This window comes from Panthera pardus, unplaced genomic scaffold, assembly GCF_024362965.1.
Source record: "Panthera pardus isolate Hobbes unplaced genomic scaffold, ASM2436296v1 HiC_scaffold_13, whole genome shotgun sequence".
NCBI lineage: Eukaryota > Metazoa > Chordata > Mammalia > Carnivora > Felidae > Panthera > Panthera pardus.
The window spans coordinates 195,700,452-195,844,630 of record NW_026526688.1 but is presented as its reverse complement, the minus strand read 5'-3'; the positions used below and the strand labels follow the sequence as shown (position 1 = coordinate 195,844,630).

At 40.7% G+C, this 144,179-nt stretch overlaps 2 long non-coding RNA genes across 2 annotated transcripts; both read right to left on the bottom strand.

The window, feature by feature from the left end:
* Positions 1–2,862: 2,862 nt before the first annotated feature.
* Positions 2,863–9,021, bottom strand: LOC109269800 (uncharacterized). The gene is made up of 3 exons (XR_002081275.2): positions 8,684–9,021; positions 5,925–5,991; positions 2,863–3,040 (listed from the first exon to the last, which is right to left on the bottom strand). It is a non-coding gene; the product is annotated as an uncharacterized LOC109269800 (long non-coding RNA).
* A 51,695-nt stretch (positions 9,022–60,716) lies between these two features.
* LOC109269799 (uncharacterized) lies at positions 60,717–81,787 on the bottom strand. Its single transcript, XR_002081274.2, has 3 exons — positions 81,587–81,787; positions 79,717–79,904; positions 60,717–61,026 (listed from the first exon to the last, which is right to left on the bottom strand). It is a non-coding gene; the product is annotated as an uncharacterized LOC109269799 (long non-coding RNA).
* Between the last annotated feature and the right edge of the window lie 62,392 nt (positions 81,788–144,179).

Genomic DNA, 144,179 nt, shown 5'->3' with positions numbered 1-144,179 from the left:
TTTTTGAAAAGTGTTGCCTTGGGACACCTGCGTGCCTCAGTCGGTTAAGTACCCGACGCTTAGTTTCAGCTCAGGTCATGATCTCATGGTTCGTGAGTTTCAGCCCCACGTCTGGCTCCTTGTTGAATGTGTGCAGTCGTCCAGATTCTCTCTCTCTCTCTGCCCTTTCCCACTCATGCTCCCATACTCTCTCTCTCTCTCTCTCTCTCTGAAAATAAATAAATAAACTTAGAAAAACAAGTGTTGTCTTGCTGAAAAGTAGTCTCCATATCCCTGGAAGCTTCCACCGAAGGCTGTATAATGGATTCTGAAATACCCAGAGGCATATGACAGAGAAGCAACACTCATTAAATGGCCGCCAGGTCAGACACAGTACTCAGCCCTGCATATTTATTATATCCATTAATGCTAAGAGAGGCTGATGAACTTGCCCAAGGCCACAAATGGGAGACATGGAATTAAAACCCGGGCCTTCCTGCCTTTGCTATTAATAGCTTTATTTAGCTCTGTGTGCGGTACTAGAAATATGGTTGGGGGGCTTGACCAGATCTTCACAAAGGTACTAAATAATAGTGACCAAAAATAATTTTTCTGCTTTCTTTTTTTTTCCCTTTGCTTTGTGACATTACTCATTGTTTAACTTAAATTTTTCATCCTTAAACATCCTTGTGGCTGGACAATTGCTAAAGCAGGTGTCACAAGACTTCTTCTATAAAAGACCAAAGATTCAATATTTTTAGCCTTGCGGGCCATTGTTTCTCTGCCTCAACCACTCAACTCTACCATTGTCACATGAAAGCAATGATAACCAATATGTAAATCCGTGAGGTTGACTGTGCTTGAGTAAAGCTTTATTCACAGAAGCAGGGGGCAGGCTCCTGTGGCCTGAAGGCTGTGATTTCCTGACACCTGTGTTGGTGATCCTGGAAATCTCTTTCCAGCCAGTTTTATGCTCCTTCCGGGAGGAGCAGGAGTCTTATCTGATTGATCAGTTTAGAAGAGGGAAGTCTTTTTTCCCAGACTCACCCCTGCCCTCCCTCCCCAATCTGGCTCCTTTTTCATTATTTTGGTCTGTTCTCTGCTCTTAGGTGAGGATCCTTCCATGACAGAGGTCTGTGGTTATTCAAGTCTACCTGTAACTAGATGGGAGTGTTTAATTGCCAGGCGTGGGTTTTAGGACTGTTTGTTACCCAGTGTGACCGCCAGCCTATCCTGACTGATGCATGGGGTAGAGCACAAGGAACTCCTTCCTCTGCCCATATTTAAACACATCTTCCATTCATCATTTTAGCAGGTCGAAGGCTGATATTTGAGTTTCCATACATCTGAGTCCTGTGGCTAAATCTCAGTTGGTTCCAACATAGGGGGATCTTGTCTCCACCCCTGCAAAGCTACAGTTGGTCCCCACCCAAAGTTCAGTTCGGAGATTGAGAATGGTGATGTGACACACGCATGAAGAGGTCTGAGGAGGTTTGTAACATCCACAGCTGAGGTCTCTGGGAAATGCAGGGCAGTCCTCTTAAGCAGGTTCATTAATTGCATGAGATAATCAGGAAAAGAAACGAGGGTGTGCCTCATTGCATGTAGGGGGCACAGGCAGGGGGGAGGGTCCTCATGTGTGGGCAGGGGCTTGTGTACTTTGAATCTCCCTTGGGCACCAAAGGAGGGACCACCTGGGTTTTCATATCAGCTTTCTCAGGTATGGGACAAAGCAAACGAGGGAGGTGTAAAATATAACATCAAAAATGCATTCTAGCTTGAAGGAGTGCACACTGTTTGGGGTGCCCGGGTGCATCAGTCTGTTAAGTGACCAACTCTTGATTTCGGCTCAGGTTACAATCTCGTGGTTCATGAGTTCAAACCCTGCATGGGGCTCTGCACTGACGGGGAAGAGACTGCTTGGGATTCTCTCTCTCCCTCTCTCTTTACCCCTTGGGCACACATTCTCTCTCAAGATAAATAAGCATAAAGAAACATTTTTTAAAAATGCAAGCAGCTTCTCTGATATAGTAAAGAAGAGTTTTATTTAACTAGGTACCCTATCCCTGCCCACCTGGAATTAAAGATACATATATAAGTATTTCCTCTTGATTCATCTGTGTACTCCTCAATAGGATATTTCTTGTCTTATCAATTTATCTATACTCATAGTTCAACACATCTTGAACAGAGTAAATGTCCTTATGTGCAATTGTAATTAATTGTTCCCTTATCTAAATAATGCAACCTAATTAGCTAATACATTTAGATAAACATACCTATGCAGACTCAAAAGGGATTTGTTGTTGTCGGATTAATACGATGCTGAGAATTTTGTGGACCTCTCTAGTGCTGATAATCATAACTGTATCTAAGTTTACTTGCATTTCTCCAAGATGAAGTCAAATCTTCCAAAATTGGAATTAGGGAGGCTACCAAAAGGAGGCACGACCACATTTCCTGAGGTATCACATTCCCCAAAGCAACCACAGGTTAAGAGACACGCGATTTTACACAAGTGAGAAGTAATGCTTTGTGTAGAAAGAAAGTCTACCTCGATATTATATTATGAAGTAATCTGGGAAAGAATCCAAATGGAGCCTCACACCTCTGACTGTATAATGATTGTGCTTTTTCACAAGGTCGAATAAGACATATGGAATATAAACTTTGGTCTTTAGGAATGAATGCCAGAGTTTCTGAAATCTTTCCAAATGTAGAATGGAGTAGAACACTTCTGATTAGAAAACCTCTTGTTTAAAATATATTTGTTTTGCAATCTTGTTTATTTTTACAGGCATGAATTATGGAATCATGCATTCTTTGATATCCTAAGTAAGGCAAAATGAATTTATGCACTCAGCAAAGACCCAAAATTTCCATCCTAGTAAAAATGTTTATGTGGTTGAAACACCCCCTTCCCTGGCTGAATCATGCCAAGACTCTCCATGGATTTGATATGGAAAGACCTTTGTGTGTTCTGTCTCCCAGTTACTGCTGACCAATGGCATTTCTGTGTTCCAAGAACTATTAAGGATTTCTATGTTCAGGTATCTGTCACCTGGATCAAAATAGAGAAGAATATGGAAGCATCATTTCTTGATAGCCGCCTAGATCCCAGCAGTATCATGCAACAGATGATACTAAGATTTTTCAGTACATTTGAGGATCCAAGTAATACTTATAGATGAAGACAATGGTCAAGTTTCAGTGGTCAGACACTGCGGTTTTGGTCAGTTTTTTAAAGTCAAAACAATAAATAATCCATAATGCTAACTGTTTTAAACAAGAGGCACCTAAACAAGTCAATAACATGGAAATGAGCTTTAAACCCATAGTTGGAACTGTCTGATCTGTTCTATTTACTATTTCCTAAATGGAGGTTTTTCAATGCCTTAATTCTTCTAAGTGTATGTGCATGGGACTCTGGAGATGGAAGGACAGGTGTACAAGTTAGTTTATAAGTGATTTAGTAGAAACCATTGTATGAGGAATAAAAATAGGCTCTTTTGGTTTAGATTTTGACAAGCCCCTTTTGACAATTTTTAATTAGGTCTTCTCAAGAAGAAATAATTTGCAGAAATATGGGTTGGTTTCCTATTCAGAAATTGCCATATATTTTACTATACCACTGTAAAGGAGATATAATGATATATGATATATAGAGAGATATAGATATAGATATATGATATATAGAGAGATATATATGATGTATAGATATATGATATATGCTATTATTAAAGATAGGTTAAAAATAATATCTGGGATTATAGGGTAGGATAAAGTCCTTAGAGATCATTTAGGCTAACTCCCTAATTAAAAAAAAAAAAAAAAGAGAAAATTTTGGGATATAATGGTTAAAGATATTGCCCAAGACCACACAACCCTTTGGTAGATAAACTAAATTTTAAACACAAGGCTCCTGGTTTTAAGGGAGTACTCTTTCCACAAGCCTAACACGGTAGCACCCCAAAGTTTAATTCATATTTCAAATTTGTTGTTTTTATACATGTGAACTGTTTATTTATTCTCTCTCCACTCTAAGCCACTCATCTACATGTTGAAAGGCTATAAAACAAATCATTATCTAATGTAGTATGAAACACAGGGCAATTTGATCATGTCAGTGTGTTCCATATATTTCACGTTCGAACCACTGAATAACAATTTTTAGCCTCTCAGAGAGTTTCTCTGTCCCCTGACTCTGCCTTCAGCTACTTATTCCTGCTGGCTTTGCTGGCATTCACACTAGATTCAGTTTTGCAAGGTATAGACATTATTGTCTGACATTTCCTCCATGCGGCTCTTCTGTTTCCCAGCTGCCGTAGGACCATCTCACCCACGCAGAGCTTACTGCAAGGCAGGTCTCCTAGAGTCAGCTCAGCGTGCATGTCCCACACTCTTTGACCATACACCGAACTTGAGTTAGCTTCGATAGGATAATGCCCTAGGTTTCTATAAATTCTTGCCCTCACCTCCCATCTTACAGGGAAAGGCTTTTTCCCTGTGACTGGCTTGATAAGGCTCTATAACTCTGGGCTTCAATATCATCAAGCATGAAGAAGACTATTTGCCTAGACATATAAACTATGTCTTCAACCTAGCCTCTGAGAGCAGTCTAAGAAATATCTTGTCCCTTATCTGTTGAATCCATTGTCTTACTTCTAAGTTGGTTCAGAATCCTGGTAGAGAAGATGGGTGCCTTTATTTGTGATTCCCTCAACAAAAACAAAATATCAACAGTGTTCTTAGGGTTTTACCTATATGTCCAGATGATAATAATCTATTTTTCCATCTTTCAAAGTGCAAACACACTGATAATATAACGCATCTCTCGTCCATAACCTCACATTTTAAAAAACACTTGACTAATTTGATAGGAAAAGTAATATGCAGTGTGCTTGCCAATCTTACATTACTTGTCAATATTCTACCATGATTCGAATTCTAAGGACTTTTTCATAATACCGAGAATGTACCAGCTATCTCTATCTAGTAAAAGGTCAAGCTACCCATTGTATACTTCAAACAGATGTTCCCCAAATGGTAACCTGTACAAACTGGAACTCATACACACTTTTGCATTACCTGCATTCAGATTTCTTCCTTCCCAGTAGATACTTTTTAAATAATTCATAAATCATGTTTATAATCTTTTATCAATTAATAATGCAATAACTACAGCACAGAAATATTGCCAGTAAGTGGTTTATTGGTGATGGATTATTGTAGGACAATTTGGTACATGTAAAATGCATAAACAAATCTGCTCAGGGCACCTGGGTGGCTCAGTCAATTAAGGATCGGACCCTTGATTTTGGCTCAGGCCATGATCTCACGGTTTGTGGGTTCCAGCCCCACATCAGGCTTTATGCTGACATCACGGAGCCTGCTTGGGATTCTCCTTCTCCCCACCCCCACTCTGCCCCTCCCTTACACACATACTCTCTTTAGTTCAAAAATAAATAAACCAAAAAATAAAAATAAAAAAAACAGAAATCTCAAACAAAAGAACAGTCAGAGGAATGTGGATGTAAAATCATATCTTTGGGGATTTTTGAAATCTAAGCTATAAAGAGCAGCAAAAAAGATAACTTACAGCCATATTTCAATTGCTAAACCCCATAGATATGTTGATATCTTATATTTGATAGTTACAATACATTGAACATTTTCTCAGGACGAGTCAAACCAATTCCCATAATCTGAGAATTGTAAGAAAATTGCTCCATTTTAGAGGGAGAGATATGGAAATAACCACATAATAACCATAAAGCAATATTCAAGATCCAATGTTTCAAAGCTGGACTCACAGAAAGCATTACAACGGAACGTTTAGAGATTGTCAGATCTTACCCCCCATTTGAGCTTTTATCTCCCTATTTTGTCCAATGAGCCCTCAGCTAATCTGAGTTTTACATCTCCTATATAAAAACATGACTTACCCATTCATAATTCTGGCCAGTCGATTTCGTATCTGATACGAAAGGAGTATACGGATATCAAGACAGGCTAGAGAGAGATATCATAGACAATCTGTGACAATCCGTAACAGACAGCTTACAGATGAGCTACGGTTATTCCCCTTCCTGTATCCACACTCTATCACCAAAGGGCATCTGTTTCTTCCCCCTAAAACCCAGGTCACCTTTGTGACTCGCTTTGGCAAAAGAATGCAATGGAGGAGACAACGTGTCAGTTTTGAACCGTGGCTCTCAGGGAGTGGCATGCATCCGCTCTCTTTCTGCTCATTCTCTTGGACTCTTGTCCCCACCGCGTGAAGAAGTCCAGTCGAAAGTGCCAGAGGATGCCGTGTCACATGGAGCAGGAATGAGCCATTCCCGCTGAGATGCCACAACAAAACTGGTAGCTGGTCACAGCTGCATGAGCGAGCCCGATGGACTAGAAACACTGCCCAGCGAAGCCCAGTGCAAATTGCCAATCTGCAATCGCGAGCCAAATAAATAGTTGTTTGGTTAAACCATGACTTTTAGGGGAGTTTGTTACGTGGCAGCAGTTAGCAGATACCCAGTCTTCTTCAGCACCAATAAAAAATCTTCCTGTTTGTGACATTAGTGACCAGTACTAGCATGGAAGGCTCTGTCCAACTGAACAATGCCCTTCAAAGATGTGAGCTCCCGCTCACGTTGAAATCTTACGTTAGCGCCACTCAGAACACAAACTATGTTACTCGCTGGTCACCAGCAAAAGTTGATCCGTTACAGTCAGATCATCTCAGTGGTAGAATTATAAAGGGTAGAGCCGAGAATAAGGAAACATCTTTTTGCATCCAAGGGTGAACATCAGTGACTTAGGACAACAGGATTTCTTTGAAATTAATCACCAGAACGCCATTGCCTGTTGGCCAATACCAACACAGAAGATGAGATAAGGAGTATTCCTGTTACTCAAGCCAAGTGACGACTTAGAAAGTTTAATGTGTATTGCCAGGAAGATGAGAGACATAGCAAATGCCATTTGGCCCTTGCTTTGAGAAGTCCCTTCTGCCAGCAGCATAGAGGAGGCACGGGTTACGTGGAGGAAAAACAGCCTGTACGAGATAAGACAGCAAAAAACATTTGCAGTTGGGCCAGGTGTGGATCCTGTGGAAGGGGGGTATACAGAGTGGTCCTGAGGAGCTCACCCAAGAGGGCACCCTCAAGGAGCAAGGTGTCCCCAACTATGGGAAGGGTAATAGAAGGTGAAGGATTGAGTTGTTAGCGGCTGAAAGCTGAGTTATGGCCTAGATAAAAAAAAAAGAAAAGAAAAGAAAAAAGTAGGACTGAGGATATTGGATAGGCACTTCAAATAGCCCCCAATAAAATACAGCATAAAGGAAGGAATTAGCCACGTATTTTGAATGTTTGGGTCAAATTAAAACTTTAAATGGTGTAAGAGATTTTTCTCTTCCTAATTCTTCCCCTTCATTTCTTCCTGCTGAGAGGGAACCGCAAACAGCACTTAGGGATTGGAGAGGAAAAGAAGTGGAAAAGAGGGAAGCAGACCACAGTTCCTTCCCCATTCCATGCTTTCTGGTGTAAGTCAAGCCTAAGCTTTAAAGAGTAAGAAACTTTTGAAATGGGGTGAGTAATGTAAGGCTTGATACTATGTAGAGAGGCACTGCCTTTAAATATATTGGAAAAAAATATACTATTTTTTATTACTTGAAATTAACCAGAAAACTTATTTTTTCCTCTAATTTCATCCAAGTTTAGAGAAAAGCAACTCTAGTAAATTGCTTTGGAAAGACATTGGTGGGAAAGCATAAAGTGATAGAGGACCAAGTCCAGCTCAAACAATAAATTTTACTTGTACATAAGTAGAGTTTAAGTTCTAATTCTTTTTAGAAGACCCATGTTTAGTAATGATAATGAAATTATCTTAAAGGAAGCAATGATGTTACTCAACAACAACAACAAAAAAACTATGAGCTATTAAATGTCTGAGAGCTGGCAATTAAAAAAATAAAATGATAGAAGTTTATTTCCATAATTTCTAGCTAGTTAGTGTATCATTTTTCCCATGCAAATGAAGATATCTTGTAGGAAACCAATATTGTTATTTTTTCTTGACTGCAATATTTGTACACCAAGAGTGCATCTCATTGGGGCCTCTTTCTTCTTGACATTATTTTACCCATTTTATTGTCATCCACTTATTCAATAAGCAGGTATCCATTGTCCATCTAGTTTGCAAAACCATGGGACTAGTGCAGGAGATAAAAGGAGAAATCCACAGTCCCATTTCTCACTAAAAATTCACTAAGTGGTAAGGAAGATAAAACGGACAAATGCATCCATATAATTAATTGAAATAAGTAGCCAGCACTTGGAAACGCAGTGGAGGCTGCCTGCCTAAGCCAAGATGGATTGGGAGAAGACCTTTCGAGCTAAATTGTTAAGAATGAACAGAAAGGTTCTAGGCAGAGAACCAGGAGAAGGGGTCCTAAGAGAGAAGAACACTGGGAGTAAAGACAGAAAGACAGAGAACCATCATGGTGCATTCAAGGATGTCACATGTCTCCTCTGGCTTGTAAGAAGAGCGTTTGGGTCCAAGATAGAAGGGATCAGAATAAAGAGGTAAGAACCAAATCTTGAATAGCCTTATTCCAAAGGCAGTGAGGAGCCCAGCAGTGGCAAGACTAACTTTCATGTTTACATCCTCCTAAGTAAATGTTCTATTGAATCTCAAAGGCATCCCTTACCCAGCAGCCTCATGGCCTTATGCTGTGTGCCCTGAGGGGCACATCGTTTCTGTAAGTCGCCCCTCTTCCTGAAGGTGTGGGCTGCCGCGTTGCCCTTATTGTCTAGTTCTTGCAAACAAGGTCAATAATTTTGCGGAAGAGAGCTAAAGGAAGTAGCTCTCTAAGATCGACAATCATCTTCTTTTTTCCAGTTCCCTCTGTTCTTTTATAACTGCTCCGGGGACATGTTTTTAAGAGAGGAGAAGAGTCAAAGCAAGAAAGGAGAGAGAGGAGATTGCAGTAGCTCCCCTCCCTTAACCACAGTTGTGTTCTCCATGGTTTCATTTACTCACAGTCAACCACAGTCCAGAAGCAGACGCTCTACCTTCTGAAGGTCAGTAGTAGCCCAACACGACATCACAATGCCTGCCTCATTTGCCTCACTGTATCTCATCACACAGGCATTTCGTGAGCTCACATCAGCACAAGACGCAGGGTGAATGCAGGGCAATCAGATATTCTGAGAGGGAGAAAGAGGCCACAGGCACGTACCTTTTATTACATCGTGTTGTCATAATTTTGTTCTATTTTATTATCAGCTACGGTTAATCTCCTAGTACTTAATTTCTAAATTAAACTTAATCACACGTACGCCTAGGCGGGAGAAATAACAGTACACAGAGGGTTTGGTATTGTCTACAGCCGCAGCCATCACTGGAGGTCCTGGCATGTATCCACCACAGGTAAGGGGAACTGCTGTAATTGAAGAGATGACGAAAGAGACGCCAAACAAAGGCAACCTAAGATTAACATAAAAGGGAGCCACAGGTCATGATCTCATGGTTCATGAGATCAAGCCCTGTGTCTGGCTCTGTGTTGACATTGTGGAGCCTGCTGAGGATTCTCTCTCTCCCTCTCTCTGTCCTGTGCCCACTCGTGATCTCACGTACTCTCTCTCTCAAAACAAATAAACGTTAAATATATATATATATATATATATATATATATATATATATATATGGGAGCTAGAACTGAGAAAAGAGAAGAAAAAGAAAGTGAGAAAAGCAAGAAGTGAAGGAGAGTAATTGAGATTTGGCAGGGAATCAGTGTAATATTTGTGACCAGGTGGCTGGCAGAAAGAAAAGAATAAAGAAAGCCAGCAAAAGAAAGATTCATAAAGGAATATAAATATAGTGGTAGTAAAGAACATTTTATTACAATACATTATTAATTTACACTGCATTATTTAATACTTGGCCAACAGCACATATAGCACTTAGGTCATGTTTCTGTGGATGTTATAGCTACAACATAACAGGGAAATTGGAGAATTTATACTTTTCCTTGTATCTACAAAGGTCAAATGAACACTGGAGTGAATAAATAGTGTTTGCCAGTGCACAAGTGGTCAGTGCTGATATGGAAAACTCCTGTTTCCTGACACCTTCTTTATAGTTACACACATGAGCGTCTCAGCAAATGTTTGTGGCTGGGAGTGAAGGGAAGGATGGGAAGCCACAAAGTAAATCAATGGTAAATATGTAAATAGACCTCTAGACTCATGACTTCCATTTTTAATCATGGCTACACAAAGTTGTTCTCACGTGGAAAAAAAAGCAGGAAATCACTTGAGGGAGACTGAATCCTGCTTCCTCAGGATTCACAACTTTAATCCACAGTTTCTCAACTGTGGCACTGTAGACACTCGGGGCCAGATAATTCTTTGTTTGCAGAGGGGTTCTGTGCCTTGTCGGATATTAACTGCATCTCTGAGCTCTACCTACTAGATACCAACAGCCTTACAACCAAAAATGTCTCCAGCCATTGCCAAATGTCTGGGGTTAAAATCACCCCTTACTAAAAACCATTGGTCTAAAGGGAACAGCAGTAGATCAGGCCCCAGGAGACAACAGATCTAGTCCCATAACTCAGGGTGTGACTTGAAAACCATTTTTCTTTCACGCCCCTTCCTCATCTGTCTAGTGACAAACATTCTCTCACTGGCCAAGGTCTACTCAGGCTCCCTGAATTCTTTTGCAACTAGTCCCGACGTTTGGGCTCTGCATAGCCCAATTTCAGCGAGAATCCTGATGAGTCAGTTAAGCCAGAACTCACACCCTCGACATCTGATCACCCTCGATATCTAATAGGGTTCCTCACCATCACCATCCTCTAGGTGATGTCTGATGACCCAGGCCTATCTTCAGCAAGAATCCTATTAGATGGCTCGCACCAGAATCCTACCCTACCCCTGAAGTTTCCTCTTATTAATTTTCTATTCACTGACCCTCACCTTGCCCCTTGACTATGAACTCCCTCTTGCACATGCTGCAAACTCACTGCAAAATTCCATCACAGCTGTCCTTACACCTACCATGATGGTCCCCTACCTTGAACAGTCTTCTAAACGGTGCTTTAACGGGTGCCATTGAATAATTTTTCTTTGACACTCGTTCCTTTTTGTAAGTTTATTTATTTACTTTTGAGAAAGAGAGAGAGAGAGAGCACACAAGCAAGAGAGGGGCAGAGAGAGAGAGAGAGAGAGAGAGAGAGAATCCCAAGCAGGCTCTACCCAGTCAGTGCAGAGCATGACATGGGGCTTGATTCCATGAACCATGAGAATCAACCTGAGCTGAAAACAAGCATCTGATGCTTAAACAACTGAGCCACCCAAGCCTCCCTGACACCAGTTCCTTTTTACGTGACCAGGATGCATTAGGTGTGAATCTTAATTAACAAAGAAGTGAAGATTAGAAGCGTGTCAAAACCCCTCAAGTTTGGAAAGATGCTGGTCTCTAACAGTCCTTGATGCAGAGAGTTTGGTGAAGACCAGGATCATGGGTAGGAATAAAAGTGATAGCTGGGGGTCATTGCCAAGAGCAAAGAGCAGGTGAGTATGGAAAATGAAGGATGAGGAGCAAGATTGATGGCAGTGGGGCCAGGATGGAGTGGAATCGGATTCAAGGAGGGAAGAGGAGAGAGTGTGTGTATAAGGTCAGGGCACCACACATGTGGCCAGAGTCTCATACCAGGTCTCATGCCTGCGCTGAAGGGCGGCATGGCGGCTGGACAGCGGGACACATTCCAGAATGCTCACCCCAGTGTCTTAGAAGTCAGACTTGCATTTCATGGTTCACTGCAAAAATTATGTGTTAAACTTAAGGCACTGGCCTGGGCCCTTGAATATCTCAGGCCATTTATTTGATAACCTCCACATCTGCTTCCCTTATTTGCAAATACTGAGAGAATACCTTTTGAATACTCTGAAGTATCTGAAACAAGCTCCAACAGATCTTGAACCATGGTAGGTCTTTACTAAGGTCTATATTACCTCCTTTCTTTCCCCTTGCTTGGGAAACACAAATGTAAATAAAGCAGAAAACTGTACTTTCTTCTAGTAAAAAACGGGGTGGCAGTTGTTGTGGAAAGACCGTGCATACATATTCTCTTTCTGCCTTCACACACTTGTGTGAAGTATTATTACCCTGTGTTAATGGACAAGAAAAGTGAGATTCAGAGGGAGAAAATAAGTTATCTAATATCTATGTGAATAGTTGCCTGAACTGAAAGCCACACCTGGGCGGGTGACACCAGAGTCCACACTGCTTCACCCACGGCACATCTCTACTCTTAACATCTATCGGGGTAGAATCAATCTGGTGAATGTTACTTGTTAAGATAGACACACTGTAAAAATAAAAGATGCTATTATTACTTCAAAGTCAGGAAGAGGAAAACACACCTGACGGTTGAGAACAGAGTTGGCCTTCCAAATATATCATATCTCAGAATTTTAGCGGAAGATTTGCTATTCTGTGAGCTGTGGGAGTAGCCAAATGATTCTGAAAACATGAAATGAAACAGGTATCAAATATTTGGAAAGCCTCCAAACTTGGCAAAGGGATTGGCACGCATTTTTAAATTCAGACTTTCATTCCAACTTTGCTAACTGAAGTATGTGGACAAGATTGCAATGGGTGAAAATACCCACAATACTGATTCTTCCCTTATTTAAAATGCAGAGAATAATTTTTGAATCCATAATACTTTCACAAAAATCCAAGGCAACCATTCTGTCTGACAGACAAAGCAATTACTTATTTCTTATGGATGAGAGAAATGCACTTGCATGAACAGGACAAGGTACCCTAGCAGGTGGTGAGAAGCAAAAAGAAATCTTTCTTCATCACAGTTACTATAATATAACATGTTCTGAAAATTTATTTTCACTTTACCCAAAGCAACCAATAATAATAATAATAATAATAATAAATAAAAATGGAAAAGATAATCAGTGAGTCCTTCTTGCATGGAAATATTTGAAGAAGCTCATATATCATAAACCAAATGTTTGGTCTTTTCTTCCATTGTCTTCCTTGGGAAAGAGGGAAAGTTGAATGAATCTGCAGTTACTTAAAATCATGCTACTTCAAATTGCCATATCTTAGTCTTTGACATTTTATCAGTGCCATGCATTGGAGAAAAATGGTCCTTAATAGGCTAATATTCAAAATAAGAAGGCACAAACTTGTCATTATTACTAGCACAATGGAAAAGCTCACTGGAATCAGCCATCCAAGCTATGGAGGAGCTTGAAGTTAATTACATCACCTTAGACAATAAGTTGGTCTTTGTGGTTCCAGTTATCTCCGCACACAGTTGGCTCTATTTTTTTGTTGTTGTGTAATGTCCCATTAATCACAGTTACATTTGTTCCCTGCCGTGTGATTCATCATCCTCTCCTCCTGAAAGGACTTCCTTTCTCCAGGACTCAAGATAAACCACTAATTTAAAGTGGCAGTGGCCAACCTTGCCCATCACAACGGCGTGGTTTGAATGAGGAGGGTCAACGGCAACATGCACAGACTCTAGAAGCTTCAGTCGATTCAAATTATCCCCAGTGATTGGGTTCAGGCACTGGGACAGAGATCAGGTGTGACAATTACAGGATGAACTCTCGAAATGGAGCTGAAGGTGCATATGCCTCTGGAACTTTTCCAAGCACCATTTATTTGAAAAAGATGACAAAGTGAAGTATGTGGAGAGGAAATAAAGTGTAGTGGGGAAAGACACTGGGCTCAGTACCAGGAAATGTGCTCTAACTTTTGCTTTAAAAGAAAATATCTGTGTGAACTTGAGCAAGTCATTTCATTACTCTGGGTTCCATTTGCTTAACAAAACTAAGGAAAAAAAGAACTTGAACAGGTGACATGTCTGATTTGACATAAGGAGACTTTCTTTTGAGAACAATCTCGATGAAGTTATCGTATAACACATTTTGAAACGTTTTTAAAGATTACACATTATTACTTGGGGGATAAATAGATTTCTGCTGTGAATTATAGCTCTTTCCCTTTCTGGAGACCAGAATTCAGCATTCAGCCAGCTGGGTCCCACAGGAGGACGGAGTCGCTCTCTGCAAATCAGTGCTTATTTTATTTTCTTCTGCTACTAATCCTAACTTTGCCAAACAACTGCAAATCCCTCTTAGCTCTCTGGTTAATTATTTTATGCAATTTAACAGCCTAAGGGAGAAACTGCTTGTCCGTTTCCCTCCAAGGCATTTCTTGAGTTTGGGTAAAGAGGACCCATTGCATAACACAAGTCACTAACACCAAAAGGAAATTTCCAGACTCTTGGACTGCTGGTGGAAATTTTGTCATTGCAAACGAATTCTTACCTTAACAAATTAATATTGTCGTATAGATACGGTACGTGGATAATCATTTTTACCACGTCAATTCTTTCTCTTGAGTTGAGGCATTGCAGAAATGCCCCTCTGATTCTGCCCCCTGTACTCGTCTAATTCATTCATTTGTTATAGTACAGGCCTTCATTTTCACTATGTTTTCTTTCCAACGTAGGGAACTTCTTACAGACAGAGTCTGGATATTACACTTTCAAAAATTCAGTGCTAGCATAATTCCTAGACAGGGCATTTAATAAACGTTTCAGGCGACAATGGTGTACTGTCCAGGGCAGTGTTGATGGAGGAGTATGTATTTTCCACCCCTGCAGCCCCTCCCTGGGGTCTTAGGACAGTCTCCTCATTGTCACTTCTTTGACTTCGGGGAAATAATAATAGCTACAATTATAAGTTGTCTAAGTTGTGCTCTGGGCCGCACAGGCCTCATTTATAACTTCATAACATTTGTGCAAAGCAGCTGCTTCCACATCCCTTTTATATGTGAGAAGACTTGGGCTTGGAGAAGCTAAACCATGGGCACAAAGCCATGTACCTGCTAGACACCTGGGTGATCAGTCCCCCCCCCCCCCCCCGTCTACACACATTCCATAACTTAGTGCTTGCTAAAGCATATTAACCTGTAGACTTCTGATTACCTGGAATTGTGGACTCAGTCTATGTGGGGCTCCGAGGAAATCATTTGCCATGGCTCTTTCTTATAGACAATGTGTCAGGTACCATAAGTTTTTAAATTAAGAACTGATTAAGATGAAGGGAGCATGGGGAATATTTGGACCAAACAAGAATGGGCTGTATGCGGCATTTAAAAACCAGTCTGTACCTTCATAAAGGTGAGTGCTTCTCAAGCAGGGGCAATTTTGTGCCTCCCAAGACATTTGGCAATGTCTGGGGCATTTTTTAAGTTTAATAACAAAATGGGGGGGGGGAATGAATGCTGTTGGCATCTCATGCATAAAGGCAAAGATGCTGTTAAATAACCTAAAATGCACAAGACAATCAATTATCTGGCCCAAAATGCCAACTTGTGCCAAAGTTGGAAAAACCTGTTACAGTCAGATAATAATGAATTATAAAATGTAATTGGAGAAAATTGCGCACACATTAAGAATAACAACCAAGGCCGTTTACCTAGAGAAAAATAGAAACAAATATGCAGAATTCTTTTTGGAAAAAAAAGAGTATAATTAATTTTCTTATAAAATGTAGGTATAAGAAAGAAAGAGGGAAAAAAATATAGCTCATTCTAGGATAGAGAAACTTAACACAGGAGCCCCCTCATATCTGTGGCTCTGCTTTCCACGGTTTCAGTGACTCGTGGTCAACTGCCCTCCAGAAAGAGATGATGATCCTCCTGAATAATGTCAGAAGGTCAGTAGAATCCTAACACTATATCATAGTTCCTGCATTATTCACCTCACTTCATCTCATAACATAGGCATTTTATCATTTCACATTATCACAAGAATAAAGGTGAGAGAGAGAGAGAGTGCATTCGTATAACTTTTATTACAATATATTGTTAGAATCATTCTATTTGATAATTAATTATTGTTGACTTCTTACAATTTCTAATTTATAAATTAAAACTCACCATACATATGAATGTACAGGAAAACAACACAGTATATATGGGCATGGTACTACCCTTGGTTTCAGGCATCCAATGGGGGTCTTGGAAAGTATCTCCTGTGGATAAGAGGGGACTATTGTAATGTCAATATGCCAATTCTCTATAAATCAATTTCCACAACCAGGAAGATCCCATAAAATTGTTCTCAGAAATAGTGAAAAAGCCTAGGGCAGAAGTATGTGTGGTAACATGTTATTATGTTAGGGGCACAACTTGTGGGATCTTGCAGAACATTGTAAAAACTTTAGCTTTTCTCTTAGTGAGAAAAGCCAGCACTGGAAGATTTCAACAGGTGTGATTATTTTAAAATCATAGTCATGCAACTGTGTGGAAATTGTGTGTGTATGTTGAGAGATGGTGGTATTTGTTCTTAGATGACGACAATGAGGGTTACGGACATGGGTCTGTGAAGAGAAGTCTGAGGTTAAAGCTATAACAATATTTACTTTGTGATTGGCTCTCTGTAAACATGGGAAGAGAAATTATTCAGGAATGATTTTAAGTTTTGGGCCCACACACCTGCTACAGTTTTGACTCGTCATTTAGTGACATGGGGATAACTTAGACAAGAGCAGATTTGAGTGCAGGTGGAAAACAAACATTAGGTTTGGGGGATGTTAAGCTTGAGGTGTATATTAGGCAGTGGACAGATGCCACAGACAGACAAATGGGTGTGAAGTTCATGGGAGAAAGTAGGACTTGTGATCTACATTTGGAATCATCAAGGTTAAGACAGCACATAAAATCGTTCAGTCGAGGGGCACCTGGGTGTCTCAGTTGAGCATCCAATTCTTGATTTCAGCACAGGTCATGTTCCCAGAGTCGTGGGATCAAGCCCTGTGTTGAGCTCCACGCTGAGCATGGACCCTGCTCAGGATTATCTCTCTCTATCTAAAAAAAAAAAAAAAAATTTAAAACATTAAAAAGAATTAAATCATATGTATGTGTACACATATATGTATACAAAATATACCATAAAATAATATTTCTGCTTGCCTGTATTAGCAAAATTAAAAGTAAAGAAAAAAAGAAACAATCTATAACCTGCAAAAGAGGAAATATTGAACATATTGTATTATACCAAGCTAATGATAACTGTTAAATAATATTTTTCAAGAAGAGTAAGTAATATAAAAAAATAAGTAAATAAAAAGAATATTAAGTAATATATACCAATGCAAACAATGTGGTAGTGGGGAGCAAACTAATGTATATAATGTGATATAATTTTTAAATAAACTATAAATGTATATATATATACATTTGTATATATATACATTTGTGTGTGTATATATATATATATATATATATACAAATTTAAATTAAAATATACATACAATGTCTAGTTACAAAGAGAGGGAAAATTGAGATAAAAAAAGGAAAATTTAACAGTGAATATTACGGCTATCAGTATCTTAAACTTTTTATATTTACATTTCTGGTATCTTACACATGTTGATGATCTGAATGGTATCTTACACATGTTGATGATCTGAATAAAATTTTATAAGCATTTTAATGTAACCATATTATAAGAATACAATAATATATACTCAAAGTATTACTTATTGTTTTATTTTAAGTGTACAAAGATATTCATGCCATCAGCCTTAGATAATTCAAACTGTGTTCCACTTAATGCCCCATCTTTGAATAATCTCCTTATATTTCTAGTGTGGCAGTCTGCCTACTGCCACCAGAGTTATAAAAGTTTCATGCATCTTACACATTTTATGAAGAAATATTTCCTTAAGGGAGTTATTGCCCACACTTTGAGAAATGCCTTTGAATGATAAAGTCACCCTTAGGGAATAAATACATAATGAAAGAGTAGAAATTGGTTTTGTATGCTGGCCACCAATACTTGGCTACATCAACTACTCAAGTCCCTCCACTTTGTATTGCTATAAAATCGTTTCAGTGAGACACAGTGGTCATTTTCCCATCCTTCCTTCCAAAAATAATTATTGTATTACTGATATGTGACAAGCGCCACTGGTTGTGGGTAATAAAATGGAATAAGATTTACTTCCTGCCTGCAGAAGAGAGACAAGCATACAGACAATGACAACAGAGCATGGCAAGTGCTAGAATACAGGTATATACAAGATGCTTGGTACGAAAGCACAGTTGCCTAAACAGGTTTGGGAGGGAGGTGAGGGAGATCAAGAACACTTCTCTGAGGATGTGATACTGTAGCAGAAGCATGAAAGGCTAGTAGGAATTAGACAAATATTATAATGAGGAGAATGTGCGGAGACAAGAGTAGGGAGAAGAGCTCAGATGACAGACAGCATGCCCATATTATGCCTAAAAGATGGAAAGGAAAATGCGTATCATAGCGACACGGCAGGGCAAGATGGTGGAAGCTGTCCACCCCACATTCAGACAATAAAGTTGTGAACTGTGAACAACGTTAGCGCAAAGAATTGCTGTGGCTATCACGGAGTTTTAATAGCCTGTATGTGAGATTCAAGTTGGTACGTTAACACTTATCCTTGAGTAAACATTATATTCCTCATAGAAGTTAATTTGGATAACACCAGTTGGTAACATCAGCCCCTTGCCATGCGTACTTAGGGAAATGTATTCTATTTGAGAGTAAGTACAAAAGTTCATAGGGGTGCAGAAGAGTTCAAGCTCACCTGGGAGACTTTGGGCCTCCAAGGTCTTTGGTACTTCATAATTCTGCACAAAAAGGTATATTCAAAATAAACAACAACAGCACATGGATTATAAAATTGTAGAAACTCCACTTGGCTCATTTCAATCCTATCATCCCATGCAAACATTTGGGATATTTGTTTGTATTGGAAACAGCGAAACACAACGTGTAATGTTTTTATGTGGTAAATCCAGTTTAGTTCATGCAGAAAATTATTTTGCAGAATGTGAATGAAAACTATCTCTTCCACTGAAGTGTATGATTTTAAAATTGGTAAGAACTTTTTTTTATTCAGTGAAAAAAAAGTAAATAATGATTTTTAATGATCATTACCTATACCTGGAGAAAAATAATTGCAGAGAGGATATACGATGCTGAAAATTATCTCTGGATGATGTCAGTGGAAATGGCAGATTTCCAAAATTCACTCCTTCATTAAGGCAACACAAAACTGGCATAAATTGTCATAATCAAATTTTTCAGGACTCTGGAAAGTAACCAAAAGCTTTCAGGAATATCAGATTGTTTATTCAAGAAAAAGGGCTCATTCTTTTTAGGAACTGTGAGACTCATGGTGTCCTAACTTGCCCTTGTCCTATTTTCTGTTGTCCAGTTCTATGATGACCTTAAAAATCAACAGCTTGCTATCGTGGTAGTGGAATTGGGTTGGAATTCCTTCAACCTCCTTCTCAAAGTATTGACATTTGACTAGTCTACTGTTTCCTTAGAAGACCCCACATGAACTGCCTTCATTTGACTGCACTCAGAGTTTACTCACTGTGAAAAAGTCTTTTCCCTGAGGACTGTCAAAAACATACACAGGAAATTGTGTAACTTCCTAGGGAAGTGTTCCTACATTTAACTTCACAGTTTCCTAGGGCAGTGGGTAACAGTTGAGGCAAACAAAAAACTAATGAAAAAGCTTTAAAAGGAAAGACTGGTGAATGAGATAGGCAGGGGGCCTTGAAAAGCTTTGACATATTCCTGGAAATGACATGTGTAGGGCTGTGTTCATGTTCGGAAATTTCCACATGTTCTTCTGGAAAGATTCCAACTCTCATCTTACCTACATTTGAGGCTCTGCAGAAGTAAGGGAGTGATTTATAAGGCAAAAGTGTCAAGTGTCTAACTGAATATTTAAGGTATGCACAAACATGCATACAGAGCTTCTTGACAAAGTCTGGGATACTCACTGGTTACAGGCCTTTAAGGATATCTCTGTACAATAACTAGCTGACTACTAAGTTAATAGAAGAGAAATTTCAGTGGTCATACATGACAAAGAATGCAGACTTTAAAGAATTGGCTCAGTGGGGCGCCTGGGTGGCTCAGTCGGTTAAGCGGCCGACTTCGGCTCAGGTCATGATTTCACGTTCTGTGAGTTCGAGCCCTGCGTCGGGCTCTGTGCTGACAGCTCAGAGCCTGGAGCCTGTTTCAGATTCTGTGTCTCCCTCTCTCTGACCCTCCCCCGTTCATGCTCTGTCTCTCTCTGTCTCAAAAATAAACGTTAAAAAAAATTTTTTTTTAAAGAATTGGCTCAGAAAAATCATTAAACAAACAAAGAGCAAACAACAGCAACAACACATCATGGGGAGAGGAGGGTCTGATTTGCAGAATTGCCATCTTATATTATTTTAAACATCTGTTTTATTTTTTAACAAAAATTTATGAGCTATGAAAGAAACAACAGAGCATAGCCTATCCACAAGAAAAGAAAAATCAATTAGTGGAAATGGTACCTGAGGAAGTCCAGGCATTGGACTCACTAGACAGACATGACATAGGCAACCTTGTCTAAAGAACTAGTTAAGGGTGCTTGGGAGGCTCAGTCAGTTGAGAGTCCCACTCTTGATTTCAGCTCAGGTCATGATCCCAGAATCATGGGATCAAGTCCTGCATTGGGGTCCACACTGGGTGTGGAGCCTACTTAAGATTTTCTCTCTCTCTCTCTCTCTCTCTCTCTCTCTCTCTCTCTCTCCCTCTTGCTCTTCTCCTCTGCCCCTCTCCCTCTCTAAAAAAATAAAGAAATTACTAGAAGAAAGTATTAGAATGATGTTTTAACCAAATAAAAAATCACTAAAAAAATAGGAATTAGAAAACAAAAAGCACTAAACAGAAATTCTGGAGTTGAAAATACAGTAACTGAAATGAAAGAGTCACGAGAGGGGCTCCACAACATATTGTAGCAAGTGAAAGAAAGGACCCACAACCATGAAGATGTTATATGGAGATTATCCAGTCTGAAGAACAGAAAGAAAAAAAAAGGATGAAGAAAAATATAGAGACACAGAAACATGTGGGACATTATCAAGCACACCACATTCATAGAAAGGAGTTTCCAGAGTCTCATAGGAAATGAAAAGGAGAAAGAAAATGAAGGGAATGTGTGAAGAAATAAAGTCCACTTTTTAAACTGGATGAAAAACTCTTACCTACACACCCACAGTGGTCAGTGAAATTCAACTTAGAAATCCATACTTAGACACATTACGTCTAATCAAAGGCAGAGAAAATTTTGAAAGCCAGAGAAAAGCACTTATCATGTACAAGTGTTCCTCAGTAAGATTAACAAGTGATTTTTTTGACAACAACAAAAATATGCAGGGCAGAAGGCAATGTAATGCCATCCAAAGTGTTGAAAAGAATACATGGAATGTTCTCCCAAATAGACCATATATTAGCCATGAAAAAAAATCAATAACTGTTAGAGGATTAAATTCCCACAAAGTATATTGTCCTACTAAAATTGTATGGAATTAGAAATATACAACAGATGGAGATTTAGGACATTCACCAATATGTGTAAATGAAACAATGCACTCCTACATGACCAATGGGTCAAAAGAGAAATGACAAAGGAACGTAGAAAATACATTGAGATGCATGAAGAAGGAAACGCAACATATAAAAACTCATAGGCTATAAAAATATTAAAAATAAAACTCATGGACCATAATGAAAACAGGGTTTACATGGAAATATATAGGTCCTTATGCCTATATTAAAAATGATAAAAAATAATACCGGGATTGGTTTGCTAGTGCTTCCATGAGAACATGCCTGGGTGACTCAAACAACAAAAATTTATTTCTCAACAACTCTGGAAGTTAGAACTTCAAGTTCAAGGTGTTCACATGGTTGTTTCCTTCTGAGGCTTCTCGCCTTGCTGGTAGATGGCCACCTTCTCCCTGTGTCTTCACGTTGTCTTCTTTATGGACGTGCTCGTGTCCAAATTCGTCCTTCTTATAAGGACATCAGTCATACTACATCAGGGCCCACACTGATGACCTCATCTTAACTTAATTACCTCTCTAAAGATCTCTCCAAACACAGTCACATCTGAGGCAGGCAGTGATAGGATTTAACATAGAAATGTCTGGCCCATGAAATCACCCAAATCAATAGCCTAACCTTTCATTTTAAGAAACTAGAAAATAAGAAAGAACTAAGCTCGAAGCAAACAAAAAGAAGGAGATAACCATTAGAATGGAAACACAATAGAGAATGGAAAAATAGTAGAGAGAAATCAACAAAACCCAATTTATTCCTTGAGAAGGTTAAAAACCCAATTTGTTCCTTGAAAAGATTAAAAATTTGACAAGCTAGTTACACTGACTAAGGGGGAAACAACAACAACAACAACAACAACAACAACAACAAGAGATTACTAAAATCAGGCATACAAGATGATCCCCTGTTAGGACCCTTACAGAAAGAGGCAGGATTATAAAGTTTTATGAAAAGCAGTTATGTGAGACTTGTTTGGCCATTGTATAGCTGCATGAAGTGAACCTCAGACCTGGAATAACTCTGTCCATGGACACAGGAACCCTCACATCTATGTTGTGCTCATTGCCACATTTGAGCCTATCAGTCCCTGTTCTGGACTTGATGTATACTGCTCTGCTCTAGTCAATGTCTATGTATCATATGGCACCTGGCCAACCCCACTGAGGCATCTATTCTTGGGGGGAAGGAAAGGGCTTCTTTGCCTGCAGCACAAAAAGGGTTCTTACAGTGCTATCTCCCTGCATAGAGGCAAGATGGGACCCATTGGCCAGGAGGATCAATTTTTGTTATTTTCACTGATCTTTCTCTGTCCCCTCTATGTGTTCCATCAAGTGCCTGTGTGAGTCATGTCTGTCTTGGTGACCCTGACACCTGCAAGCCATGCACTGGGTTATTATCCTGGGGCTGATGTTCTTTATGGAAGACAACAGGCGACCCTTGCTCAACACGTAAATTCTATACACATTTGAATGTCAACAAATTAGCACTGAAGTAAAACACACATATTCCCAGAAAAGCACCAACTACCAAAACTGACTCCAGAATAAACAGAAAATAAAAATACACTATAACAAGCAAAAAAGAGTCAGCTATTAATCAAAATCTTTCCACCAAAAAAAAAAAAAAAAAAAGCCTAGGATCAGACAGTTTCACTGGTAAAAATCCACCTAACGTTTAAAGAAGAATTAACATCAATCATTCACTACCTCCTCCAAAATATAGAAGAGAAGGTAAAACTTTCCAACTTCTTTTGTGGTACCGAAATATATAAACGTATCACATAAGGGAAAACTACAGACCAATAACCCTTATAAATATAGATGCAAATATTTTCAAAAATTTAGGAGGAAACCAAACTGAGCAACATATGTAAAGGAGTATACATCGTGACCAAGTGGGATTTATGTTAGCAATATAAGTTTGGTTCAACATGTGAAAGTCAATCAATCCATGGAAGTCACCATATTAAGAGAAAGATGGACAAACTTTCACAATCATATAAATACCCACAAAATAAGCATTTGGAAAAATCCAATACTCATACATGATAAAAATACTCAGTAAGCTAGGATTTTTTAAATGTTTTAATTAATTTATTAACTTTGAGAGAGAGAGAGAGAGAGAAAACACAAGCAGGGGAAGAGCAGAAAGAGAGAGAGGGAGAACAGAGAGAGGCTCCACACTGTCATTGCAGAGCCGCAAATGGGGCTCAACCCTACAAACCATGAGATCATGACCTGAGCCAAGAGTCAGATGCTTAACCAACTTGGCCACGCAGGTGCCCCTCAGTAAACTAGGAATAAAAGGAAACTCCCTTAACCTGATAAGGGGCATCTATGAAAAATCCACACTTAACATCAGACTTCACAGTAGAAGATTGAGATCTTTCTCCACCATAAGGATCAAGACAAGGATTTCTGCTCCCATCCCTTCTATTCCACTTTGTACTGGAAGTTCTAGACAGCAATTATGACTTTGGGTTTTATGAAATAAATTTTTAATTATTATACTAAAGCGTCAGAAACAAAAAGGAAAAAAAATACTAGATAAATTGGCTCTAACAAAACTAAAATCTTAAGTGCTTGAACAGATAACATCAAGAAGGCAAAAAGATAACAAACAAAATTAAAGAATGTATTTTCAACTTATATATTTAATGAGCATCTAGTGTCCCGAATATATATGAATAACATTTAAAACTCAAGAATAAAAAGACAAATCACCAATTAGAAAGTGGGCAAAGAGTTGAATAGACATTTTTCTAAAGAAAATCCACAAATGCCCAAGAACTACATGAAAGAATGCTTGACATCATTATTTGCTACAGAAATGAAAATCAAAACCAAAATGAGATACCATTTCATGAACACTAGAATGACTACAATGGACAAGATGAACACTAACAAGTGTTGGAGGGGATGTAAAGAATTTGAAATAAAATTTGTAAAGACTTTTGGAATGAAAACTGCAGCTACTTTGGAAAACAGCTTGGCATTTCCTCAAAATACTAGACATAGAGGTACTATCTGAAAGCAATTGCACCTGTAGGTGTATATCCAAAATACATGAAAACGTACATCCACACCAAAACTTGTACACAGACACATAGAAGCATCATTTATAATAGCCGATAAGTGGAACAATCTTAATAGTTATCAACGGAGTAATAGATAAACAACATATAAAAAACTCCACAAAATAGAGTATTATTCCATTATAGAAAAGGATAAAGTCCTGGTGCCTGCTTTTGTACATGAACGATGAAGGCATTATGCAAAGCGAAAGAAGTCAGACATAAAAGGTCACACCTGGTATGACTCCATTTACAGAAAATGTGCAGAATAGGCAAATCCTTAGTGACAGAAAGTAGATTAGTTGTTTCCAGGAGTCGGGAGAGGGGGGAATGGGGTGTGACTACCGATGACTATGTAGTCGTTTCTGTAGTTTCTTTTTGGAGCGATGAAAAGTTTCTAGAATTAGATTATACTGACGGTTACACTTTCAAAGGGTGAATATTACTCTGTGGGAATTGAAAGAGAAAGAGAAGAAAAGGATCTGCCCCACATGTCATATACTCTAGGAATGCCGTGGATACCGCCTGTCACATCATGCCTGAACTTGCTTGTCTCACCTCTTGCTTCAGTCAGCTTTGGCCTCTCAACAGACTGTCATGAGGGCAGTTGTCACTTACTTATGGAATGCACCATCTGGATACACATTAGTAGATACATAATGAGTTGTCCAGGGAAAATGTGTTTATTTTTATTGGAAATAATTCAAATCGCCCAAGCCATAAACATGAGTGTGTGACATCTTCCTTGTTGGCACTAACTTGCTCCTATGCTCCCACCCTATCATGTTCCATGAACTTGGTTGACCATCACAAGCCAGTAGTCGGATACCCTCGGCTCGTCCCCCTTGATGACACAGCATACCCTAACCGTTGTTCTTAATATGATGTTCACGGTCATCAAGTTTAGTTATTGGCCTAAAATAATCTAAAATAAATATCGTTATGATCTAATCCATAATTATATTGTGATTGAGGATAAGAGAAATTAAGTTTAAAATCAGTATAAAAAGGATAGCATGGGGACTATAATCAATAATATTGTGATAACTTTGTATTGTAACAGATGATAACCACACTTATCATGGTGGCCTCAACTACATTATATGTAACTGTCAAGTCACTATGTCATACACTTGCAACAAATCCAATATTGTATATTAACTATGCTTCTATTAAAAATGTGTAAATCAATGAATTTCCTACCATATATGATGTTTCTTTTTTAAATTTTTTATAACATTTATTCATTTTGGAGAGACACAGAGAGACAGGGCAAGAGCGGGGGAGAGTCAGAGACAGGAGACACAGAGTCCGAAGCAGGCTCCAGGCTCTGAGCTGTCAGCACAGAGCCCAGCGCGGGGCTCGAACCCACGAACCGTGAGATCATGACCTGAGCCGAAGTCAGACACTTAACCGACTAAGCCCCCCAGGCACCGCTACGTGATGCTTCTTAATAAATAACAGAAACAACTTATGTGGGACCAGCACAGTCCATGCAGAGCAAACAGCATGTGAGCATGAGATCCCAGAGAGAGATCTGAATGAAGCATTCAAGAAATTTGGCTTGTACTTTCACTGCACATCACTTCCAAAGGTGGTGTGCGTGTTTGTGAGTTTTCACACTGATCATGAAGGCCACGGTGTGCAGAATCGTATACTTAGAGTGATCACAGCCATTGGCAATGTCAAGTTTAATCATTTTGATTACCGCTTTTGTAAGCTTTCGTTGGGTTATGCTGCGGTAATCAACAGCAATCTGCTATTTCACCGGCCTCCAATAACAAAGGTTTAGTTCTTTCCTGTGTTACGTGTCAGCAGCTGCAGGTTGCCGTGGCTCTGCTCAGAGCCTCTTTGCACTCCACAACGCAGCCTTAAGAATCCGCCCTTACCTCAACCTTAGGATAAAAAGAAAGGAAAACGACATCCAAACCACACAAGGATCTGAAAGCTTCTGTGTGAGTAGGATAAGGTCACTGCTTATTTCCTTCTCCTTCCTGCAGCAAGGCATAGGGCCAATCCTGATATCAGTGATGTGCAGCCATCTCTAGATGCTGGCGAGTGGCCCCAGAAGTCACATGTCAACACACGGCATTGAAGATTCTCTTACAGTAGGAGAGAAAAGATAAAAATAAAACAACTTGCCACATCCATGCTACTGTCTCTACAAGAACCCGTCTCTTACTTATCTTCCTGCCTTTCATATACCACCTGTTTCCTTCCGTAAGGATATCCTTTCTAATATCCTCCTGTGCTTTGACACCTGGCATCTTCTATGAAATCCCCACAATCAAGTTTCTCCATCTTATTTTCCTGAGGAAGGTATTTGGTACCTTCTTTGTCTTTCCATAAATTGTTTTCCTAAGCCTTTATTATGAAATTAATAAATTGCTACCATGATTTCATACTGATTGATATTCTATTACCTCTGTCTAACCGTAAACTACTCAAGACTGGAACTATCGAAAGTTCTCTTTGGTACTTGGATTCTGAAACTGTAAGCTTTCAGTGTTTGCTAAATTAGTGACAGAACACCCTCAAGATCTATTACGAAGTTGGACACTTTATGTCTTATTTGATGACACTCTTTTCCATTTTTTCCCTCCTTCCCTGCCTTCTTTCTAACTTTAATATTAGCTGAGTGCCTTCTATTTGTTCAACAATGCAATATGGGAAAAAAATAATGAATAAAGCATTATTTGTTACCATTCAGGAAACCACAATTTACTAGAAGACAGAAATACTTGAATAAAGAGTCAGATCAACTTAAATCATGCCCAGATTGATGTCACCAACATGAAACTGAAATCTGACAGCCTCCATATCTTCCCAGCAACTCAACTGCAGAGCTTTTGGTATTCCAATTCAGGGAGTTTTGAATGGCATTATCTTAATTGTAGACTGTCTAAGGGAATTCTAAACAAATTGTATGTCAAAATCCTTTGGTCGTGTTTTATGGTTGACACGCTTTCTTATATTTTTCAGACAGCTGTCCTTCATGACTCATACAAGGAAATCATTTCCTCATAAGTCTATGTTTTCATGTTTTTTTTTTAAACTGGCCTGCTGACTTTTAAGCAATTCTCGTCTTATTATTACCACAGCATTCATCAAATCACTATTATCGTCTTGTCATCTTGTCCCCAGTGTATTGCAATTATCAGCAATGTGTTGGTTGTTAATTAAGTAATAAGTTATACTACAAATGTTAACAATGTGCCGTATCCCAGAAGGGTTCATTTGAAGGTGGTTAAAATAAGAACTAGTCATCTGAATGAAAATACTTACTGGTTGAGATAAGGAGGAAAAGTAGAATCCCTTTTTCTAGACAACTAAAGTTCCAGGAGAACAAAAATGCCTATGCAGTAACATAGCTTTTGAGGTAATGAAATATCTACAAGGTTTGGCATCCTGTTCAGAACAGACGAAGCCACAAGGGATAAGATAAAAAGCTAATTTTTGGTGGAATAACAAAGTTTGATCTATTCTTTAAAATAGGCTTTCTCCACGATGCAGGTTGATTGAGTTAGCTGATAATCCAATCATCCACAATTCCAGATGCTTTTGAGGAAAACAATGGGCTCACTTCTCCAAAACGTTATCTTGCGGTCCTGGGAGGAAACTCCGCTCTTTCCACAACTCTTTTAACTCCTTCTGATTATGGAAAGAATGTTGCCTAGATTCTTCGTGCCACACTTCAGAAGGAAATTTAAACAATTGTCACCTCCCAGAGATGGTGAAGGAACAGTGAGGAAGCTGGAAATATGTCATTGGAGCAGAATATTAGCTACTAATTGCTGCAAAACAAGTTACTGCAGAACACGGAAGCCTGAGACAACAATACATTTATGATGGCACAGGGAGTCTGTGGGTGGGGCATTTGAGAGTGACTTAAATGCGTGTCTCTGGCTTAAGGTCTCTCATGAGGTTACAGTTAAGGTATTAACCAGACGTGTCATTTGAAGTCTTGACTGGGTTCGAGGACCCTCTTCCAAAATGGTGCACTCACATGTCTAGCGGTTAAGGGCATGCTGGCTGTTGACAGGAGGTACCAGTTCCTCCTCTCCACAGGACTGTTTGAGTGTTCTCATTGACCTGGCTTTCCACAGAGGAAGTGATCCAAGAGAAAGTATGACAGATCATTTCCAAGACTATGCCTACCAATCGTCTAAAATAAGTCTTCGGCCTAGAGTTTCTTGACTTCAACATTATTGAAAATGTAAACCAGACCATTGTTTATTACGGGGACTTTTCCTGTGCACCCAGTGATGTTTTTAACATCATCCTACCTACTAGACATCAGTCATAACCCCCACCCCCAGCTGTGACAACCAAAAACGTCTTCAAAGGGCAAAATGACCCCCAGTAAGAACCATTGAAACTCTTAGCAGTGACAGGTTCTCAACTAATGCTGGCAGAAAATACAGTTAGCGAGGATGACAATCAGGTTTAGAGAAAAAAGAAAAAAAACAAAATCTCTGGAGTCTACTCCAGACCCCGGAATCAAACCTGGTATCAGTGGCACCTGGGTGGCTCAGTCGCTTGAGTGTCCCACTTTGGCTCAGATCATGATCTCACCGTTCATGGGTTCGAGCCCCGCATCGGGCTCTGTGCTGACAGCTCGGAGCCTGGAGCCTGCTTCCAATTCTGTGTCTCCCTCTCTCTCTGCCCCTCCCATGCTCACGCTCTGTCTCTCTCTGTCTCTCAAAAATAAATAAAAATGCTTTAAACAAAAGAAAGAAAACAGAAACCGGTATCGAATCCTATACAAATATTGACTGATCACATCCCATGGTCTGAGATAATGACAGGTCTAGAGGATAAAACATTGAATGGAATGTGCTGACCATTCTAAAGAAATTGCTTTTTTCCATTCTCTTTCTAACACTTTCCAATTCTTATCAGCCACATTCACCAAAAACTCAGTAGGGTACTTTAGGTAAGAAAAACAAAATTATTAAAGAGAAATAATTTTCGACAACACACTTAGCCATAATATACTATTTTTTCTAGCCCCAATTCACCTCTCCCTAGGATGTTTTTACTAGAAAGTGTTTATACCTTACCTCAAGATTCAAACTGTAACAAATAGCTTACAAAAATCTGTACAATGGAATGAAAAGTGAAATATACATGAAAATCAGAAACCAGATAATTTTGTCAAAACAAGAATAATGATAATATATTAATGTGTCCAAAGCCAGAGAAAAATAAATAATTTAAATATATTAATTACAATGCCTTAATTGATTGCTAAATATACATTCAAGTTGCAATTTGAGCTTCCTGAAACGTACAGCAAAGTGGGAGATATGACCAGCTCTATTAATTTCACAGAAATATTCATTCTGTGTAATTATCATCAGTGATTTCTTTCGTCTTTCCTCCCCAAACTGTTGATAAAAGTCGAATTGAAGTTGAAGGGGGGAAATTAGTTTTCTGAGTTAAAAGCTGATGACTGTAACCACCATTAATTTGGATTTGTGCACTGGTCTGCTACTTACTTACATTGGAATTCAGGGTAAATATAAAAAAGTATTTAGACTTGGAAACATGCCTAGTTTTCTATGACAAAGATTGATAGAAAGAAAGTTTACAATTAAAGTTTTACCAATAGGAACCTTGAAAACAAAGTACATTGGTTGCTAAAAGTTAGGGGAAGGGGAGGATGGGTAGCGATGCTATTAAGTATGGGTTTCTTTTGGGATTGATGAAAATGTTATGGAATTAGTTAATGATGATGGTGGTACAACTGTGTGAATGCACTTAACTACTGAATTGTACACTTTAAAAGGGTAAATTTTGTCACATGTAACGTATATTTCAATTTGTAAAAATTAAAAATGTGTCAGTGATATAAATTCTTTAAATTTATTTTGGAGAGAGAGACAGAGCATGAGCGAGTAAGTGGGAAAGGGGCAAAGGGAGACAGAGAGAGAATCTCAAGCAGGCTTGACATTCAGTGCAGAGCCCGATTCAGGGCTGGATCCCATGACCCTGGGATCATGACCTGAGCCTAAATCAAGAGTTGGACATCCAACCGACTGAGCCACCCTGGCTCCCCAGTAATATGAATATTTAACTTGAAAAATAATCAAATGAGGAGCATCTGGCTGGCTTAGTCAGTAGAGTATACAACTCAGAGTCATGAGTTCAGGCCCCATGTTGGACATGGAACCTACTTAGTTAAAAATAATAATAATAATCAAATGAAACAAACTAGTAAGTTCTTCTACTAAACTTTCAAACAACGACAACAATAAGTTTTGAGTCTTTTACCTGTGTAGTATTTATGAAAACAACTAGTCCTTTTGTTTTGTTTTGTTTTGTTTTGTTTTGTTTTGTTTTGTTTTAACCAATATGAAAGCAGGACTCTCAGGGCTTATTGTTTTGTTATCCAAATACGAGGAAAATAGCACCTGCCTCACAGAGTCATTGTAAGGGTTTGTATTAGTCTGGATACTCCAAGTTGCAGATGCCACAACTGGAATAAATGTCCAAGGATTTAGTAGGTAGAAACTCCATTAGAAAAATAGAAGCTGGAAACACTGGGGACTGATCTGGAACAGCCCTAATCCTAGTGGAGGCAAGAGGAAAGGAAAGTTGTTGGCACCATCCTTGACTAACAGGCAGTCTCAGGAATGTTCAGCAAGGCCATTGTCAAGGAGTCCTCCAGTCAAGGTCAGCCATCAGATGAGAGCTATGTCTCCAAAAGTGGACTCATCTCAGTCACTGGCTAAGAGTGTGTCCACGAAAAGAGTGGCCTCAGTGCAAATGTGACAATAGACTTCAGAGCATGGTAGGTAGGGCCTTTGGTCAAGTAAGCACCCTGTTTTTGAAGGTCCCCAAGTCACATTTTCGTGAATGCTGCAATGTTAAATAATGATGTCTAACAAGTGTTCACCATAGGATCTAAGATAGCACATTCTACTAAGTAAGTGATTGATGAGTGGTCACTATTGTTATTATTTCTGGATCAGCATAATTGAGACATGATGTTGGATATGGTAACTCTGTCCACTGCTCAGCCTGATGTCCCCCCCCCAGGCAAAAATCATTCCCTAGATATCATGCTAACTGGGGTGTTCCATAGATGTCAATAAACCACAACCACCGGAGTTACAGGGACCAGGGGTTGGGTATATTTAGGAAGGTTGGTTTTTTTTTTTTTTTTGATGTTTATTTAATTATTTATGAGATAGAGTGTGAGCAGAGAAGGGGCAGAGAGAGATGCCTGTGAGAGATTCTGTGTCTACAGAATCTGAAGCAGGCTACAGGTTCTAAGCTGCCAGCACAGAGCCTGACGCGGGGCTCAGACTCACGAACTGCGAGATCATGACCTGAACCGAAGTTGGACGCTGAACCAACTGAGCCACTCAGACACACCTAGGAAGTCTTAAGTGGACAAAGTTGGAGCCCTAAAGAACAAGAGAACGAGGGAATCCCAGGCAGGCAGAGGGAAATTAACTGTGGATGGGTCTGCTGTCAGCCATCAAAGGTGAAAGTCATGAATTCCAGGATGAGCAAAGGCCAACAGCGATATTGAGACAGTGGTGAGTCACAATATTTCCTCATTGACTATGCTGCCAGCGGTGACCTCCTTCCGCTGAATGTGAGAGAAGCACCTTTGGGGAAAGGGTTCACGGCAGGCAGTGGAATCTCCCAAAACAAAAGAGACAACAGGGGGCCTTGGAAAGACTTCTTGTGGGCTCGGAGTAAATACTACAAATTCAAGACGCAAAACGGAACCCTTTTCCATAGTGTCAAAGAAGTTCTGCGTGTTATTCACCAAGGAGGCAGCTTTCTGGGGAAGAGGAAACTCAGTGATGGAGGATGGGGAATCTTAAGATTTCTAGTTCATCCATCGTTCTTCCCTCACTGCATCAGTGACTTGGAGCCTGTCACCTAACTTTGAAACTACTTTCTCATCCTTTATGAGAGGTGCTAGAAATGCTTGCTCTCCAAGGCCATCCCCAGCCAGAAGAATGCTACAACGTTGCCCTAGGTAATCACTAAAACAGTAGACACTGAGGATTTCTGATCCAAAAGCTATTTTATCCCTTTCAGCTCTCTGCCTCTTATTTTACTCCAGGGGGGAGAGAGGCAACTGCTGCCATCCATCAGAGGTGAAAGTCATGAAATCGCTAATTGGTTTTGAATTTAGTCTCATCAGGGGGTCAAGAAAAAATTTGGATCAGAGCTGACAGTTTCGAGTTTGTCCTTAATTTATTGTCTTTGACAAAAAGAAAAGATGAGATACATTTTTCAAAAGTAGAAGAGAAAAGGATCTCCCAGGTATCTAATTTGCATGTGAGAAATAGGCCTTGACCATCAAGGTTCGTGAAAGTTTGAGTTTATACTGAAAGTGATAGTTGACTCTCAGATAACAAAGGAATGAAAGGGAACCGGACATGAATAACCCAAAATTATGCCAGCGGGGGGTACCGCAGGGATGACCGAGCTGGCACCAAATCTGATCTAATTGTTGATAGCTCGCCCCGCTCCCCCACTGTGGGTGTGATTCTCTTCTCTTCCTCTTTTCCATCTAAGGACCTCCCGATGTCATGCTTGTCTTCTATGCTCACAAAGCTTAGAGAAGAGGAGACATATGGAGAGACCCCAGTCAATGAAGGCTTCTATGCCTCCCCTCGTCCTGATCCCCATCAGCTAAAATGCCAACTTCTTCCTTCTACAATCCTAATTATCTGGAAAACCCAAGCTCCTTATCTGCTAAATACTGTATACCAGACCCAGTTTAAGCTACTTGATTTGAAGCAGCACATGGGGGGGGGGCTTCTGAACAGCTCAGTTGGTTAAGTGTCCGACTCTTGGTTTTGGCTCAGGTCATGGTCTCATGGTTCATGGGATTGAGCCCTGCATCGGGCTCCACCCTGACAGCACAGAGCCATGGAGCCAGAGATTCTTTTTCTCCTTTTCTCTCTCTGCTCCACTCCCACTCGTTCTCACTCTCTCTCTCTATCTCTCTTTCTCTCTCTCTCAAAATAAATAAATAAACCTTAAAAAATAAAGTAGCATGTGGAGATGGGTGATGCAGGGTAGGGGGGACTGTGTATGGAAGTTAGAGAGAATGGAAATGAGAGGTTGCTTAATCATGACTCCACCCACCTTCTTGAATGGGAAGGACATCTCTATGTTAACCAGCGAGAATTTGCACACCCATCAGCCTGACCCTGGATAACTGACATTTGAGTACTTACATGAGCTACTACGAGAGTCAATAATCATAAGCCCTAGAGATATGCAGTGGGTATACACCTGCCCAGCCAGTGGGATTGCCACAAGCATTTATAATGTTCTTAATCCGAGAAGGACCTCTTTTCCCAACACCCCTCATGCCGCTTCAGTTGAGTTCAATATGACAGCCACTATGTAGACACGTTTTCTATATCAGCAACTGAGATAGATGCGGAAGACACAATGATGAATCAGATGGGGTCCTATTAACTCATAGACCAGTGGGGGAAGCAGTTATAAATAGATCATTTCAGGGTGACAGCATAAGCTCATTGATAACGGGAGGCATCGGAGGCGATGAAAACAGAGGAAGCCGTGTACCCCAAATAGGGGAGAATTTCCTTCTCCATCTTTATAAAAATGCTCTGGGGAATTTCATTGTCTTTTCAACAATATCTCTGAGTAGCCATGAGTCATAAAAGAGTAAATTTTACGCTGAATGTATGTTTCAAGTTCCAGCAACCTCACCAGCATGATAATCTCTAGAAATCGTGTTCTATTTCAATTTAGGGTACTAATTATCTCTTGAAGCTTTTTAGCTTAAGGAAACAGACTCTGTTGACTCGGTCTCCTTAGAATAATATGTCTTAGTTACTGAATCCTCGTGTTTGCTCATTTTCTACACTGAAGCATTATTCATTCTCACTGGGATTCCAGGGACAGAGTGTAGAGTGACTTCTGAAGCTGGAGATGGGGATGGGGTGGGGGGGGGGGATGTTGAGAGGCAAAGAGACATAACTAGAAAAATAATGAGGTACTATGTCAGCTGGAAAGTTAGAGCTTTAATTAGGAGGTGATTAATATCAAGAAATTTTGGTTGTCAACCTTCTTCTCTCTTAAAGCAAGGCAGTCCGTGTGAGTGACCCGGGCTGGTGTTCTCTTTGCAGCCTGGATTAATGATAGAAACTTGGTAGATAATTCCTGCTCAGAAAGTCAGTCCTCCTAGCCAGGAAGTCCACCCTGAGTCCCTTCACAAGGATGGATGATATTGTACTGCTCCTCACACTCTACGACTGGAGAGGACATGGGTAGCAACCCTTTGGTTGTGCCGAGTTGGTCCTGGGAGGTCATTTATCGAGAACGAATTTAGAAAAAAGCAACATGGCAGGAATAAAAAGGAAAGGTCAGGGAACATGGTGAGGGGTCGTGGACCAGAGGGCTGGACTCTTAAACAAAAAGGACGGGAGTGTCTAAGTAGCTGACACAATGAAGCAAGAGATATGAAGGAACAAACACAGGACAAAGTACAGGAGAATCGAGGGCTGATTCTAGACTTACTTAATGTTGAATGTTGAAATTTATGGCTGTGGAGTTTTTCTCACATGTCCGGTGACTTGTTTATATCTTGGTTTCCCCCAAAGTGCACTGGGACAGTGATAAAACCCATCATAAAATTCTGTGGAGGGCTAATAAATGCATGCAACATGCACACATACGTGGGCACAAATGTGTGTATGTGTACACATAGAACTCAACCTGGTACATAGAAGTTTAGAAGGAATTCCATAAATACCCATTCTTCTTATTGCTTTTATTGTTGTTGTTGTTGTTGTTGTTGTTGTTATCTTTGGAATCACATATTCTAGAGTCTGGGAACAGATCTTTGATCCTGAGGGACATTCTTAAACATCCTTCAAGACTTTTGGGTCATATGACTAGTGACACGTTTTTGCTCTGGTTCAACAATTTCTCTTCATCCCCAGTAACCGAGGGTGAGGGATTGGGGCTGCCCTGCCATTTATAATACCCTCTTATTGAATAGGGAAAGGGTTAACATTGGGCAGGGAGGGATAAGGGACCTTCAAGGAGGCAGAATGCAGCTGCAAGTTGGAGGCTAAAGCAGCGTGGTCTTTGGGGAAAGAAAAAGGATGTGGGTATTCCAGACCCCTCTGGGCTAGGTGCCAGGCGTGGAGCCTCATAAACTTTCTGATAAGGTCTCAATAAAAAGTCAGCGACAAAATTCCTCAGTAGCGACCCAGTGGGGGCCCCTTTCACTCTTTTCAGCTCTTGAGAGCTTTCTACTTTCTCTCAATAAACTCTATCACTTTGCTCCCTCTCTGTCGTCCGTGAGATTCATTCTTCGACTTCGTGAGACCCATCCACGGGGTCTCCATGAGGTTAGTACAATTGCCCCTGTTTTACACATAAGGCAACTGTGCGTCAGGGAGATTAACTCGCTTACAAAAACTGGAACCACCTGGGGAAATTGGAAACCCTGGAATTGAACCAAGGCATGTTTGGTGTTAGACTTCAATCTCTTCATCCCTCCTCTTTCTGCCTCCCAATAGCGCCATCATTAATAACTCATAAATGTGATTCAATGGCCCTTTTCTGCCTCTTGCCTTGCACTGCTAAGAGGCTTGACAAACCTTTCTGCTGAAGTCATCTGCTTTTTGTTTAAAGTTTATTTACTTAGAGAGAGAGAGAGAGAGAGAGAGAGAGCGCACACGAGGCAGGAACAGAGAGAGAGGGAGAGAGAATTCTCATTGTTAGCAAAGAACCTGATGTGGGGCTCGAACTCAAGACCTGTGAGAAACGCTTAACCGAGTGAGCCTCCCAGGTAGCCCTGAAACCACCTGCTTTTAATCTTGTGATTTGTAAAGGTCAAAGGCACATCTCTGATGTTCTCAGTTGCTCTGCTCCTTCTTATCTCTGTTATCTGCTGAGTGTTCTGATACATCCCTCATCCTTTCCCTTAGGGGACCCAGCAGCCATGTATCTTGGTCTCCTTCACCCCCCCCCCCACCAGCTGACCAGCCCCCGCAGCGTGCTACAGCCTGGTAATTCTCAGCACCAGCAGCATCTTCAAAGAACTTGATAGACGTGCAAATTCCCGGGGCCCCTGTCCAGACCTCCTGCACCAGAAACGCTGGAAATGAGGATCTCTGGATGACTCTGAAGCACATACGATTTTGAGAACTACTGTGATGGTCCAGTAAGGTGGACCCACGCATTGTTCAGCATAAAAATTCTAAGAGGATCCTCTCTCGTTTCAATCCATGAAATGATACAATGTGAAATTCTCAAAAATGTTCTAACTCTCTTTATATGAATCCACCATGCTCGTGACTGAGATGGTTACAATAAAACCGGGCTTGTGTATATGGGGGTGGGGTGGTGCACAGAAGAGACAAAGAAATCCTATTTGAATGCTAGACTTTAAAGGACACTGTTAGCTGGAAAGCAAACTCACAGAGTCTCAGTTACAAAAAAATGCAGCGGTTACATTTTGGAAACCTGTATGTTAATTTCTGGCGCATGGGCTTATGCACCTCTTCCTCGCTACAACGTAGTCTGACATTTGCTCTCCAAGTTCTTAAGGAAAATTATAGAGCAGTGCAGGGAGTTGGGGACAGGCCAATGCCCAAAGGTGAGAGAGAAATTTAATTACGACACAAAGGATATGACCTGAGGTAGCAATGCTTATAAGAAAAACTGTCTTCACAGGAGAACAGTTAAACTTGACTGAATTCAACCAATTGAACTGATAAAAAGCTAATTATGGTATTTTTTTTTACCCCACTTTGCAGAATGAGCATCTGTTTTATTACAGAAATACTGGTTTGATTCTGTGGCGCTGTCCAGAGCAATGGAGCATATCGTGTAATATAAAAAATGTGTTCCATATTATCTTTCAAACATCTGAAAGCCTCCAAATCCCCAAGCACCGTGGTCCCTTTGGCTTCTCCTCTTAAACAAGCTCCTACACAGCGGGCAAAAACTTCAGGGAAATGATCCTTTTTTACGATATTGCCAGAGAGAAAGAGAGAGAGAGAGGGAGAGAGAGGGAGGATTGCTTTTCCTCTGGGCTCCCATTTTGCACCTGCCTTCGCATAGAAGTGGAGTGATTGTCCCAACGTCACACAATTACACAGATTTGGGAATCAAGCTCAGATTCCGAGTGCTTAGAAAGGGTGAGTAGAGGCGAATAGAAATAGAAGAAGGAAGTGTCAAGTATAAGCAGAACATATGAGATTCTCAAGAATCTCAAGAAGCAGAGATGCTCAATTGTCTGAAAACGCCTGGTTCCAGAAAAATCAGAGAAGCACGCGTGTTTCATTCTGTAATTAATCCCCGTGCGAAGTAGGGCACCCTTGAGTCACCTGCCGTTACAAAGGGGATGTTGGCCAGGCTGGGCTCCTAAATGGCTCTTTAACCTTCCATGCAGCGTATTTCTGTTCTGTTTCTTTATCCCTTTAACTGCTCCCCTCTCCCCAACACAGCTCCTCCTAGAGTCTGTCATCACACCTCACCTATCCTGCATTGGAGCCCTAATAAGTTTCTTTTTGCCACAGGGAGCTTATTGCTGAGACTTTAATGAGCTGCAGATTGCATTTACTTCTCTGGTAAATTGTTCATCACCCTTGCAAGGAAAGACACATTTTTGCCATGTTCATTATTTGAGACACTCATGTTAAATCACCGTATGTGCACTTGTATTTTATTTTATTTCCACCCGTACATATCCATCCTTCAATTTCAATTATAAGAAGAATAAAATATTTACAATGTTCTGCCACCTTTAAATTTCTCAAATGAATTTTCTGAGCATTTTTCAGCTATAATAATTTTCTTCCAAAGACTGTTTCAATTGAATTCATAAAATGTCACGATACATGATACATGTACACCCTAATAGTGAAGAACTCCTGATTTTGGAGACAGGCTGGCTTGCCTTTTACAAGATGTGCTTCTGGTTACTAGATGTGGCTTACTTCAACTGTTCAATACCAGTAACAATGGTTAATATTTATGCTACGCCCCCTTAGTGCAAGGTACTGTGAGCACTTAACATGCATTTTCCCTTTGCAGCTCTATGATAATCATATGGGATGAGCACAAATATCAGTCCCATTTTACAGATGAGAAATCTGAGGTACAGAGACATCAAGCCGTTTGCTCAAACCCACACAGTTATTGGGGCACCTGGGTGGCTCAGTCGGTTAAGCATCCAACTGCGGCTCAGGTCATGATCTCATGTCTCATGAGTTCCAGCCCCGCATCAGGTTCTGTGCAGACAGCTCAGATCCTGGAGCCTGCTTCGGGTTCTGTGTCTTTCTCTCTGTCCCCCTGCTGCTTGCACTCTGTTTCTCTCTGTCTCAAATGAACAATATTACTTTTTTGAATCACACACTTCGTAAACAGGAGACTGGGATTCAAACCCAGGCAAGGTACCTCCAAAGTCCACTCCCAGGGTCATGTTCTTTTAAATTCAGGTTTCCTCTTTTGTAAAACGGGGGTATTGTTACGGACCTGAAGGGTTCTTGAGAGAATGAGGAAAAAGAATGGGGCTGAAACACGCAGCACAATGCCTGACTGGTGCCCAATGAGGACTTTTTCTAAAGATCACCATGAGGAACTTCCCAAGGTTACAAGCAAGTAAACAGCTCAAAGGTATTCAGGAACTTAAGGGAAAAGTCAAACAAATGATCATGACTTTAGGGGAATTTAGAAGTTGGGAACAACTAAACATGAAGATTGACATTTTGGGGGAATAGGACCTCACCTCTACTTCCAGAATCCCTGATGTATTAAAACAAACAAACAAACAAACAAACAAAACCTCAGAGACAAAAAAAAAAAGGAAAAAAATGTAGGACTACTTACATTGGTTTTTCTAATCTCCCCAGGTTATTTTTCCCTGCCTTTTTCTTACATTCACTTTGTTCTTCCTAGAAATTTTCCAGGGATAAAGCAAAACTCTAAATGCTTTGTCATGGTTTATGAAAGGAAAGAAGCGTCTTTCCAACGCCCCCCTCTGGGCCAAGACCTTGGCTTAGCTCACTGGACCCTCTCACACTGTCACGAGAAAGATGCTATCACCCCACACTACAGATGAGGACATTTGCCTCAAGTCCATGGAACTGACCTTACCCTCTATCTTGCCTTCAATCCCGAGATAAGCTCAAAGGAGTTCACTCTCACGTGGACCCATAAGTAAAACAGTCTACATCAACAAAGAAAATCCCGCGCATCAGATTTCAAGAAAAATCCTTCCATTTGTTTATTAATTCAGGAAGCGCTCTCCTCTCACGGCTCTGTGTCTGCTCCCTTGGGGAAGAGAAACCAGTCTTTGCGCGTTGTTTTTGTGGCTACAGATTGACCCTTGGTTTAGCGCACCTCCTTGTCAAGTACCTGGGGCTTCTTGCTGTATTTGGATTTTGACACCCCCAGCATCCATTTGCTAACTTTTGATTCTCCTGGTTAGACTAGACGAGATACAGATGCTGTGAGCTGAGTGGTGCCTTCAGTTCTCATCCCGGCGCTGTCCATGTGCTTGCAAACAGCCCAAATCCCCCTTCCCCACCTTGTCGTGTCGGCCTCTGCTATAGGAGGATTGCGCTAACTTAATCTTAATCCTGAGCCACAATCGTCCTTTTCTCCACTGCCACCTTGCCTTGCCCTTCTTCTCCTTCTTTTGCTAAGTGTATTTTTTTAGGCTGAGGGAGACAGAGACAGAGTCACTTGGGGAGGGGCAGAGAGAGAGGAAGAGAGAGAATCCCAAGCAGGCTCTGCACTGTCAGCACAGAACCTGACTTGGGGCTCGAACCCATGAACCTGCGAGATCCTGATCCGAGCAGAAACCAAGAGCTGATCCCTCGACGGACTGAGCCACCCAGGTGCCTCAAGCTTTTCCCTTCTTATAAGATGGAAGCGAGCTCACTTATTTCCAGAATGACGCGGTTTTATTTTTTCCCCTTTTCTGGACTGGTAGAAAATAATGAAAGCTCGAGTCCTAAACACAGAGATAGGGGGAAGTTGAAGTTCTCTTTTTATATCAGACATCTAGGCTCCCTGGAGGCTCTCCCAGACCTGCTTTTCCTTTACTCTAGAACTGTCTCCTGGCAAGGCATTCCTTTTGGCAGTTTTTTTTTTTCTTTTCTTTTCTTTTTTCTTTCTTTCTTTTTTTTTTAACACAGTAATGTAGGTAGGTTGATTTCAAAGTCTTCGGGTGAATTAGTTTGATGATATGTCCCTGAGGAGACATTACCTCAATGGAAAAGAGCCAAGAGGGGAGTAGGTACTTAGCATTAGCAAGTAAGCAGATAGGAGTTTGCATCCGGTCATAGAAACCCACATGAAAGAAACAGGCAAAAGGAGCCTGGATCTGACTCTTTAGAGAGAGACCCTGGCTTAGTCACGTCATCCAAATAGGATTCAGCTTCCTTCAGCTGTGCTAAATGCCCATGAGATTCCGGTTTAAATTGAAAAATCCTACTGAGAGAGAGGCAGGTGATGGCATTGCCAGAATGCACAGCCCCCTTGTCTCTCTCCTCCCAGCCTCACTTCTCGGTAACAGTGAACCCTCGTCCTGAGCGTGGGTTTCTAACACCGCCTCCTCTTGAGGACATGTCAACCGATGACAGCCTTCCCCCAATTCTGATTGTGCTCGCTCTCCAATATCTTTATCATCTCTTCCTCTACTGGCTCTTTCCATAAAGGAATTAAAGCACTTTGGGCTCTCTGTATACAAGGGGAGAAAAATTGTGATTTTCTCTTGGCCCCATGACTCCTGTAGGTATTGCGAACTCACTGCCCTCCTCCAAGAGCCAACCGTGCCATTTTTCTAGATGTTTCCCCACTGTATCCATTCTCCTAACCCCTCGTCTTCTTGTTTTCTCCCTTCTCTTCTGGTTTTCCTTTTTAAATATTTGTTGTTGTTGTTGTTGTTGTTGTTGTTGTTGTTGTTTTTCTTCTGGGAGCCACCTTTATATGGCCACTATTACTTTTATTTAAAGACATTATTTGTTGGCTCTGGGCAGAAAAGGTAAGAATTTAGCTCATTTCTTTTTCTCTCTGTTCCTTTGCCATTTCGATAGTTACTTCTCTCCACTTCTTTCCTAAGTCATCAATTTTATGTTGTCTTTGTGGTTACCCATTATTTACAAGAAAATATGAGCACACCCTTCCTTCGTCTTTACCTACCCTCTGCCGTCTCCCATCCTCTGTAAACTGTACGTTGACTTCTACGTTGCAAAAATGCATAACATGTATTTTCTGTTCTCTAAACATTATTCCATCTTCTGGTTTGTCAAAGGTTGATCCCTAAAGTTGCACATAAACCAGTGTTATTTCCATTTACCTTTTTTGCATAGTTGAGATTAAAAAAAAAAACGTGTTTTTTTACACTCTTGAGAATTTTTTCTACCTTCTTAGTAATTCTAATAGCTGGGATTCACCGCATATCTCGTTTTGCAGTTTATAGATTTAATATTTTAATTTAGACCACCAGCTTTCTGGGCGTGATTTTCAACAGTGACTTTGTGCTCTAACTAATATCTACCTCAAGCCATATTTTGCTATTGTCCATCCTATAAATTTTGTTGTAATTTAAGGCATACAACTGTGTATAATATTAAAACAATTTCTACAGTTACGATAGCATGAGTATTTGGGGGAGGAGGGCTTTTACTGAATTCAAACTATAAAACACATGTCTTTTGAGAAGCACATATTCATAAAAGATTAAATATTTAACATATTTTTTATTTAGAGAGGAAGATGGCCTTAGACTTGGTTAAGCATATTTTTTAAAGGTAGTAATAAATAACAGAATGTTCAGCCCTTACCAGTTCACCCTTTTTTAGAGTTATCTAAAGAACCGAGGTGAGTGGAATTTTTCATATACCGAAATGAGATTGGAAAGACACATTTGAAGATGCTCTATGGTATAATAGAAACACTCCATACTCCCATTTCTCTATCACTGCTTTATTATATATAACACCCTATAAAATCATAGTTGTTTTAATCTCCCTTTTCATAATCATTATCATGGTTGTCATTTTAGCATTAAAAAAAGATCAAATTAATCTACAGCAATCTCTGGGTCTCCCTCATTTCCAAACCCATTAGCTTTATTATGTTTTTTTTTTTTAATTTCAGCTTCATTGAGGTATAATTGACATATAAAATTGTAAGATATTTAAAGTGTACATCGTGGTGATTTTATATACATATACATTGTGAAGGGATTCCCCCCTGCCATCTAGTTAATTAACACATCCATCACCTTACAGATTTGCTTTTTTATGTGTGTAAGAACACTTAGATTCCACTTTCTTAGCAAATTGTAATTATACAATACAATAGCATCAACTAGAGTCACAATGTTGTACATTAGATCTTCAGACCTTGTTTATCTTCTAGCTGAAAATGTGTACCTTTAACCAGCTTCTCCCTATTTTCCCCAAACTGCAGCCAGCCACTAGCAACCACTACTTTTCTCTGATTCTTTGAGTTTAACTTTCTTTTCTTAGATTCCACACATAAGTGATACCGTGTGGTGTTTGTCTTTGTCCAGCTTACCTCACTTAGATCGATGCCTTCAAGGTCCATCCATGTTGTGCCACATGGCAGGATTTCTTTCTTTCTAATAGCTGAATAATATTCCACTCTGTGTGTGTGTGTGTGTGTGTGTAATTGATCTCACATATTCTTTATCCATTCATTCATTGATGGATGCTTTGGTCATTTCCCTCTCTTGGCTACTATAAATAATGTCGCAATGAACATGAACATGGGAGTGCAGATGTGTCCAGCTTTCATTCCCTTTGGATATACCCAGAAGTGGGATTCCTATATCATATGATAATTGTATTTTTAATTTTTTTTTTGAGGAACTCAACACTGTTTTCCATGGTGACTGCACCAATCTGTATTCCCACCAATAGTGCATAAGTGTTCCCCCGTTTTCTGAATCCTTGCCAACATCACTGAACACTTTTCTTTATATGGTCGCTATTCTGGCAACTGTAATGTGATATCTCACTGGTTTTGATTTGTATTTCTTTGATGATGTGTGATGTTGAGCATCTTTTCATGTATCTGTTGGCTATTTGAATGTGTCCTTTGGAGATGTCTTTTCAGTCCTTTTGCTCATTCTTTAATTAGATTCTTTGGCTACTTTTGCTATTAGGTTGTATGAGTTCTTTGTATATTCTGGATATTAATCCCTTATCCAATAGGCAATTTGAAAATATCTCATCCCGTTCTGTAGATTGTCTTTTTATTTTGCTGATGGTTTTCTTTGCTGTACAGAAACTTTTTAGTTTGATGTAGTCACATTTGTTAATTTTTGCTTTTGTTGCCTTTGATATTGGTGTTAAATTGAAAAAACTTATTGCCAACACCAACATTAAGGAGTTTATCCCTTATGTTTTCCTTTAAGAGTTTTATGGTTTCAGATCTTAAATTCCAGTGTTCAATCCATTTTGAGTTAATTTTTGTGTTTGGTGTAAGATAAGGATGTGGTGTCATTGTTTTGCATGTTGACTGTCCAGTTTTCCCAACACCCTTCATTAAAGAGATTATCCTTTCCTCATTGTATATTCTTGACTCCTTTATTGTCAATTAATGGACCATATATGCTTTGGTTTCTTTCTGAGCCTTTTATTCTATTCCATTGGTGGATGTGTCTATTTTTAATGCCAATACCATGCTGTTTTTATTATTACAGCTATGTAATACAGTTTGAAATCTACAGTATAAAATGTGATGCCTCCAGCTTTGTTCTTCTTTTTCAAGATTTCTTTGGCTCTTTAGGGCCTTTTGTGATTCCTTACAAATTTTAAGATTGCTTATTCTGTTTCAGGAGGCAGGGTGGAGAATGTCATTGGAATTTTAATAGGGATTGACTTGAATCTGTAGATTGCTCTGGAGAGTATGGACATTTAAACAATATTAATTATTCCAATCCAAGAACGTGGAATATCTTTCAATTTATTCGTGTCTTTTTCAATTTATTTCACCAATGTCCTATAATTTTCCATGTATAGAGCTTTCACTCCTTGGTTATAGTTATTCATAGGTTTTACTCCTTTTGTTGCAATCATAAGTGGAACTGCCTTCTTAATTTATTTTTCTGATAGTTCATTTTCAGTGTATAGAAATGCAGCCAATTTTTGTGTATTGATTTGGTATCCTGCAACTTCACTGCATTTGTCTTTTAGTTCTAACAATGTTTTGATGGAAATTTTAGGTAAGGCCAATAGTTTCAAATTCAGTGTGCATTAATTTCTAAAAGTACTCTTTCATTCATTTAGTCATATTCTAAAAATTTGCTTCAATCCAAGGTCCCCCCCCCCACCCAGAGTTACTCACATGTTTATAAACTCTGACATGAAAAAAAAATAAAAAAGAAAGAAAGAAAGAAAGAAAGAGAAAAGGGAAGGAAGGGAAGGGAAAGGAAAGGAAACGAAAGGAAAGGAAAAGAAAGGAGAAGGGGATGAGGAAGCAAGAAAACATACTAAAACTTCTCTTTGAAAGTAAAATATGTCACTTATACCTTCAGTGATTTCAAGTTTAGAATCTTTTGGCGCTCAGATGCAAGAGGAAGGGTCATAAAAAACATAGTTTGGTCTATAAAAGAAGGAAAGAGCTTGCCACCCTATATTTCAATCCATTTGATCCTACCACAGTACCCGCTCATTTTTTTAAATGTCATTTACTCGTGGCAGAGGCAAACAGTCTCACCTTCTGAAGGTGTTACCTTGTTAAGAAGCATAATGCCTTCCTAATAAAAATCTACGTGATTTATAGCATGTACACAGAGGAAGCAGATTTGGGGTAAAAATTGACAGCTATGGAAGTATCAGAAATGCCAGCTGCTGCACTGTGGTTCCCACTGGAAAGAAATTTGTCCTCTTGCTGGGAGCCATCTGTATACGAGTAGAAAGACTCACTCCCAGGAAGTCTCACCGTATCTGTGGCTAAAATCATCTAAACAGACTCTTTTATGGTCCCTTCATGGTTTTTAATGACAAGGAAATTAATAGTACATGTTTTAATATCATTGCAGACAAGAATAACTGGAAATATCAAGTAATAACTAAACATTAAGGGTGCTGTGTTCAGAATGTGTTCGGAATGTGTTCCTTCCTTCTTTGACTATTCCTTCCGTGCTCTCTGATCACGCCTCACCCCAAGTGGGCTAAGGACCCCTCTCATGGTGCCCACCAGAGTATCTTTTGCTCAACCTTTGTAACAGCTGATGCACTGTGCCTTAATTATCGTATCCCTTTCTGTCGTTAGCCAAAGGCAGAGATTGCGTCTCTTTGGAACGCACAACCCCAATATGTGGCTCAGTTCCTGGTGTATAATCGGCACTTAATAAATTTTAATGAATGAACAAACCTGCGTGGCACTGCACAGGCAGTTTCTCATCCGATTAGTACAATTATCCTGCTGAGTGAAAGCACAGATGATTTTATTAACACCCCCTTTTATATGGGAGTGGGAGCATAAAAAGCTCAGGGACACGATCTGCAAAGGTTACCCTGTGAATCAGTGGCAGAGGGGGTACTCCAAGCTCTGTTCTCTCAAGCTGCTGACACCGCAGCACACAGGTGACGGTGAGTGACAGGTCTAGTGCCCGGGTCTCCTCAGACAAGATGGGGAGTCAGGGACCTAGGCGTTCCCTAAGCACTACGGTTTTGAACAAACCACTTAGGCTCTATTTCCTCATATTACCTAGGTAGAGAAAGTGGGCAGACACATGTGAAGGTGTGTTACAAAATAAAAACCCCAAGTAAACTAATGTTCTAGTCAATTATAATCCAAAATCATTTACAGTCCAAACATCCAGACATTTATAATCCCAACATTTATAATCCACACAGCCAAAAGCGGCCATTTCTTCATCCATCCGGGAGAGTCTATTGAGAGACTAACTAGTTTCCTCGTTTCCACTCTTAATATCCACTCCCCTACAATACATCTTCCACGTGGTAGCTAAGTGACCTGTCCAACAGGTGAAGCTTGTGTCTCCTAATTTAAGCCTTCCAAGGGCTCCTGGAATCTCAAACCATTAGGTCGCAACATGATCCTTCCGGAGACGATTGATCTCTGCTCACATTTCCAGTTTTATTGAGACCCAGTCTCACCCTGCTGGGTATACGCTTATCTCATTGGTCTTTTACCCTTCCTCAAAACAAATATGTAAGGGACGGCAGATAAATGTGTGGTGTATGTGTGTGTAGGTGTGTGCGTGTGTGTGTGCGTGCACGTATATATGCGTAGTGTGTGAGAACTCTATATGTAATGTGAAGGTCTTTTGCAAAATGAAACTACTCACATCATAAGATATTTTTCTAGCCATTTAAAATAGTGTCTAAAATGTCCATTTCTCATTTAGGGAGTATCTATTAAGGTCTACATATATCCATATTTATCTATAATTATCTATTCTTTACTTGAGAGAGCCTTCCTGGCCTCCTAGACTAGTTCTAGACTAGGGCTTTAGCTCTCTGTCCTAGGCTTCTAGAAATCCATAGAACCTTATTTTTTGCTTTCATAAAACTTATCACACCTGGGACACCTGAGTGGCTCAGTCAGTTGAGCATTTGAGTCTTGATTTTGGCCCAGGTCATGACCTTACAGTGGTGGGATTGAGCCCATGGGGCTCCATGATCTGCCGTGAGCCTGCCTGAGATTCTCTCCCTGTCTCTCTCTCTCTCTGTTCCTCTCTCTCCATGTCAATGAAAAGAAAATTATCACAATCTTTCCATGTCTGTCTCTACAGAAACCTATACGTTCTCTGAGTCCAGAAAAGATGTTTGTTATCTTATTCATTACCATGTACTACGAATTTAGTATAGTTGCTATTAATGTAATAAATACCAAGTGAATAAGTGTTGGATGGACACTTGATGAAAAGATACAAAAATGTAACTTAATATGCTGGGTTTGAGTTAAGTGAAGGGCATAGAAAACTGAAATACGTTGTGACAAATGCTATGACAAGACATCTATGGCTTTGTTTTTTAAGTATTCAGTCCTCTTTCTCTTACTTATTTTGGAGACCCACACCATCCTATCCCTCTACTCTTGACACCTTTTATCCAGGCGAGCTGACCCCAATGCCTTATTCCCTGGATGTGCATATGACCAAAACAAGGGCCTTCAAGGTCAGTACTGGTACGTGGACAGTGACTACAGAAAAGCGAGACCTTGCCTCTCAGTTGTTGAGCTTGGTGGAATGTAAGCTTCGATCTGTGGGGGGCCGTCTTTGCACCACATGGGGGAGTCCACTTAAAAATGAGATCAGTGTCTGGGAAAGAGGAGTTGAGCTAGCAGAAGAGAGACCAAATTCTGAAGATACTGTTGGAACGTTTTTATCAGATCGTGACTTGACGTTGCCGATGTCTCGACTTTTACTTTGAATGAAATAGCCAATTTTAATCGAAATTAAATTAAGTTTAGCTTAAGTCAGTCTGAGTTCAGTGTCTGTAAACTGCAATGGAAAATGTTTGAACTCATTCTTAGAGGCAAGTGCAAGGGGCAATGATAGATGCCTTGCCCAAGGGGAGACAGAGGGTTTCAGAGAAGCCCACATGGAGGACATTCCTGAAGCTAAACACAAATTACGGTTGTTAATACTCGAGAGAAAATTAAACTTGAGCTTGGTACCAATTGCATTTTGGGCACTCATGCCCTTGATAGAAGGCACTGAGTCATACCTAAATGTATGACCTTATCACTTGGAGCCAAAATATAAATAAGCCCATACATACACTTAGCCCATAATCTTCCCTTTCCTAATCCCTAATTATCCAGATTTTTGCAGGGCAGAATAACTTCCCAAGCTATGCACCTACCAGAATAGTAACCAAAGAATCAGATCTTGAACCCACTCTAATCGCACCATTTACCAGTAGTATTAAAATACCACAGGAAAACTTCTCAGTTTCTCTTAATTTCACAGATCCCCTCTTCTTTATCCATAAAATTATGCTAGAAATTTATAGCTACGTGGATGGAACGGGAGAGTGTTATGCTAAGTGAAAGAAGTCAGGCAGAGAAAGACAGATACCATATGTTTTCACACATATATGGACCCTGAGAAACTCAACAGAAGACCAGAGGGGAGGGGAAGGGGGAAAAAAAAGGTACAGAGAGGAAGGGAGGCAAACCATAAGAGACTCTTAAACACTGAGAACAAACTGAGGGTTGATGGGGGGGTGGGGGAGAGGGAAAATGGGTGATGGGCATTGAGGAGGGCACCTGTTGGGATGTGCATTGGGTGTTCTATGGGGACCAATTTGAAAATAAATTTCATATGAAAAAGAAAGAATGAGAATTAAAATACCACATGATCATTAAAAAAACAAGAAATACCTACTTAAAAATGGGTTAACATATAATAAATGCCCAGCATGGAGCATAGCACATCATAGAGGATTATGTTTAGTTAGCTAAAATGTTCTGAAAGAATTCTGCAACCTGACTTCTCATGCTAAAAGATTTTACACAATTTCTTCAATTTAAGTATAATGTCTAACACAACTTGAAGAGTCAATAACTCTTTCTGGAGGAAATAAAATAAAACGGAAGACCATCATAGGGTTAGGACCCACTTTGTTTCAACTTTCTTCTCTGTCCACTGTAGCCATGATTCTATGTTCACTACTCCATGCATACCTCATCTCCAAATTCAACAGATGTATTTTATCTCTTACCAAACTTGACCTCTATGTAACATTAAATCCCATAAGCCATTTTTCTTTTCTTAAAACTATCTCCTCTGTGTTTCAAGGAATTGCTTCCATTTTCTACTTTGTGAACACCTCTCTCTCTGTTGAGTTGGTTAGCCTTTCTCTAAACCTAATTACTAAAAGCTGGTCTTTAGATGGGGCCTCTGGGTGTCTCAGTCAGATAACGGTCTGACTTTGGCTCAGGTCATGATCTTGCGGTCTGTGAGTTCAACCCCCGCATCGGGTTCTGTGCTGACAGCTCAGAGCCTGGAGCCTGCTTCGGATTCTGTGTCTCCCTCGCTCTCTGCCCCTCCCCTGTTCACATTCGGTCTCTCTCTCAAAAATAAACATTAAAGAATTTCTTTTAAAAAGTTGGTGTTTAGGTGATTACCATGGGGAGAGGGAAATGGGGAGTTATTGTTTAATGGGAACAGAATTTCAGTTTGTGAACATAATTTTTGGAGATGAATGGTGGTGACCATTGCACAACATTATGAATGTATTGAATGTCACAGAATAATGCACATAAAATTGGTTAAAATGGTAAATGTTACATATGTTTTACAACACTAAGAAAGTTGGTATTTGTCCAAATTTTTTGTCCCCGTCTTCTTAGTGTTCAATATTTTCTTTTATAGTAATCCCACCCAAGCTGAAACTTTCAACTGTCATTTATACTCTATCCTTTAAACTTAATTTTAAAATCTATTATCTTCAGTGTCAAATAATGCCATGGACCCATCGATTTGGTCACTTAGAAATCATTCACTGCATGCCATTTACACATCCAACACTGAGCTAATAATTAGGTATAAGTTGTAAACCAACAGGTATTTTTATTTAAATATTGGACCTAGTTAGGGTTCTGTCCAAATTAATCCTGAAACCAGGAGTTGGGTACCGATCATTTGGGGGAGGGAGGGTTATGAGAAGCACAAAAGGATAGGAAGCAGGGAATGGTACGTTCATGAAGAGAGTGCATCATTGTGGGGTGTGGGCATTTCATCCATTGGGGACGCTCTCCAAGCTATATGGAACTACCTTGGAAGGATCCCACCAGAGCTTGGAAAGGCTGGCACATATACGCACAACCCCCACCTCGCACTGTTTGCAGGTTGTCCCCATGTACATTAACGACTTCAACTTCCTCTAGATCGTGCCTGCTGGAAGGCAAACGAGTCCCCATGATGCTGGAGAAATTCCTCAAGCAAGAGGGACTTGCTTCCAGACTCCTTTGTGTTGTTTTTTTTTTTTTTAATTTTTTTTAATGTTCATTTATTTTTGAGAGAGAGACAGAGAGTGAGCGGGGGAGGGGCAGAGAGAAAGAGAGACACAGAATCTAGAGCAGGCTCCAGCCTCTGAGCTGTCAGCACACAGCTCCATGCGGGGCTGGAACTCATGACCCGCGAGATCGTGGCCCAAGCCGAAGTCAGATGCTTAACCGACTGAGCCGCCCGGGTGCCCGCTCGGAGCCTGGAGCCTGCTTCAAATTCTGTGTCTCCCTCTCTCTCTCTGCTCCTCCCCTGCTCACGCTCGGTCTCTCTGTCCTTCAAAAATAAATAAAAACATTAAAAAAAAAAAAAAAAGATCACAGTCTTCAAGTACTTTCCCTCTAATGGCACACTTGCGGTATAACAGAAGCGAGTTTCAGACCCACATATGACTGACTTCCAAATCCAGTCTCATCTTCCTCTTCTGTAAAATGGGGCTAATGGTATTTTTTTTTCAAAGCATTGGTGAAAGAGTTAGAGATGTTACCATCTATGTAATATCAGGCATGGTGCCTCCCAGGGTAGATATTTCATACACGTTGGTACCTCCCATGGGCAGAACTGGTTCATCTCTTTCTTGGTAGAGGACCAAGAAAGTATGCCTTCTTTTTGTTGTCAGCACCTGAAATAGTCACAGAAGTTCAATAGAAGAATGCTCAATCTTACTTAAGTCTTTTCCCTCTGTGTCTCCTGCCTTCCATCACCTTCCATTCCAGCTTACCTTCTGTATTTTCACTAAAATGATATATCTAAAATAAAAAAACCTTCGGGCTGCCTGGGTGGCTCAGTCATTTAGAGGAGCCAACTTTGGCTCAGGTCATGACCTCAGGGTCTGTGAGTTCGAGCCCAGCCTCAGGTTCTGGGCTGACAGCTCAGAGCCTGGAGCCAGCTTCAGATTCTGTGTCCCCCCCGCCCCTCTCTGCCCCTCCCCCACTCATGCTCTGTCTCATTCTCTCTCAAAAATAAATAAATGTTAAATTTTTTTTAAAAATAAAAGCCTTTAAGGGTTATTGCCACTTACACTGTAATCCACAATTGTTCAGAGTGTCACTGAATGCGTTTCATGGTCTGTGCTGTTTTCCTGCACACACAACACCAAACTATCCAGGGTCCCCTGGTGGTCCTGTGCTGCCTCCGTCTAAAGGCTTCTGTGCCCTCACTCTGCCTGGGATCTTCTTCTCAAACGGGTCTTCATCCCCAGATCAGGTCAGTCCCCCTCTGTGAATGCGTCTTTCCTTAACCGCTGAGCTCCTTAGCTGCCTTGGGCTTAGTTTATAAGAAACCCTTTAGGGTCCCCTCCGAACCTTACGCACCGTCTGCAGAGCAGACTTTGGCTCAGGTCATGATCTTGCGGTCTGTGAGTTCAACCCCCGCATCGGGTTCTGGACCCAAAGGGGCACCATTACTTAAGGAGATCAAGTGATCACTTGATGGAAAGTGACCGCATCGAATGTCTTCCAACCTGGAAATATAAGCAATTCATTCTGACAAGAATAGACCTATGAATACGTGAATCCACATGCGTTGTGGGTATGGTCATGGGTTCCCTTCCCTTTTTGCAAGGCCTCAAAGGCATCTTTGTGTGGACCTGTGATTACAAGATCCGCTTTTCATATGTCACCACTTTGAATCAAAGACCTATATATGGTGCAGTGTCCCCAATAAGATGCCTATGTGCCACAAGAAACCCAAAAGTGAAAGGAGTAGAGTCCGTGCTTGCCATATCTCCTGGTGACTCACTTGGGGAATGTATGCTTCTTGTCCCCATGCTGTGAGTGGAAGCATAATTAGCTTTTTCTACAACCAGATCTTTCTCATGCCCTGCTGTGTCTCTTTGGACCACAGTCACCACCTGTCACGTATAGATTGCTGAAGTGTATGAAATACACATCAGGCTACTGTAGTCCCCAGATTTTAGTTTTGCCAAATGTCTTTTGAAATCCTTGTTCATTTGACTTGAAGTGAGAGAAAAGCATAATTCCCATTGTCCCCACAGGGGGCGGGGGGGGGAGGGAAAATTCCCTAGAACTGAGTTTCTTTAAGGAAACGCTCTCTCTTGACCCCTGTTTTAAAATCCTGTTACCCAAGGTTACAAACATACGCTAAAGATAACACATGGGGGGCTTTGAATGCCAGGCCGAGGAGGTTGAAAAACATTAAAAATCATCCAAACCAAATTCTGGTGATGTTTGTTCCTGCCTTTATAGATATTTCTTTGCCTTTGCTTGTATTTTCTGCTAACACTCAAAAATGCCAATGGCATAGGCATGTTGGAGCCGGGTGGAAATTTGGCTTTCATTATATGCCTCAGATAATATATCGGCTCCCATTGATTTGAAACTGGACTGAGGTCTTCTAAAGAGACTTAAATTTCTTTTCTGGGTGTTTAGATTGGACCAATTTCACTCAATTTTGAATTTCATTACAAACTGCCTTCTGAATTCAATGGAAAGCCCATTTCCCTTGCAAGTCCACCAAAAGCATCTCTCCAAATTGCACTTGAACTTTTCTTAATGGGATATCAGCAACCTCCATGATAAATATTGATCTTATATTCAGTCATTCTAAAATAAAACATTTCCCATTTTCATGTGTTTCAGCCTGTGGAGGCAAATGCTCCAAAGAAGAGGCTGGTCTTCACTTTTCATCAAAAAACCTAGTGCAGCTGGTTTGTACTGTGCCAGGAGGATCTGAACAGGTTTTTCAATGCCTTCTCCTCAAATCAGCCATTAGATCTTGAAGCCCAGTAGTCAAGGGCTTATTGAAAATTTGCGGTGTCAGTAAGAGAATTACAAGGATACTCGCGTATAATATATACACCCGGGAAAGGCAGTTCTCTTTGTTCATGGAAAACCTATCATTTGGCCCGAGACTACAAATGTAAATACCTAAAAGTTTTATAAAATTTAAACTGCAGGGGGAAAAAAATGAAAGTATTATCTGTTTTTGATTAACACATCCGAGGTCTGGCTGTCTCTTGCCTGAGTCTTTCTAAATTCATCTCTCTACTCTAGGCATATAATCTTCCCTCTAAAACCTTGATTTTATCCTGGAACATCTGAGCCCCCCCCCCCCCCAAATTTTAGCAGTTCTCCATGGTTTAAGTGTTCAAATTCTTAGTCTAGGGATCTAGAATATTTGTATTCTGGTTCCCAATTATTCCTACACCCCCGTTGCCCCTGACTCCTACAAGGATGAATCCTTTCCTTAAGTACCGTGACCCGGTTAGGATACAGAATATTCTGGCCTTCTCCTGCTTGTATCTCAAGAACACATAGTCCTCTCAAATGGTTTTCCAATGGAAAGATTTCATACTACAAAGTCTTAGAGAAGAACTTGGAAGCAGGCTTCTTTGGGAGATACCCCTGAAAACAGGAGTGAAGGAATGGAGACAGTGGGTCAAGCAGAGGAAGGTACATTATAAAGCAGATTACTGTTGTGAACAAATGGGCCTCAGTGCTTATGGGCACTTTCTTTAACAACCTATCAGAAAGAGTGTCAGCATTGTGTCCAAAGCTGGAAGCAGGGACATCTACTTCTAATCTTCCATTCCTCAATAGTGGGGGGTTCCTGGAAGGCATTCGTTCACCTACCTTTATGCGCTGCACCAGGTACAGGAGCTAAATAGCCTTCAGTAAGAAGAGATCTCTGCAGCAGAAAGTAGAACGTCACTGTGTCTCTTTGGGGTGCAATGCAGTCAAAGTACATGGAACTGTCCAACAGGACGTCACTCAGATCAGAGGTGGGCTGGGAGCCATGGTCCGTGGCATCAATAACATTGGCTCATCTTCCATTGGTACTTCAAAATGAGCCCAAGAGGGACGCATGGTTGCTTTGTCCTGGTCCCTGACTTCGATGCACTACCTGGCTTCTGCTTTTATAGTTCCCCCAGTGACTCACAGGCTCTATTTAAGGCCTTATGAATGACTTCTCAAAGATGACATGGCCCCAGGACCTCTGGTTGTTATGTGCTTGCGTGGTTAGTATATCAGCGGATAGGGCGTTATAAACGTGACATACATCCCTAGGCTCCAACGAGACGCTCTGCTCAACAACTACGACACATGACTTTTACTTTCACAGATGCTCAGAACCCCCTTTCTACACAGTTCATCTTCCCACCTCCCCTAGTTAACCACTAGTTTAACTAGTGGATTTAACCACTAGTTAACATCCTCTATTTAACACTTATTTGCCTATCAAAATGTGGCTTGTGCCTCAAAATTCCACTTGGCTGCTGCACCATCTATGAAATGATCTCTGATTGCCCCAATATACAATGATCCCCCCTTTTGATTAATCCCTGTGATAACAACTAAGCAATTAGTTCACGATGACACACAAATGTCAGCAGAAATGTTCCGTGCTTTCAGATTCAGAATCAACAGGGAAATCAGCCTTCTCGATTCTGCACCTGGAGGGCGGGGTGAGGGGGGTGAAGGTAACCTACATTTTTTTTTTTCTGATTCTTGGTTGCTGTCTCCTCTGAATTAATTCAGTTTGTGGACCACCTCATAGATGATGTCTCTATTCAGACACGTGTCAACATAGACCTGACCTGTAGCTCTTCTCTTAAGTCCAGCAACAGCAATAGCAATAACATAGCTATCAATCTACGTGAGGCTTCCTTTTTCCCAGAAAACTGACAAAACTTCTAATGTATCCTGGAATGGAAAAATTGCATTGGCCACGTGTGACGACAGGGAATCAGCTTTCTTCCATATTAATGAAGGCCCTTCAGTTTTCTGTCCCTCCTTTCTGTCTCTTACCTGTTTTTACCTCCCTCCATCTTAAATTTCTGTTCATTTCTTTTTCTCTATACCATGCTCTCAACCCTCCCACATCAACCCCGATGGAACCGTCATGGTATTTGCCTAACACAATCCTTTGCTTCCCTGAAAGAGACACTGGTACCATTTGTAAAGTAATGAGTTTGGCCTTTAAAGGGTGGCTATCACTAAAAGACGGGTATGAACCTGGTAATGGTGAAGTAGATTCTAAGAGAGATACTCACTGGGTCTGGCTCCACTTAAGGGAGCAGACACTGTTTCACTGGCACCCAGTAATGACAAGTCACTGAAAAAATGAGTCACTAAGTAAACAAATACAAAACTGATGTGTCCCCAAAGTGTCATTTTATCCATACACAACAATAATATAGTCATCTTGTGAGCCAGAGATGTTCAGATTTTTCCCAAGTCTTTTCTTTCTCTGAAGCCAATAAACATGGGACCCCAAATCACAACCAGAAACTGTTACCAGGTGGCCATGAGGAATTCTTGTAATAGAAGGGAAACTCACCAAAGTCTTTGTCACCAATGCAGGATCTCCTTGATGCCCTTCGGTAAGCATACAAGTGAGGACTGTAGGAAGAATCCCAAAAGAAAGAAAAATTGTACCAACGTGTCCAAATGATTGGACACTGTTAGTATAAACTCCCAGCTCCTTCTCTTAACAGGCATGCCCAACCCCATTCTTATTGACACATGATTTTCTAAGGCTATTAACCTATTCAAAACCGGTGCTCTGATGTCTAGCCATCCTAGGAACTGTGTCCTCCTTCAGATAATTCTGCCTGCCTTGCTCTATCTTTTGTATAATGTCTTAACAGCTTAACTTTCCTCTGTTCCAAGTTCTTAGCACAGTTGTATATTTTGGTTCAGGCACAGCAGTGATATTCTACAATTTGTAGCTCTAATATTTAAAACTCACACTACAAATTACGTTTTTTGTTACTCCATTTTATAGCCTGTAGCTTGTCCTACTCAACTGGATATTTGCCCCATTATAGATAATGTACATATGCTTCCGATAAATACTTTTCTCTTAAGTTCTGAGCTTTTTAAAGGCAGGAGCAAAATCCAGGGGCAGTAAGAGACCTCCAGAGGTGTGAACTATACTATACAAATCAAGATGCAAAGGAGAAACGAGTAGCAACCATTTCATAGAGCATGTAAAAAGGCCCCCAAAAATCTGCCTTAAATATGGTTGATAAGGATTCACGTCATTAGATTGAAATTTGAGGAATTGCACATGACTTTTTTTTTCTAAGTATGAGTAATACTGTCTTTGGCTTATGACCATGAGCAATCCAATGCAGGAGGATGGGATGAGAAGAGCACTGGAAATCTTAAGGAAAATCATTAAGACCCAGGGTGAGAGAGAGATTGCATCCAAGCAGAGGGATGTGATTTGCCAAGTGGGATGAGAAACACATCTGAAGTTACATGACTATAGCGTCATTGCCTGGGTATCCGCCATTAAAAAGAGAAGCAGGTGGTAAAACTCAGTTGTTAAGGCTGTAGGTCCAGCACCAGAGTGCGAAGCGAGCTCTTTCTTCCACCTGCTGCTGAAGCACGTTGGTAAGTTTCTGTTTCCTTCTTGGTATAATGAGACTGATAACGTCTACCTTAAAGAGCTATTGTCGAGGTGGCATTTTAAATTTTTTTAACGTGTATTTATTGTTGAGAGAGAGAGAGAGAGACAGAGCATGAGCATGGGAGGGGTCGAGAGATGGGGAGACACAGAATCCAAAGTAGGCTCCAGGCTCTGAGCTGTCAGCACAGAGCCCAAAGCGGGGCTCGAACTCACGAACCAAGAGATCATGACCGGAGCCGAAGTCGGGCGCTGAACCGACTGAGCCACCCAGGTGCCCCGTGGTGGCATTTTAATAGCTCACGGCTATGAGTACTTGGAGTGGCCTAGACACCACCTGGGAATGCGGTTGTGTAAGCTCATGCGATCCTTTGAAGGATATTGAGATCGGTGCTATGACTCACCAAGAGCAAGATGGCTTTGAGGAATCACTCGGGTTCAGCAGTAGGATGCGCTGGAACTACAATTTGAACCCAAGTGTTCTGATTCCAGAGACCCCCTCGTCTTAACCAGATACCAGCCGTGCCTCCTCAATGGCCCATTCTACCATTAAAGTTCTCCATATATGAGACAATGCACAGAAATTCTTTATACGAGAACTTAAAACATAAGTACCATTTCTTATTACTTTATCAGTACTACGTGTGTAATTATTAAGTTCTCCTGGAAAATATTAGACTGGGTTTCAGGCAACCTTCATTCTGGGCTTAGCTCTGCTGCTACCTTGATGTACATCTTTGGCCAAGTCATTTCCTTCTCTGTTGCTCATTTTTCTTACCTGTAAAATGAAGCCTGGCCGTGATACTTCCTTAGTTTCTTCTCCAACAGCCTATGATTCATAGGTAAATGTAAGGGTTATGTATCAAACACCTTAGAGGTTTCACTGAGCAAACTTTAAAGACCTTCAACTTTGCTTCTTGAGTGCCTGCTTTTACTCAGTATTTTAGAGAGGATGCCAGATCGGAGGGGAATTAAGGGGGCTAACAATTTATTCACATTTTGTGTTTCATTCCAGAACGGAGAAGAAAAAGAAAAGCAAGTTTAAAAAAAAAAAAGAAAAAAGAAAAAAAACAATCCCATCTTCATTTCCCAGAGAGAGGCTCAGAGCCACAGAGGTGGAGAGATTTCATTGCCTGTCCAGAGTGATCTTGGATGTCCCTTGAAATAAATTGATCTGGGGTCCTAACATATGTAATTTCAATTTCGGTAATGGTAGGTCTGCAGCATTAGCCGCGGTTGCCAAAAAAAGGGTTGACATTTATTGCAGGCTCAGACATGGAGAAAAATGATTCTTCACATGAATACATTTGCCTAAAGCAATGATAGTCTCAGAGGGAAATCATAAACAGAAAGAAAATGCTACTTGACTACCCTCAAAGCCGGGGAAACCTAGAGAGGCTGAAGAACAAATAATTAGCATTCAGGAGAATCCGCTTTCCTTTTTTCCTCAGCTCACTGTAACGGATTCTGCTGGTGTTCCGCCATAGCCCCTTGGTACTTTCCATTCTGTGTGTGCCAATGGCCTCCCGCTCGAGCATCTGTGCTTCTCTGCCTGGGGGCTTTCTCTGGCTGAGCGGGGGACAAGTGAGAGGCGCCAGGTGGCTGGTGATCCTGGGAGCAGCCCTCAAGTGATGCCACATGGTACCAAGTGGCTAAGGATCTCAGCTTCCTCGTCTCTCAGGTAGGCCAACTTTTGGATCTGTTCTCCCCAGGCATCAGAGGTCATGAGCAAGACCGAGCCCCAGTGCCTATGTCAGTGACACACTCTTTCGCAGCACCTGCACCTGGAATTGGCTTCTGTGATGGTTTGGAGAATACACCTGTCAGATCTCTGACTGCGGGGAAGCAGCGGACTGAGAGACCCAGCGGCTTTGTTCTTACATCCATCACTGCATTTGCACCAAGACCACGCTTCCCAAGAACTGCTCTCAGCCACTGACTGAGAGACGGGGACCCTGAGGCACGTGCGATATTTCTCTGCTAGCTTCCAGGACTCAAGGGCTCCCCACAGGCCTTACCAAACTTTTCTAAGAGGTCTAAGATGCTTCTGCCCGACGTTCCTTCTTCCCCGTCTCCTTCCAACTTCCACTGAAATCTGACCATTCTCCAGGCTTCTCCTAGTCCCTTCCCATTTTCTCTTAACATAGACACTTTCCCCTAATGAAATCCATATACGTGTGACCCTGCCTTGGTGCCTGCTTCTCAGAGATGTGGAATAACACAGCTTTCTTGGCTTTTTCTGTCTTATTTCCCTGTTGCCTACCAGTGTTTCCTGGGATCACCCAAATTGGGACGCCAAATTGGGATCACCCAATACACCACTTGCATTCAAATCTTTGTCTCACACCCTGCTACTAGGGACCCAACTTAAGAAGATCCTTCCTCCTTTAATTCATAACACCCCAGGTCTTGTAACTTCTACATTCCCTCCATCACCTGCCCATGCATGCGTGCGTGCACGCGCGCACACACGCACACACACGGACACACAAGCGCGTGCACACACGCATGTGTAAACACTGGCAATGGAGAACTTTAATACAAAATCATTTGAGACAATATTCTTCCACAGGTTTAAACACAAAGTGGGTAGTGAATATTAAATGCGGACGTTTATTAGAGACTTCAAAGGGGGAAGTGCTGAAATCACAGATGCCTAATGATTGATTAATGTTCAGTCCTACTTCATACATGGGATCCATATAATGATGGTTTACATCTGGATGCATCAGCAGGACCCATCAAAGCGTCCAGATTCTACAAAGATTAGAAATGATATGAAAGTTTCCAGGACAAAGGGTGAAGATAACGGTAGCAAACTGATAAAGCCTTTCTCTTTGAGAACGCTACCGTATACGATAGGGTTAGTGACCATGCTGAATTGGAAGAAGGCTTAAATTGGGAGAAGAATGAAAGGCCAACGTGGAGTCAAGGGGCTTATTATTATCGATTTGAGCCTTGTATAAAAACATGCCCATTTGAAGCTCTCTTGAGATTTTATCTTTCTTCTGGCTGGCTTTATCTGGATAATACACTTTCACTAGTTAATGCTTATCAGATGAAAGCGCATCCCCCCTCTTGTTGCCTGGGAATAAGAGAGTCCTGGTACTGATAATATAGAGCAGATTTTAATCCAGGGTCCATGACCTCATCACCTTGAGCAACATGGACACAACACACATGTTAGGTAGTTTTGTATCCTATCTCCTCCGTTAGCGTTTTTATCACAGCCATGGCTATGATCATGGTTTGCAAGTGAACAGATTCTTAAACCACTTCCCTCTGTTGCACTAAACATCTCATGCTGTCACATGAATTCCTTGTAACAATTAGAAAAGCCATTTTTGACACATGGACAAGCCTGGAATTATAATGGAGTTAATACTCCGTGGATCCAATTCCTGACCAATGGGATATTGAAGCCAATGGTTAAATACAACCTTTTCCTGTCCCTCAGGTGGACAAGTTGGGGGATCATGACACACGGATCAAAGGTTTCCCAACAGAATTTAGCCTAAGAGATCCATACTGTGACCATCCCAACAACAAACTCTAAAGAATTCTTTCCTTCCTTCCTTGCTTGCTTCATTTTCCTAATGCCCTATCCTTTTCCTTGGGACTGCTTCCCGAAATAAACTATGCAATGCAAGCCTTTGCCTGAGATTCTGCTTTTTGAGAAAGCTTGACTAACACTAGTATCTAAAACTCATGGGAGAAAGGACAAAGGTAAAATCTGGAAAAACCTGGAGAAAAGAATTTGATATGGCTAAGGGCAGAGCATCTGCCTGGAGGTCAGTCCAGAAGCTCAACACACAGTATGGTAAAAACTTCAGTTTTATTTGAACTAAATTTGGTATCTGGGGATCTCCAATAGAATGGATAGGGTCTAAAATACTAAAATAAGGAGTTCTTGGTAGGGGATGGGTCTGTAATTTCAAAGAGCGGGAGATGAGGTGTTTCTCAGTGGTCATACTTTTTAAACTAACAATATAGTTAGGCATGGAAGTCACAGCACCATCAGGAAGGAGAGAGGATTGGTGGTTAGGGGTTGTCCAGAGCCTCATGCCCTTCCACGCAGGTGATGCTCCTTATAGTCATGACAGGACTGCCCAATACACTTGAAGTCACCTAAACAAATGAAAAAAACCTGTCAATTGTGTACATTCTGCAAAAGCATAAGATGGCAGAAAAAAATAATCGACATAAAAATATTAAAAGACAAGTATGAATAGCACCATTTAATTTGAATTAAATTAAATTAATTTAATTTATTGTTTCATGGAGATACCCATTGCCATTGTTTCATCGCGATACCCACCATAATCCTATTCAAATGACACAACCCCTGCCCCAAGAATTTTACATACAGCATCTATGTCAGTCACTGAGTATATGGAGACCTGTGACCCGAGGCAGAAGGTTATTTGGATAGATTGGGCAGTTGGGGGACTGTGACTCAGTGGGTGAAGCATCCACCTAAGACAAACCAGACAATGGACCCAAGGCAACATAGATGGGTTAGAGACCTCAGGAGCTATCCAGGAAAAGGATGCTAAAACGCAAACTGTTGGGTCCAGGACTTCTCAGGAGCTAGGTGATGCAGTCAAGGGTCGTTGGAGGTACCGTAGCTTCATAAAACTTGCGAAGGGAGGATTTAAGAGCACTCAGCCAGGGTAGCAGCTGTGCGGCCATGGTGTATAACACAGGTGTATTAGAGAGAGACATTTCTCATCCATCTATATCAACGAAGCAGGTGCTTTTAAGGTACTAGGGCAGTGATTCTCAATCAGGGGTGAGTTGCACCCCCCAGAGATATTTGGCTATGTCTAATGATATTTTTTGGCTGCCACAACTAGAGAGTTGCCCCTAGTGTGTTTTGAGTAGAGGGCAGGGGTCCCGATAAGCATCCTGCAGATCCCTACAGTCCCCACGACAAAAATTTACCTGGCCCAATGTCAACAGCACCAAGGCCGAGAGATTCTAGACTACAGGGATGTTTACATCCTTCTCAGAGTTCCTCAGCAGGTAAGAGGAAAAGAGCCTGCTCTCCATAAAGGGTAGGAGGGAAATTACATTTCCTGGCACCTGACACGTGCCAGGTCTAGTACACAACTTCCTTTGAATGTCACAAACAAGAGTAGGTATAATGACATCACTTGACGGAAAAGAAATAGAGTCTCAGAAAGAGAAGCAACGATCCAATAAATAACTCATCTTAGCTTGGACTTAAATCTTTTATAGACAAAGCCCAAAGCTGAGACCTTACTGGAAAAAAAGAAATACATTAGTTAGTTTTTCTAGTTTCAAAATGAAAATCATTTTCATCGATCGCTTATAATTTGTAACAAGGCAGGAAAATGTCACTGTGCTCATGACTGGTTTTATGTGCCAATAAGTTCAGTCTCAAGCTAGTAGCTTTTAATAAACGTAGACATCATGCTATTAGAATGTTTATTTAATCATTAAGTTTTATTTAGCACTGAAATATTAGGAATAGTTTTATCAGGGAGGTAGGATGACAGATTATTTTTATGACTGCCTAATTATTTTCCCCCAAAGTTTATAGATTTTTTATAATAAGCATATACGGAAAACTATAAAGTTGCCAGATAGGTATTTTTTAATGTGGTATAAATATAACAATTGTTTCAAGATACAGAATAAATGGCAGATAATATAGATGTTTATTTGGGGATTCTTTGGATTAGCTGACCAGGAAATCCAAAATTCAATTCCATTGAATGTGACCATTCCTGGCCTCCATGCAACTTGCAAAATAGGGTTTTGTCCAAACGGATTCAAATATTTGTAATGCCTTCTCCTTAGGGTTGCCTGTGAAGTTTCTGTGAATAATCCCACAGCTAATTCGAATTTCATCTTTCCACAAATATTCCATCCATCATTATTGGGTGTAATATCCTCTACCCTTCTAGACCTAGAGTGCCTTCCTTGAATTGTGGTGTTCTAGTTACAGCATTATTAGTTTCCTCCCCAAAATTATGAGCTTCAAAGGCCAAGTTTTATGCTTATTCAGCTGTATATTTTCTTATCACCAAATGCAGTATTCTGCAAATAGAAGGAAGTCCATAAATGTTTGCTTTGGTGAAACAATTCTAGCCCTTGGGCCAAGGTGTTAACGGAGGGCCAGAATCCCAGAGAAGAAACAGGTGTGGGGTGTTGCAAAGAGAGTCTATGCTTAGCAGGCATGTTTATATTCAGGGTTAGTGGCCTGTATTTTTAATTTACCTGATTTTTCCACTGTATTGACTTTTTTCTTAAATAATTTCTTATTTAGATCTGAAGATCAGAAGTCTTTCAAGTTGAAGCCCTGCCTACACAGTCATTTATGAGCTGTACCAAAAAAAAAAAAAAAAAAAAAAAAGAAAAAAAAAAAAAAGAAAGAAAGAAAATAAAGAAATGGAAACGCCAAGGAACATTAAAAATCTCTGACATGAAAAATGTGTCACAACACGAGGTTTTAAGGTGGACCAGGTAAAGAAATACGAAGCTTTACATTTGTGGAGCTGCTCTAGGGGAAAGGTTTAGACTGCCCTGGCGTCAAGTTTAACCACACATCCAACAGGTGTTGGTGAATTGCATCGGAACAATGAGTGAAGTCTGCCATCTACAGGCCCCTATGTGTATTACAGCATAGGCTCCCGCAGACCTTGAACCTGAGAAGGCAGGAGTCTTGGATAACAGGACTGCCCCATGATGGGATCTCAAAGACACAATCCCATGACAATCCTGAGACAACCCTATGTTGAATTATTTGGAGTCTACGTTTTGTTTCCATCCTTCAATATAGGTATATAAGCAAAATGTTAAAGCTAGCTAAAAGAAAAACTCCCATCCACCCCCTTTCCTGCCAAATCATTACTTGACAAAATTGAAGATGTGAGCTTCGTGCCTCCGCCATTTTTATTTTTATCTTAGTGTTCTGACCTTTCTTTGCATTGTAATTGACTCTATCTATGCCTATCTACCTAGGAATCGGTTAACTCAGTGCAGGAAACCCCTAGAAAGTTAACTCAGTGCAATTCCTACAGTGCAGGAAACTCCTAGAACTGATTTTGGTATGCCCTCTTGCCAAGCCCAATGTCTGGCACATAGCAAATGTTCCACAAAGATTGGATGCATGAATAATTATGGGAATAAAAATGCATGAATAAGAAGGCAAATCAATAAACTAATTATTTCTAGGTACTCTTGTTCCAAATTACCTATGAATTTATGAATAAAAAATGAATACATGAACACATACATATTTATGGAAAATGTGAATATATATGTATATATATATATATATATATATATATATGCATATATGCATATATACACACATATATACACCTGTACCTCTCTGGGTATCTTTGTCAATTGTTTAGCAACTTCTGTAATAAGTCCAGGGGGTTGCCACTTTTTCTTAAAACCTTAAATCCATATATTTAAGATTTTATAAATTCAGCTTTAGGGCCCCAGTTATGTCATGTCATCAGACCAAACGTTCTGAAAGATTCATCTTATTTATAAAGTAAATGTGGTACCAAGGTCATAGTTATTACTTCTCATTTATTTTATCCTTTCCCCAATTGACTGTCTAGCTCTAGTCAGAGGAAATGAGAGCCAAGGAAAAATGTTTAGATAAGATCATTATAGACAGAATGAAAAAGAAAGTAGAAAAATAAGGTAAAAATTGTTTCTCCTAAGAGACCTGGATTCTCTTCCCGGTTCTCTCTACCAACACAACCTTGAGGAAGCTTTTGGGGTTGTTAATCTTGACTGATCTTTCAAAGGAAGGGGCCAAAATTCATCGTTCACTGTTGCGTGCCAGGCACTGTGCTCAGTATTTCCCCGAATTGTCACATTTAATATGCCCGGCAGCCCCAGACTGGGAGACACAGACAGATACACCATTTGATGGGCATGAAATTGAATTTCTGGGAGACTGTTCCTGCAGGGTCACATTTCAGGAGGTACTGTGGTGCACTGGAACCAGCTCATACCAGCTTGTAAGAGCCCACTCCCCATTCAGAAATGCCGTATTGGTCGCTTGAAGTCAGCCACAGTGGAACTATTCATGAGCACGTAGATCAGGGATTCCCACGAATCAGCCCCGACTCCTCCCCCAAGAGCGGATTGTTTAATATGTACCAGCACCCCCCTGGTTACAAAGCAATAATAAAAGTTTAAGAATAATTGACTCCGAATGCATGTTCTTTCAAATAGACCACAGTACCCTCGAGTTAAGGGATAGCCCATTTAAGATTTATATAGCAATTTATAGTGGTTAAAACAATACTGTTATGTCTATGTAGGTTCAATGAGATGAAGCTAATCTCTGTTTCTCCTTTCTTCCTCCCTGTTTCCTCCCTCCTCCTCCCTTCCCAGCAGAGCCCCAGCCACATCCTGGGGGCCTGCTGTGTGCTCAGTGTTTGACAGAAACTGCAAGATTTACAACGCTGAAGGAAATAAGGCCTGGGTCGGGTAAGGGATTTAGAGAAGACCACGAGGTAACTAGCTACGGAGCCCTGAATCCAGAATGAAGTTTCCCTCCCTTTGATCAGCTCTGTGAGTCTCCTGGTGACTCCCCAGACCTAGTCCTCAAGTCCCGTCTTCTGACACGTTCCGGACCCCCACACTTCTCCCTTTATTCATTTCTTCAACAAATAGCTGAGCACAGAGTGTGTGAGACACCTTGTTCCCACCACTTAAGATGCAGTGGTGAAGTCAGGAGGGGACTGCCAGTCTCTGGCCCTGGCAACTTCCCCTCTGGTGGGGGCCACAGAAGCCGCAGGGACAGAATAGCAAGACAGTCCGGCCACAGGGGCTCTGGTTTGAATCGTAGGTGCACCTCTGTCTGTGCGACCGTGGGCGGGTTACTTCACCTCTTTGTGCCTCAGTTCCCTCTCATACTTTAAGAGGAAATAAGAACAGGCCCCACGTCTTAAAGGATTACATTTTGTAATTTTTTTTTTTTTTTTTAGTATTTATTTATTTGGGGGAGAGCGCGAGCAGGGGAGGGGCAGAGAGGGAGGGACAGAGGATCCGAAACGGACTCTGAGCTGCCAGCGAGAGCCAGATGCGGGGCTCAAACTCGCGAACCTCCAGACCTGAGCCCAAGTCGGGCGCTCAACCAGCTGAGCCACCCACGTGCTCCCATTTAGTAATGTTACATAGCATCTGGTACACAGTTAAGGGCTCCATACGTGTTAGCCACTACTTCTAAAGGAACAAACTAGTGACATTCTGTAGGGAGATTTATGAAGAGTCCTGAGGTTAGCATGAGGGGACAATTTTAGGTACGGTGATCAATGAAGTCCTCTCTGATGAACTGGTAAGACACTGAAGAGGAACCCATCCAGACAACACTTCCAGCATGAGGAACTGAATGGCTAAGCTCCGCAACGGGTCAAGGGTTTAGTGCTCAGGAAGTGTCAGAAGCCAACGTTCTCGGAACACAGGCCGAGTGCGAGGGGACGAAGAAGGGAAAAAAATCCTGAGAGGCAGTTATAGCCCTGAGTAGTTTGCACTGTATTCTGAAAGCAAAAGAATTTTTTAAAATGTTTATTTATTTTTGAGAGAGAGAGAGAGAGCAAGAGGAAGGGAGGGCAGAGAGAGAGGGAGACGTAGAATTGGAAACAGGCCCCAGGCTCTGAGCTGTCTTCCTAGAGCCCGATGTGGGGCTCGAACCCACGAACTGTGAGATTATGATCTGAGCCGAAGTCAGACGCTTAACCGACTGAGCCACCAGGTGCCCCCAGATATTTTTTTTTATATTTATTTATTGTCAAGTTAGCTAACATACAGTGTCGTCTTGGCTTCAGGAGTAGATTCCCATGATTCGTCACTTACATACAACACCCAGTGCTCATCCCAACTAGTGCCCTCCTCAATGCCCATCACCCATTTTCCCCCTCCCCCCTAACTGCCACCCCCATCAACCCTCAGTTTTTTCTCTGTATTTAAGAGTCTCTGTGGTTTGCGTCCTTCTCTGTTTGTATCTTATTTTTCCTTCCCTTCCCCTACGGTCTTCTGTTAGGTTTCTCAAATTCCACATATGAGTGAAAACATATGATATCTGCCTTTCTCTGACTGACTTATTTCGCTTAGCATAATACCCTCTGGTTCCGTCTATGTTGTTGCAAATGGCACGATTTCATCCTTTTTTATCACCAAAAAGTATTCCACTATGTATGTGTGTGTGTGTGTGCGTGTGCGTGCGTGTGTGTGTGTGTGTGTGTGTGTGTGTGTGTATATATATATATATATATATATATATATATCACATTTTTTATCCCTTCATCAGTTGATGGACGTTTGGGTTCTTGAGGTTCTTCCTTGGAGCATTTCTGCCCCTGGTTCTTGTCTCTTCAATGTGACTCTTCCTTAAGGCCCATGGTTAAGGATCCCAGGGTCTGCCTGGTTTTACAGTCTTACCATTATTTGTTCTGTGGCAACTTTGAGAGATAATGAGCAACCCCTTGGAAATTGACATTTCCAAGACATCCTCAAATTGTTTGTGTCCTGGATCTTTGTCTTTGGTTTCTAACCCTTTGGCTCAATTAAATAAGATCATCTGGATCGGGAATCCACTGATGATTCCTGCAAATTTATGCATTAATCCATTTGCTGGAGAGAACTCCCAGTTATCATCAAATCTCAGCAGGCGTTTGACTCCAGAAGGAGTAAGGACTGTCAATTTAAATTGTCTGAAAGCCCACATGACCCCTGCTTTTACACCTTGCCATTTCCCATAAGCCTCCGTTGGGGTCAGAACCGGGAAGGACCAATTAGGTCTTCTCTAATCTCCAGCGAGGAATTGATTGGAAGATTCCTTGCCTTGCAGGCCAATTGCTTCTACCTCAGGATCCTCTTACAAAGTGGTAGTAACCTGGAGTGCTTGGGTGGCTCAGTCGGCTAACCATCTGACTCTTGATCTCATGGTGCGTGAGTTCAAGCCTCACATCCTGGCTCCATGCTATTAGCATGGAGCCTGCTTGGGATTCTCTCTCTCCCTCTCTCTCTGCCCCTCCTCCACTCATGTTCTCTCTCTCAAAATAAATAAATACACTTTATATTTAAAGAAAACTGGCAGTAACCTGCCTCTCCGAAGACAGCATTATTATTGTTGTTGCTGTTGCTATTGTTCGATGAGTGGGCAAACAGCTTCAAGTTTGGGTTCACTGGGAAAGGCCTATGACCATAATCCTGGGATTATCTGCTTGCCCTGATGCCCCAGGCACAGCTCAGTGATCCAGAGCGGGCAGCCCAGAGCACCCGCATGCCATCTCCTAGTCTACTCATCCATGTACTGGAAATGTACTTTTGAGCGAGGCAGAGACAGAATGAGAGTGGGTTAGGGGCAGAGAGAGAGGGAGACACAGACTCCGAAGCAGGCTCCAGGCTCCGAGCTGTCAGCACAGAGCCCGACGCGGGGCTCGAACTCACAAGCTGTGAGATCATGACCTGAGCCGAAGTCAAACATTCAACCGACTGAGCCACCCAGGCGTCCCTTTTTTTTAATATTCTTTTTTTTTTTTTTTTTTAATTTTTGGCTGAAGACTATTTCTACTGGGTTTATAAAAGAGGAACTAAGACACCTAGAAAAGGCTAGGGCTTATGACAGTTTCTCTACAGAGTCATATTAAACAAAGCAAAACAACAACAACAACAAAAAGTTAAGTGCCCCAAGCAATGAACTCAGGTATTCCAGGGAACTTCCATGTCACTCAAGCAACTCAGCAAGAATTCTCAGAATCCAGGGGCGCCTGGGTGGCTCAGTCGGTTAAGCATCTGACTTTGGCTCAGGTCATAATCTCACAGTTCGTGAGTTCGAGCCCCGCATCAGGCTCTGTGCTGACAGCTCAGAGCCTGGAGCCTGTTTCAGATTCTGTGTCTCCCTCTCTCTCTGACCCTCCCCCATTCATGCTGTCTCTCCCTGTCTCAAAAATAAACATTAAAAAAAATTTAAAAAAAAAGAATTCTCAGAATCCAAATTCTCCTATATCACATGCTTGCCATTAACCTCACCAACAGCCCCATCCGTACCCTCTTTCTTATATCTTCCTCCCAAATGTAATTAGTAACATATCTGGCTAATTCTAGAATTCTTTTCCCATGTCCCACATTATTCAGATGAGCTACAATAAAATAACAATGAACAGGAAAGAGAAGGGGCTCTGCCTGAACTGGCCTGGAGTCCCTGCTTCTCCTGCATACCCAAGCTCTTCTCCGAACCCTCTTCCAGACCACAGACCCCAGCAAACAGGCCCAGGCCTCTCCCTTGGGGTAGAGTGCTTAAAGGTCAGGTTCTCCTTAGAGGAAGGAAGGAAGGAAGGAAGGAAGGACGGAAGGAAAAACCTGAGGACCCTTGCCTGGTAATGAACCGTATCTTCATCTCACCGGGGCGGGAGGGACAAAATCTCCATAGGGTGTAGACACCAGGTCTTGGACCCTATGCACATCCTTACAGCATCTATTTTCCAGAATATTCCTTTTCACTGCCATCTTTTCCTCCTCCTTCTCCACTATTGTAACCTGCTATCTATCTCATAAAAATGGAAGTTGGTGTTTTTATTATTTTATTTATTTTATTTTTTATTATTGAAGCATAGCTGACGTGTGATTTGATGTTAGTTTCAGATGTACAGCACGTGATCCCACCTCCTATACATAACTCAGTGTTCGCCACGATACGTGAGGTCCCCGTCTGTCACCGCACAACCTTATTGCAATGTTATTGACCATATTCCCTATGCTGTGCTTTTCATCTCCGTGACTTACTTATTTTGTCACTGGAAGTCTGTACCCCTCAAACCTCTTTGTCTATTTTACTCTTCCCCCCACCCCCTTCCTCTCTGCCAACCACCAGTTAGTTCCCGATATTTATGAGTCTATTCCTCCTTTTTTTGTTTGCTTGTTCATTTGTTTTGTTTTTCAGAAAATAAATGCAAATGTCATATGATTGCCCTTGTATGGGGCTGTTTTTATTTTCTTTGGAAACCTAATGATAATCTTTACTGTCACTGAGATCCTATTTTCAAGGACCATTTCCACAAAATGACTTTTAGAGGCAATTTTGGGGGGGGGGCGGGGCAGGGCAACAGGGATTTTTTCAATAACCACTGTGGAATGCAGGGACCTGGGTCTCAGAGGTGGAATTGCTGGGGAAGGTGTCCACTCTGGGCTGCTGTTGTCCTGACCTTGAAACAATGCGTGCGGGAGCCTGTCTCATCGGCCATCTCAAATTGCCACGGAAAGAGGCGATGACAGTTTGCTTTCACCCAGTCCCTCGAGTTATGAGTAATTTTGCTAGACTCTTGTCATTTTCTGGCAGATTTCACGAAGTTGTGCTGAATTTGCAAACAAAGGCAAAAGGCAAACAATGGTTTAAGCTGCTTTGAGATTGCCTCATTAAACCACAGCCTGCTGGAAGCTTTCCGCTTTTAGCAATGAACACATCTGAGCTCTACAATGATGTCACCATCTAAAATTCTGTTCACATTGCTTTGGGGCGATAAAGCTGTCCCATGAGCAACTAACAAAATGATGATGATGATAATAATAGTAATAATAAATTAAATACACAAGGAAGAAAAAAAAGGAAAGAGCAGGAAACTGCTCCAATTATCAGGAAAGCTGAATTTCAGACCTACTGCTGCCATACCAGCCCCGTCACCAATTAGCAATTTCCTTGAGTTCCTCAAGCCTCGGTTTACCTCTCTGGAACTTGGATATACTGACGCCCTTTCTGTTTGGGCATTCCACTGAGCTCAGCACTTGTTTCCTATCCAGAGAGGAGGTCGTGTGCCATGTTCTCCGGAATCTTCCATTTCAGAAGTGTGCCTTTGTGATTAGGTGAGAGCCCTTTACACGCGGCAAAATCCTAAACGTGTAATGTAAGATTCTCCAGAGTATTTTCTATTCCAGCCAATTCCGGCACAACCCACAGATAACAGCAAAGTTAAAAGAATGGCACACTGAGATGCAGGGAGGACTCTCAAAAGAATGCAGTTTTATTAAAGCCGGTGGACAAACTACCTGGACCACGCAGATATTGTGACATAGGTGCCCTGACCCAATTCTGTCAGGTCAAGTTTATGATAAGACTGAAGTTCATTGGTGCTGCTGGTAATGGCAATTCTTTTGCCTTGAGGAAACACCCTCCTGCTTCCAGGCACCGTCTCTCACAGTCTCCCACCTGACATTTCCTTGGGCCCGAGTCGCCCCTGTCCTGTGGGTGCTCCTATTGGTCAGTGTTAGGAACATCTGTTTCCTTAGATACACCCTCTATGTTCTCGGCCATTGATCCCAATCAGAGGCAGGCTCTTGGCCAGCCAGGGAGAGTTCCAGCACTGGCAGCTCCAGGTGCCAAGGGGAGCACCATACCTGTCGGAGAAGGCTGATCCCCAGTAGCAGGCTGTAAGGCCACCCACACTTAATGTTTCCTTCTCCTTCCATAGCCCACAACCCTGCCTGAGAGGAGTGTTTTGCACACTACTTCAAGTACAACCATGACACCTTGCACCAGCTCATGGCAATCTAAATGTTCTTGCCAAACGTAAACCAGTCCCTGGGTTGATCAGAAACATCACCGGCCCACTGTAATGGCCTGCCCCTTCCAGAGCAAATCTGCTTTGTCAAATGGGCAAAGCAGCCTTCATTGGCTGCTTTCAAAGTCACCTTGCCCTCTATGTGGAGCAGAGTCCTGCAGATGAATGGAAAACTACTCCAATGACCACTCTCTGAGAAGTATGGCCCTGGTGGTCAGAGATTGGGGCACGACAGTGGCCAAAGAGAACAGGGTCCAATTCAAGAAGCAAATGTCAGTTGCACCTCATAGCCTAGGAAGAGTAAGTCACAGCCAGAGACATGTTAGATGGAGGGGAAATTTACCTCATGGTACTCCACCTCCCTCAAATACTCACTACAATAAATAACTCTTGGAAAGATCATTAAGTTTTCAAAAATATGCGGTATTATGCATTCTTCAGGAGCATTTAGAAAGAAAGAGCTAGAAAAAAATATCTTATTAGTACAGTGAACCAAGGTTTTATTTCCTATGAAAATTGAGCCTTTAGCTACATTGGAAGTCTCCAAATATCTTGCTACGATTTCTACCACCTCCCTTCCTGAAAACACTTTCCAATAGGTCCTTGTCACTGTGGTCCCATTTAGCCCATGAAGAATCCAAGGTATGAGCATTTCTTTCTAGCCAAGATTGGTAACTGAACTGGAATGAAGAAGCCACAGCTCACAGTCTTAGCTCTCATTGAAAATGAACTTGAAGACCAAGCCCCAGGCAGCATGATGACTTTCAGTAAACATTTTTCAAGATCACGTTTCTTATGTTCCACTCTTCATACTCAGCCCATGGTACATTGAACCTTTGTTTATTTCATTCCTAATTATCCAAAGACTGTAATGGTTGTTTATTGATGGGTTGGACAAGAAATGTTTGTTTTCTAAAAAGAACAACAACAACAACAGCAACAACAACAAAATTTAGTGTGAGTTCTTTGTGTCCTCCTATATCCACCCTTTTAAAATCTACCTTTGAGGACATTAGAGAAAAGCAACTTGGATAGGTAGACCCAGACCACAGGTTCTGTGAAACAGCACATCTCAGCCTTCAGTGTAGAGACCAGGGATCTACTTCTTGGAGAATAATTAGAATATTTTCCCTGGGAGGTATTAATTCAATATACTGAGTGTTAGAATAAAACTGACGTTATATTGCTGAGTAAAATTCCCTGACTACACATAAAGATCCTTCTGTTACTAGGAGGATAAGAATTAGGGGTGTGTGTGTGTGTGTGTGTGTGTGTGTGTTTATTTATAACTTGAATCCATAACACAAAACGGTCACACATTAAAGATTGGTAGGATAATTGAGTAAATTAATAAGCAATGAAAATCAGTGATCGGGTACAAAGTACCCCATGGGGGCAGCCAAATTGAAAACTAGAAAATCATGAACTCAATACTCAAACCAAGAAAATGCCAAAAGCTTTAGTCAAGAATGAAAGGAAGATTATGAGATAAATCAACCAAAATGATGGGAGTTAAGGATGCAGAGGCCATTTGGAGCAAGGAACATAGTTCCGGGTCAGACAAAATTCAGTTAATATTCCAGGACCATTACTTATAAATTGTAGGACCTTCGTACATTTACTTACTCTTTTTAAGATTAATGTCTGTGAGATTCAGTGTGGATTTAGATCAAATTTTATCACTCAATATAAAGTAACATAAATGAATACAGATATTTGGTAGTATAACAGGCTTCTTGCTTGAGTCCCCTGAACTTAAGAATCCTTCATGCTTGCTCACCATTATATCACCAGCACAAGTTAAGTCCCGGTAATAGAATGAGAGTTTAACAAACACTGGAAGGATAGAAGAGCAAATTAATGAATGAGGAAATAAAAGATACTTATATAAACGAAATGCAAAATTTTGTTTTTACTTTTTTACCCTCACTTGGGAGAAGAAAGATGTATTGTTTGTAGTTGATTCTAACATTGTCTCCTGGCCCCCCAAATTTGGTAAGCACTCTCCTGGAGAGTATCAGAAGGGGATAGGATGAAATGTCCCCAAATTAATTGCTAATACTCTCCGATAAAGGAGATATTTGTGATCCTAGCCCTACCCTTGAAAATTCTGGCAGTAAAAATTGGCGGGAAGAAAGGCTCAAACACCTGAACATGGCCCTTAGGACTCTGGCTTGTTCTGAAATCTCTTCTCACAATTATTTTGTCTTCCATATGGCCAGTGAAACATGTCCGTCTTTGGGTGTCCTTTTAAAAAACCAGTCTTGACAATGATCCAGGAAAGGACCCGATAAAATAAATATTTTCTCATCTAAATTCGAAGCCGACTTAAGCGAGAGTTGGAAATAAGGTCAAGGGAAATGAAACCTTTTCTCTTTTACTGTTAAAACCGGTTTAGGTGGATATGATGAACTGTGTATAGAAGCAGCACTCAACGGGACCAGGCTGACTTTCCCAAGAAATCACAATGATTCTTGCTCCAGTGTGAGATCTTGACGACTAGACTTACTGCCGGACCTCAGGCACACCGGGCCACATCTTCTCTGTCACTGGGTGGATTCCTAAAAGGATGGGAGAATAAAGGACTGACCTAAAACTGCTCTCTGTTTTTTCCCTAAGTCACCAATCATGGAAAAGGGTGTGGAAAGTGAAGAGGGACAGGAAGTTCACACTAATGGGTTTCCCTCCACATGGAAACGATAAACATGGGGAAAGGAAGTTCCTCGTTAAAATACTGTTACTGGCGTGTTGATATTTTTTGAGAGGTATGGTGTAGACAGGGTGTGAAGACTTTAAAATAAAATAGATGTGGAAACAAATCACAGCCATCCCATTCAAATCTTTGTAAGTAACCTGACCTCTCTGTGTGCAGATTCTACATCTGTAGAAGCATTCTGTCTACTCCTTTATGGAGGTGTTGAGAATGTATACCGTACTAACCATGGTTCCAGGCACCGTAGTCAAATGAAATCATTGGAAAATTAAAACAATAATGACAATAATAACGATTATAAAGTTCTAACGCCCAAAAGGCTAAACCGAAGCAAAGAAAAAAAAGAAAACTCAGTTTCCTATGCAAAGTTGCTCTTAATGGTAACTAACATTTGGCAATAAATTGTTATGTGTTGAGAAATGCATCGCACAATTTATATCCCTTGCTTTATTGGGTAGCAATATAATAAACACATGGTGTAAGTATTGATATCCCTTTATACAGAAATGAAAACTCAAGACGGGAAAGGCTACCTCACTTGATCAAAATCAGTCAACGGGAGAGCAAGAAGTGTACACTTAGGTCGTCTGGATTCAGAGATTATTCCCTAACTACTATGGTGGATAGCCTCCTCACAGTCAGCGGGCAAAGAAAAGATTCATAAATGAATGCAAAGAAGGACCTCCAGGATGCAACGGGTCATCAATTTCAGCTCAGGCACCAAGAAGCCTTCATTGTATTTATATTCTTGCCCAAGGCTGATTCCATGTTTCCACAGGAAAGTTTCCTTTCCTCTTTGACCCTGGAAAAGTGATACGTGCAACGATGGGTTCAACTTTGTACATTGAAAGACCTCAACAAGCCGCTCCAGGAATAACAGGTCAGGTAAGTAGAAAGACTGATTCATAATGGGAATTTTAAAAAGTCATGCGTTTCAAAGGTATTTCAAATCTTGGCCAAGAGACAAGAAAAAAAAGAACTGATCGTAAGTTGCACATATTGAAGAGCCCAAAAAACAAGGATGAGTAGAATGTATAATATTCATTTCTCTCTCTCTCTCTCTCTCTCTCTCTCTCTCTCTCTTTTGGTAACTTTCAAGTTACATTTAGAAAGCGGGGGTAAATCCAGGAGAGAGATCACAGGGGGATGAGGCTGAAAATACCTTCAGATATTTAGGGCCAGACCCAGAGCTAAGATTTGGCAAGTCGCCCATAGAGAAAAAGAATAATGATTCAAAGTCTGGGAAAATATCTCTCGGTTTTCTCTTAAGGATTTTGTCATGTCCAAACTGGATAAAGAAGGCTAAGTCCTAAGTCAATAGCAGGCTTATGTAAATAGTACATTGTTGGCATGGGTGAGAAGTGGGAATGACTGAGACATCCTGAAAGTTATTCTGTTTCCACTGAGGGAACAGGTTTAAGTGACGGAAAGTGAGATTGACTATAATACCCAGTTTGAGTAAACTAGTGTGAATTCATTACTATGGGAATCAGGGAAATTTTAAGGTAAATGCTTCTCCTGGGTGTATCTGGGAAAGGAAGAATGGCAAACATCTAACAAATGGATGGACATAAACTTAAGGGTCTACATAATGTTTGACATCGTATTATTTGTTCAAGGATAATAATGATCTTCTTGTTGAAATTCAATTTCTACATAGGGAAGTGGGGAATAAATAAGAAATCTCAATGCAGAACAGGCAAAGCGATATTCTCAGCTTTGCAGCTATTGCTGTGTTTTCTAAGCCTGTCAATTATCTGATGGGTTACTTGTCAGTGAGCGTGCAGGAAAATAAGCACTATGTGAGGGAGTCTCAACTCCGAGCTTGAGGGGCAGTTTGGCCGCTAAATTGGTATGTGGAGTAGATTGTATTGTTTTGCTGAAAATATTAACTGATCTTCCTCTCCCCCATCCCTGCAAGACCCCTCCTTCATGCCCCTCCTTTAGCAGAAGAAAAGTCAGAGGGGAAAACCATTGTTTGGGAGAGGTAAGCTTAAATACTATATATTACATTATTTTCAGTGGGTCACTGGGTGGAAACTCAGAACTCTACAATGCATTTCAGAAGCACTCTCTACAGAATACTTGTATTTTTGCTCTAGATAACATTAAATGATACCCACATATCAGCTTTTATGGTTTCCTCAGAACCCTGGTTGGTGAGATTTTTTTTTTTTTCCTCTTAGACAATGTTAATGATTTAAGCAGGATTTCTATTCCCCAGACATCAGGAAGTTTTAAATGAAAACAAAAACAAGAAACAGGTTCATTATCCACAGGTAAACACAATGTACAACATCTGGTCACTTCTTCTAACTCGATCTAACCATTCCCCACCCCCTGATTTATTCTCAAGATAACAAATGATGATGAACAAATAAAGTCACTCCCTCTTTATTTAGAGCACTGACATTTGGGCTTCTAATGTCCTTAAAAGAAATATCACAAACCACAAAACAAACAAAACTATCTCAGTATAAGACATAGAGATATTCCATCGCTTATAAAGATTCCCAAGGAGATGAAATGAACCTTTGTGTTGTTATGGTATGCATACCTCAAGATAGCCCCCCACTTGTATTTGTTCACAGGTAAGGGAGGAAAATGTATCCTGATAAATGACCAAGAAGCAAAATTATCCCAAATACCTTCGAGCATACATTATGAATAAGAATAACCATCAGTTTAAACCAAATTACAGTCAAATGCAATTTTCTTAAAATATATGTATTATATTATTCAGAAAGTAGGAGGTTATGCTGCCCTAATAAATAACTCCAAATTTTGGTGGCTTGAAGAAGCAAAATAGTTGCTTCCTGTTCACAGCCATTGTGGGTTGGCAGGGATGGGATCCTACTCCATTTCTGACTTAGTCCAAATTCAGGCTTGAACAGAGTCTCACTATTTGGAAGATCAACTTGCTCCATAGCACAGAAAAGGTGAATATGGAGAGTTGTATCCCAGATCCTAAGTTCTTCTGACCGCAGAAGACACACATATTTTATTGACCTCAATGAATGACTTGATCATGCCTAAACTTGAATGTGAGGAGGAATTAAAATCTGACCGTGTGCCCAGAAGAAACCCAGAAATACTACTGTGCAGAATTGGTGCCATACACACTAAAAGAATGTTACCCAATGGTTTGAGGGCAGCTATAGGACTTTCCCCAGTGTAACATTCATGTGGTTTGTGACAATGTTCCATTTAGGCTGTTGGCTCCCCCATTTATTTACTGATATTTACCTATTTTTAAAAATTAAGCATCTTCTTGATTCAGATTCAGATTCACCAAAAATCTCCAATTCTATTGGCATGAGAGATTTTTAAATGTGAAATTGCTTCTCTCAATTTGCTCTATTTTTGTTTTTTTGTTTTTTTTTTTGTTTTTTTAGCTAAGCTCAGAGTTCCCTGTAAAAAATAAAATATATCCAACTCAGTCTGGGAGAAAAGGCAATCTGGGCTGTCTTCCTGAGGGATCTCACATCAGAGTAAACTTTGATAGCATGGGTAGGTGTTACAAAGTCACCTGAATGGAGAAGTGACAAAAGGATCTATATTACAGACCAGAAAAAAATCTACCCCGCGTGCTTGTGGTAGGCAGATTCTTGGAAGGTATTAATTAAAAACGCACTTGTTTTTTCTCAAGTAAAACTTGAAAAGTGTTCAAAAATTGCCAAGTTGTATATACTATTTAAGAGGCCAGAGATCTGGGTTTGTCTGTCCTAAGTGTGCACAAGGAAGCATAGAGATAGTACACATTCATCACTAAACCACGCACCTAAAAGGACTGGGGATGGTGTCTTGCAAGAGGTTTTGATATGCACAGAGGTGTCAGTAAGGAATGTAAACCAAATCCATCTAGAGAACTCAGAGCTTGCCCTGAGGCCTTGAGAGAACTTTCTCCTGTTTTCAATACGTCCTGCTTTCCTTGCATCTACTGTCAGAATATTGAAAAGTCAGACTGCACTTGCAAGAGGAGAAAGAAAATATAGATGGCTGAGTGTAAGGAGGTCAATTTGATAAGGATTTATGTAAATAACTATTAGTTTATTTTACAATCTTCTGAACACTGGTCTGTCTCCTTTTTACCATTGCCCTATTTAAATAATAGTTGCGTACTCCAAAGTGTTACTAAGCACCCCTACATCTTTTTACCACTGAGGGCATACACATTGTTGAGAATAAATAGCAAGTAGTCCATAAAAACGCTTTTATTTATTTCTTTCTTTATTTTATTTTTATTTTTAAAATATAATTTATTGTTAAGTTAGCTAACTTACGTTACATACCGTGTGCTCTTGGCTTTGGGGGTATATTCCCATGATTCATGGCTTACAGACAACACCCAGTGCTCATCCCAGCAAATGCCCTTCTCAATCCCCATCACCCATTTTTCCCTCTCTACTGCCCCCCACCATCAACCCTCAGTTTGTTCTCCCCCCCAAAAAAAATAAACCTAAATAATCCAGTGAAGAAGTGGACAGAAGACATGAATAGACACTTTTCCAAAGAAGACATCCAGATGACCCACAAATACATGAAAAGATGCTCAATATCATTCATCATCAGAGAAATACAGACCAAAACCACATTGAGATACCCCCTCACACCAGTCAGAGTGGCTAAAATTAACAACTCAGGAAACAACAGATATTGGTGAGGATGTGGAGAAATGGCACAGTTGGTGGGAATGCAAACTGGTGCAGCCACTCTGGAAAACAGTGTGGAGGTTCCTCAAAAAATTAAAAATAGATCTACCCTATGACCCAGCAATAGCACTGCTAAGAATCTACCCAAGGGATACAGGAGTGCTGATGCATAGGGGCACTTGTACCCCAACGTTTATAGCAGCACTTTCAACAACAGCCAAATTATGGAAAGAGCCTAAATGTCCATCAACTGATGAATGGATAAAGAAGATGTGGTTTTTATATACAAGGGAATACTACTTGGCAATGAGAAAGAGTGAAATCCTGACATTTGCAACAACGTGGATAAAACTGGAGGGTATTATGCTAAGTGAAATAAGTCAGAGAAAGACAGATATCATACATTTTCATTCATATGTGGAATTTGAGAAACTTCACAGAAGACCATGGGGGAAGAGAAGGGGAAAAAATTAGTTTCAAACAGAGAATGAGGCAAACCATAAAAGCCTCTGAAACACAGAAACAAACAAACAAACAAACAAAAAATGGCTTTCAAAGACATTCTAACTTTGAAGTCAAGCACCATAAGAGAAGACTATTTATCCTTGCTGGGGGAAAAAAAAAATGTCCTTTATTTTTTCAACCACTATATAATGAAATCAATAACTTCATCGGAAATGTTTAAGAATTAAATTAGATTAACCAAAGTAGAATATTTTACATTGGTAACAATTTCCTCAGAGATACTAAGACATTATCCTTTGCTGAACTCCTCCAGAGGGAAGAGTGAGTACCACTTAATTTAACATATGCCATGACACTCACTCAATGTCATGCTCTCCAACAAAGAGACAGAATCTTGCATGCCTTATCTTCTTTTCATGACCTTGATCCTTACCTCTCTCTGCGGATGAGCTGTTATAATCGTGACCTCCACGTACGGCTGCACAAATGTGCCAAGCTCACACCGACTGTGAGTGATGCAGTTGGATTCATCAGAAGATGTTGAATTCAGCTCCATTCTGACACAGGTGGCTGTGGAATCTTCGAAAAGTCGTTGGCGTCTTAGTCTCAAGTTTTTCATCTCTAAAATGGGTATAAGTACGACTTAATCATCTAATGCAGTTGAGGAGAGGATTAAGCAGTAAAATAGAAAAAATCTCTCCATGCGTGCTGGTTCTCTTCCCTGAACTTGTACTTTTGCTCCGTGGTCTGCTATAAAGTCTGTTATGTTTTTTATGTATTGTTCTATCCAACTTGATTGACCATGGAAGGGACTATCCATAAAGTAAAAAATGATCATAGAAAAAGTATATTTATAACCTTATATATACACATTTAATACATTTCATGTCTGTTTATAAATTACCACTTAATATAGTCTAAGTCTGTTTATTCACATTATCATGAATGTAATCATTTTCATATTATATGTTAGGGCAATCAAAAATATATCCATGATACAGATTACATATAACAATAGAGACTATGAACATATAATGCATATGTGAATATAAAATTTTTATACACTTTGTTAAGTATATTACATGCACAGTATGCTCCTATATTTTATATACATATCAGAACAATTTGGCAGAACTGGACTTGAGCCGGGTATAGTTTCTCTATGCAGAAAAACAAACATGGCTACTGCCCTTACTTTGGAGTGAATATTAATGAAGGGAGAGGATAAAAACATCATCTTTCCTCACTTCCAGACACTTACACACGGGCACACATGTCTACTTGGAAACAAAGCTTTATCTGAATGCAGAGGTGCTTCTGAGATATATAGGACCAATGTTCAGAGCCTTCTCTGACCAAATGCCAGCTCAATGGCCACTTGTCCTGCTGGTTCCTCTGAGGTCCAGGTTCTGACAATGATGACTGAGCATGCTTGTGGTTGGTGGAATAATCGTTCCCCAAAGACGTCTACATTCTAATTGGCCAAACCTATGAATATGTTACCTTACACGGAAAGCAGGATTTTGTAGATGTGATTAAGTTACGAGTGTTGAGATGGAAAGACTCTCCTGGATTATGCAGATGGGCCCAATGCAATGATAAGGGTCCTGGTAGGGAAAAGGAGGGAGGCAAGAGAGTCAGAGTCCTAGTGATGCAGACTCAAGCCAGGGAACACAGGCAAAACCCAGAAGCTGGAAAAGACAAGGAATGAATTCTCTCCTAGCGCATCTGAAAGAAACAAGGTTGTGCCAACACCTTGATTTTAACCCTATATGATCCATTTCACACATCTGACTATGGAAATTTTAAGATAATAAATTCACTTTGCCACATGTAAGCTACTGTCCGTGGAAACTAATACAGTGCTGATTCCTGCAGGCACCAATGTTGCTTGACTAGAGTCTCACCATCATAGAGGCTGGTCTCAGAATCTGCTCCAATTATGCGTTGGTCTAAACCAAAGTGTGTCATACTTGCCTGGCCGTTTGTGTCCTAGAAAACAATTGTCCTTTGCCCCGAATATTTCACACACTGTGAGGGTGTGCATCGGTTGTTGCTCATTTCACTCTTAGCTCACTGCTTCTAGGTCTCAACGAGAACCTACAGGGAAAGTGGCCCAGAGGCAATCTGCAAAACAGACTCCTTGTTCCACATAAAAGCAGTCTCTCTTCTCCTGTCCCACTCCAGACCAGGGCTCACATCCATTTGTTCGCCAATACATCATCATAGTATACGGCCCATGGTGAAAATCATATTTGTTGAGCAACAGCCCAATCGTGAGCCAGCCTTCTGCAGATACATACCTTCTTTCCCAAGTTTCCCCTAACACCACCCAGTGTCTTCCTCCTTGCCTCAACCACTACACCTCCAGGCTACTCCACATTTATGCTTTGTCACAAGGCAAAGGAACATGAGCCCTCTTTTTCCTGGCTTCCTAAAATAAACATGATGTTATGGGTTCAATCGTCTCCCTCAAAAAGATGTGGAAGCCCGAACCCTGGGTACCTGTGAATGTAATCTGATTTGTAAATAGAATCTTTGTAGGTGTCATCAATGCAAGATGAGGTCATAATGGATTAGGGTGAGCCTTAATCCAATGACTGGTGTCAGTAAGAGGAGGGAAACTTGGACACAGATGCCAAGGGAAGATAGTCACGTGAAGGCAGAGATCCAGAAGCCAAGGAATGCCAAAGACAGCCAAAAAACCACCAGAAGGGAAGTAGGAGAACAGAGGCATGGGATGACTTCTTTCTCAGAGTCTCCAGGAAGATCAACCTGGCCACCATCTTGATTTTGGACTTCTGGCCCCTGTACTATGAGAAAATACATTTCTGTGGTTGTAAGCCCTGAAGTTTGTGTTATTTGTTACAGCCACCCTAGGAAACAATACACATGGCTAGGGCAAAGCCAAGAGCTTCACTGCTTACACATAAGTCTGTATCCAACCATCTGTGCGTGTCATGTGTCATCCATCCACATGCACAAGCCACTGCATCTTTTGTCGACTTGGGTTGACAGTGATAGATCTATTTTTGCCATCCCAGAAGGAGGGGGACACTGCACCCTCCCATGAGGGGCAGCGTCCCCACTGGGGTAACCTGCGCTCATCGACGTCGCCTGGGTATAAAGTGGAAGTTAATGTGTCAGCCCAGCAGCACTCCTGTTAACCACTGATTTGTTTTCTCATTTGCGTAAACATGAGCTGAACTACCCGCCAAGCCAGGGGAAGGAAACCTCATCAGGGAGTTTTATAGGTTGTATAAGTGTTTCCGACACCTGGGCCTCGTTGTACATACAGAATCCTGCCTCTGAGCTGCTCGTTTTCCTTGTAAACAGAGTTCAAAATTCAGGGCACAGGCATTTCTCTGAATCCCTCAGGAAAATAAACACAATGCACTAAACATAAAATGAGCTACCCCCAACCAAGGAACCCGACTAACAGACGACAGCAGGGTATTCTGTGGTCACACCACCTGGGCAGTGAGAGTGTGTTCTAGAGTTATCCTAAACTAGATTTAAAGTCTCAAAACCAAGTAGTAACCATGGCAATTCCCAATCCCTGGGCTGTTTTCTGAAGTGTATTTTAGAAGCCTTTCCTGTTTATTACAGCTATCTGTCAGCCCAAAGGCCTTTGGTATTTCTCCCCTCCTTCTTCATTGAATTCAGAAAATTCGAGAGATTACCAAATAGCAGGATTTCAATCTCATGAGGAATGACTGGAACCATACAAAGTACAAGTCTTGGGAAAACGGAGAAGATAACATTTCTCCAAATTGAAATAACACTTCTTAAAGCAGAGATTCCAAGGCAAACCTCGTATCATCTTTGCAGGCCACCAAAACCAACTTCTGGGGGGAATGGAGGAGATAACATCAAAAGTACAAATTTGCAAGCAGTAGATAAAAACTCCCGCTGATCTACGGCACAGAATTAGTGATTTTAGACAGTACTGTATTATAAGCTTCAAGTTTCTAAGGGACTAGATCGCAATTGTTCCCACTACAAATAATAATAATAATAACTATTATTATTATTATTATTATCTGACATGATAGAAGCTCTAGCTAACAAACCCCACACTGGTAACCATAACGCAATATATACATGTATCAAAACAACATGTTGTACACCTTAAATTCACACAAAATTTATGTCGATCATGTCTCAAGCTAAAAAAAAAAAAATCCAACTTCTAATCTCCTGTGATCATTCATTCAAGGTAATACTTGAATGCCTCACCTACTATGGGTAAAAGAAGCCAGGCATAACTAAGACGCATAAAATGCTATCCCTCTACTCAGGAGATAATCGAGTCATACAAAAGCTGTAATTGCAGAAAAATGCTTTGGAGTCTGAGAATTAGGGAGGCACTGGCAGCCAAAATATATGCACCTACGTTCCATCTCTGTGACACTGCTTGCCATCTGTGTGATCAGGGTGAGTCTCCAACTTTCTAAAATTCAGCTACCTCTGGACCCAGATGGGGCAACCATTGCCTTTCTCGCGTTCTTGTGAAGAAGATAAACTACTTGAGGTCATTTTGAAATTCAAATCAGCTAATGAATATAATCTACATTTGTTGCAGTTTTTTGATTGATAGTGGTTCAGTACCAACCTGAGTACTTAGATTCATTGCCAGACAACCCTGTGTGTTTTCTCTCCTCTCTCACTCTTTTTTTTAACAGCTTGGCTTTCCTTGGTGGATAGATAATATTTTTGTGCCACACAAACTTTAAAGTGAGACTGAATAATGTTACAAGTACCTCAAAAAGAAAAAAAAAATCTGACAGTGAGAGAGGAAGATTTTACTGAAAATTGACTAGGGAAGATGAGGAGAAAATTCCTCTCACTAACTACAGAGCAAACAACTGAACAATTGTGCTTCAAATCCTTAATTATTTCTGTTACCTCCTAAGACTTCTCTTTAGACATAAGGTTAAACTTTACCCTCTGTATATTCAGCACGGACACTCTCTTTGTTTCTCTTGTCCTGACACAAACACATCCTTTTTCTTGTCTCCTGGAGAGCATCTTTAAAAATAGGTATTAAAATATAGTTAACAAAGGAGTGCCTGGGTAGCTCAGTTGGTTAAGCATCCAATCCTTGATCTTGGCTCACCATGCTTGGTATTCTCTCTCTCCCTATCTCTCTGCCCTTCCCCCATTCGTGTGTGCTCTCTTTCTCTCTCTCTGTCTCTCTCTCTCTCTCTCAAAATAAATAAATTTTAAATAAATAAATGAATAATACATATATGTATATATATACACATTTATTTATTTAAAGTTAACACATATTCACTCATTGAACTCACTCACACAATTTACAAATTTTTAGTATAATCACAAGGCGATTCAACCATTACCACTATATATTTTAGATTATTTACTACCACAAAAAAACGATTGCATTAATAATCATGCTCTATCAGGGCATCTGGGTGGCTTAATCGGTTGAGTGTCTGACTCTCGGTTTCAGCTCTGGTGAAACCCCCAGTGTCGTGGGATCAAACTCCTCCTTGAGCTCCGTGCTGAAGGTGGAACCTGCTTAAGATTCTCTCTCCCTCTAGAGCCCTGCTTCCTGACTCACTCTCTCTCTCTCTAAATTAAAAATAATAATAAAATAAAATAAAATAAAATAAAATAAAATAATAAAATAAAGTATCGCTCTCTATTACTTTACCATCCATGTCCTGGTAACCACCAAACTATGGTCTCTTTAGATTTACTTATGCCATACCTTTTATATAAATGAAATCATACAGTATATAATCTTTTGTGACTGGCTTCTTTATTGTCAAATAATATCCCATTGTATGGATGTACCGTGTTTTGCTGAGCCATTCTTCCTTGATGGCCATTTGGGCTGTTTCCACTTTTGGGCTATTATGAATAATGCTGCTATAAATATTCACATACGAGCTGTGTGTGTGTGTGTGTGTGTGTGCATATATTTTCATTTCTCTTGAAATTACACCTACTAATGAAATCGCTGGATCTCATGGTAACTCTGTTTATCATTTTGAGAAACTACCAAACTATTTTCCAGAGTAGCTGCACCATCTGACATTCCCACCAGCAATGTGAGGGGGTGTCAGTTTCTCCACATCTTTGCCAACAGTTGTTTGCCTTTTGACATATTAGTGGGTGAGAAGTTGTTTTTTATTTGCATTGTCCTAATGATTATTGATGTTAAGCATCATTTCGTGTGCTTATTAGCCATTTGTAAATATAGTTTAGAGAAATTCCTGCCCAAATAATTTGCAGTTGTCTTAGTCTATTCAGGCTACTGTAATAAGAATACCACAGACCGAGCGGCTTATATAACATTCATTTTTCAAGTTATGGAACCTGGGATATCCAAGATCAGGGTGGCAACAGATTCAGTGTCTGGTGAGAGCCCACTCCCTGGTTCACAGACAGCCATCTTTTCACTGTGTCCTCACATAGTGGAAGGGGCAAAGAGTGCCCTGGGGACTCTTTTATAAAGGCACTAATCCTGTGCATGAAGGGTCCCCTCTCATGACCCAGTCACCTCCCAAAAACCCCACCTCCATGACACTGGGGGTTATGTGTCAACATGCAAATTTTAGAAGGACACAAACACGTGGTCCATAACACCCATCATTTCATTCATTTATCTTTTTATTGAGTTGTAAAATGTTTTCTGAAATATTCTCAGTACAAATCCTTTATCATACAAATGATTTGCAAATATTTTCTCCGACTTGTTATTTTTCTTTCACCTTCTCAATAGTACTGTTTTCAGAACCAAAGTTTTAAAATTGATATAGTCCAATTTACCTATATTTTAATCACTTGTGCTTTTGGTAATATCTAATAAATTATAGCCTAATTCAAGGTCACAAAGGTTTCCTAAGTGTTTTCCAAGAGGTTTGTAATTTTAGATATTACAGTTTGGTCTATGATCCATTTCAAGTTAATTTTTGTACGTGGTATAAAGAAGATAGGCAATCTCGTTGTTTTGCAGGTGGCTACCCATTTGTCCCAGCACCATTAATTTAAAAGACTATTCCATTGGATATTCCTTCTTGCTTTGTGAAAGATTAGTTGGCCATACATTTGTGGGTCCATTTCTGGGTTCCATTGATCTATATGTCTGTTTTTGCACAAATACTATACTGTCTTGATGGTTATAGCTTTGTAATACAGCTTGAAGTCCAGAATTGTGATGCTCCAGCTTTGGTTTTCTTTTTCAGGATTGCTTTGGCTATTCAGGTGTCTTTTCTGGTTCCATTCAAATTTTAGGATTGTTTGCTCTAGCTCTGTAAAGAATGCTGGTGTTATTTTGACAAGGATTGAATTGAATATGTAGATTGCTTTGGGTAGTATCGACATTTTAATAATATTTGTTCTTCCTATCCAGGAGCATGGAATGTTTTTCTATTTTTTTGTGTATCTTCTTCAATTTCTTTCATAAGCTTTCTATAGCTTCAGTATATAGACTTCCCATCTCTTTGGTTAGTTTTATTCCTAAGTATTTTATGGTTTTGGGTTCAACCGTCAATAGGATCAATTCCTTGATTTCTCTTTCTGCTGCTGCGTTATTGGTGTATAGAAATGCAACCGATTTCTCTACATTGATTTTATATCCTGCAACTTTGCTGAATTCATGGATCAGTTCTAGCAGCTTTTGGATGGAGTCTTTTTGGTTTTCCACATAAAGTATTATGTCATCTGCAGAAAGTAAAAGTTTGACTTCCTCCTCACAAATTTAGATGCCTTTTATTTCTTTGTGTTGTCTGGTTGCTGAGGCTGGGACTTCCAACACTATGTTGAATAGCAGTGGTGAGAATGGACATCCTTGTCATGTTCCTGACCTTAAGGTGAAAGTTCTGTTTTTCCCCATTGAGTATGATATTAATGGTGGGTCTTTCGTATATGGGTTTTATGATCTTGAGGTATGATCCTTCCATCCCTGATTTCTTGAGGGTTTCTATCGAGAAAGGATGTTGTATTTTGTCAAATGGAAGAAAGAAAAAAAAAACAGTCTCTTCAACAAGTGCTGTTGGGAAAACTGGACAGCAACATGCAGAAGAATGAGCCTAGACAACTTTCTCACACCAGACACAAAAATAAACTCAAAATGAGTAAAAGACCTAAATGTAAGATGGGAAGCCATCAGAATCCTAGAGAAGAAAATAGGCAACAACCTCTTTGTCCTCGGCCGCAGCAACTTCTTACTCAACACGACTCTGGAGGCAAGGGAAACAAAAACAAAAATGAACTATTGGGACCTCATCCCTCAGCCACTCTGGAAAACAGTATGGAGGTGCCCCAAAAAATGAAAAATAGAACTACCCTATGACCCAGCAATTGAACTACTAAGTATTTATCCAAAGGGTACAAGAATGCTGTTTTGAAGGGTCACATGCACCCCAACATTTATAGCAGCACTACCGACAATAGCCAAAGTATGGAAAGAGCCCAAATGTCCATTGACTGACAAATGGGTAAGGAAGATGTATATGTATATATATGTATATATATATATATATATATATATACACACACACACACACACACACACACACACACACACCACCATGGAATATTACTCAGCAATCAAAAAGAATGAAATCTTGCCATTTGCAAAAATGTGGATGGAACTAGAGTGTATTCTGCTAAGCAAAATAAGTCAGTCAGAGAAAGACAAATATCATATGACTTCACTCATACGTGGAATTTAAGATACAAAACATATGAATATAAGGGAAGGGAAACAAAAATAATATAAAAACAGAGAGGGTGATAAACCATAAGAGACTCTTAAATACAGAGAACAAACGGAGGGTTTCTGGAGGCGTGTTGGGTGGGGGGCTCGGCTAAATGGGTAAGGGGCATTAAGGAGGACACTTGTTGGGATGAGCATGGGGTGTTATAGTGATGAGTCATTAAATTATAATCCTGAAATCATTATTACACTATATGTTAACTAACTTGGGTTTAAATTTAAAAAATAAAAAGTAAAAGACTATCCTATCTCCATTGAATTATCTCAGCTTCTTTTTTGTAAGTTAAATAACCATAAATGTATGGTTTTAAATCTGGATTCTCAACTTTATTCCATTGATCTATATGCATACATTTATGCCATTACCAGGCTCGACGGGTTATGATTGATTTACAATAGGTTTTAAAATTAGGAAGTATGAATTTTCCAATCTTGCTCACCTTTCCTAGTTTCCTAAAGTAGAAAACTAAATTACTGATTTGAGATTTTTTAAAATATAGACATTTATGGCTATAAATTTCCCTCTGAGCACTAGTTTAACTGCATCACATAAGTTCTGGTGTATTGTTTTCTCATTTTTCTCAAGGTATTTTCTAATTTCTCTTATGATTTCTTTTTTAAGCCATTGGCTACATAGGATTGCATTATTTTTTTTTTCAAAATATTTGTGAATTTCTCAAATTCTGTTATGTTACTGCTTTCATTCCAATATGGTCAAAGAACATATTTGTTTTATTTTAATCATGCAATGTTTTTAATGCTTTTAAGTTGAATAAGGTTTTAGGATCTAATATACGGTCTATTCTGGAGAATGTTCTGTGCTTAAGAAGATTGTACATTAACCTCCATTGGATGGAGTTCTCTACAGATGTTTAATAGGTTTATTTTATCTATAGTGTCACACAAGTCTTCCATTTTCTTGTTTAGTTTCTGCCTAGTTATTCTATTCATTGTTGAATGTGGGGTATTGGCCAGGGCCTAAGAGCTTGGTTTTCTTCACCAATGATCCCCAACAGGGTAAACCTTTCATGTACACATTCTTCCGGACTCCCAGGGATACATATGACTTTATTTTTATGCCTGGTCCCTATGAGTCAGAGCAGATTATTGTTCATTCAGTGTTTGGTGACAGGTTGTGTTTAATCTCTCGTGCCACAATGGCTTCCGCCTTGTGTTGATGAGTTTTTGTGTGTTGGATGGGGATGCTTTTAAATCTTCCCCACATCTTGCAACGATTCTCCCTCAGTAGGTATAGCCTAACATGTATGCACAGACATCATGCCTCCCAGTGTTGATTCTGAACCACGGAGAACACTTCTTAGCTATCTCTGTTCTTAGTTATCGCTACTGAACTTCTGGCTGATGGGCTACTTTGCTCAGATTATGGAGCAAAATTGTTCTCCACCAAGCTCTCCATTGTTTTTAATAATGTCCTTAAGCATGGTGTTCTCCAAGCTATGTTCTAAATAAAGTTAGTCCCCTAAGGCACAGCTGTGAAGCTCTGTAAGAGTTTTAGCCAACTGCAGAGCTTGAGACAGTATAGTCCAACACAAGACCACCCTCATTTCTGAAAACAAGTGTGATTTCCAGGATGTCCAACTACCCTCAATTTTTATAATTCCCTAGGAAGATTCACAGAGCTCAATGAAAATTATTATATTCACAGTCACAGTTTATTATAGAGAAAAGATACACATTAAAATCCGCCAAGGGTCAAGACAGATAGGACAGAGTCTAGGAAAAGTACTAAATGTAGGGCATCCATTGTCCTTTCTCCATGGAGTCACAAACATTAATTTCCTGGCATCAGTGAATGACAGCACAAACTGTGGTCCAAATGAAAATGGCAGAAATACAGACTTTTTTGGGTCTATTGTCATTTATGGCTAATTCTTCAGAGTAATTTCAAGGTCAGTGAGTCTGAGACCCTCGTTTTACAGATAGGAAAAATGGAGTTTCCAACAGATGTCACAACTTGTTCGTGATCACCTGACGCCTTACGACAACTCGGGACTGACTGTGAATTCCTCGGGGTCCCTGTGAGCCCTGGAGTACAAGACGCCAGCCTGGAATGTTTCATGCATTTTAGAGAAAATGCTTTTGTATGGTACGATACTATTACCTCTTTAGGACCCTTGGGACTCTCTTTTAAGATAGCACTGCACTCTTCAGTCTCCTCCTGTGCCACCAGAGCATGTGTTTCCAGTTCGTGTCCTCACATCTCTTATCCCCGTGAACATTACCCAGTCAAAACCCCATATCACATATGAGAATCCTGAAGCAAATAGTGGGTGGTGATCCTCTAAATGTTACCTGTCCTGTCACAGAATTCAGATCAGAAGCTATAACTCCTTATTTTCAGTTCAGGCCTCTTTCCAGTATGTTTTATTCTGCTGGCTGTCCTTTTCATCAGAATCAAAGGAGACTTCCTGCCCTCCTCTCTTAAGCATCAGCATGCAACATCACAGCCCCTCTGGTTAATTATTCCTCCCTTAGGTCTCCAGCTTGATGCAACAGCAGAGCCCTCTGTCACCCTCCATTTTCTTATTTATTAAGTAGGTACATGCTGTGATAACCTGACTTCCGTTTGTCTTAGAAAGTCACGCTTTTTGTTTTTCTTCTTAGTTGGTATTTAGAGTGCATATAATTTTGGAATTTTTCTGATCTATGTATTCTGGAAGTGAGAGAAAGGTTAAGTGCTATCTCTAGTGCCAAGCCGCCGAGAAGAGCCCAGAATCTCTCATGTTCATAAGCAGGTGCCGAAGATCCGAAGATGCCAACACTCACAAGAAAGATACCTCTGAGAACAAACATGTCTGGACTAGGGATAAAGCCTGAAATAATAAGCAGGTTTCCTCCCCAAATATCCCACCAGTGATCATGGGAGGAAAAGTGACACGGACTGGGAAAAGATTATGCAATCTTGCAGAGGCTGAAGGGATGTTTTGTTTTGGTTTGGTTTCCTTGTGATTTATATGAAAGTTTAAGTGAACATGTGCAAAGTAGATTGAATACGCTCCCCACTGGCCTTGCTTATGTGAAATGGCAGACATGACATCAATATCGTATCTTAAGTCTGTGAGCTAGAGGACAAAGCCTCTTTTTTTGTGTTACCATGTTGGCTCAAAGGCCACAACAATCAAAGAGGTTTAATATTTACACTGTTCCCATACCGACTGGGCCCTATCAATGGAGAAAGTTTCACGTGGATAGAGAAAGATGTACCGAAAAGGTGATGGAGATCAGCTTCAAGGCACCTTATTTGCATGAATTTCTCTAAACATACTGGAAGAAGCCTTATATACGAGTTTATATGATTATGCTTCTGGATGTTTTTTAAAATACTTCTAATTGCAATAGGTTAAGCTAAGTGTCTCTTTCTATTTTATGGTCCTTTCTGTTATATTTTTCTTCATATTGGATGAATGTAAGTAACCATCCATTACTGGGAGGATGGCTGGGAACCTGGGTGGCTCAGTTGGTTAAGTGTCAGATTCCTGATTCTTGATTTCAGCTCAGATCATGAATTCACCATTTGGGGGTTCGAGCCCCACATCAGGCTCTGTGCTGAGAGCGTGAAGCCTGCTTTCCATTCCATTCCTCCTTCTCTGTCTGCCTCTCCCCTGCTTGCTTTGAAAAAAAATTAATATTTTATTTATTTGTGAGAGAAAGAAAGAGACAGAGACACAGACATAGAGTAAGCAGGGGAGGGGCAGAGAGAGAGGGAGGCACAGAATCTTAAGCAGGCTTCAGGCTCTGAGCTGTCAGCACAGAGCCCGTCCCCTGCTTCCTTTCTCTCTCTCTGTCTCTGTCTCTGTCTCTCTCTCTCTCCAAACAAACAAACATTAAAAAATAAGTAACCATAGATATTTTAGGACTCCCTATATGGAGAAATCTAGCTAAGGATTCATCCATTTTTAAGTTATTGGATCTGTTTATGTCATTGTCAATCATGTGGTATCAGTGAAGGCACAGCTTTCAGGATTACCACTGCCAAGCACTCAAAACGGTGGCATGGCCATTCATGGCCAGAAGTTCACGTCGAAACAAATGTGTCTTATGATGCCCAGAACCAGTAGTGCGTGAGTGGCGTAAGAGAAAGGAAGGAAATTTGCGAAGCCAGAATTGAGTCTGCGGAAGTCTCTTCCAATCATCAGGCAAATAAGATTGTAAATGGAAGATTCAGTTTTCACTGATGCCTAATAAAAACAGATTTGCTAGGACAAGGAATATGCTCAATAATGTAGCGCAGATAATGAAAAACACACCAGGAATTTTTTATCTTTTTATGGAAACAACATGACATAGAATTTATCCGAATCTCTGCGTTTAAAGGGCATGAATCAATACTAGAGAACTGCAAGATGTAAGCATGTTTGCAACAGCTCAAGAATGAAAGAAACTCACTTTGGCATTGCTATATTTTACAGCAATCCTAAATATTTATGCAGCAATACCTCTAGTGTGTTGTTAAGCTGAAATGTTTCTAAATTATCATTCAGAGATGCTGAATGTAGAACATGGTTGGAAAAAAGAGAGAGGGAGAGAACGAGAGAGAGAGAGAGAGAGAGAGAGAGAGAGAGACTTATCTTTTCATTCCCTCCATGGAAATTATATCACCAAATTGTTGTAATATAAAGAGGTGATGAGTATGCAGCCAAAAATGTAGAAAAAAGTATTATATTAATGACTTAAATGAATGAATGAACGTAATATGTTATTTTCCTAGACTTTGCGAAATTATCAGCATATCACAGCTTGCTAAAATGTGAGATTTGCTGTGATATTTTTAAGCCTTTTAATTAAATTCTTAACTTTGCAACTGATTTTGTATTCATAATTTTATACTGATTCTTAAAGTATCCCTCCAATGTTTATAACCTTTAGGCTCCTCTAATCCTTGATCTGTCTCTGCATATGAACATCATATATCAATATCATTTTTACCCTTCAACAGTGCTCAGCCAGGAAAAATTAGGTTCACAAAAGCACTATGGATGACTTCGAGTAGAACTTGGAAATTTTTCCTATGCTCTCCCAGGGGGCTTGTTAAAACACAGAACGTTGGGCTCTATCTCCAAATATTCTGATTCAATAGGCTTGGATAGAGTTGAGGATTTGCTCTTCTGTACATCACAAGGAGATCTTGTTGCTGCTGGAAACACAACTTGAGTAGGAGAAAATAAGTCATCCAAGAGCAGTCAGGGGATCTAGGCAGGAGGTGAGTTTAAACCTGTTTTCTTGAGGGGGGAGGTACTTATCGGCTCATCAACAATAAAATACTAGGATAAAGAAAATAATAATAATAATGATAATAATAATAATAGTAAGAGTTATGTTAACTGAGATTAAAATTTGTCTTAGCAGGAAAAAAAAAATAGGAGGCCAAGATTTAGGGAGGAAACCATCCATTAGAAGAGAGTTAAGTGGAAATGCATAAGACTGTCATGGTAATTTGAAGATAAGGGGCAGAAAACAGAAATAGAAATAGAAAAAGGGAAAAAAATTTGGACAGGAAAGAAATCTAGGAAGATGGACCTTTGGAGAAGAGTGACCCAGGAGAAATTTCTGGTGGGGGAAGGATGGCTAATATTCCACTTTAACTTGTTTATTTTGCTGTGTTATAAATGCCCTCTATTGACTTCAGCATTCAGTAGGTCTCCTTTATATGTACAGCCAAATTTGTGATATAGGAAACAAAGGGATAAGGAAGCAAAGAAATAAACACTAAAATAAAAGGATAAGTCCTGTTCAACTGCCATTCCTTTGCTGAGGGTTATGTTTAAATAGGGTTTCAATTCAACCATTTCTAGGTGCATCTGAGAGCAGACAAACTGGGGTGTGTTGTCATAACCACAGTGCAAATGAATGCTGACGAGCTAAGATTGGGCAAAACAGAGTGGGCAAAACCAGCTTCTGAGCACAGTATTCAGCAGCAGATGGGAGATAAACCTAGTTACTTCCAAACTACACTAGGGAAAGTTCCTACGTTTGTCTACAGGGCTACCATTAGAAGTGCCACCGATCAGATGGCTCAAGAATACAGAAATGTATTTCCTCACAATTCTGGAAGCTAGATGACCAAGACCAAGGGGTCAGCAGGGCTGGTTCTCTCTGTGGTCTCTCTCCCTGGTTTGCCAACGGCTGTTTTCTCACTGTGTCTTCACGTGACCTTCCTTCTGAGTGTGTCTATGTCCTAATCTCCTCCTCTTATAAGGACATGAGTCATATTGGAATAGGGGTTACCCTAACAACCTAATTGAACTCAATTGCCTCTTGAAAGAATAGTCATATTCTCTCTTCTTACAGTCACATTATGAAGTGCTGGGACAGAAATTGAATATATGAAGTTTGGAAGGACATAATTCAGTCTCGCACAGTGTCCTTGAAGAGAAGAGATAAATTTCTTGGATAACAAAAGGAACAAAAATACTAGTAGTTATAGGAGTCATTCAATAAATATTTACTGAGAAAAATACATTTCTAGAAGCTGAGCAGTGAACAAACAGATTCAAGAGTCAGTTCAGATAAGCTAGTGTAGGGAGACAAATAATAAATAAATAAATGGCATAGTGGATGCCGATAAATTCTATGGAGAGAAGTCTGGTAGGGATGGGAACAGTGAGCTCTGGAGGAGAAGCTGGTATGCCACACTAAATGCGATATCCGGAGATGGCCTCATTAATTAGGAACATTTAGGCAAAGACCTGCTTAGGGTTGGATTATCAAATGATGATAATAGTAATATTATATTTATTTATTATATGTACTATTTTATCAGCTTTTAGTGCCTATTGTATATTAGTATAGTTCTAAATATTTTATGCTTACTGCATCTTCTTTAGTTATCTCAATAGCTTAGAAAGAAAGGGACTTCAACTATCACCTTGTGATCCATCATAAAATTGAAGTTCAGAGAGGTTGATTAATTTTATCCAGACCAGACAACATGACCATCACATTTGTTGATGCTGACTCTTTCTGGATCCAACGTCAGTGGTCTTCTCATGATCTTACAACAGGCATTTCATGTATGAGCCTCCAGGCTTTTTCAGTACCAACTAGCAGAACAATTCTGCCTCCACATGTGAAGTGTCACTGAGCTCCAGAGCTGCTTGACACCTGTAACCTCAGGTGAATTATTTTATTCAGGCTTCCGTTTTTTATTTGAAAAAAAAAATCTGTGAAATGGGGTTAGTGGTACTCTCCGCGGAGGATTGTGATGAGTACTGATGACGAGTATGATGGGTGAATCTTTGTTAACCACTGAGCACGTTGTCTGTCACCTATCAGGTACTTGGAAATAGAGTCGCTAACGTCATCATTATCATCATCATCGTTATCGTCTGCCATTGTCATGAAGGCTCTGGATAACTTCTGATCCTAGAAAAATAGCGCCATCGGTGGGATGAAAGCGTTAGACCAAGTGATCTCTAAAATCCTTCCTACATGTAACATTTTATGAGTCTACTTAACATGCTCATGTGTGGGGAAAAAGCACTATTGAAATGCTGGAAGTGTAGACTTGGTTCTAAATAGGACCTAGGTATGTCAAAGGGCATTTGACGTGTTTCCCAGACATGGCGAAGGTGCAGAGAAATGATCTGCCAGGAGGCTTTATGTCGATGATCACTAAAGAGCTTGATGATTTGTGCTCTTTTGCCTGTCCTACTTATAGTCAAAATTGAGAGTTTTACATTTCTAACAGGAACATTCATTCACAAATCAAGCTAGACATGACACAGAGCTCATTCAGAGTGGGACCTCCTTTACTCATGACAACCACAGACCACAGCAGATGTCTCTATAGAATTTTCTCATCCATGAAGGGGAAAATCGGGAAGTTTTCAAAAGTTGTCTCTCTAAATTCTAGTTTGAATCCATATTCTTCAAGCCAGTGTTGTTTTTTTCTGAATAAAGTAGAATCTGAGTGTTGGGCAAAAAAACAAACATGAAAAACAAAAACAAAACAAACAAAACTAAGACATTGTTTAGCCCTAGCTTTTACTTTACGTAAAAATGCTCAAAACATAGTCACCTGGTTCTGCCTGAATGTTATTAATGGCTGATGATTCATTATCTTAAAATAGCCCGTTTATGATTTTTCTAATTATTAGACTCTTCTTGCATGTCTAGACAATACAAAGGAATGTGAGGAACTCTCTTCTGCCCCCCAAAAGCAACAAAGATTCAAAGCAGTCCCACAGGGTAAAAGACCAGAAATAGGATTATCATGTGCATTAGGGGCCGAACCAGTCAGGAACAGATTTGGATGACTGCTGGCACCAGGTCCAGAATTCCAATAGTGGATTTCTTACCTGGGATTGCGAGGAAGTCAAGCAACAGTTCAACCATCAGAAAACTGCAAAAGTAGCTAAATATATTTCATTCTTTTGTGTGGTAGGTGGTCTTTAAAGATGACTGCCAACAATCCCTTGCCTTCCTTCTTCCATAATGTAAGCAAACTTATCTAAACTACTGGGGAGCGGGTTCAACAAGAGGACAACCAAAGTGATCCAGCTAATAGCATGTATCATTACCAGATATACAGTGAGGTCTTGTTGGTTGTTCTGGCCAGAAATTGCCTGCTGTGTTTGCAGCTGAACGCAAATGAGTGTATTTAGCCTGTACCACATGAGAAGAAACAAGGCACAGTCAAGCCCGAATGCAGAATTAGGAGACAATAAATGATTATTGTTTAAGCTGCTAATTTTTGGGATAGTTTGTTAAGGATCAATAGTTAAGTGCAATACAGTGAAACAAAGCTAAAGCCACCAAAAGGAGATAAGGTTTTCAACAGGAGAAATCGATGAACAGGATAAAAGCAATCACAAAACCTCTACAGAAAGAGGTAGACATGAAGTTAAAACCATTACTAAAAACCCTTTACCCTCAATCTGAAGTAAAATTTCAAAATTTCTATGCACCAAAAGCCAACAAACCAAAGAAAATGGAAGAGCACGTACTTCTGAGGAAATAGAAATAATAGCACAATCTTCAAGGGGCTTAAAAATAGTTATCTTCAAAACATCAAAGATATGAAATAAATACATCATCCTAACAAAAATTAATAGAAAAAATTAAAAGCAAAGGAGGGGGATATAAATCAAATTCTAGTAGAACAAGAATCTATTAGAAATTTTTAAAAATCAATGCCTTATAAAGTCATTAGGGGGCGCCTGGGTGGTTCAGTCGGTTGAGCGTCCGACTTCTGCTCAGGTCATGATCTTGTGGTTTGTCATTTCGAGCCCCACGTCGGGCTCTGTGCTGACAGCTCAGAGCCTGGAGCCCGCTTCAGATTCTGTGTCTCACTCTCTCTCTGCTCCTCCCCGACTTGTGCTCTGTCTCTCCCTCTATCAAAAATAAATAAAAAATGTAAAAAAAAAATTAAAAAATAAATAAAGTCATTAGCACTTGTGGAACACTTCTCTGATCTAAGAGAAGTATTCACTTATGAGGTGGTACAGAGAAATTCACTGAGAAAGTAACATAGAGAAATAAGCAGGTAACAAACTAGAAAGGAAAATTAAATTATATAGAGGAGTCGATTGAGAAATTCTAATAAAATATTGTGATAGGCACTGTAATATGCTGCCCAAATTTGCCTTAAAGAATAACTTGCTGATCCAGCTTCTGAGAATACTGTTGGCAGACAGTCTATAGTTGTCAGCTTCTGAAGGGATTATTTCACTTAAAGAAAGCTGCTTTTTGCAAAGTCAAAATTCTTACGGGAGTGGCCCTCATCCAATATCTGGTTAATGTGGGAGGCATATCATCTTGTCCCATTTAACTCATAACTCATGATAACATCTTTGTCTTTCCATGTTTCTTTCAGCTCTCTTCCATAGGTATTGATCCTAAAGACACTGCTTAGAGAACATTTTGGATACTAAATTTCAACTGAGTTTGCTTCCTGAGAAATCCAACTGGAGTCATTTTGTTCAAGTAGTGACTCATAAAAATAGATACTAAGGTAGGGTTTTAGAGCTGGATTTCACCATCTGGTCACCAATGAGAAACCTATCTGTAGCTTCTGGCACAGTGGGTAGTCTATTTGATATAGAAAATAGGAAAATGGAATTGTAAAAATAATCTGAGGAAGGCAGAAAAAGAGGGAAAAATAGTTCAAAGAACAAATGAGACAAGTGGAAAACAAATAGAAAGATAATTGACTTAAACCTAACTATATCAATTCTCACATTAAATGTAAATGTTTTAAATACCTCAACGAAAAGGCAGAGATTGCCAGATGGAAGTTTTGAAAACACCAAGACCAAATGGTGTTGTTTCTATACTGTAATCCTATATGCAATCTTGAGTTTTGTGCTATAATGCAGATAAGTTACCTGGACACTGGATATTTTGGGTTTGCTTCATGACGTGCTGTGTGTCTGTAGCAGTGCTTAATTTAGGGTTTACATTTCCTACTACTGAAGTAAGACTTTCTTGAGTGCTCTACCCAATTTCTCATCAATTATGAAATTTTCTAGTCTGACTAATAAAAATAGGCAATGTTCCTTGTCTAGTAATTGTACAGCAGATGCCTAGAACTTCATTGGTTTTACCTGAAACTTCATGGACATTGAATGGCAACTCCCTATCCTCCTCCCCTGCCCCCGGCAATCACCATTGTACCTTCTGTTTCTCTAAGTTTGACTATTTTAGAGACATCAGAAAAGTAGAATCATGCACTGTTTATCTTTCTGTGACTAATTTCATGTAGCATAATATCCTCCAGTTTCATCCATGTTATCACATTAGGCAGAATTTTTTTCTTTCTTCTTGAAGGCTGAATAATATTTCATTATTTGTATATACTGTAATTTCTTTATCCATTCTTCTGTCAATGGGCATTTAAGTTGTTTCCATATCTTGAGTATAGTGAATAATGTTGCAATAAATATGGGAGCTTATATATCTCTTTGATATCTTGACTTCAGTTCTTTTAGATATATACTAAGAAATGGGATTGCTCGGATCATTAAAAAAATAATTTTTGAAATGCCTCCATAGGTTTTCCATAAAATTCTTACTAACAATATGGAAAAATCTCAATTTCTGCATCCTCAACAAAACTTACCTTTTGATTTGTTTTTTATTATAACCATCCTAACAAGTGTGAGGTGAGATGTCATTGTGTTTTTAATTTGCCTTTTCCTGGTGATTAATGATGTGGAGCATCTTTTCTTATACCTGTTGGCCACATGTAAAACTTCTTTGGAGAAATGTCTGTTCAGGTTTTTTGTCCATGTTTTTACTGGGTTGTTTGTTTTCTTGCTATTGAGTTTCTTTTATATTTTATTTTGTTTTATTTTATTTTATTTTATTTTATTTTATTTTATTTTATTTTAGGGGCTCCTGGGTGGCTTAGTCAGTTGAGCGTCTGACTTGGGCTCAGGTCATGATCTCACACTCCGTGAGTTCAAGCCCCACGTTGGGCTCTGTGCTGACAGTTCAGAGTCTGGAGCCGTCTTCATATTCTGTGTCTCCCTCTCTCTCTGCCCCTCCCCTGCTCATGCTGTCTCTCTCTGTCTCAAAAATAAATATATTTTATTTTATTTTATTTTATTTTATTAAAAAATTAATGTTTATTTATTTTTGAGAGAGAGAGAGAGAGAGAGAGCATGAGCAGGGAAGGGGAAGAAAGAGAAGACACAGAATCTGAAGCAGACTCCAGGCTCTGAGCTGTCAGCACAGAGCCCAATGTGGGGCTTGAACCCACGAACCTTGAGACCATGACCTGAGCCAAAGTCAGACGCTTAAACAACTGAGCCATCCAGGTGCCCCAAGTTTATTTTATATTTTAGATATTGACCTCTTATCAGACATGTGGTCTGTGTTCACCAATTCTGTAGGCTGTCTTTTACACTGTTGATTGTTTTCTTTGCCATGCAGAACCTTTTCCCTTTGATGAAATCCCATGCATTTATTTTTGCTTTTGTTGCTTGTACTTTTGGTGTTATATCCAAGAAATCATTACCTAGACCAATGTCATGAACTTCTCCCCCCATGTTTTCTTCCAAGGGTTTTATAGATTCAAGAGGTAAGTTTAAATCTTTAATCCATTTTGAGTTGATCAAACCTTCTCTCATTAAGACAACCCCCATTTTTCAAATCCTACACAAAGACTCCCATGATGTGTGCGGTCAGAACTAACTTCTCCTCTCAAGGTGTCCATGGTATTTTGCTTGGGCATACTTCCCTCCTTTTGGTCCTTTACCTTTTTTCCCTGTACCAAAAATATATTGAGCATAAAAATTAATATGGCCTCTATCTCTTAAAACAAGAAATAACAAATTTGTTTTAAATTAGAAGCTAGATGCAGGGTGCCTGGGTGGCTCAGTTGATTAGGCATCTGACTTAGGCTCAGGTCATGATCTCATGGTTCATGAGTTCAAACCCCACATCAGGCTGCACACTCATAGTGCAGAGCCTACCTGGGATTCTCTACTCTCTCTCTTTGTCTGCCCCTCCCTCATTCACACTTTCTCTGTCTCTTTCTCTCTCTCTCAAAGTAAATAAATAAATTTAAAGAAAGTAAATTAGAAGATAGATTTTAAATAATGTAGGTTTTTTGAACTATATATGGTCTCTGTTATATATTCTTCTTTATGTGGGGCACCACTTAAAAAAGAGGAAAATCATGGATTGTAAGAGACAGGGCTGTAGGCTGAAGTGTACCATGGGCTACAGTTGGCCAGCTCTGTTCTAGAAGGTCACAGTTTAGTGGGAAAAAACAGGATCCAAGAGCAACAATAATGAGAAATCAAAACACAGGGGACAAACAGCATACATATGATATTTCAGTAGTACAAGGGGGAAATAACTAGAACTATACTCAACCTATTGTCAGTCCCTGTTCTAAGCACCTTACATATATTAATTTATTTAAACTTTACAGAAAAAAAACTTTACAGCAAACTTATGAAACAGGTATAATTATTAACTCAGTTTTATGGATGAAGACAGACCATATAACTTGACCAAGGTCACATAGGCTAGTAAAAGGAAAATCTTGGTAGTAAATATGAGAAATTTGTACTTAGTTCCTATCTGTTAGACTCTAAACTAGTTTCTTTATCTCTCTGTTGCAAAAAGTATTTATTGCAATACTAGTTGAGACAGATCCTTGTGAAGTTTTCCTTTTATTTATTTTCTACCAGCCAAGGGAATGTCTAGAGAGGTACTTTCTGAGAGTCTTGAATTAGAGGACATCCTTGTTTTGTCAGTAATATGTCTTTGAATGGATATGATCCAAAAGAGAAGAAAAGAAGGAACTGGAAGCTATAATACCTAAGAGTATAAGATTTCTAAAAATCTTAAGAGATAAAATCTGGGGGCGCCTGAGTGGCTCAGTCGGTTGGGCGTCTGACTTTGGCTAAGGTCATGATCTTGCAGTCTGTGAGTTCAAGCCCCACGTCAGGGCTGAACTTCTGGCAAAAGTATTATTGGCTTTGGGAATTTTCAACCAAAGAACTAAAAACGTCAAATTATCCAGTTTCCTTCCATCCTCCCCACTTCATCCCATATTCTTCTCATACTATTCTCTATTGCATTTCTTTCCATGTTTATACAAAACACGAACCTAAAATGGAGATGCTTGCCATTATAACAACAAACCCAAGCTGTTAGAATTTATAGAGTCCTTATTTTTTTTACTTGTTATTTTTATTTTTGGGGTGTCATTTTTCCCCCAATTTTATTGAAATTCTAGTCAGTTAACACATAGTGTAATAATGGTTTCAGAAGTAGAATATAAAAATACTTAAATACACGTTGTTGTTTAATATTCCCTTTTTATGTAAGGATAACCTCAAAGATTACAGAAATTAAATAGATGGTGCAAGATCACACAGTTGATAACTGTCAGAGCCACAAATGGAATCCCAGTTCTGAACAGTCAGCCTACATTTAACCTTAACGTGTGTGTGCTGCTGTGAAGTAAATACCGGTCTCTCCTAGCTTGAATGTCAAGTGGACTTGGCGACGACCCCACTCTGTCTTGAAAGGCATATGACATCGGGTAACTGATTTTGTCTCCCTAAACCTCAGTTTTTTCATCGGAGAAGGAAGGGCTATTCTAAAGATTACATTACATATAAAGACACCATTACAGAAAGCGTATACATAGAATTCACTTAAGAGAAAGATTATCTTCTTTCCTTCTTTTAAGAAATGTGATTAATCACATTTTACACTTGAAAAAAAAAATGAAGTCTGTGAATGGGATCTTCCTTTTCTAAAAATTCTTGTTCTGTCCACTAGATGGCGGTGCCTCTATAATCCGCCCAAAACCTACAATAGTGGACTGGTGCTGTTAATGAACGCCAATGCCTGGGCTCACTTCCTGTGGGACATTATTATGTGATGGGGGGAATATGTCCCTTGATCCATCTCTTGTCTTCATAGCATCTTGAGGTGAATGTGGAAATATTTGAAGAATATGTTGAGAAAATCACTTTGTAAATTTACCAAGATTTTTCTGTGCATTCTTGGCACTTTTTTCAATGGTCATGAATCAGCCAACATTGCAAAGGTCCCTACAAATTTGAGATTACACTTGACTCTCAAACCTAGTGTGTTAGTTCCTATTGTAGAATTCTTGGGAGGCAGTTGGCGAGTTTTGCAACCAGCCACATTTTTCCTGATATTAAGAGGGGTCGGGTCTTCTGTTTAACACATCCCCACCCATCATCGTCGCTTGTTGCTATAATGAATGCTGAATATCTCTTTTCTGAAAGGCTTATGATTTCTCCAAAATGCCTTGAGTCAATCATGTTTATCAAAAAGCAGTCCATTCAAGCAAACAACATTTATCTGCTACCTCCGTTGTTCCGATGCTACATATTTCCACATTTATTTTAATTTAACTCTAATGCCAGTCTTTGGATAAAATCAAAATCATGGAAGATGAGTCACTTGTCCATGGTCATGAAGCCAGTAAGGAGAAGAGCTAGGATTCGCCCCTGCCCATTAAGCAAACTTCAGCAACATACATTCTATAGAACACAAATAGATACATTGAGTATGTGATTTGGGAAAATCCTCAAAATAAATTTGGGCAAAATTCTCAGATGGATGATACACCATTTGTGAAAAGAACAAAATCTGTTGATTAGATTTTTGCATACCATCGAGAAACATGCCTTGATGTTTATATGTCAAGCACAGTGCTGGACTCTGATGGCCTAGAGATGAATCAGATTTGGTCATGAGCCTCCAATCAGAAGGCCAGAACGTGGGTACCCCTGGCACTTGCACCTGCCACCCTCCCAGAGGATGAGGCTACTCTTCTTTCCAAAGGTTTGGGGACAAAATAAACTACACACAGGTTGAAGGACTAGAATAACAATGACTAGAATGTATTCTTGTTGATAGCATGTTTCCTTCAAAGTCATACCCTTAATCGTTATAGATTATTCCAAAGGTGCTGCCATTACTGGAAGCCATTGTCTGGAATTGACTTCAGATTCATTTTAATTTTTATTCTGATTATCTAACAAATACATGATCAACTTTGGAAACTTGGAAAATAAATAAATTGATTAAAAACTTGTTTTAAAAACTTCCTATATTATATCAAGATGATCATTGTTAAAATGTAGCTGTGTTTCTTTCCAATTTTACATACTTAATCAAAACTTTTAAATGGCCACATTTTCAAAAATAAGGGCTATATTGTAGTTCATTGTATACATATATCACGATTTATTTTCCTATTCCCCTAAACAGAAAAATTAAGGTCATTATTGATTTTTCACTATTATAGATAATATTGCTGTCACGATCATCTTTGTCTGCATTTTAGATTTTTCACTTCAAAGCTTGATTCTCTAGAAGTGCTTATTAAGCAGTTGATACAAACGTTAATTTTTGGAGAGCAATCAAAAAAGTTTTTCCTTTAAAAAAAAATTGGGCCAATTGCTTTGGGACCAAATTCTGATGTGAAAATTTAAAAGGCAAAGACAGATGACAGTGGCTTTATTCCAAAATCCAGAAAAAAGAGGTTTTGCTGTGATTTTCCAGAAAAGACGTACTTTAGCATGGGGAAGGCAAATAAACAATACCCACTGCCTTCTGAATAAAGCCTTCATCCCTTAATCTATTCGGGGAGCCCCACCTGTCTTCCACAATAGGCTGAGGCCAAATTATTTCATATCTATAGCCAGTTCTCCTATCATTTTCTAACTACCACCTTGTCTGTTTTTCTCTCCAACTTGCTTTGTTCGTACCGACATTGTGCCCACCAGTCCCTCCAGCTTGCATTTAGCTCATAACCCTCCTCTCCTGCTCACCTTCAAATCAGAAAGTTCCTTCAATACCTTGCAAGTTTCAGCCATCTTGTCACAACTGATCATCTTAGATAGAACTGACCCCTCATGATAGAGAAGCAGGAAACATTTAAAACATCTCCACAGAAAACAATTTAAACACTCCTCATAATTTAATGCCCTGTTACCTGTAATTTAAGTTTGTGCACATTTATATTATCTTCCCTGACAGAGTTCCCTCTGAAGTTGTGATTTCTATGCCTATGCCATCAGTTTTAATGAAAGCCAACAGAATCCCATACAAGGGAAATGTGCCCATAAGTGTGGCCAAAAAGACACTTCTGAAAGCTCTTCTTCCATCAGGTTTGTAATCAATTCTCTCTCCCTCTTTCCTGCTGCTATTTGCACCTCTGCCCCCCTTAATCTGGCCCAGGACTACTACTCTTTCAGTCCTAGAACTGCCACCTCCTGACTTGTCCTATAACCACCTATACTCTGCCCCGTGCCTTGAGAAGCTTGGAAGGGGAAACAGTACAAATGAACCAAGTCATAATGGTACTGGTATTTTCTGCCTCTGAACATATTTGCACTAAGATCAGATGAGGCAGCCTATGTGAACGCTACACATCTGGCAAAAGCATCCGTCCTCCATGATATGTTATGGACTGGATGTTTGTGTCCATCCCAAATCCACATGGTGAAACCCTAATGCCCCGCGTGATGATAGTTGGAGATGAGGCTTTGGGGAAGTAACTAGGTCATGAGGGTAGAGCCCTCATGATGGACTTAGTGCCCTTATAAGAAGGAGTTAGGACAGAATTTGCTTTCTCTTTCTCCAGGGTATGTGAGGCTATAATGAGAATATGGCTATCTGCAAACCAGGAAGAGATCCCTCACTAGATACCAGATCTGCCCGCACCTTGATCTTGGACTTCCCAGCTTCCATAACTATAAGGGGGGAAAAAAATCTGTTTAAGACACCCAACCTATGGTAATTTTGTTATAGCAGCCGGGAGTGACTAAGACTTTGGCCAATCCACAACGTCATTTAAAGAGGAAACGCATAATTCACACAAAACTACTCAAAGTTTTCTGAACTTGAATAAAATACACTTGCATCAAACTCCATCAAAGTAGTCAAGACAGTGTTGCATAAGGCTTAAAGTGAAACCTCCATTCTTCAGGCAAAGTGTAACATCATTTGAGCAAAATACTAATGGTCTGTGGCAACTGCTACATGGAATCCATATGTGCAAATGTTTGAGGAGAGATGAGCATTAATATCTGCAGATAGAACCCCTGGAAGAAGACATGGCAGAGGCTGGAAAAGGCACTGGGCTGGTTCTTAGAGCCTCGAAGTATTAAATCTTAATTTTGTCACTTATCAGCTCTCGGACATTAGGGATGATACTCAGCATCTTTGTTTTTATTCAAAAATTTGAATGCTTAAACAAAATTTACAATCATTCTAGAAAAGACTCCATCTAAATACCTATTATGGGCTGAATGGTGTCCCCTCAAAATTCATATGTTGGATTCCTAATCCCCAGGACCTCTAAATATGTGTGCATTTATAGGGTCTTTCTAGAGGTAAGACAGTAAAGCTGAGGTCATTAAGGCAAGCCTTAATCCAATCTGACTAGTGTCCTTATAACAAGAGGCTCTTAGCACACAAGACACACTGAGGGAGGACCATGTGACAACCCGGAGAGAAGCTGGCCATTGACAAGCCACGGGGAGAAGCCTCAGGAAAAAAACAGTCCTGCCCTGGCAACAACTTGATCTCAGACCTCCAGCCTCCAGCCTCCAGAACCAGCCTCCAGCCTCCAGAACCTTATTCAAGCCTCCTGCTTTGATGCTTTGCCCCGGTAGCCCCGGGAAACTAAAAATGTGAACTTGTCCCCAGTATCTAACACACAGTAGGCTTCTAATACGTGTCGGTTGTTTTCATTTATGTAGTAATAAGACGGCATGAATAAAAAATACATTGTAAGATATTGTTTGTCTGATAAATTGCTAGATAGGGCTTCTTGCTGATAATGAGCTAGATGACGGGGTGCCTGGGTGGCTCGGTCAGTTAAGTGTCTGACTTCGGCTCGGGTCATGATCTCATGGTCTGTGGGTCTGAACCCTGCGTCAGGCTCTGTAGTGCTAGCTCAGAGCTTGCTTCAGTTGCCGTGTCTCTCTTCCTGTCAGAAGAAGCTGGTGCCTCTCTGTCAACAGAAGTGATGGACAGAGTGACCGGGTCAGCATGTGGAGTGAAGAACCTATAATGGATAGGTCCAAAGACTTGTCAAAAGAAAAATATTGCCTCAGGAAAAAAAAAAAAATTTTTTCAGAAAAGAAAAACAGTCTTTTCTAGGACACAGCTTTTACCACATCCTTGGCTAACCCAGGGTTCTTCACGCCTCGCTCCCCATCTGGTCCTAGAATTTAGTCAGTACCACACCCCCATTTCTCATCAGTGCTGGCCCACAGCGAGTTTGAGCCTGACCAATATCCCTGTGATGTCGTTTAAAGCATGTACTTTGAAGGTGCCCACAACGTGCTGGGAACAACACACTCCTCCTGCACCTCAGAGAGAAGTAGCCACAGTAAGTACCATAGAAGGAGGCAGAACAGAGATTCACATCTTCCCCCCCACCCCCCCTAAAGGGCATCTTTTTAATTTATTTTTTGAGAGAGAGAGAGAGAAAGAAAAAAGGGGAGGGGCAGAGAAAAGGAGACAGAGGATCCGAAGCAGGTTCTGTGCTGTGAGCCCGGAGCCAGATGCGGGCTCGAACTCACGAACTGTGAGATCATGACCTGAGCTGAAACCAAGTCAGACGCTTAACCGACGGAGCCCCCCGGGCGCCCGTCACATCTTTTCATTCCAAGTCCTCTCCCTTTTGCCTTTTGCGGGGGGGGGGGGGGGACTGTGACAATGACGTCTGGATGATGAGACCCATGAGGCGGAGGGGGGGGGTGGTATCTGGAAGGTACACGGTTGAGGGGTTAAACAAAAATTCTAGTAGGAGGGCATCCTTCTTAGACACATAACAAAGTGAAAGCTTTTTTATTTCTTCCCTGTTCTTTCAGTTAAGGCGATATAATAATCACCCTTGCCGTTCCCACGAGATTGTGATCAGGTTTAAGGGAGAAAATGCACACAAAAGAGCACCAGTTTGTTTTAGGGAATATTGGAATGAAATGGGTAATTATTGGACGTCGCAGTCCTGTGTTCCTATCTGGGCACCTGAGCCCTGTAACCTTCTCAATCTGTACTCACGGCCTACTTTCTTAGGGTCTGTAAACCTCAGTTTCCTCATCTGAAAAATGAGACCCAAACACCTTTTTTTTTTTTTTTCTTTTCAAGGTTTATGTGAGGGTTAAATGAAAGAGTCGATGCGATGTCTGGCATATAGAGGCTACTCGGTTATTCTCATGCCCCCTGTCCTCTGCATGCCTCTTTGTGACCACCTTGCTGACTCCATCTTTCTACAAGGAAATATGTCTCCATAATCACTTTTTCATTCTTGTCCTTCCCTGTCCGCTCCGGAGGGGACGCAGAGGTGCCACAGAGATCACTAACGTTCTTTGGAGTGAACACTGGAAAATATTAACAGCCACTTTATGGATTCAAAATTGACCGTAAGAGGTGTTGCAGTATTTGGTTGTGTTAATTGGCTTCATGTTTTCCCCGCTGCATTTTATTGCCTACCGTGTTGGCAAGTGATATGGAATAAGGAAAAAATAAATCTGGGGCCAAAGCATATACTGGAATCCATCACTCATCTTAGGTTGCCTGAGGCTGCATCTATAATGTGCCAAAAAAAACAATCTAGTCAGAAAAAAATCCTTCAAGCTGCTCATTTACCATCAGGTGCCTAACAATTAACCTGATTCGATGCAGGCAGGGCCTTCCGGTCTTTGTCGCCTTCCCTCTATCTGTTCCTGGATTTTGTGTGGCAATGACAAGCTCCGTTGAGTCATAAAAGGAAGAATTTAACTGGAAATTTGATTTCCATTATCTATGTTTTTAACTGGGTGGCTTAGAAGAACCAATAATTTCACTTGTATGTGTATATTAAGGATTTAATATGGAGCCACAGTCTAATTATTTCCAACACGAATTTAGCTGTGTTATAGTAAATCAGGGAAATGAAGCATGCTTCATAAATTTCATCACTCTTAAAATAAAGGTCACGTTCAAAGGAGGGGGGCATGAGCTGGAAATTAATGCCTGATTTTAAATGTTTAGGGATTAAAAATTTAAATTGCACAGCTCAATTCTGTTAATATTGAAATGCATAATTTGAAACACTGGCAGATTCAATAAAGAGGATCCAAATGAAGGAGTAAAAGTTTTAAAATTTCCTCCAACTGATTGTGATTGTAAATCACTTGGAAAGCTCTTTAATAATGCAGATTCCTGATTCCCATCCTGAGATTCTGATTCAGTAATCTGGGATGGGGCATTTATAGAAGCTCCCAAGCATTTCTGAGGATTACAGTTGGAAATTAAATTGGTAGTGCTCATCTGGCTTGTTCCCTGCCCTCTCTCTGGCTATCGCCAACATCTGTGGACTCAAAATCTTGTAACACGCCTAATCTTAGTTATAAGGATTAAAAAGAGTCTCCTATCTGCCACACCTATTGCCGGATACCAAATCCTGTTTATTTGGTGCAAAATACAAATAAAACCCAGACACATAAAGAGGGAACTTACTCAGAAATATTGTTGCCACAGAGGAGGAAAGGACCACCAAGAGTAGGAGATTTCTTTAATGATTACTGTTTTCCAGGATTGTAGGGCTTCGGTAAAGTTCAATATTTTCATTAGATGATCTTGACCTTGTAACCCATTCCACAATTACTGAGCACCTACCATGTTCCTGAAACTGCCTTTGAGTCTGGAAATGCAATGGTCTCCGCCATGAAGAGTATCAGAGCCTAGTAGTAGAGACAGGAAGGTAAACAAAGTTGCAAAAAGATGCAAGTAAGTTTATACTTCAAGAACCTTCCTTTTCCTTCCTTTTCCTTCTCTTGGTGAAATAAAGAGAGAACATCTATTTTTTTTTTAAGACGTCCAGCATCTTATCCCACTCCTCACTCTGCTCTAAGAGTTGTGACTCGTTGTAGAGCTTCAGAAGGGGCATGAATTATTTTCGTCACTGAAAGAGACCGTGTTCTCTGTTTCGTTTGTGGCTGTGTGGTAATCCTCTTGGTAAGGCCTGGGACCTTCCAAGGAAGTCTTTGGTTCCCCAGACCTCTCGACAAATGAGTGGGTTAATCTACCTAAACCCGGCAATAGCATTAGAACACCAAACGTGTCATAGAATATTCTCCCATCATTTTCGTCAGTGAAAGAGCCGATGTCTTTTTAAGTCGTGGCTTCCATTATATCCCTGATGTGCCAATAAATGTTTTAACAATTTACCTGTGGCAGAAAAACAAGCTGATTTGTAGCGTTTGAAGATTTCTTTGGTGAAAATGCTTCTACCGTGGTTGATTTCAAGCTGCATCCTCCAAAACAATCCTCACTGACTCTAGCATTGGGGTGAGATGTGTACACTCAGCTCTGGCTACCTGGCAGGAGCCAGCTTCAACACATCATTGTCTGAGATTTTGAATTCTAGAAGGATAGTCTAGAATTTATGCTCTGAATCTAGAGGGGGTAAATGGATGCTATTTTTCAGGTGTTCGAAACTCCCAACAGGCATGTCAGACTACGTTCCCAAGGTCAGAAAGAGCACCACATTTGATGTGGACTGTTTGGGATATCAGAAGGAGAGCAAAAACAACACCAGCCTAAAATACTCAAAGGAGGCAATTCAGGGTCCTAGCATTCAGCATGCATATTGGACAATTTAGTAAAAGATAACATTGCAAAGTTCATTTCCATTATTTCCAAACTTTCTGAAAAGTTTGCATCCCATGTGAAACAAGAAGACATTTCTCCTTTTACTGAGTTTGCTAATGTTTAACACCAGAATTATTCACAGAATGGGACCTCTCTTTGTAAGGAATAATAACAACCTGGCAAGCATCCCGAGCCTAGAAGGTGCTGATGCGAAGGCATTAGAGAACAGAACGCCACTGATCCCCTCTCTCTCAGCAGAGTGAACGTGTGTGTGCATGGTGCTTTGGGAAGTGGGGGAAATGACAAGGTCAGGGGAACAATGAAGGGTGGCACATTGATAAGGAAAAGACAAAGGAAGGCGTCTAAGAAGGATATGGTCAGAAAGGACAGAGAGACCCTCTAACGGTGGAGTCAATACCAGCAGTGAGGACTCTAATTCTATTGGGAGCAAACATCTCTTGAACACTTACCACAGATCAGGCACTATTACCAACCCAACAGTTTGTGTTCCCTAATGCTTTCACACTCTAAGAGACAGGTGTTCCTACTTATGCCAGTTTTCCAGCTGAGGACCGTGCTGATAGGTTGAAGAACTTCCTCAAGTTTATCCAACTCTTTGTGTGGAAGCCTGGATTCAAAACCAGCTGGAGCACACACTTGGCCCCTCCACTGAACAGCCTCTTTAAAAGGACGTTCACTCAAGAACTGACATTTCTATTACAGATTTTATATTGCTTGAGGTGGGGCTGTATTGTGCAAATCCCAGTTCCTCCATGTAACCCACTGTCCCCGTCAATTCTTTATGATAGTTGACACGCTTGTTGTTGGATTATTTTTGCGGAAATGAATGTAGGGGCTGAGTTGACACTGTGAGATCCAAAGGCTGCACTTAAGAGAGAGTCTATTTGGGGGGGGGGGGGAAGATGCCTTGAAAAGAATATCTTCCATCATCTTGTAAATCCACTGGAAAAGTCAGGGATTTTGTATTTGTGTGGGATCACGAACGGCAGATGTTCTTATCTCAATCTGAGATACACTTCTTTATCCATTTATCCATCTATGGACAATTGGGTTGCTTCTATAGTTGAGCTACTATGAATAATGTCACAATAAACATAGGGATGCACGCATCCATTTGAAATAGGGTTCTTTGTATTTTGGAGGTAAATACCCAGTAGCACCATAACTGTATGGTAGGGTAGTTCTATTTTTTGTTTTTTTCTGAGGAAACTCCATCCTGTTTTCCAGAATGGGCTGTACCAGTTTGCATTCCCACCAACAGTGCAGATGGGTTGCCCTTTCTCCACATCTTCACCAACCCCTCTTGTTTCTTGTATTTTTGATTTTAGCCATTCTTACAGATGTGAGCCTACATCTCATTGTAGTTTTGATTTGTATTCCTCTGATGGTGAGTGATGTTGAGCATCTTTTCATCTGTCGGTTGGACATCTGCATGTCTTCTTTGGAGAAATGTCTGTTCATGTCTCCTGCCCATTTTTTAACTGACTTAATTGTTTTTTGGGGTGTTGAGTTGTATCAGTTCTGTATATATTTTGGATACTAACCCTTTATTGGATATGTAATTTGCAGATACCTTCTCCATCTCACTATTTATTGGGTGAATACCATAGTCTTCCAATTCTTATTGTATAAACGAGAAACCTCCAGAGACTAATATGAGGCAGTGAGAAGAGGAACAACCTGGAGATCTTAAGACCTGAGATTTGTTACAGCTGTTTTATTTTCTCCATGGTCTTGTGCAGAAATGCAAGCTATTTAGCCCCTTGATTAAGGAGATAAGAGTATCTGTACAAGTGGGTAGTTTGGAGAATTCACAAGTCTCCTCCACAGATAAACTTCTCCATCTCATCCACAATAGGGCTTCAGGAGAATCAGCCATTTTAGCCAATGATCAACCATTTGCATTATTATCAAAGTATTTTTAAAAAATCACTGAGGATGGGGTGAAAAAGCATCGGCTTTGGAATGAGACAGGTGATTTAGCCTAGCTTTCCCCATCTATAGATGGAATTGATATCTACTTTGTAATGATGTCCCAAATACAGCAGAAATTAATTAAAGCAACTGCTCTATGAACTGGGACTTCTAGTTGAATTGACAGAAACACAGCTCAAACAGGCGTATACAATGGGGAATTTATTAGAAGGATACATAAGCAAACTTTCAGAGGAGCTGACCAACCAGACTTCCAAGAAGCAGGAACTAGAGCAAGCTGGAGACCACATGACTGGAAACAGTCAGAACCTCCTGTTTCATTATCTCCATGCTGACTTTTGGGCTAGGTTCACTCCTTATCTCCTACCACAGGCTGGCTTTTCCATGAAACAAGCCGTGCATGGCCACAGGCAGACTCACATCAGCATCATGCAATCACACCAATGAAGATGTCTCCTCTCTGGCATCTGCAGTGTGAAAAATCCTAGGGAAGAGTTTTGAGTGACTCATTTGGAGTCAGGTGCAGTCGTGCTGGACAGAGAGGGGAGATAGGCTATTTTTGGAAATATGCCTTAAGTAAACAATTCACAAAAGAAGTAGATGCAACAGGCAAACCAGTAAGTGTTTACCACTTCTGGAATATGTTGGTGTTTACCACCTCTGGAATATATTATTGAGCCTCAGCACTAGGTGATATAATATATGCAATGTTTTGAGAACTTCATGTTCTTATTAAATGAAGGTCCTGATTAATGGTCCTTGTTCTGATGCCAGTACATTTATCATAACTAAGTTGATTACATATTAACAGTTATCTCTATTAACGAAGGGGTATCATCACTCTATCTCAACAACACTGTCGGAGATTTAGGATGGAAACAAGCTAAGCTTACCCCTGTTCCTCGCTGAAAGTTCGACCAGTAAGAAGAACCAAGAATCACTCTCAAGTAGAGTTCAAAGACTCAGTTTATGAATGATTGAACAAGAATCTAGCCATTCTCAGAGCACCTACGAGGTTTAGTCAGTTGAGCATGTGATTTCGACTCCGGTCATGAGATCAAGCCCTGTGTTCGGCTTTGCACTGAGTGTGGAGCCTGCTTGGGATTCTCTTTCTCCCTCTCTCTCTCTCTGCCTTTCCCCCCACCAAAACTAAATAAATAAACATTAAAAAGTTTTAAAGAATCAAATCACTCTCAAATACATAGTTCCTGATAAACTTTATCAGAGGACAAGCTTTCAACTTGAAAACAAAAAGGCATTTTCACTCCCAGCTCAGAAGCCACTAGGTGAATTGTGCAGGCCTTATATAACTTTTCTGCCAGCAAAATAACTGCAAAGCCACAGAGACTCTGGACTGATCAGTGTAACACATGGAGACAGAAAATCATAAATAAGGTCAAGAAGGAGGGCAAGAAAGTGCAGACGGCCCATGAGTTCAAGTTCAGGCCAGATGAGAGGTAAGGAGGCCAGGAGCATGGCCTTTCTACACTATCTCTGTTCTCTCTTTAAATGTATCCCCGTGCAGGCCAGTTTATTTGCTCCTCCTGCCTTAGAAGTGGAGAGAAGCAAAGTCTTCCACAGCCCTTCGTTGTAGGGCAGATGGATGGCCAGACGTTCCTTCTTCTATGTTATGATGTAGATATATGAGCAAAAGGAGGAGAGAGGTTCCTCCCAAACATGTTTTTGATATTTACTTTTATCCTAAAAGATTGAAGAATTCTTGACGCCTCTTCCCCATCAAGTTCTCTTCAGCCAGTTAGGATGTTCCCATTGGCGTCTATTCTGCTCCCTTCAGATTGAGCTACCCATATTACCCATATTACTCTGAGGAGCCTTTTGATCACATGCCAAATGCAGAGGCACCCTGTGCCGTCTAGTCTCTTCCCCCTAAATAATGGGGTTCACCTCACAACGCAGGCCAAGTTTTCCTATGTCACAGTTCAGTGTGCCGCAAAGATCACCCTGTAAGTATATGCCCTTTCACCTTCTTTTCACTTATTACATCATCAAAGAAGCAAGACGGCTTCGCTCCAATAAGTTTGTCAAGGTTTGCAGCAGCACAGAATGAAGAAACAGCACCGTGCCCTTCTTTAGAAAAAAGCTGCTAACTGCCTCTTGAGAGCAACAGTCAGGGCTTATGTAACTATTGCTTACTTTGGGTTTTTATCAATGGAAATCTTGCCTCCCTGGTGACTGAGTTGTGCATTCAAAAATGTCATCCCAAGTTTGTCTGAAGATGAAACTAAGATGGAGACCAAGACTGTAGAGAGAAGATTCTAAATGTATGTTTTAGCCCACTCAGGCTGCTATAACAAAATCCTGTAGCTGGGTGGTTGATAAACAAAAACTTATTTCTCATGGTTCTGGAGGCTGGAAAGTCCAAGAAAAAGGTAGGGGCAGATTCAGTGTCTGGTGAGGACCCCCTTCCCGATTCATACATGCTGTCTTTTCTTTGTGTTGTCACATAGCAGAAGGAGGAGGGAGCTCTCTGGGGCCCCTTTTATGAGGGTACTAATTCCACTTGTGAGACCTCTACCCTCAGGACATAATCACCTGCTATGGGACTCACCTCTTGAATACTGCCACCTTGGGGTTTAGGATTTTAGCATATGAATTTTGGCGAGACACAAACATTTGTTCATTAGCAATGCATACGTACATATAAATGGAATACACACACACACACACACACACACACACACTTGGAGAAAAAAATATATATATTAATTATATTATATTAATTAATTATATTATGTTAATATAATTAATATAATATTAATAACATGATATGGTTAATAATTAGTTATATTAATTATTAATTAATTATATTATATTAATTTATATATATATTTCTCCAAGTTGTAATTGTATATAGCTGAAGATTTTTTTAATGTGTAGAATATTTGTATTTTTAGATAAACTAAAAATCCGTTATGCTTTCGGTATTCATTAGGTACAATGTTCAATCTGTAAATCAGCAACATAAGCAAACATAAGAAATACAAAAAGGTTTGCCATGCGTTCTCCAAGGGCAATGGTGAAGTACAGGAAACATTTTTCCATAGCATGAAGTGAAATATTTCCTAGGAAGAAAACTTTTTTAACTTGGAAAATGAATCCAAGGTGGGAATGGGTCAGTTCAAAACATGAATTACTTTTTAAAGATTTTTTCCAAGTGTTTTTAAACAGTTGGAAACTGTTTTCATCCCATTTTTATTTATCTTTCATTTTTATCCGAATTACTAATGCAATATATGCTCAGTGCTAAGAATCTGAAAAATATGAACAGATAAAAGAATCCCGCATGATTACTCTCCCTCATGCCACAGCAGCATTTTAGGATTATAATATATTTTTCAAGGTTTTATAGAATTTGTGTTTCCCATTGCCTTTGGTTATTTGTACTTCTTGTTGTACTGATTTTGAAAGTACATAGCCAGTTTTTCCTTTTTATTTATTTTTTTTATTTACTTATTTATTTTTAGTAAGCTTCACGCCCAGCCTGGAGCCCAACACGAGGCTTGAACTCATGACCCTGACATCAAGATCTGATCTAAGATCAAGACGCGGATGATTAACCAACTGAGTCATCCAGGCACCCCACCAGTTTTTATTTCTACTAGTAGGTGTGTTTACACGAAGTCCTTTCACAAAGTCCTTCAGTCGTTATTCGTCTGGTATCAACATTCAGATGAAATTGTACCAGGACTCAAACCAATTATTATTAATATAAATGGAGTTAGGGAGTTAAAAAATAATTTTAAATTAATTTATTTTATTTTAAATTATGAATGAATAAATGATGTTAGTCATTATTTAATAAATTTAATATTTTCACTATTTATGTTGATCCTATTTTCATATTACACTGCTATAATTTTCATTTACATTTATAATCCACCAATAAACATTTTTAATATATAACACTAGCCCCTGTAAATTATTTTTTGGATTTGCAATTTTCATTATTTTTCAGGAATTCCACTCCAGAAATAAGTCCAAGCACTTAGAGTCAATTGCTTTTTCACCAAGAAGCCAGGAACACATTGAAAGAACAGTCCTTTCAATGAATGGTGTTGAGAAAACTGGCTTTCTATAAGCAGAAGACTGAAATTGACCCTTCTCTTATTCCATATACAAAAATCAACTTGAAATGGACTAAAGATTTAAATGTAAGATCTCAAACTACAAGAATATTAGATGAAAGCATAGGTAAAAAAGCATCATGACACTGATCTGGCCATTGATTTTTTTTGGATATGACCCCAGAACACAGGCAACAAAAGCAAAAATAGACAAATGTAATTCCATCAAACTGAAAAGCTTCTGCACAGCAAAGGAAATACTCAACAGAGGGAAGAAACAACCTATAGAAAATATTTGTAAACTTTCATCTGGTAAGGGGTTAATATTCAAACTCTATAAGGAATTCAAACAAGTCAATGACAAGAAACAAATAACCCAGTAAGAAATGGGCAAATGATATGAATAGACATTTTTCTAAAGAAGACAAACAGATGGCCAATAGGTACACGAAAAGATGTTCAACATCACCAACCATCCGAGAAGTGCAAATCAAAGCCACAATGAGATATCACCTCACACCTGTCAGAATGGTTAGTATCAAAGAAAAAAAAAAAAGCAAGTGTTGGGGAGAAGGTGAAGGAAAAGGGAACTCCAGTAGTTCTGTTGATGGGAATGTAAATTGGTGCAGCCATTATGGAAAACAGTACGAAGGTTCTTGGAAAACTGAAAGTAGAACCACCATACAATCCAGCAATCCAACTTCTGGGTATGTATCCAAAGGAAATGAAATCATGATCTCTAAGAGATATTTGCACTCCCATATTCACTGTAGTGTTATTCACCGTAGCCAAGGTATGAAAACGATGTCCTTTAACATATGAATGGATAAAGAAGACATATATAAAATATATTACATATATCTTGATATATACAAAATATATTACATATATTTATATATAAAAATATATTGTATTATATATACTATACATATATTCATATATTACATAGTTTTATAATGTGTATTTATATTATGTATCATTATAATTTTTTTATATATAAATACTTGTATATAATGGAATATTATTTAGCTATGAGAAAAAGGAAATCTTGCCATCTGTGACAGCATATATGAAACTGGAAGACATTCTATTAAGGGAAATAAGCCAGAAAAATAAAGACAAATACTGTAAAATCACTTGCATGTGGAATCTATGATCGCTTAGGTGTGGAATCAAAACATGTAAAACTCATTGAAGCAAAGAGCAAAACAGTGGTTACCCAGGGAAATGCGGAGACGTTGGTCAACGTTGGTTACAAAGTTGCAGTTACATAGGATGAATGAGTCTAGAAATCTAATGTACCGACATGATGACTATAGGTAATAATACTGTATTGTATATAGAAAGTTGTTAAGAGAGTAGATCTTAAAAATTCTCATAACAAGAAAAAATTATAGCTATATGTCACGATGGATGTTAACTAGACTTATTGTAGTAACCGTTTTGCCACCTATGCAAATATCAAATCATTATGTTGTACACTTGAAACTAATATGATGTTATATGTAAAGTCCATCACAATAAAGAAAAGTCTCATAATGGCATGTAAATTAACAAGTATATCAATGGTACACTGCAAAGGACCCAGAAATAGACCAACACCTCTACATCATTTTGATTTATGAAAAAGGTGCTAAATTAATCACATGGGGAAAAGAAAAACACTTTAGCAAATTGTTCTGGAACAACTGGATAGCCACGTGGAAAAAATGAATCTCTCATTTATACTCAAAATTTGAGTTGGCTCAATCATCAGAAAATAAAAGCTAAAGTCGTGAAGTTTTCAAAGGAAAAAAATATATAGGAGATTATCTTTGGTAGGAAGGATCGTGGCTGAGCACAGGGCCTTGGAGGGACAATTGACTCCACCACCTCGTGAACACGTAGCTGTCATGTTGGGGGACAGAATGACCTGGAGGGCCACTCCTGCCTTTCCCTTAGCTAAGTGGAGTGCACAGATAGAAGATGTTCCAGTAGACAGTTTGACTAAACTCATGGATAGATCCATGAAAATTAGAGCTGATGGGGTACCCTGGGCTGCTGCAGCCATCTGCCCCAACGCTAGTCACCTTTTGACCAAAACTGGATAAAGATGCTCTCCCCAATGGGCTGAACTCGATACGGTAATGATGCCTGTGGAGGCCACTCCTAAAGCAGCTCCCACTATGTATTTACAGGCTCATAGCCTATTGAAAGCAGACTAGCCATATGTTCTGGTGACTAACAGATTAATGACTGGACCATTAAGGGCTCCCCTGTGTAGTAAGAGGAACAATGGAAGGAACTTACAAATTGGGAAGACTTATTTGTCACTCACATTGGTGCCCAGGGGAAAAGACCATCAGTCAGGGAACATGAATGGAACTGATGTAGCATGAGCTCAGCCATGATCATCAGTAGGGTCCACCACAGAAAAGGACATAAAAGTTCACTTCGGATACAAGAATGGGCCAAGTCATGGGGATTGACCCCAGAAGAGGGAAACAGAATTGCAGGAATTCTGCCACTGAGCCCAGGCCATGGGGCATGGTCAACTGGGCCACTTTAACTGGGTATAAGTGAAAAAATGACCACATTGGACCACTCATCCCAAGCCACAGATTCTAGTGGTGGCTCACTGTCGATTCCAATCATATTGAAGATTTCAATCTTATCGAGGCAACCCATTCACAGCCCTGACACGCAGCAATGGGCATGCTCCCGTGGTACAAGATGGAGCTTTCCTGAACTGGGGAAGATCCACGTTCAGGAAGGATGGTTATCAGCTGTGCGTTCACAACTCCCCATCCCCAGATTCAATTTGCCAATTTCTTTAGTTGACTTAGTTCAGGCAGTTGGGACTCCTGATAGAACACCATCCTCTAGGGAGGCCTGATCATCCTCCTGGGTTTGGTTTTTCTAACAATCCTGGTAAAGTCCTGTCTCTAAATGGCAGGTAGTCTCTCCAAACAAACCACCCAGCTTCCCAGTTCTGCCTTCACATTCAGGGTGAACAGTGATCTCACCGGATTTGAAATGTTTTACCTGCTATTTTGGCAGCCTGGCAGATATGTGTGGAGTGGGGGAAGGGAGAAGTGCACAGCTTCTCACCCTCAGCACGGCTATGTGAGAGAGTCGTGTTGGGCTTGGAACATTTTCTTACTCAGAGATAAAGAACCCCTCAACCTATGCCGGACTCGTAGCGTTGAAAGGGAATATCTTTCCCTCTTCCAGACTTGACGTGTGCACCTGTGTTTTGCTTAAGTGCACGCATCAGTGGTCCTCGGGCAGGTCCCAGCTTTCTGTGTTTCAGACCCCACCAGAGAGAAGTGGGGTCCTTCTACTGCAACATGAAATGGGGCCAACACATCCGTACTGCCCACGTCAGCCGTGGAGTGTGTCTGCTGGGCATGGGGACCATCGCATTTCAGGACCAGGGTGTTGTACTCCTTCCTCACCTGTTGTAACTGAGTGGCTTAGACCACCTGAGTCCATGTGCCTGCTGTCTGTTCTCAGTGACCTCGAATCTTGCACTGGTCTCTTCTCTGGGTGGCACTGACCTGCCTGTTAACTTTGGCTACACAGCCTAGCCACCCAGTGAATGGTAAAACACTCTCCATGACTTAGTAGAGGCTTGGACAAATTACAAAAAATGATATTCATAAAAGAAAGAAATATAAGTGAGTTTTCATCCGTTTAAAATAGATGTGCTCATCAAAATTAAAAATACCTGCTCACTGAAAAATATTTTAAGAAAATATATAAAAAGCCTCCGATGTGAAGACCATATTTGAAACTATATCTCTTATTCATAAAAGACTGGTTTCCAGGATTTATAAGGGACTCCAAAACTCAGTATTACAAAGTCCAACAATCCAATTTAAAAATGATAAGATATTTAAAAAGGTAAAAAAATAATAATTAGATATTTTAACAAACCCTCCATAAGGAAGATACACACACACACACACACACACACACACACACATACACACACACACACACACACACACATATATATATAGTTTTTAAATGTTTATTTATTTTAAAAGAGAGAGAGAGCAGGGGAGTGAGGCAGAGAGAGAGGGAGAGAGAGAATCCCAAGCAGGTTCTGCTCTGTCAGCACAGCGCCCAATGCAGGGCTTGATCTCACGAACCGGGACCGTGAGGTCATGACCTGAGTGAAAATCAAGAGTCAGACACTTAGCTGACTGAGCCACCCAGGCGCCCCAAGAGGGTATACTGATAAACACATGACAATTGCTTAACATCTTTAGTCATAAGTGAAATTCAAAAGAAATCCACTGTAAAATACCAGTAAGTAGGCACCAAAACGTCTACATTAAAAATAATAATAATAATAATAATAAAATAACAGCATCAACTTTTGGCAAACACAAGGAGTAACCGGAACTGTCCCACTGTGGAAGTTTCTAACCACTTTGAGAAAAGTTCTGGTGGTTTTTCACCAAATCCAGTATACAACTCCTCTGTGACTTAGGAATTTCCTCCTAAGCATTTACCTACGAGACATGTAAGCATGCTCTCACAAACACACAAGGAAATTTGTACCCAAATGTCCATAGCAGCTTCCATCATCACAGAGCAAAACGAGCTAGAGGCATGGATAAGCAAACTTCTTTACTTGCACGATGGAATGCCTCTCAAAAGGAGCCAACTACTGACACAAGCAACAGGGAAGGTATCTCAAAATACTTGGGGAGTGAAAGAAGCTTCCGACAACAGCGTCATACGCTGTGATCCCCTTTGTATGAAATTATAGAACAGGCAAAGCGAATATAGGTCTGGAAACTCAGAACAGCAGTTGGCTCAGGGAGGGAGGGCGAGAACAGGGCTTGAAGGGGAAGGGCGTGAGGCGTTGGCAATATTCTACACGGTGACAGGGGCCTGGGTTAAACCCCCAGTGCACGCTCTTGTCAAAGCCAGTAAAAGTATCATAACACTTCTTCATTTCATTGAAAATAAAGAGTATATCTGAAGACAAAACACTTGAAGCAAATATTGAACGGTAGTTACTAATGTGCATTCTGCAGTATTTGTGTGCATTCTGCACACAAATGTCAACACTTCGTTTTGAAATGCGTCCAAAAAAGATGGGTTGATGGATGGACAGGGAGAACTATAGACGCACTGATGTGTGATACATAGAGTAAAATTCTAATGATAGAATCAAAGTACCAGGAAGCGCATGTGGTGCACACTGGAAATGTGATTAATTGTATACATGTTAGACATTTTTGCAATAAAATATTGGACAAATTCGACAGGTGTTTAGGCGTTTGCTTATTTAATTTTCTCCTGATACTCAGCAGACTTTTTTTTATATAAATGTTTATTCATTTATTTTTTTTTGAGAGAGAGGGCACGAGATGGGGAGAGGCAGAGAGAGAGGCAGACAGAGGATCCGAGGCAGGCTCCCCACTGACAGCAGCAGAGCCTGAGGCAGGGCTGGAAATCGTGAACAGTGAGACCATGACCTGAGCTGATTTCAAGAGTCAGAGCTCAACCAACTGAACCACCCAGGCATCCAAAGGATAAGAATTAATAATGCAGAAAATCGGGGCGCCTAGGTGGCTCAGTCAATTAAGCTCTGACTCTTGCCTTCAGCTCAGATCATGATCTGGCAGTTCGTGAGTTTGGGCCTCACTGGGGGCTCAATGCTGACAGTGTGGAGCCTGCTTGGGATTCTCTCTCCCCTTCTCTCTCTCCCCCTCCCCTACTTATGCTCTCTCCACCCTCCTCAAAATAAATAAATAAGCTTCAAAAAATATTCTTACCCTTGCTGGTACCAATGCCAATTCAAATTTGACTCTAGTTTTCAATGTCAGACTTTCTTTTGCTTACTCATCTCCCTTTTCAACTCAGCCTGCTCATCAGCCCCCTTTCTCTTCAACACACTGTACTCCCCCCGCCCCTACAACTTTATAAAATCTTGTTTCAGAGTTAACTGACCCCGGGGGAAGAAAAAAATCTCTTGTCCTTCATTCAGAAGGCAAAGCAGATGCTTTTAAATCATTCTTTTGTCTCATGTAGAGAGTCGTTTTGAAATGGTATTTGTCCTGCACCCTGACTACAGTAACACTTTCCTTTTCTTGTTCAATGCATGTTTTAATTTTTTTTTTCAACGTTTTTTATTTATTTTGGGGACAGAGAGAGACAGAGCATGAACGGGGGAGGGTCAGAGAGAGAGGGAGACACAGAATCGGAAACAGGCTCCAGGCTCTGAGCCATCAGCCCAGAGCCTGACGCAGGGCTCGAACTCACGGACCGCGAGATCGTGACCTGGCTGAAGTCGGACGCTTAACCGACTGCGCCACCCAGGCGCCCCTCAATGCATGTTTTGAGAACACGTGGGAATGTTTTCAAGGACTCACACAAATTTTGATGAGAGCTCTATATGAAGCTAGTATGTTTCAATGACCAATAGGTTTCAGAGCCAGCACAATGACCAGTGGAATCCTTCCTGTGGGCAAAATAGATCAGTGTCCTCTTTGGCATTGATCATGGCTCCAGACTCTGACCATTTTACACTTGGAGCATCTCATCTCCTAAATGGCTGCCTTCCCACGAAACTTCCTGTGGAAACCCCACTGGCCGAGCCTGGTGTCTAAAATCCGTAGCAGCCCTCTCCCACAGAATGAAGAGGCGGCTCTAGGATATTGTTTAGGACATTCCAAGATTCTAATTGCACCTTGAGAGCAGCAGTCAGGCTCACGTAACTAGTGCTTACTTTGAATTTTTAACAACAACAAAGTACCTTTTTTTTCCCTGCTATCATCTTGGCCTGCATGTAGAAGGAGAGGTGTCAAAGAGCAAATAGTGTGCGAGACAAACAACATTAGTGCCTACAATAGCACAGCACGTAGTACGTGCAAATATGCACAGATGGGTGTTAAGAAGGTTAAATGACGCACCACTTGCCATCTGCAGCTTCCGTCTTCTTTGGTGTTGAAACAAAAATAAGAGAGTCAGTGGTGGGGGTACTCCCTCAAGGAATGTGCAGTAGTAGAAAAAGTTATCTGCACCTCCTTGTGCATTGCAGCATTATTTACAAGAGCCATGACATGGAAACAAGTCCATTGATGGATGAATGGATAAAGAAGCTATACACACACACACACACACACACACACACACACACACACACACACAATGGAATATTATTCAACCATAAAATTAGACTATCCTACCACATATACCAACATGGATGGACCTTGAAGACGTTACCCTGAGCAAACTATGTCGAACAGAGGAAGACAAATATTGTATGATACAATACGTAGAATGTATTTTTAAGAAAAGAAAAGAAAAGAAAGAAAAGAAAAGAAAAGAAAAGAAAAGAAAAGAAAAGAAAAGAAAAAAAAGAAACAGAAATCTGACTATTATCAGAGATGTTGGGTGGAGAAGCCTGAATTGAAGGGGGATGGTCAAAAGTTACAACCTTCTTATTATAAGATAAGCATGTACAACATAATTATAGCTAACACTGCTGTAAGATATATAGAAAATTGCTAAAAGAGTAAATCCTAAGATTTCTCCAAAAAAAATAAAAAATTAAAAGAGTAGGGGCACCTGGGTGGCGCATTTGGTTGGGCGTCCGACTTCAGCTCAGGTCATGATCTCACAGTTCGTGAGTTCGAGCCCCGCGTCGGGCTCTGTGCTGACAGCTCAGAGCCTGGCACCTGCTTCGGATTCTGTGTCTCCCTCTCTCTGTGCCCCTCCCCACTCACACTATGTTTCCCTCTCTCTCAAAAATAAAGATTAAAACAATTCTTTTAATAATAAAAAATAAAAAAATAAAAAGAGTAGTTCATATAATATAACAAATCTCTTATCACAAAAAGATAATGCTACAATCCGGTTGTCAGTAACAGCCTGGGACATGGACAGAGGAGCAAGTTGCCTTCAAAATTATGATTTGAGAGGACACAAGAACTTCCTACCTGAGTGTCTTTCACCTGTTCAGATACCACGGTGTTTGAATGCCCACCATCATGTTATAGGCAGGCATCAATCACCCCCTCCCATGCATATTGCTCTCTTTTCAGAAGCAAACACAACCAAAGGAACCAATTTCCTTTGGGCCTAGCACCTTGATTTATTTATCACATATTAGTTGACGATAGGGCCAATATGGAAAGACAGGATCACAGAAAGGGAGAGAGGTGAGTGCAGAGGACAAGGACAAGGGAAGAAGCAAAGTTTTAGAAAACAGAGCTGATGTTAGTGGGGGTCCCCTAATCACAGCTCCGAGAAGCTGTGTGGCGACCGTGTGGCGACGGGCAAAAGACTCTGGATGCAAGACGGACGGACCATCTGAGTTCTGGTCTCAGGTTTCTTACCAACCACCAGAGTAACCTTGTAACAAGGTCACCTTGCCTCTCTGGATCTGTCTTTTCCTTCCTGAAACCAGGCTAATAATATCCACCCTGGTCATCTGTGAAGACATGACCTGAGCAGCCCTGCAGGAACCTTCCAAATGTAATATTTTCTGGCAACCAAAATAGCTCTGGCCAAGGCGTACTTCTCATCCCCCTGAGATTGTTCCAGTACAAAAATAGACACGAAGAGGAAGAACAAGGGGAGAATCGAAGGCACAAACTTTTGAAACACAAAAGCCGATGAGATTAATAAGAATGTTGGGGCACCTGGGTGGCTCAGTCGGTTGAGCGTCTGGCTCCTGCTCACGTCATGATCTCGGGGCTCATGGGTTAGAGCCCCGCATCGGGCTCTGTGCTGACAGCCTGTTTCAGATTCTGTCTCCCTCTCTCTCTGCCCCTCCCCTGCTTGTGCTCTGTCTCACTCCCTCAAAACTCAAAAAACATTTAAAAAAAATTTTTTTTAGAACATATTGACCAGCCACCATGCCCCCTCCTGCTGTGCTGTGAAAATCCTACATAGAAGATGCAATCCCCGCCCAAGGAAAGTGTTAAACCACATTATTGTGTTTGTAGCTAATGTTTCTCAAGGACTCACCCGCGGCAGAAACTATGCTAAGCACTTTATCTCCTGCGATCCTCACGACCGCCTTAAGATGCGGATAATATCTCCAAACATAATAAGCTGTATACAGAAATTCTATTAGTGGTTCCCAAGTTTGGGTGTGGGTAAAAGTGACTTGGAGAACCTGTCCTCAAAGTGCATGGGTTCATATTCCCAGGGATTCTGACTCAGCCCATCTTCACTAGAGCTTGGGAATTTGCATTTTTAACAACCTCTCCAGGTAACCTGAAGCAGGTGGAAGGCAGACCGCTAACACAGGAAGACTTCCATGTACTATTAAAAATGAGATGCCAGGGGACATGGAGATCCTAGGGGCCATTATTCCCCTCCAAAAATACCTGATTGCGAGCACCCTCTGAAACACCGGATAAAAACACTACAGGGCCCCCGAAATATCCCTAGGAGGCTCTGATGTAATAATCTGAAGAAAGCTCAAGACTCTGTATTTTTTTTTTTTAATTTTTACAACCAATTGTTGTCCCAAGTGGTTCTTCTGGTCAGGCAAATTGGTAATTTAAGTGAATTGTCTGTGGTTGCCTAGTGATATCCTATCAGGAGGAGAGCAAAAGCCCCATCCCCAGGCTCCCAAGCCAGAGTTCTTTCAATGTGTTATCTCCTTGAAAGAAACATACACAGGATCAGCCTACAGGATGGTCCGGCCATGATTCACAAAAGAGTCAGGGGTACGTCGAGTTCCCTCCTGGAGCTATTTCTAGTGTCCTCAGCTCATTCCCAGAGCCACGATCACAAAAGCACTTCCAGCAAGGAAACTGAAGAACAGAATGGCGACGTGTCAAGCCCGATGAGGGGTAAAAACAAATCCGGGGAAACTGTTGTCACAGTCACCAAAACCGCTGAGCCAGCTGCAGGAAGCAAACAAATCCACTGAAACATTAACTCAGGCAGAAGGTTCCAGCTCATTGAAAGCAGGCTCATTTGTTTTCCCCTTACGGCTCAGCAGCGTCTACCTGGGCTGTGCTTGCAGGATTCTAGCAGCATCGTGACAGAGCGGGGGGAAAGCTGATGGATTGATGACACTCGGCTTCGATGACATATTTACCAAGTCTTGCTTGCAGGATTCCAGGAGCTCGAGAAGGAGAGGCCTGCTGGAAACGGAGCCCGCTGGGAAAATAATAGGTGGAAGGCTTCCGAGGAGAGAGGCCTCAGCTGAAGTGGATGTTTAGGCCCAGCTCTTCTTACACATAGAGGTTTCAGAGGTTTGGGGAGGGTTGTGTGCATGTCAGGAGAAGGGGTACCTGTTCTCACTCACGTGCTTCCTGCCCGTGCAGCCGTGAGGAGGCCAGCCAACTCCTCTGGGGGCCTCAGGTCCACCATCAGGAAACAAATAGGATTAAGCCCCTTCCAACTCCCAGGATTGTTGGAATATGGCACGTCATAGATCTTTAAGGATATGTTGTTGCCCATTCTAGTGTTAGAAACATCCTTGGGGCGCCTGGGTGGCTCAGTCGGTGAGGCGTCTGACTTCAGCTCAGGTCATGCTCTCACAGTCCGTGAGTTCGAGCCCCGTGTCGGGCTCTGTGCTGACAGCCCAGAGCCTGGAGCCTGCTTCGGATTCTGTGTCTCCCTCTTTCTCTGCCCCTCCCCTGCTCATGCTCTGTCTCTCCCTGTCTCAAAAATAAGTAAAAAACATTAAAAAAAATTTTAGAAATATCCTTTATACACCCTAGAAGTTAAAACTTGAGTGTTTTTGAGAATTAATTTTCTCGCTTCTGGATTTCTTCTATCTGAAGCGTCGGAAACCACATAGTGCTAATTGGAACAGGGATTGTGTTTCATGATTGATTGGATTCTTGGTTGGTGTTAGAAGAGCAGGGAAGAAGGAAATATCAAGTGTTAAGCAAATACCATGCTACGAGCTCTGTGTAATTTGTCACATTGAATCTTTCCCCACAGCTGCCAACTGGAGACCTTTATCTCCACTTTACAGATGAGGAAACTGAGACTCAAGAGAGGTTAGGTGCTTGGTCTAAAATCACACAGCTAATTAGAAAAAGAGCCAGGATTTGATCTGATCTGTGCCTGGACATAATAGGTGTTCAGCAAATATATATACATATACATACGTATGTACATGTACATGTATGTATGTGTACATGTAAATGTGTGTGTGTGTGTGTGTGTGTGTGTGTATAATTGAAGAAGGAACAAATGTCCCTAACACCAGATTTTTTTCCTCCGTGGTGCACATGTACACAACAGTCTGTGATCTTCCAATTTCCAATCCATGCTCGTTTATCCATTCAGGAGGCTCTTCTTTAACAACTGCTATACGTGTAAGTCTCTGTGGTAAACATAAAGGTAAATCAGACAAAATGTCCTTCCTGGAGAGTTTGCCAGTTACTGGAAGAGAATGGACATGCACAGAAATTACTATGACGCAAGTGTGAATGTGCTGAGCAAATGGAACATTCCAGAAGGGTGATAGAGAAGGAACCGTGGGTAGACTCATTGCAGCTGAGACCGCAGGGATGTTTAGACTTCGGCTCTACAGAAATGGGGAAGGGGACAGCCTGGGCACCAGCGACAATGTGACCGTGGGCAGCATTTAATGGGATGACTTCAAGGAATGGTGGGTGGTAAGTCTGACAGGGTAGACAGGGTGAACCCCCAAGTTTCTGCATCCATTTGTAGCCACATCTTCTGTACAGCAGCCCCAGAAGGCTTCACCTTAGAGACACCCCCCAATACACTTACTGCGGGTGTTGTCTGTTGTCTGCTGCGAAGTGTCAAGGAGGAGGGCAAAGTGAGCCTGCAAAATCTTCACTCTAGGAGCATCCTCAGATGGCGGGGAAGCCACTCTGTGAGCTCAAGCCATTCAGAGAACTGTCAGGTTTCCTCTACCTGTTGGTGTTCACGAGATGTCCGCGCATCGTATTCCTACATTCCAGTAAGCATAGGAAACTGAAGCATTGAAAGTTCTAATATGCAGATAAAAGGATAAAACTTTAGTGTTTAGTGAGAAAGGATAAAACTTTAAGTTTTATTTGGCCCGTCACCCCCATTTTGTCATAAGAAGTGTGTAGGAAAGGCGAAAAAAAAATACAATAATGGCAGCGATACACTTGGCGAACTGAAATTAAAATTCACCTCTGGAAAAATATTCATTTCCTGCCTCAGATTTGTGCAAACATTAATGACAAGGCTATCACATTACGCATGAATATGATTAGCATAACTCTGCCTAATGAATTAATTCCTTCTGTGGCACTAAAGGTAAAAATGTTTTCCTTTCCCCTTAATCTTTTTTAATAGATGCATATTTGCTAATAGAAGTTATTTTTTTCTACATTATGATGCATTTATTAGTTGGATTCTCACCTTATGCACTGATGAGTGAAGAGAATATACTTAATTGCAGTCTGTGCAAATAAGGACATTCCATTTTCAGAACAAGAGACAGCAAAAATGATTTTTTTTTTTAGTTCATTCTCAGGAAATTTATGCCCACATTAGGATGATCCATTACTCTGAGATGTTTGATCCAAAGAAATTATTTTTTTCTATGCCCTCAAGTGTCTAAGAAAATTTTACTTTTTAAAAATTTTACTTTGAAAACTTTGAAAAGTGCAAAATAATGGAAACATTTTGAAAAGCACTCAGTATGCATCAGGAAGTGTTACAATGTTTAATCCTTTGACCTAGAAATTTCATCTCTGGAATGACTCTTAAGGAAATCGTCCTAAATAGAGAAATCATAATGTGTAGACAGTACCATATTATTGAGTGATTAAAAAAAAAAAAAAATAGAAAAGACTTAGCAATTCGGGAATAAAGGGGTAGCTAAATAAACTATGGTGTCACCTTTAACGGGAGAGTATATAGGGGTGCCTGGGTGGCTCAGTTGGTTAACTGTCTGACTTTAGCTCGTGTCACGATCTCACAGTTCATGGGTTCGAGCCCCACTTTGGGCTCTGTGCTGACAGCTCAGAGCCTGCAGCCTGCTTTGGATTCTGTGTCTATCTCTCTCTCTGCCCCTACCCCGTTCGTTCTCTGTCCTCTCTGCCTCTTAAAAATAAATAAACATTAAAAAAAGCCTAAAAAATGAAAACAAAAAAAGAACAGTAATACAGATATTTAAGATGATATTTACAAATGGATATTTATAAGATGGCATTTATAAAATATATAATAATATAGACATCCTCATGGTGTAGTAATTATGATAATGAAAGCTAATATTTATGGTCACTAATTATAAGTTCAGTGTTTTATATAAAATGCTGAATCTTCCTAAGATCCCAATGAGGTAACACTATTATTATCTCGCATGATACATGATGTAACTGGAGACTGTAGGATTTGAGTTTTCTGTCCATTGTCACGTGGCTAATTAGTTTGGAAATGAGATTCTGTGCCATGTTGGGACCCCAAGATCTCTGTTAGGCCAACAATTTACTAGAAGGACTCGAAGTGCCATTGTACTCACAGTGAGGGTTTACTGCCACAAAAAGATAGAGATTTAAATCAGCAAAGGCAAATAGGGTGAACAATTTTCCAGTTGTTCGCTCCAGTGGAATAATACAATTAGCACTTAATTCTTCCTGCAACGAGGCGTTGCGACACATGTGGAATATTGTCAAACAGGAAAGCTCACCTGAGCCTTGGTGTCTGGAGTTTCCCTTGTCAGTCAGTCATGTAGAGACGGACGCCTACTTGACTGACCTTAGTTTCTCTGTTTCCAGCCCCTCCTGATATCAGACTCATACAAATTGGCACAGGGCCCCCAACCATAAATCACACTGTTAGTATAAACTATATGGAGTGGGCCAAGTCCCCAAGTACACAAAGACATTCTTATCAGGCAGGGTTTTTCAAGAGCTTAGAGGTTATCTTGAAGAAGCCTCTTAAGGGCCACTCTTTTCCTTGGAATGTGCAGAGTTTGAATACCCCAGATGCTGAGTTAACCCTTTGTTACCTAAACACCAATTAGAGGGAATTCAAAGCCTGAACCCTTGTAGCCCTTATGGACTTCTCCAAGCACTAATCCACAGTTATTTGCTGAGTACCTTCTATGGGCCAAGAGCTGACCCATAATTAAGGTTTACGAAATTGAAAAAGAGACGGCCCCAGCCTACGCTAAGTGGACTATCCACTCATCCAACTTTGCAAGGTGCCTGCAAAGCTGAGGATATGTACACAGTGATGTAGGAGGGCAGCGCTGAGGAGTGAGAGGAGAAGGTAAAACCTGAAACAAGGAACAAGTTGTGGGTAAGAGATAGATATGTCCCTCGGGAAGGTTAAAGGGGAGGTAGAGGCATGGTAGATGTCAGAGTGAACAGTGGTTAGGATATTATTTCTTACAACTCTATGTAAACCTACAATTATCTCAAAACAAGGAAGTCTAATTTTAAGAAGTTGCATTGGCTTGAGCAAAGAATGGAGAGGTGAGGCCAAAGGTAACACTGGATGAGCACACGGGGCAGATCATTAAGGGGCTTTGTGTTTCTAAGAAATTTAACACCTACTCTAAAAGACGCAGGGAGTGACTGGAAGATTCCAAGACCTAGAGCAAGAGGATCGTATTCTCACTTCATTAAAACAAGTCTAGCAGCAGAGCGAACCATAGCCTGGCAGAGTCTCAAAGGAAAGTAGTCAGACCAGGTAGGTGGTGACCAGAAACATCCCCACAGGGTAAAAATGAATGTCTAAACTAAGACAGTGATTGTCACAGTAGGAAAAAAGGACATGGATGGAAAGGGAAGTCAAGGGGATGGGACTTAGTGAGAGATTGGCTGAGCGGTCTTACTTCTTTGCCTTTACCTTTAACTCTATGGCCACATAAAGGATGTAATTATTCAATTAGATACAAAATGAAGAAAAGAAGCAATTTCCACACTGTGACTGAGCATAAATGACGTGTGTCACTTCTGGTCCCAACCCCTCAAACCACCTACAGGAACCATCTTTGTGTTTTCTTCTCCCAGCTGCCTAGTGGGGGACTCCAGGGTGATTCTGGAGCCACAAAATGGAAGCAGCCTGGGACTGTTAATCACCACTGAATGGAAACCCACCATGCACATGTTACACAAAGAGTCCTCTTCAAGGAACATATCTGTGGTGATATTTCTCACAGAAGTTACCCTACTCTGAGTCAGTCATAAATTGGTACCTTAAAGTAGAGGGTTGTTGTAAAAACAAAAACGAACAAACAACAGAAACTAAACAGAACAAAATAAACTTAACTTAAGTGTAATTTTCTAGGCTGACTGGCAAGTGACAAGGAAACAGTTGATTGCAGGTGACAGGGTGTCCACTCTATGGCTAAGGACCCATGTTATACATGAGCAAGGACTTGCTAAAATTGTAATAACTTGAAAGGCAGATCTTTCTCCTCTTGGGCTGCAGAACAGATTTTACTATGGTGTATTAGTTGTTATTGGGGGCATTTGGCAAGGATTAAATGAAAGGAAAAGAATAGCTCAGGAAAGAATTGACTGGTCGGAAAGCAGAAAAGAGAAAGAATGCCAAAGTCCAGAAATTCAAAGTGGTATGAGTTTGGAAAAGCTAACTATTCTAAGGCTCAAGTGTAAAAGATGAAATTTAAAGAAGCTCCATGTGAAAAGCCAAGGACAACTTTTCAACTGAACAAAAGGACTCAGCCCTATGACAAAGATCAGACTAAGGGTGTGGCCTTCCTCCTTGTTGGTTCAGAATGCCTCAAGATAGCTTTACCCTTCGCTGAAGAAAAAAGTCTGGCAGCAAACAAGGAAAGAAATAAATCAGGCTGGAGAATCATGACTTAGGAAAGAACATTGGGTATGGTAATGACTGCATGAGACTGACTAATGAGAAATAAATCGAAAGCTTGCAAAGTTTGTAAGGAAAGTGTTTTTCCAAAGAAAATATGAAACTGGAATAAAAATAATAATAGAAGGGGAAAAAATACTTCGTTCAAGACTCAAAACAACTCTACAATCACCAATCTTCCATGAGCAGGAACGAGGCTGAAAAAGCAGTGCAGGAAGGAAATACTGCCCATACCCTTCAGAGGTGGCCAAGGAAGATTGTAGATGCAAAGGAGCCCTAGAAGGTAGAAAGGTAACTTTAGAGTGGACAATTGCACAGCAGAGTTCCTGCCTGAGAGAATGATGGCCCAAGTTGGAATTTCTCCCCTCCTGTACGGTAGAAAACTTTCAAAATTTCTACCCAGCAAGAATTGGACATGAATGACTATGGAACAGGAGGTGATAGGTGTCTTCTCCTTTTCCCTTGTCCAAATTCAGTTTTATATTGCAGTTACCCTACTTCGTTCCCTATTGGCTGGCAGTGGGGCTTGAATTTTCATTCACCTGACACTGAGCCACAAGGAATAGTATGTGGTCTGATGGAGACTGCACATTGCCATACACCCAGGCTTTTGGAATGGATGTGAGCTCTAAATAAGGCTTGGAGTTGTCACCCTTAGATAGAAGATAAAGTTGGCCCCAGTTTGTGAGGAGATGGGGTAGACCCTGAAAACACCCCAGTCATCTCCATGTTCCTTTCCATTTTCTGTCAGCCAACATGGATGAAGAGGGAAACACAAAACCTTGAAGCCACCTGTGAAAGATAGTTGAGCCATAGTATCTAAAGAGCCTGGGTCTCTGAATGCCTGCATGGAGAACCGGTCCTCCCATGACCATATTGAACAAGGTAAGCATTTAAATTTTCAGGATTTGCATGTTATAACAGCTAGAAGGATTTATTCTGACCAATACATGGGGGAAAATATGAATTCAGTTTTGAACATGATGAGTTAGAGATGCATGTGAAACATTGAGGCTAAGATATTAATAAGGCAACTATAATCATTTATGTGTGTGAGTTTATAATCTAGGAAATAGACCTAATGTCATCATTAACTCTGCACTAATTTCTCCATTGGGAGATGAAATTTAATTCCTTTGGATATCAGCTGGATGTAATAACTTGACTGACAAATTAACGTGGTATGTAAAGGTAAGTCATAAAAAGAACAGCAGCTTCTACCTGGGCTCCTGCAACACTGGTTCCAAGAAATTTTGGTGGCCACACATAAAGTTTCACTAACCTGAGACCACCATGCTGGAGAGGTCGTGTGTACATGTTCTGATTGACCGTCTTAGCTGAACTTTCTAAGACTCACTAAGTTGTAAACCAGTATATTGTGCCCCTAAAGTTCCAGACATGTGGGTGAAACCTTCTTGGACCCTCCAGACCAGCCCACCACCAGGTAAATACTGACCAAGTTCAAGGATACATCTAACAGAAGCAGTGGTATGTAGGTAAACTGGCACTCTGGGAAAAAATGTTAAAAGATTCTAGTGTTTGCTAAATCCAATGATATAAACATCCCCTCCATAGCCAGTTTCAATCTATTGAAGAGCCCACAAAATTTCTGAATATTTAAAAATTGGCTCTTATAAAGGGCACCTGGGTGACTCAGTTGGTTGAGCGTCTGACTTCGGCTCAGGTCATGATCTCATGGTTCATGGGTTCGAGCCCCACGTCCAGCTCTATTCGGATAGCTCAGAGCCTGGAGCCTACTTCAAAAAAATTCTGTGTCTCCTCTCTGCCCTCCCCTGCTCATGTTCTGCCTGTCTCTCTCAAAAATAAATAAACATTAATTTTGTTTTAAATTGTTTCTCATAAGCTAATGCAAGCCAATTCCAGCATGTCATAGTAGAATCCCCTACCTGATCCTTGCTTGAATTCCCAAACTAGAAAATCATAAGATACGATATAATGTTTGTTGTTTTAGGGACCAGGCTTTGAGTAATTTATTTCTCATTTTTCAAAGAGTGAGAGAGAGTGCAAGTTGGAGAAAGGTGCAGAGAGTGAGAGAGAGAGAGAGAGAGAGAGAGAGAGAATCTTAAGCAGGTTTCACGCTCAATGCAAAGCCCAACATGGGGCTGGATCTTACAACCCTGGGATCATGACCTAAGCCCAAATCGAGAGTTAGATGGCCAACCAACTGAGCTACCCAGGCTCCCTTGAGTAACTTTTTATATAGAGATAGATCATTGAAACAAAAGGCATAGCAGTATATTGAGTGAGACTCTCTTATTGGATCCAAAGCAGGGATGGGGAGCCAAAGCCAAAGACGGTCATGTAAAACACTTATACAATCCTAAGGATGGCTGGACACATTTTGGGGAATGACAGACAATGAAGGCAATGAAAAGCCAGCATTTCCGTTATCATCCTTGAATCTCTATCTGTATAAGAAGATATCCAAGGGTAGAAAAAAGGTAAGTAGGAGTTTTGTGAGTGTGGTATCCTCTACAGTCTCTTCCCCATGTTAGGTCCAACCCCTACCCTAATCTTAATGGTCCAAAGACTGCGGTAAGTCTAGCGTCTATGTCTTTAGTTGGTCATCTGCTTTTCGGCGGCTGTTGGCTGACCTGCTCCCGCTCCTATAAATGTAAGTGGAATGAGGGAGGAGCATTTTCTTTGTCATAAGGAGCTTAGTAGTAACTTTGGGAAGAACCATCATGAGAGAGTCTAATAGGCAGGAAATTAGTGACAGCATGTAAGGGAGACAGTGGAGGCTTCAATGTGGATGTTAGTGTCGTTTGAGAAGGAATAATAGGATGGATCTACACTTAGACCTGAGTGTGCTGGCTTGGGAACATGGAAGGTCAAGGAAGAAACAGGTATCAGTGGAAGTGGAAATGAGAGAGAGGAGCCTCATACTATTCTGCAGAGTAACTATACCAGTTTGCATCCCCACCAACAGTGTGAGAGGGTTCCCCCTTCTCTACATCCTTGCCAACACCTGCTGTTTCTTGTGTTGTTAATTTTAGCCCTTCCAACAAATGTGAGATGGTATCTCATTATTTTTAAAAATATTTTAATGTTTATCTTTTATTTGTTAAAAGATGGAAAGACAGAGTGTGAGTAGGGAAGGGACAGAATGAGAGAGAGAGAGAGAGAGAGAGAGAGAGAGAGAGAGAGATACAGAATCTGAAGCAGGCTCCAGGCTCTGAGCTGTCAGCACAGAGCCTGATATGGGGCTCGAACCCACCAGCCATGACATCATGACCTGAGCCAAAGTCAGATGCTTAACTGGCTAAGCCCCCGAAGCACTCCTCATTATGGTTTTGATTTGTATTTCCCTGATGATGAGTGATGTTACACATCTTTTCATGTGTCTATTAGCCATCTGGATGTCTTCTTTGGAAAAGTGTCTATTCATGTCTTCTGCCCATTTCTTAAGTGGGTTGTTTGTTTTTTGGGTGTTGAGATTGATAAGTTTATTTACCAATTTTGGATACTAACCCTTTATCAGGAATGTCATTTGCAAATATCTTCTCCCATTCCATAGGCTGACTTTTAGTTTTGTTGATTGCTTCCTTCACTGTGCAGAAGCTTGTTATCTTGATGAAGTCCCAGTAGCTCATGTTAGCCTTTGTTTTCCTTGCCTTTAGGGATGTATCTAGTAACAAGTTGCACAGGCCAAGATCAAGAGGTTGATGAAGGGACTCTCTATGAGGTTGCTGGCAGGGTTAAGGACACCAGCACAAGATGAGGAAGCACTCAAGGACCAGCAACTGTAAGAAAGGGAAAAAGTATTACCAGAACCTGACAAAAGGTATAATCACGAGAGCTGTGGCCTTAAGTGGGAAAATGCAGCTACTGCTGAGAATGAAGAAGGGGTTTCTCAGAGTCTTCCCCGAAGAAGTAACCATCAAGGTCCTCAAGAATATTCTGGATCTCCATCTTCCAGGCAAATAGTAGGACTCTTCTTCCTGGTCCCCTTGTGGTTGAGGGGGACCATGTCACTATCTCCAGCTAAAGAGTTATAAATAGACATGAGGTGAGGGACTTCCACTCACAGCATTGAGTGATGGTTCAAAATGCTCAGTGTTCGGGGCACCTGGGTGGCTCAGGCGGTTAAGCGTCCGACTTCGGCTCAGGTCATGATCTCACAGTTTGTGAGTTCAAGCTCCTCATTGGGCTCTGTGCTGACAGCTTGGAGCCTGGAGCCTGCTTCAAATTCTATGTCTCCCTCTCTGTCTGCTCCTCCCCCGCTCATGCTCTGTCTCTCCCGCCTTCAAAAATAAATTTAAAAAACATTAAAAAAAATTAAAAAAACAAAAAAACAAAATACTCAGCGTTCTCCTGCCTTCTGTGTAAAGACAAGACACCCTCCAGATCATGGGTGCTTCATCAGCCTGGGCCCTGGAGTGAGGTACGCGGAGAAGAGCCCTGCACTGCCCTTAACTGGGCATCAGGTATGATCAAGAAGTGACGCTTTGTTGCTTTAAGTCACTAAGGTTCATTTTCACCGTAGTGTGACCTAGCTTGTCATGACTGATAGAGCGATATTTAAACTGAGACTTGAAGAATGAGCATGAGCCATGGGAGGAATTTAAAAACTAAAGACAGTAAAAAGGAAACCATCTTGACTGTGAATTGCATTGAAATTGTTTGATAAACTATTTATACATATATAATGTGTGTGTATATAATATATATATACGTATGTATATGCATGTATACGTATATATATCATATCACACACATACACACACATACACACACACACACACACACATAACCTTAGGATCAGGGAACTTATGTTCCCACCACTTTTTGTCACTGACTTACTGACTTCAGGCACAAGATGCAACTTTGTAGCTTTCAATTATGACAATTATGACATGAAAGAGATTTACTTAATGAAGCTGAGGAATCGTGTGTGTCTTAGGGACTTGGCTCTGAACCAAACACACCGGAGATCAAGACCCAGGTCTGCCACTTGCTATTTTTTGATGGATGGCAAGTGCCAAAACTTTAGCTTCCTCATCTGAAAACCAGGATGCTATCTAGTTTTTTTGTAAGAATTAAATGCAATAGTATACATACATACTGTGGCCTCGTGTCCTGATTGTGCACACACTCAATAATTATTAGCTCTCATTATGATTAATCACCTAATGGATTCGCTACCACCACCACAAGCATCATCATCATCATCATCAATACTACCCAATAGCTCTGAAAATCTATGACTTACTTTGCTCAGCAATCATTATGGACAATGGCATATTTAAAATTATATATATATACATACATATATATGTATGTATGTATTTTTAATTCAGGGCACAAAGACCCAGAACACGTAGGGATGGGCCTTGTGAAACAGGAAATCTGATGCTAGGGTATTAGATCCCTACCACTTTTTACAACTATAAGATTAAAGGCAAGTAAAGAAACTCTTCTATTCGTAAATTTGCTCACTATAATCTTCCAATTTGTGAACTTTCAACTTGTGAACATTCGTCGGTCTACCACCACATAGCAGAGCTGAAGCTTGCCAACAACACTCGACCAACACTTGGATTTAGTAGATTCATATGTGAGGGTGACTTTTGAATTTATGAAGTAAGAGCTTTGTTTTTAACACCTTAAAATTTAAGTTTAACCATGTTTTCAAGTAAGGGTAAACCTGTAAGTTTGGTTATTTGAGCTTCATATGATTCATTTGCCTCTACCATGGCTACTGGATGAAATTCAAAATAAGATAATGCAATATTACAAAAATAGAAGTCCTGTTTCAGTTTGATTCCAAAGACACTTGGATCCCACATCAGGAAGTGTTTCCACCTTGAGCTCCTAATATATTATAAAAATGTTCCTTTGATAGGACTGACTGTTCCTACTGACATCCTGTCCCTAAGTGCCTTGTAAAGTACCTACCATATGGTAGGTGTCCCTTAGGTGATTTCGCATGAATAAATTGATTTGATGGCCTGAGACTTATAATGATATTAGTAAGTCCAACATTTATCAGCCGGGTCACCTTGATCAAGTTAGGTACTGAAGCAGGGCTCTATTTCAGTGATGACTGTGCTAAGCTTAACAACATGTGGACTGTGTTTCTAGAAGGCATGAAAATAGTGGCACAAAGCTAGGGGGGAAAGACTGATAATTCGGATTTTTCCCAAGCTATGTTGAAAAAGTGCTTGAAGGAGAAGAATGAGAATAAATTCTTCCTCTCCTTCCTTCCTAGTCTTCCTTTGAACTCCTTGACTGTATATGCTTGCTCTGAAATCATGTGATGGTGAAATAAATTGGGCTTGGTCAGATGACACCACCAGCAGAGGGCAGGACCTTGGGAGCATAAAACCCGTGAGCATTTACCATCAGGTTGCCAAGGAAATGGCGAGGCATGCCCACTCTTGCACCGGCAAGCAGTTTGGACAAACAACCCAATGAAGGCTTGAAGATTCCCCATGAGCTCTTCCGAGACACGTTTGAAAAGCTATTATCTGTCATTCTCCCTAAGATAGTAATAACTGCATTATGCTTTATTTGCATTGTTTCATTTCATTCTCCCACCAACTCCATGACATAGATACCATAACTTGTCCTATTGCAGAAAGAAAACCAAGGGGGTAGAGAGTTGAAATAACCCAAGATACATAGTCAGTTGTGGATGGAAAATGGATTGTCATTGATGTTAACTTGGCGCCGAGCTCATACTCTCGACCACTACCTCATACTGCCACAAATTTCACGTTTCTGGAGCAAAACAGGCAAAAATGCACAAATTAAAATCCACGAGTCTCGTTTTCCTGTCTACAAAATAATGAGAAAGGACCACTTTTCAAAACATTGGTATTATAAATGTTCATAGTCAGGTATTACAAATGTCCGTTTTTGTTTTCAAGAACAGCAGTTTACAGCCAGATATCACAAAGCCTTGATTTCCCAAAACATAACCTTTTGCTAACTTCCTTGCACAAGCACCCTTTATCAGTAGCTGTCCTCTCTCCTGGGGAATTACTTGCTGATATCCCTACTGGGGCCACTTGGCTTTGAACACACTTACAGATGCTTCATTTCCCTCGTTGTCTTTGTCTGCACATTGCTGATTAGCACCTGAGTCCCAGCAGGTCTCTGAGAATCAATGGAGGGCTTGCAAAAGCATCTTCTAGACCCCAAAGACTACCAGATCAATGATCTGTTCCTTCACTTATGTTGTCCCTTCTCTTCCTGGCTGCACCTCACCCAACAGACATGGGTATTTCAGTTGATCCTTGTTGTTTGGACTCACTTTCCACTTTAAAAAAACTTTTTTTTTTTTATCGTTTATTTATTTTTGAGACAGAGAGAGACAGAGCATGAACGGGGGAGGGTCAGAGAGAGAGGGAGACACAGAATCTGAAACAGGCTCCAGGCTCTGAGCAGTCAGCACAGAGCCCGACGCGGGGCTCGAACCCACAGACAGTGAGATCGTGACCTGAGCCGAAGTCGGACGCTCAACCGACTGAGCCACCCAGGTGCCCCTCACTTTCCACTTTTAAAAGATAAAGTACTGCCACCAAACATGACATATGTTCTTATCTATCTATTCAATAAATCTACCTCCAATGCCTACTATTGGTAGAGTCCTAAACGTCAAGAAAACTACATGATTCAGTTAAAATCTCTACCTTTATATATCCCACAGTCCTGTCGGGGGGAGAGAGAGAGAGACTAATAAAGAGAGAATTATAATATGTTGCCATAAGGATAGTAAGAAATATCTGCAAAGGAAAATTTGGGGATCACAGAGGAGAGGACTTCATCCAAGGGCTGGGAGAGTGATCAGGAAAGGCTGCCACAAGAAGATGTGTCTGGACTGAATCTCAGAGCACGACTTTGAGTGGGCAGATGAAGGTGAGGCAAGACAGGGCATTGCAGTGAAGAGCATGGGTCCCTTCCTTTACTCCTCATGTATTTCACGAATATTGGCTGGCTCAACAGCTACTCTGCGTTGATCCTATACCAGGCACCCAGAATGTGACCCTAAATAAGGCACTCTAGGTCCGTCCCACCTCCTAAAGATCTTATTGCCAAATGGCCAAGTTTTAGACTATGATAAACACAGTGCCTCGTTGGGACAGAGGCAGGATGGGCTTGGATATTGGACTCAAGCAGCTCTAGGGAGCTCCAAGAGGTCAGAGGCCAAGTAAGGAACGAAAAGGGAGAAGAATGGCGCCACACTCAACGTCATATCCCAGCAGATGCCCCCTGCCAGGCCAGGCAGTTGGGTCAGAACTTTGCTGCAGGAAGGTTCCTCTGCCAAAGATGGGAAAGCCTGGAAACAAAGAGACCAACCCCTTTGTCTCCATTCATCTCAGCAAACGCTTAACCAGCCCACTGCGCGTAGGCGCTAAAAATATGACGCAAGGAAGCCATGTCCTTTGTGGGAGCGTGCTGCTCAGCAGAGGAGATGTTTACACACCAAGCTCCGTTCTAGATGGTTTCTGCTGAAAGAGCCATGGAACAGTGCCCTCTTGCCCACTGCAGGAGGAGGATGCCGTTCTGACAGAAGTCGTTTGAATGGGCAGGAGTGGAAGCTAAAAGGAAATAACATTTGCTAGACCCCTAGGCTGGAGCGACATTTCACCCAGCAGAAGAAAAGGCAAATCTACTGCAAAGAAAAGGGAGAGGATTAAGTGATCATCAAAATGATTGTGAAAATAGCATGATTCAAAATGAAGAACAAGTGACCCACATGTGTCACCAGACAATGCACTGTGTTTGTGGCGTGTGGAGGTGGGCAGCACAGGCTTAGCAGACGCGTTTTGACAACAGGAGCCTCTGAAATGTGTCACAGCTTCTATCTGATCCTGCAGTAGAGATCCAGGATCGTCTCTTGGGGACAAGAGATAGTCCTTGTCTCCCTGCAGCAAAATGGTATTTTTGGACTGAGGGAAGATTACCAAGGGGCTAATTAAAAAGAGTTTGCAAGCACAGGGCAAGAATCCAAAAGCTGAGCAGTCAGAATTCTGGAAGGTACTTCCCCAGCAATGTCTTCATCAACAGAAACAGGAGGTGTGGTTCTCGGGAGGCTGAACAGTCAGGTTCTTGAAGGAGCAAACCACAGGGGCCTAAACAACTCCCTCTTTCCCCATAAAAGATCACTTGACTCTCAAGGTCAAGATGAATACATGATTTACATTGTCTCTGAAAGCCAACTAAATTCCTCCAAAAATCTACTTAAAAAAATTTTTTTAATGTGTATTCATTTTTAAAAGACAGAGAGAGACAGCGTGAGCAGGGGAGGGGCAGAGAGAGAGGGAGACACAGAATCTGAAACAGGTTCCAAGCTCTGAGCTGTCAGCACAGAGCCCGACGTGGGGCTTGAACTCACGAACCACAAGATCATGACCTGAACGGAAGCCACTTAACTGGCTGAGCCACCCAGGCCCCCTAAAAATCTACTTTTAAAGTAGATCAGAATAACAAGATGATGCCCTCAATGCAATAGACATTTCAAGACTTTATTTCAACCAACATTTAAGTCTTATGCAGGAAATGGTACAAAGATGGATCTGCGTTCCTGTTCTTATGGAAGTTTCTATGAGATAGAATTTGTTCATGTTTAATAATGATTTATCAGACCTGGTTCTGGGCTAGGATGCTGGACATAGGCATGAGGGGAAAGAAAATACAGATCCTCTTTGCAGAGACACAGAAACGCAGCACGTAGTTCTGCTAGGATGTGGTGATGTCAGGCCTAGAAAAACGCACGTGGTGGTGGGAGACACTAGCAAGCTGGGATGGGGGAAGGTGTGAACAGGGAGGGCTTCTTAGAGGAGGTGAGGCCATGCATGTGTTAATGGAGAGGAGGTGAGTGAGGACAAATCCAGAGACACAGAGCAGTGGAGAGAAGAGTGGTCCAGCCCCAGGGAGCAGTGTGACCAGAGACCAGAAGCCAGAAATCACCCAACGGACGGGCATGAGCTCCAGCCAGCTGGTCTGAGCTCTGCGGCACAGAGTGTGGTGAAAGATGGACAGAACAGGGGCGCCTGGGTGGCTCAGTCAGTTAAGCATATGACTCTTGGCTTCAGCTCTGGTCATGATCTCACAGTTTATAAGTTCAAGCCCCACATTGGGCTCTGTGCTGACAGTGCTGAGCCTGCTTGGTATTCTCTCTCTCTCTCTCTCTCTCTCTCTCTCAGTAAATCAATAAACTTGAAAAATGTTTTAAAAGATGGGACAATACTGGGGAAGGTGCTACACCAGCGGGTCTGTTGGGATCTCCTGTACTGTGATAAGGTGTGTGGGCTTCTTCCTGTAAGCTTAGCACAACATTGAAGTCCGTGAAACAAGGATTTTCAGCATTCAGGACTGGAGGGAACACCAGAGAGCCTGGGGAGGGGCAGCAGAGCCCAAAGCCAAAGTGGGGTCTGTCACCCAGCTGCTACTTCTTATCCCAGACCCTTCCTCTCCAGCTGGGCTGATTACTGAAGCTCTCTGACCTCCAGGGCTTGCTTTCGTGAAATAGAGATAATCATACTCACCATAGATGTTACTATAATGACTCAGAAACCACGTAGACTGTTCATTGGGCTACAATATGAACAGCATGTGGGAACAACCAAGTCAGTGTTTGGAGAACATGTGATGCATTCCACCGGGGATGTATGAGGTGACATTTTAGGTGGCACTTAAATTAATGTTTTTCATGTTAATGATTGTATGTTCAGTGCATAGCAGACCACTTATGATGCGTATATGACAACCATTGATCCTGTAGCTGAGCAAAACTTGAGCTAAGTTTAAAAAGAAGGTCAAAGTCGACTTTCCCTAACATGAAAAACAGTAGGGTCGCTATGGAGATGTGATCCATATAGCCAAAGGAGATTCTGAAGGGGGTCCACAGAGCTAAGATGTTTGGGAGACCAAATTAAAAAGGGCAGCTTTATATAAAGACTATTGCAAGCAATGCTGATGGCAGAAGATAGGGTCTGAAGCAGATGCATAAGCATATGGATCCGATGAGAGGAAAGAGAGATTTGCAAAATACTTAGTAGGACGGCCAGCACGAATGGCTGATTATCTGAAGGGAGGAGAAGAAGGAGAGAAGGAGAAATCTCTGATCAATGAGAAACCCTGCCTGGTGGCTCTCCAAGGGGGACCATGGGGGCCCAAAGCCACTTAGCCATTTAGAGGATATAGGGACAAAACCAGCAGAGACCGAAGCAGCGTCTTGTCTTGTGTGGGCAGGATCCTGTGAGCCGAAGGTTGCCAGGCACAAAGTGGCAAGTCAGAGACATGGGCTAAGAGCTCACAACGGTGATGTGCTATAGACTAAATATGATTATCTGCTTGTTGGCTTTCATGTTTCTTTCAAGAAACATTGATTTAGTGCTCACTGTGTGCAATTGTCAGGCGACGAGATGGGTATGCAGTTTCCAGCTAAACAGATACGGTCTGTCTTCGTGGAACTCAGTGTTTGGAAGGGGAGAAAAGCCCTACACCCATAACCACGTGAGTTCTCCAGTTGTGCCTCAGAGTCAGTGTTCTAGAGGAAGAGGGTAGCAAGGTATCAGTCTGAGATAAAAGCAGACAGCGGGAACCAGAGAGCCAGGGAGGGCGCTCAGGGCTGAAACCTTGAGTAGATCACTTCTAAGACTTGCGAGGAAACATAGCCTCTGGCAAGGGGTGGGGGGGCTCTGATGAGGCTGAGACAGTGCCTGGGAGGCACAGGAAAAGCTGAGAGGTGGGGTCCAGCCCAGGAAGCTGAGAGCTTCAAGGGGGCAAGCAGAAATACTTGCAAATAGATCAACACAATAAGGCCACTTTTGAGTGGGAAGAGTTATCCCCAAACGACTTTGCTTCTGCGGGGATTGAGTGGAGGTGAGGCCCCCATCCCCACTCCCCAGCCCTGACCCAAGGGGGCCACAAGAGCGTGTGGGAACTGGCCTCTGTCCTTACTTGCTCTGGCATGTTCGAGGCTTTGTTTTTCCTCTCTGTCAGCTTCCTTATCTAGAAAACAGGGGACAAGATATCACGTGCATAATACCAAGCTCAGTATAAGCCTTAGATAAAGAAAAGAAAAAAAATATGAATGGATAGCTGAGATAGGAAATAAGGGCGGATATGCTTGGCCTCTGGTGTTCAGTAAAGGTCAAATAAATGTTGACTTCACCCTCCTTTTTTCCTCCATCATATTTGTATCGCAAGGCTCTGTCACCCTAAAAAATCAAAAGCAAAACCAAC